This window comes from Nicotiana sylvestris, chromosome 10 (assembly GCF_000393655.2).
Source record: "Nicotiana sylvestris chromosome 10, ASM39365v2, whole genome shotgun sequence".
Lineage (NCBI taxonomy): Eukaryota > Viridiplantae > Streptophyta > Magnoliopsida > Solanales > Solanaceae > Nicotiana > Nicotiana sylvestris.
In genome coordinates this window covers 158,225,708-158,368,818 of record NC_091066.1, presented here as the reverse complement: position 1 = coordinate 158,368,818, position 143,111 = coordinate 158,225,708, and the positions used below count along the sequence as shown (strand labels likewise).

General features: G+C 37.3%; 10 protein-coding genes across 13 annotated transcripts; 7 read left to right on the top strand and 3 right to left on the bottom strand.

Moving 5' to 3' along the window:
• Window positions 1-31,810: 31,810 nt before the first annotated feature.
• On the top strand, window positions 31,811-32,586 carry LOC104224390 (basic leucine zipper 43-like). The gene has a single exon (XM_009776021.2). The coding sequence runs from the start codon at window positions 31,908-31,910 to the stop codon at window positions 32,499-32,501; it is 594 nt and encodes a 197-aa protein (XP_009774323.1). The 5' UTR covers window positions 31,811-31,907; the 3' UTR covers window positions 32,502-32,586.
• An 11,485-nt stretch (window positions 32,587-44,071) lies between these two features.
• LOC104224391 (chaperonin 60 subunit beta 4, chloroplastic) lies at window positions 44,072-49,388 on the top strand. Of its 2 annotated transcripts, none has more exons than XM_009776022.2 (14): window positions 44,072-44,324; window positions 44,403-44,528; window positions 45,429-45,566; window positions 45,652-45,747; window positions 45,901-46,143; window positions 46,224-46,458; window positions 46,783-46,952; window positions 47,162-47,239; window positions 47,333-47,404; window positions 47,781-47,885; window positions 48,096-48,188; window positions 48,302-48,394; window positions 48,850-48,976; window positions 49,101-49,388. In XM_009776022.2, the coding sequence occupies exons 1-14, from the start codon at window positions 44,169-44,171 to the stop codon at window positions 49,205-49,207; spliced, it is 1,839 nt and encodes a 612-aa protein (XP_009774324.1). In that variant the 5' UTR covers window positions 44,072-44,168; the 3' UTR covers window positions 49,208-49,388. The 2 variants fall into 2 exon arrangements, with proteins under 2 accessions (XP_009774324.1, XP_009774325.1); XM_009776023.2 differs by having other exon boundaries at window positions 44,251-44,324; window positions 44,407-44,528.
• A 1,240-nt stretch (window positions 49,389-50,628) lies between these two features.
• On the bottom strand, window positions 50,629-53,238 carry LOC104224392 (uncharacterized). The gene is made up of 2 exons (XM_009776024.2): window positions 52,722-53,238; window positions 50,629-51,573 (listed from the first exon to the last, which is right to left on the bottom strand). The coding sequence occupies exons 1-2, from the start codon at window positions 53,124-53,126 to the stop codon at window positions 51,100-51,102; spliced, it is 879 nt and encodes a 292-aa protein (XP_009774326.1). The 5' UTR covers window positions 53,127-53,238; the 3' UTR covers window positions 50,629-51,099.
• A 6,101-nt stretch (window positions 53,239-59,339) lies between these two features.
• LOC138880167 (uncharacterized) lies at window positions 59,340-59,885 on the top strand. Its single transcript, XM_070159839.1, has one exon. The coding sequence runs from the start codon at window positions 59,340-59,342 to the stop codon at window positions 59,883-59,885; it is 546 nt and encodes a 181-aa protein (XP_070015940.1).
• Window positions 59,886-65,904: 6,019 nt separating this feature from the next.
• On the bottom strand, window positions 65,905-66,658 carry LOC104224393 (GCN5-related N-acetyltransferase 1, chloroplastic). The gene has a single exon (XM_009776025.2). It carries the CDS (start codon window positions 66,600-66,602, stop codon window positions 66,012-66,014), a length of 591 nt encoding a protein of 196 aa, XP_009774327.1. The 5' UTR covers window positions 66,603-66,658; the 3' UTR covers window positions 65,905-66,011.
• Window positions 66,659-69,976: 3,318 nt separating this feature from the next.
• Window positions 69,977-73,025, top strand: LOC104224394 (6-phosphogluconate dehydrogenase, decarboxylating 2). 3 transcript variants are annotated; one of them, XM_009776026.2, is made up of 2 exons: window positions 69,977-70,103; window positions 71,302-73,025. In XM_009776026.2, exon 2 carries the CDS (start codon window positions 71,310-71,312, stop codon window positions 72,765-72,767), a length of 1,458 nt encoding a protein of 485 aa, XP_009774328.1. In that variant the 5' UTR covers window positions 69,977-70,103; window positions 71,302-71,309; the 3' UTR covers window positions 72,768-73,025. The 3 variants fall into 3 exon arrangements, with proteins under 3 accessions (XP_009774328.1, XP_009774331.1, XP_009774330.1); XM_009776029.2 differs by having other exon boundaries at window positions 70,004-70,099; XM_009776028.2 differs by having other exon boundaries at window positions 70,070-70,214.
• A 2,305-nt stretch (window positions 73,026-75,330) lies between these two features.
• LOC104224395 (protein SOB FIVE-LIKE 1) lies at window positions 75,331-76,534 on the bottom strand. Its single transcript, XM_009776030.2, has 2 exons — window positions 76,086-76,534; window positions 75,331-76,000 (listed from the first exon to the last, which is right to left on the bottom strand). The coding sequence occupies exons 1-2, from the start codon at window positions 76,096-76,098 to the stop codon at window positions 75,585-75,587; spliced, it is 429 nt and encodes a 142-aa protein (XP_009774332.2). The 5' UTR covers window positions 76,099-76,534; the 3' UTR covers window positions 75,331-75,584.
• A 13,464-nt stretch (window positions 76,535-89,998) lies between these two features.
• Window positions 89,999-98,188, top strand: LOC104233991 (ASC1-like protein). The gene is made up of 6 exons (XM_070160526.1): window positions 89,999-90,353; window positions 92,114-92,343; window positions 92,688-92,843; window positions 95,524-95,709; window positions 96,192-96,376; window positions 98,122-98,188. The coding sequence occupies exons 1-6, from the start codon at window positions 90,216-90,218 to the stop codon at window positions 98,145-98,147; spliced, it is 921 nt and encodes a 306-aa protein (XP_070016627.1). The 5' UTR covers window positions 89,999-90,215; the 3' UTR covers window positions 98,148-98,188.
• Window positions 98,189-105,124: 6,936 nt separating this feature from the next.
• LOC104233992 (uncharacterized) lies at window positions 105,125-109,621 on the top strand. The gene is made up of 2 exons (XM_009787475.2): window positions 105,125-105,260; window positions 108,628-109,621. The coding sequence occupies exon 2, from the start codon at window positions 108,650-108,652 to the stop codon at window positions 109,460-109,462; it is 813 nt and encodes a 270-aa protein (XP_009785777.1). The 5' UTR covers window positions 105,125-105,260; window positions 108,628-108,649; the 3' UTR covers window positions 109,463-109,621.
• A 2,016-nt stretch (window positions 109,622-111,637) lies between these two features.
• LOC104233993 (DNA-directed RNA polymerases II, IV and V subunit 3) lies at window positions 111,638-116,022 on the top strand. The gene is made up of 3 exons (XM_009787476.2): window positions 111,638-112,150; window positions 113,579-113,813; window positions 115,504-116,022. The coding sequence occupies exons 1-3, from the start codon at window positions 111,702-111,704 to the stop codon at window positions 115,774-115,776; spliced, it is 957 nt and encodes a 318-aa protein (XP_009785778.1). The 5' UTR covers window positions 111,638-111,701; the 3' UTR covers window positions 115,777-116,022.
• The last annotated feature ends 27,089 nt before the right edge of the window (window positions 116,023-143,111 follow it).

The following is a 143,111-nucleotide window of genomic DNA, read 5'->3' as shown; positions in this document are numbered from 1 at the left end:
ATTTATTAATTTTTAAATAAAGGCAAATTTTGTACATTCAGAGAAAACAAATAGTCTTAATTATTCATTATTCATATCTTATAACAATATCTTAATATTCCGATGCATATTTAGATTCAAACATCTTAATTTTAATATACATTTTAATATTCAAATATTATTTAAATTCAAAAATCTTAATCTTAATAAAAACAAATAAGTGTCCAAGAGTACAGGGGGAGCATTGAAGAAATGCTAAAACCTCCAGCCGACAATTGATGAATAACACTATCATTGCCACCATATACTTTTGCGTTAATGGTTGCCTTTGATATAATTGTTAGCAAAAATACATGGACTTCCTTTTCTTTTTTTGGTGTTTCATAGTGAAGCATTTATTATGCGGATGCAATTCTTGATTAATAGCAGTGTTTTGAAAGGCGTGGACATAAGATGAAGCGTTTTACATATGACACATTGAGGCGTAAGTCTCGAGGCATGGGGCATAAGTCTCATGGGTATTTAATTTTTAATATCTTTTAAAATAATATAATTACAGTAAATATTTATAGGCATGTAAAATTATATAAAAATTGAAGAAAATTATAAATATGTAATATATATATATATATATATCCCCACAAAAAACTAGTCAAAGCAATCTATTATATGCTACTTACAAGCACAAGTAACTTGAGTCGACAAGAATAAAACTCTATATATGGAGGAACAAAAAGGTTGATTAACCTGCAATTTGAACTTTAAACTTGCTGCTATGAAGGAGAATGGAGTTCTCTTTATATTTGCAAAAAGAAAAACTCAACTTAAGCTATATATTCGTTGCTTTTATGAGATATTAACATACTAATGGACAAAATAAAGAATTGGGAAAGACCATAAATTAGTACTTCAATCATTAAAAAGGTCTTGACTTTTAAATTTAATACATTTCAGTTTCTTTTTAAAACTTTTGAGTAATTACAAGTTGACTTTTGAGAATTTGGATATTATATGAAGGACTTATTCAACAAAAAAATTTATTTTAATTTGAAAAAGCCTCTGGCCTTATGCCTCACTACAAAAACGCGCCTCAAATACCTGGGCGTACTCCCTGAACGCCCGGTCGTACACCCCGAATTGTTGGGCGTACGCCTCTTGAGACTTTCGCCCCACACCATCGCCTCAAGGCATTTGGCACGCCTTGCCCTAGGACTCACCCCGAAAACACTTTTTAAAACACTGATTAATAGATTCATATGAACTCAATATTTTTGGTATGAGCTTAAATTTAGGTATATGGTAATTAGCCTTTAATCGGAGCAGGATAGACGAAGTGGAGGCTCTCTTCCGGTGTCTTGTGTGATAAGAATGTGCCGTTAAAACTTAAGGGTAAGTTCTACAAGGTAGTGGACAGACCGACTATGTTGTATGGGGCAGAGTGTTGGCCAGTCAAAAAGTCACATGTCCAGCATATGGAAGTATCGGAAATGAGGATGTTGAGATGGATGTGTGGACATACTAGATTGGATAGAATTAGGAATAAAGTTATTCGGGACAAGGTGGGAGTGGCCCCTGTGGAGGCAAAGATGCGTGAGGCAAGGTTGAGGTGGTTTGGGCATGTTAAGAGGAGAAGTACAGATGCTCCAGTCAGGAGATGTGAGAGGTTGGTGAGAGGAGGGGTAGAGGTAGACCAAAGAAGTCTTGGGGTGAAGTGATCAGGCAGGACATGGCGCAGCTTGAGCTGACCGAGGACATGACCCTAGATAGAAGAGTGTGGAGGTGGAAAATTAGTAGGTAGTCGGGCGTTTCCCTTTGTCTTCCCTAGTTCGATAGTATTAGTGCTAGTATGGTGCCCTTTTTTTTCCTTAGTTTGCTATAGCCGTGTGTCTTGTTCTGTTACTACTTACCTTCGGTAATTCCGTAGTTTGCTAGCAGGACTTTGTCATATTCTCGTGTGCTGCCTTGGACTTATCTGTCTAAATATACTATCTTGATATTACTTGTTATCAGTATTATCTTGCTATTCTTTGTTGTTATCTCCGATTTAGTTTTCTAACTATTTGTCTTTCTATCACTTGCTATCAGGGCTTCCTTCACCTTCTTTAGCCGAGGGTCATTTGGAAACAATCTCCCTACCTTTCCCGGGTAGGGGTAAGGCTGCGTACATCCTACCCTCCCCATGCCCCACTTGGTGGGATTATACTGGGTAATTGTTGTTGTTGTTGGTAATTAGCCTTTAATCCCTTTTTGCGATTCCTTGCCTTTATGCCTCATCTTGTTAAATTAAATCCAATCCATACTTCTAAAGTTCAGGTAAAAGCGACATTGTAGATTTAAATATACTATGATTGTAACTAAAGATTTACCACTAACTAATTATAATGAGGACTTGGTAGAAGCTGACACTAGCTAGTTTCTTGCTTCTATGATGTGTAAGGTTCAGTTTTCGACCAACCATTTCATTCGTCTTCCCCTAAGCTTTGTTCAAACCGACACCTTTAAAAGAAAAACTAAATGCATTCATTAAATTAAGAAGTGAACTATTATCGTGAACTTATCTTAAATCTAAAATATTGCAGTTTAAGCTCTACCACTTGCAAGCTAATCGAGGTGAGACAAAATGGTTACTCTTGTAACGGATATCATTGTTAATATTCCCCCTTACAAAAGTGTTTTTCAGTAGACTTTTAATAATTTTGTGTCAACACCTTTTTTATCGAATAGCAATTTTTTTTTTTTTTGGATGCTTTATAAAACGTGTCTTGTTGCCTTTCTACAACAATATATAAATTTCTCTTTTTGGTGGTTCAACATAATAAATCAATTATCCTAGGATGTCAGCTATCATCCTTTAAAATAAATGTATGACGCACACCCCAATTTCTCGATGAACAATACGAAGTGAGGACATAAACATACGAGATCAACATCGAAGCTGCTTTTTTGTATCGAGGCCGGTAAAAAGTAGACGAAGTGCTCGCCATCGGACCTGATGAAACGACGCACCGCCAACTCGGAATGAGTTCTAAGACTTCGGAAAACACCATGAACGGTTGTACACGGCAGATAGAGGGCCGTGATATCCGCAACTAACCGAATATCACAACGTGGATCTCGCTCGTTGACGGTTACGAATTGTTGATTAAAGAGAAAGGAAGATCTTTTAATTTTTTTAGATTTTTACTAGGAATAAAACTTTCCTACTATATAAAAGGAAAGCTTTTCTATGGTAAAGGACAATGTAATATGCATACCAAAACAATACAAATTCATTTTTATACTTTCTAGCTATTGCAAAGTTCTTACTTCACTGTTGTTCTTCATACCCAATTGGTTTTGAACCAAGGATTCAATCGATGGCAGAAATTATTCCCCAAACCAAGTTCAAGTTGGGCCATAATATTACAATTGGTTTGATTATTTATTTTGTCTTTCATTTGTTTATCTAATATCTTTAACTATTCGTGTTAAATCGATCACATATTTTTAAAATCGCGTACAAATTTAATTATTATTATTTTAAGGGTAAACAGTTTGGCGCCTAACGTGGGGCTAAGGATGACAGTGGCGGTTTGATACAAATTTACATAACACACTCTATTTTACGCTTGCTCTTCAAAGTCTCAGTTTCAGGTCAGCTTAAAAATGTCAAATTCTCAGTCTACCCACTTGAACGTTGAGGCTGAATCTGGCCATCATGGCGAAAATAACAATCTGGTGCCTAGTAATGAGGTGTCCCCTGCTGATCCCAATGGGGTCCTAGTTGCCGATCCGATCAATGCCAAATCACAGGTTGCGATCAACGCCAACCTGCCAACTGACCACGAAAATAGCGTTCGAGGAGGTCCTCGACCAACAGTTCGAGAAACGCCCGACCGCGAAGGTGATGGGGTAAGCCTACAGCTAATCTTCTAAATATTGCAGACTCAACAGGCGGCGATAGTACAACTACAGAATCAAAGGTCATGGCCCTGGCAAGGTCGATCCCGAACAGTCCCAAGAGAACACCCGAAGAAACGAACAAACAACCGGGAGGTCGGGTGAAGTTGAGCCCGGGGTCAACCCTGAGATAATGAAAATACTTGAAGCATTAACGAAGCGGGTGGAATTAGGTGAGCAGAAAATTAAGTTCAACAACAAGATGGTTGGAGAGATACAATTCTAGGGTCGATCGAATCTCGGGAGCACCCCCCATAATGAAAGGACCGAATTCCAAGAAATTTATCCAAAAGCACTTCCCGCCGAGAACCAAAGTTGATCCCGAAGAGGTTTCGTATGCTCGATATTCCAAAATATAATAGAACCACGGATACGAATGAGCATGTGACCTCTTATGCATGTGCCATCAAAGGGAACGACTTGGAAGATGATGAAATCAAGTCGGTGTTACTAAAGAAGTTCGGAGAAACCCTGTCAAAAGGAGCAATGATATGGTATCACAACTTACCCCCAAATTCCATTGATTTGTTTGCTATGCTTGAAGATGCTTTTGTGAAGGCGTGCGCCGGGGATATCAAGGTCGAAACTAGAAAATCGAACCGTTTTAAGGTTAAACAAAGAGATAACAAGATGATCAGAGAGTTTGTGTCAAGGTTCCAGATGGAACAGATAGACCTGCCTCTGGTTGCCGATGATTGGGCCGTTCAGGCATTCACTCAAGGACTTAACCCCCGAAGCTCCTTGGCTTCGCAGCAGCTAAAATAAAATTTGGTAGAGTATCCGACAGTAACTTGGGCCGACGTTCACAACCGCTATCAGTCAAAATACAGACTCGAGAATGACTAACTCATAGTCTCTTCTAGGTCTGTTTATCATGTCAGAGTCGATGAGAGGTCTAAGAGAGTCATCGATCATGAATTGAGGTTGGTCTAAGTACGATACCAACCATACAGTGCAGATTGAAAGGGAAATGGGTCCAGACATCACCTACAAGGAACGAAAAAAGAAGCGATCGAGGGCCCAATAGCCGAGTTCTGATGAGCAAAAATGGTTTCGACAAGACTCTCGGGGCCAGGGAAACGCCAAGATTATCAGAATATAACTTCAATGTTGATGCTGCCAGCATTTTATCAGCCCTTGGGCATATCAAGGAAACCAAGTGGCCTCGACCATTGCAGTTTGACCCTACCCAGAGAGATCCTAACTTAATGTGTAAGTATCATGGAACTCATATCCACAGGACCGAGTTTTCCAACAGTTGAGAGAAGAAGTTGCCCGGTTGTTTAATAACGGGCACCTTCGAGAATTTCTGAGTGATCGATTCAAAAACCACTTTAGGAACAGAGACGCCAACAAACAGACCGAAAAGAAGAACCTCGGCATGTCATCAGCATGATCATTGGAGGGATCGATGTCCCCAAGGGCCAATGATAAACCGCACTAAAGTATCCATCACGATGGAAAAGTGCACCGGAGATTATGTCCTAGAGGGAACCATTTCTTTCAGTGACGAAGATGCCGAGGGCATCGTACAAACTCACAATGATGCACTGGTAATATCTGTACTTATCAATAAATCTCAAGTTAAACATGTGTTGATTGATCCAGGTAGCTCGGCCAACATCATCAGATCGAGGGTCGTAGAGCAATTGGGGTTGCAGGATCAAATAGTACTGGCAGTCCAGGTATTGAATGGATTTAACATGGCATGCGAAACCACTAAAGGGGAGATAACCCTACCAGTGAACACCTTAGGGATGATCCAAGAGACAAAGATTTATGTGATCAAAGGGGAAATGATACATAACACTCTATTCGGAAGTCCATGGGTTCACAACATGAGGGAAATACCTTCGACATTGCACCAGGTGTTGAAATTACCGACACCGGGAGGAATCAGGACGGTCTATGGAAAACAATTGGCGGCAGAGTAGATATTTGCAGTCGACGAAGTACTCCCAGTGCCTGCAGTATTGACGTCAAGGAACGTGAAGCCAGCCAAAGAAGAAACTAAATAGCAATCAGTGATGCTGATCTCAACCGAATCGGAGGAACGAGGAATAGACGAGGAGGAAGATTACGGAGTCCCGAGATCATTCATAGCTCATGATGACACTGATGCCACTAAATTGACGGTTGAGAAGTTGGAACAAATCATACTAATCGAACGTCTACCGGACTGAGAGGTATATCTGGGCACGGGGTTAACCCCCGAGCTCAGGAAAAAACTCATTGATTTCCTTAAAGCTAACATTGATTGTTTCGTTTGGTCCCATCTTGACATGAAAGGAATCCCACCAAAGGTAACCATTCATAACCAGAGCTTAGACCTGAAGTTTCATCCGATTAAGCAGAAGAGGAGACTGTAGTCCGAGGTCAATCATGCGTTCATCAAAGATGAGGTATCCATACACCTTAAAATAGGGTACATCCTAGAGGTTAAATACTCTGATTGGTTAGCTAACGTATTGGTAGTGCCTAAAAAGGGAATAAGCTAAAAATGTATGTAGATTACAAAGATCTAAACAAGGCATGCCCTAAAGATTCTTTTCCACTGCCTAATATTGATCGAATGATCAATGCGACGGCCAGGCATGAGATACTCAGCTTTCTCGATGCCTACTCCGGGTACAACCAAATTCGAATGGACTCGGGCGATCAGAAAAGACTTCTTTTACCACTAAATTTAGCACATAGTGTTATAATGTAATGATGTTCAGATTAAAGAACGTCGGTGCCACTTAAAAATGCCTAGTAAACCAGATATTCAAAGAACAAATAGGAAAATCATTGGAAGTTTATATTGACGACATGTTAGTTAAGTCCATGTGAGCAGAGGACCAGTTGAAGCATTTGTAGGAGACCTTCGACATATTGTAGAAATACAATATGAAGCTGAACCCAGAGAAGTGCGCATTCAGGGTCGGATTAGGAAAAATTCCTCGGGTTCATGGTATCCAATAGAGGAATCAAGATCAACCCCGATAAATCAAGGCCATAGAGGACATCTCTGTGGTGGACAAAGTGAAGGCCGTCCGAAGACTGACCAGGAAAATAGCCGCCCTAGGCCATTTTATCACGAGGTCCTCAGACAAAAGGCATCGATTCTTATCACTGTTAAAGAATAAGAACAATTTCTCCTAGACCTCGGAATGCCAACAAGATTTGGAAGAACTCAAACAATACATGTTGAGTCTGCACCTACTGCACACTCCGAAAGTGTATGAGCAGTTATACCTTTACTTGGCGATTTCCGAGGAGCGATAATTGGAGCCTTAGTTTGGGAGGAAGAAGGTACGCAATTTTGTATTTACTTTGTCAGTGGAACTCTAGGCAAGGCTCCAACAAGGTATCCTCACCTGGAAACGTTAGCGCTCACTTTGCTAAACGCCTCTAGAAAGCTAAAGTCATACTTTCAATGCCACCCCATATGTGTTGTGACATCTTAACCACTGAGGAACATCATGCACACAACCGAACTCTTGGGCCAGTTAGCCAAATGGGCCATCGAAATCAGCAGGTACGATATCCAGTATCGACCTCGAACCGCCATAAAATTTCAAATTTTGGCAGACTTCGCGGCCAACTTTACGCTAGCCTTAATACTTGAAATCGAAAGAGAATTATTGTTAACCTAGAGAACAACCTCGGGAATCTTGACCCTTTTTACGGATGGTGCCTCGAATGAAAAGGGGTCCGAGCTTGGTATCGTATTAAAACCACCTGCAGAGAATGTAGTTAGGCATTCTATTAGAACTATGAAATTGACTAACAATGAGGCCGAGTAAGAGTCCATGATTGCAGGTCTTGAATTGGCTAAAAGCCTTGGGGCCGAGGTGATCGAAGCTATGTGTGACTCCCTCCTCATGGAAAATCAAGTTAATAGGACGTCCGAAGTAAAAGGCGAACAGATGTGAAGGTACTTAGATAAATTACAGGTCACGTGGCATCAATTCGGGGAATGGACCCTGCAATACATACCCCGAGATCAGAACAGCGAGGTCGATACTCTGGCTAACTTGGGGTCGTTGGTCGATGCTGATGAATTTCATTTAGGAACAGTTGTTCACCTCATAGGTCGGTGATAGCAAAGGGCCACGCCGAAGTAAATTCGACGAGTTTAACTTGGGGTTGGAGGAACAAGTACATAGACTACTTGAAGACCAGAAAATTGCCCTCAAATCCCAAAGAATCGAGAGCCATGCATAACAAGGCTGCCAGATTTAGCTTGGTCGAAGGGACATTATTTAGAAGAACATTCGATGGCCCGCTAGCCAGATGCTTGGGACCGAGAGATATCGAATATGCCTTGAGAGAAGTTCAAGAACGCACGTGTAGGAACCATTCGGAGGCAGAATCTTTGGTTTAGAAATTAATCAGGGTAGGCTATTACTAGACCGAAATAGAGAAAGATGCAAAGGACTTCGTATAAAAGTGCGACGACTGCTAGAGACACACCATATTGATCCATCAACCGGGGAAAATACTCCACTCGATTTTGTCTCCGTGGACATTTATGAAGTGGGGAATGGACATCGTCAGTCCCCTACCATGGGCACTCGATAAGGCTCAATTCATACTATTTATGACCGATGATTTTTCCAAATGGGTCGAAGCTCAAGCGTTCGAAAAAGTCCAAGAGAAAGAAGTCATTGACTTCATCTAGGACCACATAATATGTCGATTCGGGAACCGACTTAGGTCATTTGCAATAATGGGAAACAATTCATCGTCAACAAGGTAAATAAGTTTTTTGGAGATCAAAAAGATACTATCGACGCCTTATCACGCTAGTGGGAATGGGCAGGCAGAATCAACAAACAAGACTATACTTCAAAACCTGAAAAAGAGGATGACCGATACCAAAGGGAAATGGAAGGAAATCCTACCCGAAGTCTTGTGGGCATACCATACGACTTCAATGTTTTGAACTAGGACCACCCTGTTTTCGTTGGTTTATGGTGCCGAAGCTTAATACCAGTCAAAGTGGGAGAATCGAGCCTCAGGTTCCAACATGCAACGGAAGAGTCAAATGGTAAAGCTATGATCACGAGCCTAGAATTATTAGATAAAAGGCGGGAGGCCGCCCTAGTCCGGTTGGCCGCACAGAAACCGTGAATAAAAAGGTATTGCAACCGAAGAGCCAACCTCTGACACTTTCAAATCGGGGACTTGGTGTTAAGGAAGGTAACATTACATACCAGGAACCCGAACGAGGGGAATCTGAGACCAAACTGAGAAGGACCATATCGAGTTATCGAAATAACTGGCAAAGGTTCGTATAAACTCGAAGCGAGAAATGACGTATAACTACCGAATAACTAGAATGTGGTACACTTAATGTAGTATTACTGCTAAGGTACGAAATTGATTATGTTTTAATCATTTTATGGATCGAACTAAAATATGCAGGTAAACGGCCGAGGACGGATGTGGCTATTATGTCTGAAAGCACGTGTTACACTCTTTTTCCCTTGAACCGGTTTTGTCCCAAAATAGGTTTTATGGCAAGGTTTTTAATAAGACAACAGTAAAACATGCTAACTTAGATCCGAAGATTGATTTCAAATTGAAATCGATGATCGTTTGCATTCGGGTCAACATTATCCGAGCCCTTACGAGTTCGACCTCAAATATTGGGGGCCATCACCCTCGGATTAAGGTCTTTAGCAGGGGAAGAAGAAAACTTAATGTGCTAAAAGCTAAGGCTTGACGGTTAGGATTTATTGTAAGGGCCAAAATATTATTTGAGTTGTGCGCACATAGTCCATCATAGGCATGACACAAGTTTTTATCCGCTTTCAATCATGTACCTTGCATACTAAGAAATGAAAGAAATTTCCACTTCCTCTACACTTTATCATTACGCGTTTTTCAATCTCGGATCCTAAAAGCCTTCGGGCTGCCCCTACTCGGGGATTATCGAGCCCACAAGCTACCCCTACTCGGGGACTGTCGCCCAAAGAAAATTCGGATGGCCTGGGCTACCAAATTCCAGAGGCACCAAACCTATTAAGTAGTTCCCAAAGGTTACAACCGCCATGAAAAAGGCTTGAAGACGTCCGAAGTCTGAAACCAGAAAGTAAGGCCTCTACAAAAACTCAAAACCTACTAAAAGGTTACCCTCAGCAAAAACATTGTTTAAAAACATATAAACATCTTAGAAACCTCTGGTTGCACCGAGGTTTTGAAGCCACGAGCAAAAAAAGTTGCATCGAAGTTGGGCTTTGTTCGAACCTCCATAAAACGAATGCCCCATAACTACATCTAATTTTATGCTAAGGTATCAAAAACAATACATGAATGGACATTGCAGGAAGACGCTGGAAAATTAAAGAAGTGAAATTGCCATAAAGAGAAAACTTCATGTATCAATTCCAAAATATATTTACAAAGGCCCGATAGAACGGCCTCAAAACTAAAAAAATACATTAGGAAAAACTAAAACTGAAAAGATACTAAGGCATCTACGCCTGGTCTTCACTATGGCCCGACTCCTCACCGAAACCATCAGAGCCCTCAGATCCCTCAGAGCCTTTGTCACCCTCGAGCTCATAGAGCTCCTTTTCCTTGGCCTCGAGCCTCTTAGCTTCCTCAATCTCGGCCGATAAGTCGAAACCCCGGGAGTGAATCTCTTCTAGGGTCTCTCTTCGGGACAACCGCTTTATATATTCGGCCTTTGTCATTAAGCGAGTCTCGGTCGCCTCCACATCGACCTTATACTGGGCCACCATTTCCTCGGCATCTACAGAGGTTGTGTCCAATTTGGCCCCCAGTTCCGCATATTCTCTTCCAAGGGCATCCCGTTCCACGACGACCAAGCTCAGTTGTGCCCGAAGATTGTCGTTCAAACTTGACTACTTGTCAGCTTTGTCCTTCACCACCCAAAGTTGGTTCTCGACCTACGCAAACTCCACCTTAAAAAATTTCTTCTCCAAGGCCAACCGGTCGATCCTACCCTTCCATACTTCGGTCTGGGCCTTGACCTCATCCATCTCGGCCAGCAGCTGGTCGATCAAGTCTATCTTATGTTGGCCATGCGAAGTTGTGTTGTTAGTCACCACGACTAGCTGCTCATTTTTAGCTTCAAAGACCTTTACCTTTTCAACCAGGTCGGCATGTTCCCATTTTAGGGTCGACGCTTCCTTCTGAGTTTTTTCTAGCTCAGCCTAGAGAATCAGGAGGTCTTTAAGGGCCTCATCATGTTGCTCATTAAGAAGCTTGTACATGTCCTTTTTCTGGACATGTTCTTTGAGTTCGAACTCAAGCTAGCTGATTTCCAAGCGGTACCGGAGGAAGCTTTCATGGTGAAGCACTGAAGCCTGTAAAATAATGGAATTAGTAAGAGATATCAAAGGAAAATTTAAGTAGGATTCATAAAGGGAGTATGAAAGTGTTAGATCCTTACCCAGTTCAGCGCCTGATGTGCCTCGTTGAAGAAACTTGACGTGCCCACATCATTCATCTTTGCATGGTCCTCCTCGGTCATCAGGCATTGGAGGTAGCGGGCTACACCTATCGGAGAGGACAGGACCCAAACATCCTCCGGGACTGTGAGAACAACCATTCTCTTGCGCTCGGAGTCCACGCTCGGTAATGGGAAATTGCTTCATCAATCTTGGGCTCGAAATCGGCCTGCCAACTCCCGAGGGCGTGTCCATCTTCGGGATCTCCAGGTGACCCAGCCCGGAGAAATATTCCAATATGGACATGTCCATGCCATCAAAGAAGGAGTGTAGAGGATCATCTGTACCCTGTACTTCACTTGGTTTTTTTTTTACCCGCATGGGCCTCTTCAAGCATGGACTCAGTATAAGAGGGAGTCTTAATAATATCGATCACACCGGTCACCTCCTTCATAACAGGAACAATTTCTCAGGAGCTCGCAGCCTCCATCTCCGTTTCGGTCTCTCAAATCGGAAGGGGATTGGCCTCATGGCCCCTTTCCTCGGTTATCGCCTGCTCCGAGGTAGGGGTCGATCCATGGGCAACAAAGATGTCATTTTTTCGGGCTCATCCCTGAGCCGGTAGAGGAAGTCAGGATCCGATACCGTGGACTTAGTATTCTTCTTAGGCTTCCGAACCCGGGTGGTCGCCCTCTTTCTTCTCTTCGCCTCGGGATCCGGGGAACATGAGGACTTTCTTTTCCTATTCGTCTCCTCCTCTGTGGAAATCCCGGCTGCCCCAAAATGGAGGGTTCGGCCGATAAGGACGTATCCTCATCCTTGTCCATCGGTCTAAGTTCAGTGGTCTTAGAAAGACCTATAAAAGAAGAGAAAAAAGTTAGCATTATGCAAATTGGGAACGTAGTGATAGCTATGCAGAGAAGAACCTCACCATAAAATTGGCCTCCCATTTTCCCTTCAAAAGTTTTGCTTGCATATCCCTTTGGTCAACTCCTTGAACCGGGAGATCGTATCAGGAACTCGGACATCAGTTTCACGACCGTAAATACAGGAACTAAGAGAAAGAATGAAAATAAGTTGATACTTAAGGAACACGACACTTACGAGATGTGTTCCACTTCTCGGGGAATGACAGAAACTCGAAAGGGATCAGGTCTTTCGTTTTCACCCGAACAAACCTCCCTTGCCAGCCTTGGTCTAGATCCTTGTCGATGCTTGAGAAGGGAGCCTTGCTTTCTTGGTGAACGAGCTTTATCAATCCCCCTCGGAAAATTTAGGGATTATATAGACGGAGTAGGTGGTCGAGGGTGAATCGAGAAGGTTCGGTGTTGTTCACAAAATGGCATAGGAGGATCACGATCCTCCAAAAGGACTGGTAGATTTACTTGAGACACACCTCGTACCTCTTACAAAAGGCTAGGATTACTGGGTCTACCGGGCCCGGTGTGAAGGAGTAAGTGTAAATACTTAAATATCCCTCCACATGGGTAGTAATATCGTCATTTGGCCGGGGGACGACCACGTCTTTGCCTTCCTATTTATAGTCATTTTGGACTACGAGAAAGGTGTCTTCAGTACGGAGCATATATATCTCCATGCCCCCTCACCTCGGTCTTGTTGGAGGGAGGCCTTCTCGCCTTTGAAATCATCCCCGATAGAGCAACCCCTGGGTATAAAGCTCTTCATAAGTGGCTTAGGAGCCACCCCGGGGACGGTCACCTCGATGACCGTGGTCAGGTGGGAAGATGAGGGGGTCGCTTGTTGTAGTATAGACTTAGAAGTTTTAGCCATCGTGAATCTGGGAAATATATGAAGATTTGAAGAAGGCGTATGAAGATTTGAAGGTAAAAGCTAGGATCAGAAAGTGAAAGAAATGTAAAAGGCGAAGTTTTTATAGAGGAGAAACCGTTAATAAATGGCATGTTACATTCGAACGCATCCAACCGGGGGCTGACACGTGTTGAGAGTCAGAACAACGCGACTGACGGGATGTTTCGACTTATCCGTCACCTCGGTTGTAACATACAAGAGAAGGAACTGGAGTTCATCAATCATTTCCCATGGCTTCGGCAAAATTGCTTTTCGGAAATCGAGGGGACTATCTGTATACGGGTGAAATCGGGGATGACGCACACCCCAATTTTCCGATGAACGATACAAAGTGAGGACATAAACATACGGGATCGACATCGAAGCTGGAAATTTTGTATCGAGACCCGTAAAAAGTAGATGAAGTGCTCGCTATTAGACTTGATGAAACGACACACCCCGGACTCGGGATGGGTTCTGAGACTTCGGAAAACACCATGAGTGGTTGTACACGACAAATAGAGTGTCGTGATATCCGCAACTAACCGGATATCACGGCGCGGATCTCGCTCGATGATAGTTACGAATCGTTGATTAAAGAGAAAGGAAGATTTTTTTTACTTTTTTTAGATTTGTACTAGGAATAAAACTCTCCTACTATATAAAGAGGAAGCTTTTCTATGATAAAGGACACTGTAACACACACACCAAGATAATACAAATTCATTTTTATGCTTTCTAGCTATTGCAAAGTTCTTACTTTACTGTTGTCCTTCATACCCAATTGGTTTTGAACCAAGGATTCAACTGAGGGCAGAAATTATTGTCCAACCCAAGTTCAAGATGGGTCATAACATTACAACTTGTTTGATTATTCATTTTGTCTTTCACTTGTTTATCTAATATCTTTGATTATTTGTGTTGAACCAATTCACATATTTTTAAAACCGCGTACAAATTTAATTGTTATCCGTTTTAAGGGTAAACGCCAATATTCCAATTTTAATATATATTACTAATTCATAGGAAAAAGAAAGAAAAAATCCCAAGTTGACTCAAGTTTTCAACCAATTCACGTAAGTCTGGAATTATTCCAAAACCAATTTGATACTTCTATATGTTACTCTTACGACGTAAATTAAACGTTTCGCCAATGTAAAGCAGATTCTCCCTAACCTTTTTTCTGTACTTGGCCACTAATTTTAGCAAGTATATTCATTCGATGGATCAGTTCTCTTTTATTCTTTTCTTTTAATTTTTTCATTTTCTTTATCAAGAAAAAGAGAGAAGAATCCTTGAATATTTCTTCTTCTTTTCAATTTTCTATAAAAAGAAGCTTGATAAAGGATGTTAATTCTAGAAAAATTCGTGGGGTAATAAGAATTTGCGACACACGTTTATGCTCGTCTTTCATTGGAAAGAACAGAACAAACCTAACTCGAAACCACACAGCTGTCCACGTTTAACATTAATTTACTTAAAGAAAGAAGTGAGAATTTATATACCTGATTCTAATTTATTTGGGATTAAGACACAGTTACTATGGTTGTTAAAGTTATTAGGTATTAATATATTCTTATGACAAAAATTATATACATTGACTGTAAAGAATTTTTGCAATTATCATAGTAATTTAGCTGGTTATCCCAAGTTAGTTTTGGTTAGTATGTAAAGCTTGTTAATAAAAATGAAGTATTACTTTTTATTGTAGGTTAACTTCATCTGATGTGCCAAAATTTAATTTTCTCCATTCCAATTTATGTGATGCACTTTCCTTATTAGTATGTTCTAAAAATATGACACAATTTTTATATTTAGAAAATATTTAACTTTTAAATCTTTTAATTTACTCATTTACCCTTAAAACGAAATTTTTATAGTCACATAAATATTATAGCATATTTAAGACCATAAATTTTAAAAATCTGTATTTGTTTCTTAAATTCCATGCGGAGCTAAATTATGTTACATAAATTAAAACGGAGAAAACATATAATATTTGTGCAAAAAACGTAAACAGAAACTGCATGGAACCTTTATTCTTTAGTTAGTTTATTGTTTCTCCACTTAGTTCTTATCCGAACTGTGGAATTGCTATTGCACCAAAGAGACGTCGGATTTTGAGGAATTTCCAGAAAATGGAACACTAATGGAACTAAAATACTAATTAATTAATATTAATATTAAAATGTGGGGTATAGAGTAGGTTTTGGAGTCTAATAATTAATTAAAGAAAATGCAAATTTGCGGTTGCAAGTTGCTGCCTATGAGATTTGGAATCACTTTTTCGATTCAAAAATGTTGTCGATTTTCTATGTTTTTTTTTATAATATAATACTTAGTGAAAAAACCTTTTTCTCTATCAAAGTAGTGGATATAGATTGGCGACAAATGGATCAAAGTTAATAAATAATTAGCAAATAAAACTGAACCACAACCTTAATAAGACAAGTACCGACTACGTTTTCTTGTAAGTTTCAAATACATATCCGTGTGCCAGAATAGTTCTGCTGATTGGAAACACTTAGGGAGGAGCTTTTGTTTTGTGTGCATTGTATGTTATAAAAACACTAGAGGAGGGATGGGCATGGGCCCAACACTTAGTTACAAAAATAATTTTCTTAACAATTTATTATTGTTATTTGTTGTATTGTATCGTATTGTTATTTTAAATACGATGTTTGTTTTGGCTTTTACTTAAATTTTATTATATCGTATCGTTAAATCCATCGTTACGTAAGGACAAAATATACCACTTTATGTAACGACCGATCTGATGTGGTTGCGTTGTTATCTTATCATTTTCTCTCATCTCACCCTTCATTATTATTAAATAATTTTATTTTATCATTTACCCTACCTTTTTATATAATAAATTTACCCTGTATCATAATTTTTCTTTATAATATTACAAGTTTATTCTTCATATTGCTGGTACGTGAAATTATGAAACAATGTCAAACGATACAATTTATCTGAACATTGTATTCATCAAATGATACAATATAATAAATATAATACAATACGATACATTATAAAACGACGTGTAACAACCATCCAAACAAGCTGTAATTGTATTACTACAATTGTTTTGTAAAGATCACTCGTGTTAATTTAAATAATATATTTAAAGATGAAAATTGTATATGCATCTTTATTTTATTTCAATAAAAATATTGCATATCCGAGCAAACTATCTGATTTTAAACTACTTTTGTTGCAGTTAAACATCAACTTTTAAGACTCTTGATAATCTGATTTTGAAGGTACTGAAAAGGCTGCAGCTAATTAATAAAGTGCAAAATGAATATGAAAATGGGGCCAACTTTTCGGAAAGTTGTTCATATTTCCAGAGGATTCACACACAAAATTACACAAAGTGATGTGGTTTATTCGTCCAAAATAGTAAAATCACTTGTTTTTTTCACTTTTTATTTAAATTTTCAACCCTTTAATTTGTATTTGTTTCTATTTGTCTTTACTATAAATTGTTGGTCTAATTTAGACATTATAGATAAATTTGTGATTTTATTTTGTTTTTAAACTTTTTTTAAGACCTGAAAATGTGAATGACACATTCTTATATATTCTCATTTCTAAGGTATTTGGCTTTATTTCTCTCATTTATTATAAGCTATGTGGATTGTATCATTTCGTGTAGTTGGATGATCTTTCTTTTAGAGTGTCTTTTTTTATAATTTTGTGTAAATCTGATATAATTGTAGGTTATGTAAAAGTTACGTGATTTATAAAGAATGTAAAGGTTTATCAATACAACTATCCTCACATTTTTCATTTATCGAAAACTTATATTTTTATTTTTAAATTTGTTTCTCTGAATGTAAAGTTATGAAAAAAGTGCTTCAATATTTTTAATTGAAAAAAAATCTTTGTTTCATTCAATTAAATATATTCCTTTTCTTAAAACTTATTTCAAATATTAATAAATATTCTGATGTTCAAGAATCATGAAATATTCGACCTTTAAAGAGAGATTGTTAATTTTTTCAATTAAAAATAAAAATGAGCAGCAAATGTGACGGTTCCAACATATTAACCAAATGGATTTATTGATTTTTTATAAATACTAAAAAAGAGCGCCTAATTAAGCTATTTGTGTTCAAGTGCAATTCAATTAATTAAATCAACTACACAATACTTCTAAATTTGTATTCGATATTTACGATTATTGATAGTTGATATTATTTTTCACCAATATATTTTTATTACATATGGAAAGCAGTCCTCCCCACCAAAAATGTTGAATTTTTTTCATGACCTTGATTAGTGTGAAAATATAATTTTTAAAATTTTTTTCTTTCGTTGTATTTTCACGACTTTTGGAAATTAAAAAGTTTTCTTAAAATTTTTTAAATGAAACAGTTTGACAGCTTTTTTTCTTTTTAACTTTTGTCATGTGGGAATTATTTGTTTGCTCAACGGTACTCTATAATTTAAAAAATGTTTAAATATTAGCAATTTAATTTACTTTTGTCGGTTTCTCAATTCAAAAGTCATGAGTTACGTTAATAAGAAGTTAACCTACTTTTAATTGGCTAATAAGAAGTTAAAATACTTTTAACCAAGATAATGGACATAATCCTCTCCAAATATTCCAGTTAAATAACTTCTAATAATTATGTAATTGTTATGAAACAATAAAAGAAGAAGAAGAAGAATATTGCAGAGAAAGAGAAAGTGGAAATTCTTATTGATATTGGGATGAATTACAATGGAATAGAACCCTCTATTTATAGGGAGAGAGTGACTTAGCCACCAAGTAATAAACCCTAGAATCTCTCTAAATATGGACATTCACCATAAATAAAATTCTATTTATAACACTCCCCTTGAATGTCTATTCAACAGATAATGTGCCTCGTTAAAACCTTAACTAAATAAAACCCAATGGAAAAAACAATTCTAGAGATGGAAAAAGAGTACACATATCTAATAATACGCCTTTTGGTTGTCTCGTTAAAAACCTTGCAAGGAAAACTAAGTGGGACAAAACCTTGTAAGGAAAAAAAAGTACAACGCATATTAACTCCCCCTGATGAGAGCATTAATTCACATCTTTAAGCATTTGCATTCCAATCTTGTGTACCATCTTCAAAAGATCTTTGGTAGAGATTTAATAAACAAAACAGCCATATTAACTTGAACGAATTTGTTTCACTTTGAAATCATCATCCCTACTAGATGTATTGTCTTCATATGATCTTCTTGGAATCGTCAGTTCAATATCTTCACATAGAGGTGAAACTTCTTGCTATCATATTATCATGCTTATAGTTATAGCAAGATACATTTGTGTACCAAATTACACTTATCATACGGTACTTCGGGACAAAGAATTGTATATGCTTCAAGCGATTTAAATCCTTCAAGGATTGTCATATAAGTTAAGTCATATAAGCCATATAATAGACTTTAGATGCATATCAAGTTTTTCATGTCATGCTAGACATATAAGATTGATAAAAGTAATTGCATACATCATTGACTTTATAGTTTATACTTTCAAGTGTTTGAACTACATGTCCAAAACTATGTGTCTTTCATATGGAATTAATTCTACTTGAATTGTGTCTCTTCCATTTGGCCAATACTTTTGTGTCTATATTCGATAGACTTAAGATCCGCATCTATACTTAGCGCTATGATAGATGTCGTCGACAAACATTTTATATCGGTTCCAACATTTTTTCATAAAGACATAACATAGAGATCTCTTCATTCATATATTCAGGTATCTGAATCTCTCATGAGACTTTATGAAGTGTTATGTCATGTGATCTTCTAGATCACTTGTCTCCTTTATTATGATCATTTGCTCATCTTATTTATCAAGAAGTTCTATTTGAAACCGATTTGTCTATACGCTTTAAGCGTACCATAGACTTTGTCCTTCTAGGACTCAATAGGAGCATTTGCAATGAGAATATAGTTACTTTCTTTGGGTCAGCAAATGCGTCTAGCATACTTTGCAATATATTGCAAATGAATTATCGTTTTATGAACTTCAAGTTCATATTATCGTATTTGAGGATCTAGATATACAAATGATAATCAATTCCAAGTAACTTTTTCTCAACTGTTTATCATGTCTCCCCCTCATGTTAGAAAAACTAACTTGCTTCCTCAACTTTGAAAGTCCATCTTTGGGTGTCATGGTATTAATCAAAATATACACCGCACATCATTAATAATAAGATGAAATTATTTGGTTTCTGACCTTGAACCACTTGTGAGGGGAGACTGTAATATACTTTTGTATATAACCTATATCAAACTGATATAGATAACTTTGTCCTCATAAGCAATTGTTTAGCTATTAAGTGGAGGCACTCAATAAATCATTTTGCTAAACCAACTGTGATGTAACCCAACTTATCAAGATAAACTATCTTGGATAAAAAAAATCTGAAATATGCTCTAAATTAAATTATTGAGTAGTTACCTCGCAAACACCAGGTTGCAGGTTAATAATAATCGCACATGTAACCATCTCACATATACATCTTGCGTGGTATACATGGCAGGTGAATGGGCCCATAATCACCTTTGATATTTCCAGCATTCATGGGATTCAATCTCAATTTTAGTTGGTCAATTAATTAACGAGAACAAGCAATATAAGAGAATTCGTAAAGAACTTTCTAGTTCTTTAATATTTACCCATGTGAATTCTCTATTATTTTTGCACATCATACTTAAATTGATATGGCCAAACCAATTATGCCAACTGAATAAATTATCAATATTGATAGAATTCAGGTTTACAGCATGACGTGTGCAATTATCGATAAACACCAAGTTTATTATGATATGGGTTTTTATATCAATAAACATCCACTTTAGTGTGGTGTTCTTTTGTTTGTGTAGTACAAACTGAAGAATAAAGCGGGTAGCTTTTCACATACATATTATCCCGCTACAAGTTGCAGTAATAAAAGATATTAAATCTTTCCTTTATTTATAGTCTTAATATAATCAACCGTTTTCGTGTGTACTTTGGAAACTTAATAAGTTTCTTTGAGATTTACTACAACACAATACCTTATTGGTAATCAATTGTGTTTCTCCAAAATAGTAATAATTGGCTCTTCCAAAGCTCTCAATTAATTTGGTACTACCACATATTCATCAACATCCATATGGTGAATATCTCTTTTAAAGAGAAAGTTATACCATTATGGTTATGGTCAAAATTATATGCAAGATTTGTTTCTTGCATTACCATTGTCTTTTAATAATTACATTGCCAAAATATTTTGGCGTACAATAAGTACGTGATTAACGACCATTTATGCCATAATAATGACATTATTTTCTTATTTCCTCTCAAACCTCCCTCTAGAGGTGAGTGTGGTATATTCACTACCACTAGCACGTTCATATTCTTCCAAGAATGAATATGTATTCATAAATTAGATGTTGTCACATTCACATCATGAATGGATAATAATCATCTATACGTGCTTTATAAAATCTCATGTCAAATCGATGACAAATATTACTTTCACAGAGTGAATGATTATTTTGAGAATCCTTATTGTTCTCATGACCATAATGATGACAATTATGATTTCGTTTATTACCACGTCCATATCCATTGACACATTCATAGTAATAATTTTGTCTTCTTTCAGACTTATCACATATTGCTATTACATTCTCTAAAGGGAATGAGAATGGAGCAAATTCAATGGGACGGGTTTTCAATTCTTTGCCCACAATCATACATGAATTTGATTATGGCAAGGCATAAAAATTTTACCACTTTGGGTGGTTATAATTTCTTTCAAACTCCATTTGAGCTGCAATCAAAATTTATCGTCTTTGCTTGTATTTAAAATCAAATTATAGAATGTCAAGAATTTGAAAGAGAAAAGTAAAATACTTACCTTAAATCTTGAATTAATTAATCATGAAGGAAGTTCATGGAACAATTGACAATCATTATGCTCAATTTCAAAGCTTCTACTCAATTGATTAGAGTCTCGTGCTGATAACATGTTATGAAACAATAAAAGAAGAAGAAGAATATTGCAGAGCAAGAGAGAGAGGAAATTCTTATTGATATTGGGATGAATTATAATGGAATATAACTCTCTATTTATAGGGAGAGAGTGACTTAGTCACCAAGTAATAAACCCTAGAATCTATCTAAATATGGACATTCACCATAAATAAAATGTTATTTATAACAGTAATTATAAAGTCTCATATTTAGTTTTAGGGAATAGCGTTTGTGTTTAATTAAGAAAGCTTTAGATTATCCAAATTAATAATGGTGGACTGAAAAGTTAATAGTCCCCACATTTTCCAAGTTAGGCACGTGTGCTCATAGCCAGTACAAAATGCGGCTCAATGAAAAGACACTAATATCCCTATAAAAGCAGGCAACCATGAACGAAATTCTAGGGAATAAACTGAAGTACCAAGGTCTTTTGGTCAATTCACATTGACCAGAAGCTCCTCTATTCTCCTTTATTAATAGTAGTAGTAATACTACCTCCGATCCGTAATAACCGACCATTTCACCTTTGACACACCCATTAAGAAAATACGAACTCCTAAAGAAAAAAAGATGTATTCATTAAATTAATTTTAATTAATTGTTAACTTGACACATTGGAATATGTAAATAAAGGCAAATTTTGAAAAAATAAAATTAATTCTTTCTTGATTATGTAAATAGACACTTATTTTGAATCAAAATAAAAAGGTAAAATGGTCACTTATTGTGGACCAGAGGGAATATGTATATATGTATGTATATGCATCTATCTATGTGTATGTATATTATTTTAGTCTTTTTAGTCTTATATGTGCATATTATTTGTACTTTCACTTTATTTTTGTATGAGCACATTACTATTTTTTGATCTGTTCCTATTCATAAACTTGATGAAACCACTATAGAATCCTCGATTGAGTGAGTACATTATCTAAGTTTTATTGTTAAAATGCACTGAACTGACTAAGAAAATAGATTGTTGTTTCTTTATATGATTTAGACAATGTTTATATATGAGCAAGTTATCAGGTTAAGGTACGCATAATTTTTAATTTTATAATATGGTATCAGAGCTAGATACATTTCTATTTTCGGTTTACCTAATATTTGACTTGTTATATTTATTGTATCCTTATATTCCTAGGTAATCTTTACCTCATGCGCTAATTTTTAAGGTTGAATTAGTCTCAGTATCTGTTTTATTAATACACATGTCCTTTTCGTGTGGTGTTAAATACAGTTTGGACAAGTACAAGGGTACTACTGTTATTTAACAAAAATACACTTTTAATTCCTCGTATTACATGCCTGGAAGTCTTATCACGTCCACACTAACTCAGATAGTATGCAATGAAACGAAGACAACGTATGACTTGTGAAGTAAGACAACAAAGCACCAACGTATTAGAAAAATAGGTTATCACGAAAGTGTAATGAAAATGTACTTTAATGTTATAGTTGAATAGTTTTAAATCTTGTCGGGAGTGGGAGCAGGCTAGCTGGTAATGGCTAATTCAGAATTTAGACGTTGTGAGTTTTAATTTCAGTAAGTAAATTTTAAAATATATATATAACTCTATTAATACTCGTTTCTCGCACTTATTTGAACCTGAAATATTGGATTCTGGCGAACTCACGAATCTATGACATGTGGAGAGGGAGGAAGAAGTTTGGTGCAAATGTATGGTTTGACAGGACTCCAGAAGGAATTGTCATATATTATTAAGACCATATAAAAACGAATATGCAATCAATTAAGTGACTGCGTGACAACATCCTTATAGCGATTGAAAACAAACTTAACTATATTTAAATGACAATGATATATATATGAGTAGGTTTAAATAAAGAATTGATGAAATAGAATTGTTTCTTAAGTGGCCTTTATTTTGAAGTGCATATATTCATCTTATAGTGCCAACATTCTGAAAAGTGACCACACAAGAAGCTAGTACCATAATAATAATACAACATATGACCAAAATTATAAGAGAACAGTTCTCCCATTTCAGACAAGAACTAGTTGATTATGGGATATTCTCTAATAGGCTGACATTTACATCCATATGGAAAAAAAAATGGTCCTGAACTAGGAATAAACATATATAAAACAGATAAAGCCATTAATATTAATCATAAAGAATAGATGAAAAAAATCTGAGATGTTATTAAGTGGATTAATGCTGTGTATTCAGACTCAAGAACATACCCTGCCTAAGATATATGGCTACAATAAGAATATTCTCTTACAATCATTTTATTTTGTTATATGGGGTCACAGCAAAATAGTATATTATGGATTTCATCATCCCAATATTAGGCAAATGACTCCTGATTTGCTCAAAACTAATTCATGGGTGCATGGAACATCTCATCTTATTTAGTGGTTTTCATATGGAATAAGTTCCCTTTATCTCTTCAAAAATTGTTTAATATAATACAAGAAAAGTAAAGGGAAAAATGTCCACCAAGAGGTATGGTCAATAGCCCCTAGTTCAATGGTGAGAACGTAGCACATAATACGTGGATTAGGCGTATGTCATTCGAACTATACAGTGAACAAAAGGTAGCGAACAAAAGGCAGAGAGGGAAGCCCATTCTTGATCTTCCATTTTCACAGTTTTTTGCTAATAAACAATGAAGAGTGACACAGTCACAAAATCAATGCACTCATCTGGTCAATTGTTGCTCCCAAACACACATGCAAGTATATGTGGTCGACAAGTAATATAGGATTGTAAGTTCAGATATCATACTCACAAGGACTTGTGATTAATTATCAACTAAATTAAACTAAACAATTAATCTATTCAAGCGAATCCTAAAGTATGAATATTTAACTAAAATTAATCTAAAGTAACAAATTAAGAGATTAAAGAAAATAAGTTGGCGAATTATAGAAACGAATTTGATGTGAGTGAATATTCCAGAGCTATGGGTTAGCTAACAATCCCGTTGAATTTTTCACTTAAATCGTCTAATTAATTTATCTGGTTTATTGGTTGACAGGGTTAATATTGCTCGTAGCCTTCTCCCGAAGTACAACTCGCCTGTTCAAGCTAACCTAACGCCTATATTCCTATGGAATTAGAATTAACAAGAACGCATTAATAATTCCCGTATAGTAACCAAGCAAGGCGATTAGGTATATTCCTATCCTAACCGCGAATCCGCCCTCCTTAAGAGTTAAGATCTTGCTCTACTCAATCTTATATGCAATCTAGAATTTCCTCTCCCGAGTTCAATCCTAGATTCGTAGATAGTATTCAATTGGTGATCAAGCAATCAAATAATTAAGCGCAAGACTGAATAAATAAACCAATATGATAAAATAATAAGAACAATTCAAGCTTCAAACTACAACATTCATGTAGCACCCAAAACTCTAGAACTAATGGACTATGAAAATAAAGGAAGAGAAGAAAAGAAAAACTAGTTAGAAGCCTCCTCCAAGCGTGGTGTATGTTCCTCCACGTCTCCTTAGGTCTAAGATATGTTAAAAGTCTGTTAGATCTCCAAAATAACGTTTTTCCATACCAAGTAGGGTTGGGCCTAGACGAAAACACTTTCTCCTGCACGAAATCGGACTCCGACTCTGTGAAATTTGTACAGTCGCGCCGCACGTGCTAATGGAGTTTATCAACAGCCTCAACTTTTTGCATCAGGCAACATTTTACACTGCTGCGTTGCGCCATGCGGCGTCCCATGCGGCGCGGCAGTGTAATTTTCTCAGAGTGAACTTATTTCGTCCTCTTTTAACATCCGGACTTGGTACACGACCTCTGAACACGATCCCGGCTTAATGTCTTGGGCTTTTACTCAGACTTCAAAGCTCCAAATCACTTGAATTCATTCCATAATGCCTACATAGATCGGAATCACTCCTACAAGGCATAAAACACATATTTAGTGCAAAACACTAGCGATTAAAGCTCAAACTCAATTAAAGTGCAGTAAATTAGAGTGTAATAAGTTGACTAAAATACGCAATTATAGCCTATCATAAACACCCTACACTTAAATCATTGCTCGTCCTCGAGCAATCAAACTACACTTTATATAGACACAACCTTTTTAAGCAATTCCCCTAATTCATCACACCAAGAATATTTAAAATAGACTAAGCACAAGAGTGTAACATCTTAACCTCAAGATTTGACTCACAAGTACCACGCATTATTCGCAACTCACCCACTTCTCTAACATAGAGGTCACTGACATTACCTTTCCTTCATGAATCAAGTGCCCTCACACAACAAAAGAGAGTAGTTCCACACACTAAAATTTAAGAACAATTAGGAACTCAAGATAGAAAGAATTCGCTCACTCTCAGAAATAACATTCATATGCCACAAAAGATGCACCATAGGCTTGCTCCTAGTGTACTACTCTACTAATCGAGATCATTCAGTCTAAGATCAAGTAGTACTTTATTTGGGTGTAATGTAGGCTGCGGGACGGGTAGGTTACGTTTAGATATAAGAGTGACTACACCTCCCTAAGCACTTTAATACATATAGTTTAACATTCAAAACCTCACACTTCTGTTAAACCATGACTCCACCTTCACATCAATATACATTAACTCCATATTTCTTTAAGCACAATTACATCAAAAGTCACCACTATCAAAGAATATTTTTCACAGCAATACAACTATCTTTTTTTTTCTTTTTCAGTTCAAGTGGCTCTTACTTTTTTCAAAACAGTGCACCTTTCCTTATTTCATTAGTTTCACTCAAAAGTCAAACCAACCATCTCACACTTTAACTTTTACAAAGTTCATAATAATTCAAGTGCTCATGAAAGGTGAAAAGGTTCAAATAGATAGTTAATTCAAACAAATGGGTAAGGCTTGTAATGTGGTTGCCAAAGAAACAGGATTATAGGCTCAAAGAGGTTAACTACGATACATAATAATTAGGTGGGTAAAATATTTATATGGCTCAACAAAGAAACGCCTATATCACTTCCAAGATTGAACAAAACTACTATTTCGCTTTGCAAACACACGGGGCAAGTTCTAGACATCAAATGTAATGCACAGAATAACACAAAACCTTACACGCGCATGGCACATAACTCACTCAGGATTGGACTCATCAAGACACTCTAGTCAAATAAGTTAAGCAAAGTTAAGATCGTACAATTTAAGATACTTATATAAGAGTCAAAAACTGAGCCTAAGCATCGCAACTACAGTACTCTTTATTCTCAAGGCATGACAAGGTTAAAAGAGATTACTTCAATACTCTCTATTCTCAAGGCATGACAAGGTTAAAAGAGATTGCTTCAATTCAAAACATAGCACAAGACTTCTTATTTCTAAAAAATAAAAACTAACTTTAGCCGGTTCAAACAAAACCCTTGGAAAAGAACCGCGGCACAAAGAAAAACCAAGGGGGAATTACTATACTACCTACAAAGAAAATATTTTTGTCCTTTTTCATTAGACTTAAACCCCTCAAGAAAACTGTCTAGGAAATCCATCGTCGGGAAAAGTCCAACTTTTTTTTTGACAAAACTTCCTACTCAAATTAAGCTAAAATAGCACAGAAAATCACACAAACAAACTCTTCACCCCACACTTAAAATTGTGCAATGTCCTCAATGCACACTATAAATAACAAGAGGGTAAAAGAGACTCTCTGGTAGGCCAAAGGCCGAAGAATTAGCAGCTCACGGGATACTCAGACTTCTCCCAGGTATGATCCCTTGTGCGGGCACCTCACACTTAGTTTCAAACACCTACTCGCTTTTGCACATGCCTATTGGCTTTGCCTCCTGCTTCTACTCCTACAAAACACAAAACTAATACTACAAAAAAAATCAACACAATAAAATAAATAAAATAAAAAGAAAAAAATAGAATTGGGTTGCCTCCCAACAAGCGCTTGATTTAACGTCACGGCACGACGTCATCACTTTCACCACCTTTGCTTCCACTTTGAGGATATGAATTGTGCCCCCAATTTTGCATCAAATTTTCTATCATGTTCCTGGGGCGGTGGTATGAAAATAAAGGAACCAAGCAATAGATATCGCATCTTGCACTTCTTGGCTTTTAAGTGGGGGATGTCGTTTTGCCTCCTCGATATGGCAAATTTCAGAATATAAACACTTTGTTCCTCATCTATTGACTCCTTCATATGCTCGAATGGATCAATTTCCATGTCACCAACCAAACACAATGTTGAAAAGTATTTAGAATGAGGTCCAATACGCTCCAACTCCAAAATTGTATTATTTTTGGCATCCTCAATTTTGCACTCTTCGTCAACCTTAGTATCATGAATAATTTGGTTGAATAGTTGGGATTCCTTTTTTTACTCCATAAGTTGACCAGTATCCACAACAATTTGTTGTAGGGCATCAGACGCCTCAACATTTTTATTCAATTGAGCCTGCATGTCATGGATATCTGAGCCAAATTGGTCTATCTCTTGCCTGAGCTCAGTTCTTCCTTCTATCAGTTGTTCTGTCATATTTGAAAGACCATCACGGAGAAACTCATGAGATTTTATCAGTTGAGCTTGTTCCTCTAGCCAAGATCCGCTCATCATATCTGCTTCTTCAAAATTATTTTCTGGTGGGAACTCCCTCTCTTCATTTGTTTCCTCTGTCTCGGCCTTCATTCTCATGATTGATGCACAAATTCTTTGTATAGCCTTTCGATTTTCATCTTGTTGCTCGGCTACTTGCCTTATCATCATCTCATGTTGCTCGACTACTTGCTTTATTATGTCCATAATACGAGCCATGCTTTCCATATCCTCCACTTTCATGCTCCTATCAAACTCATAAACATTATTAGAAACATTATAATAAGAACTCTGAGAAAGATAACAAGAATTAGGACAACCATCCCAATGGCCATCTTGACCACCACATATATTACAAATATTCCATTCAAATAATTGAGATTGTGCGCACAACTCGCTCCCGGGAACATTCTGACAATTTTTCTACCAGTGAGGTCCTCCACAATATGGACAAGGATCATCATAATAATAATAACCAATATTCGACCAATTATCATTCCAAGATGTCATGTTAACAAAGATAGTAAATATTAACCTAAGATAAAATTTAAAAAAAACTTGAATAGACAAATAGTAAAAATCTAATCTAGTAGTCTAGTTAATTTCTAAGTCCCCGGCAATGGCGCCAAAAACTTGTTTCTCCCAAATACACACGAAAGTATACGTGGTCGACAAGTAATATAGGATTGTAAGTCCAGATATCGTACCCACAGGGACTTGTGATTAACTATCAACTAAATTAAACCAAACAATTAATCTATTCAAGCGAATCCTAAAGTATGAATATTTAACTAAAATTAATCTAAAGTAATAAATTTAGAGATTAAAGAAAATAAGTTGGCGAATTATAGAAACGAATTTGATGTGAGTGAATATTCTAGAGCTATGGGTTAGCTAACAATCCCGTTGAGTTTTCCACTTAAATCGTCTAATTAATTTATCTGGTTTATTGGTTGACAGGGTTAATATTGCTCGTAGCCTTCTCCCCAACTCGCCTATTCAAGCTAACCTAACGTCTATATTCCTATGGAATTAGAATTAACAAGAACGCATTAATAATTCCCGTATAGTAACCAAGCAAGGCGATTAGGTATATTCCTATCCTAACCGCAAATCTTCCCTCCCTAAGAGTTAAGATCTTGCTCTACTCAATCTTATATGCAATCTAGAATTTCCTCTCCCGAGTTCAATCCTAGATTCGTAGATAGTATTCAATTGGTGATCAAGCAATCAAATAATTAAGCGCAAGACTGAATAAATAAACCAATATGATAAAATAATAAGAACAATTCAAGCTTCAAACTACAACATTCATGTAGCACCCAAAACTCTAGAACTAATAGACTATGAAAATAAAGGAAGAGAAGAAAAGAAAAACTAGTTAGAAGCCTCCTCCAAGCGTGGTGTATGTTCCTCCACGTCTCCTTAGGTCTAAGATATGTTAAAAGTCTGTTAGATCTCCAAAATAACGTTTTTCCATGCAATCTAGAATTCCCTCTCCCGAGTTCAATCCTAGATTCGTAGATAGTATTCAATTGGTGATCAAGCAATCAAATAATTAAGCGCAAGATTGAATAAATAAACCAATATGATAAAATAATAAGAACAATTCAAGCTTCAAACTACAATGTTCATGTAGCACCCAAAACTCTAGAACTAATGGACTATGAAATTAAAGGAAGAGAAGAAAAGAAAAACTAGTTAGAAGCCTCCTCCAAGCGTGGTGTATGTTCCTCCGCGTCTCCTTAGGTATAAGATGTGTTAAAAATCTGTTAGATCTCCAAAATAACGTTTTCCATGTATATATACCAAGTAGGGTTGGGCCCAGACGAAAACACTTTCTCCTGCACGAAATAAGACTCCGGCTCTGTGAAATTTGTACAGTCGCGCCGCATGCGCTAATGGAGTTTATCAGCAGCCTCAACTTTTCGCATCAGGCAGCATTTTACACCGCTGCGTCGCGCCTTGCGGCGTCCCATGCGGCGCGGCAGTGTAATTTTCTCAGAGTGAACTTATTTCGTCCTCTTTTAACATCAGGACTTGGTACACGACCTCCGAACACGATCTCGGCTTAATGTCTTGGGCTTTTACTCAGACTTCAAAGCTCCAAATCACTTGAATTCATTCCATAACGCCTACATAGATCGGAATCACTCCTACAAGGCATAAAACACATATTTAGTGCAAAACACTAGCGACTAAAGCTCAAACTCAATTAAAGTGCAGTAAATTAGAGTGTAATAAGCGACTAAAATACGCAATTATAGCCTATCATCGTCAATTTTGAGGGGTGGGGTGGAGTGAATGTGAAAACAAGCCAAAGGTAAATGACAACTGATTTGCACTAAACTAATTCTTGTGTACATGTGAACGTCTAATCATATTTAATGGTTTTCATATGGAATAAAATTCCCCTTATCTCTTCAAAAATTGTTAAAATTAATAAAAGTAAAGGGGAAAACCCCACCAAGAAGTATGGTCGAAAGCCCCCAGTTCAAAATGGTGAAAGCATAGCACATGATGTGTGAGTTAGGCCCACGTCATTTGAGTTATGCCGTAAATAAAAGGACATTTCGGTGCACGAAGTATCCTACATTCATGCAAGGGTTCGAGTAAGGGCCGCATCCTAAGAGGTGTGATATAGACAGCTTATTGTAATGCAAGCATCAATAACTGATTCTACGGCTCGAACCCGAAACCTATAAGTCACGAGAAGACAACTTTATCGTTGCTCCAAGGTTCCTCCTTAAGTAATGAAAAGGTGTTTTGCAGAGAAAGGTAAGGGCAAGCCCATTCTTGATCTTCCATTTTCACAGATTTTTGCTAATAAACAATAAAGAATGACTTAGCCACAAAATCAATGCACTCATCTAGACAATATTGAGGGGTGGGGTGGAGTGAATGAGAAAACAAGCCAAAGGTAAAATACTAAAAAAGCTCATAATATATTAAACCAGTTGTTGTATTGTGGAAAACCCAGTTTTAAATTTTTAATGGCCAGTTGATAAAAGGTAAGACGCCAGCATTTAGGTAGCAAAATAAACAATATGGACAATTACAATTCCTCATATATATGGGTCCCTTCTACCTCAATTCAAGTGGATTTCGACTCATCATTATTTAAATAATGATCAATTACATGCTTTTAAATAATTTCTAACTTTATAATTGACCTAGATTTCGTCATCCATCATAGCATGTGATTGGCTATTAGAATATTGTTCTCAAATTGGATAATCTCTTCTAAAATTGACTTTCAATTACTGTTTCTCATCCCCTTCCTCCATATACATATGCATAATAAAGTTGTCTTTTTTTGTAAGCATTATATGTGCTAAACAATAACTATACCTCAATTCCACTCAAGTCGGACTCAACTAAAGTATTGTGACATTAATCATAAATTGACTAGTTTTGCCTTGGTTATCAACCTACAGCAATCCTCTTACAGCTTTATCCATGTTTAACACCAATAATGTGAGCAAGACAATGTTATCAAAGGCGAAAAGCGTAAAAAAATTCTAAGGTCTACTTGGGGTTTAAGCGTAAATAAAACATGATCTTTACTGAAGAAAGACGCAAATCGAGAAAAACTAGAAATATGTAAGTGTAGTCCAAGACTAATATCTATAGGCATGAATACCATACCATATATACAAAGAAATTGAAGAAAAATTGCGATAAAGTGAAACATAAATTGTTTAGTGTCGTCTCTTCTCATTGGCAAGAAAAAGTATGTCTTAGAGCCTTGATGACAACACTAAAGCGCCTGCTAAGTGAGGCGAAACACTAAATATATTTTGAGCCTCACTTCAAAGCTTAGGCGCGCTTGCTTAAAGCGCGCCTTTGATAACACTGAAGCAAGGTCATACATGCATGCGCATACATATAGACATTCATCATGGAACCTATCATATATATATATACACACACAACACATGCCACTCACCTAGCATGCATACATGATGCCTTTTCTTTGATGTTGCTTCCTAAATTGTTCTGATTTCTGCTTATGTAAGCTCCTCTGCTACAGTTTCAACTCTGTTGTTGCTGAATCTTGGCCCCACTTTTCAAGCCTTCTCCTCCTATAAAAACCCTTCATTACATAACCAATGCTCTCCTACATTTCCAGCTTTATCTTCAAACTTAAGCCTCTTCAAACTATATTACCATTACTTAATTATTACCTTTCATATACAGTTAACTATGATTCCATCAGAAGCAGCAGCAATTCACTACTTTGCTTCTGAAAATACTTCACCTCTTCCTCTTGATTTCAACTTCATGCACAACAATTTACCATCACTCCAGTTCAGCAGATACTTAACCAATCTACCAAATTATCCAACCTCTCTTCCTGTTCATGACTTCAATAATATGCCACCATCTTGTATCAGCGGTAACTCTACGTCTGATGAAGCGGACGAGCAGCAACTTAGGATCATCGACGAGAGAAAGAAGCGAAGGATGATATCTAATAGGGAATCAGCAAGAAGATCAAGGATGAGGAAACAAAGACACCTTGATGAACTATGGTCTCAAGTTCTTCGTCTTAGGACGGAGAATCATAATTTGATCGATAAGTTAAACCAAGTCTCGGATTGTCATGAAAGAGTTCTTCAAGAAAATGCAGAGTTAAAACAAGAGGCTTCCGACCTTCGTCAGATGCTTACACATCTCCAAATTAACAGTCCTTTCCCTGATTTATTCGACCTCGACGATGTTCCATGCAACACTGCTCATCTCAAAGCTGAATCATCAAACCTATCCATCACTCCTTGCACAAATTTGCTTCACTGAAAAGGGAAAGAGAGCTGTTTTCTCTGTATCATTTTCTTCATGTTGTTTGTTTTACATGAATGGAATGAGTCTTTATTTCAGCAAATGAGCATCATTTCATATATATCTAAATTTCCAATAACATCTTAGGATTATGTTACTCTTAGTTAAATCATTAATGTTTTCATGCATAATTCTATAAGCTGTGTTTGGATAAAAAAAGGACAGGCTAGTGCACTAAGCTGCCGCTATGTAGGGGTCCGGGAAAGGGCCGGACCATAAGGGTCTATTGTAGGCAGTCTTATCCTGTATTTCTGCAAGAGGCTATTTCCACGACTTGAACCAGTGATCTACTAGTCACATGGCAACTTTACCAGTCTCCCCTTCTATGTTTGGATAAGATTATTTAAAATATGAAATCACAGTAGCTTGCCCAGGATAAACAAAATCAAGATTTCCATGATTCCTTTACTTCAGTGACCAGTTTGAGAACCCCCACTAAGATCAGTCATAAAACAATCACCTGATATCAAAATCCTCCAGAACTCTTAACAAGAAATAATTGAGTGGGGGAAGGGAGGAAAGAAAATGAAAGCACCACTATAAACATTTTCTTTTTTCTTCATGGATAAAAGAGAACAGCATATGCAGCGAGTGGCCTCAGTAAGTTGAGCTCAGCAAAAGGGAGGCCCCATTATCAGTCCTGTTTTGCACACATTAGCACAAACAATGAGACAAACTGAAGTGGAGACTGCTGCTGATAGTGCTTCATTATTTAAGGAACTACTATAAGAAGCAAAAACAACTTGAAAAGGAAATCCACTATGAGAAACTACTGTTTTTAACTTGTCTGAGGAAAGAGGTTATCAGGTCTCAAGCTGGTCTATCCAAATGTGCAGTTCATACAGAAGAGACCACTCTTTCAATCATATGTTTCATAAACTCCCTTACACTCTCTTTCTTCCCCTCTTCATGTCTATATCATAAATTGGGCAGCCCGGTGCACAAGGCATCCCGCGTTCACGTAGGGTTCCGAGGAAGGGGCGCACCCCATGGGATGTGCTGTAGACAGCCTACCCTAATACAAGCATTCGTGTCTATGTTTCATAATCTCCCAAAAATGTTTATTTTTCCACCGACAACGTCCTCTCACATAACTTTCTAGAAATCAAAAACTGCCTATCAGATTTATTGATCCATTCTAGCATCAAAGTAACAGGTATATAGAAATTGGAGGTGCAGCCTAATGTTGCAGTTCCCTCCTGCAGTGCAGGGTTCAGTTAACAAGAAGATGGACTTTCTCTAGGATTTCCACTAGAACAAGAAGTCAAGACACAAATAGATACCAACTACTTTATCTTTTGTTGGTCAAACCGACTAATTATAGTAGAATAGCAGGGAGCAAAGCAAGCTACAGCTAGTACATTATATGGCTCAGTGAGGGTCAACGGATGCAGGGGCGAGACGAAGTGGCTTAAGGACAAAACTGTAGGTCTGAACATGACCTGCCAACAGCAATTTAGTTGAGCCTTCATCTCTTTAAAAGAAACAAATTTCCAGAACAGTAGCATTTGTAGACCTTGTTCTACCTTGAGAATTTAGACTAACAGGTTTCAGATGGCATGGTTATTAGTCTAAGTGGGAGATTGTTAGAATATACTATAAGTCATGCGTATTGTTATAGTATTCTTTATGAACAATTATTTATTTACTTGTTTAAATTCAATAAAGTTTCATTTTAAATAGATCATGTGTTGGTTTGTGCGTCCATTGCTTACATAGTAGATGATTTAGTGTATAGAGTTTAGCTTATACACGGAAGATTAAATCATCGGTTCTTGTAAGACATAAAAGTTAATGTTCACAATCTAATGATGGAATTGGACAAATCATCGGAATGATTGTAGCACAAGATTAAATATAATTTATCTTGATTATGGGAATGGTTTAATTCCAACTTCTTGTGCTAGTACATTTTGTATGTATTGAACGGATCAAGTAGAGATGAGTATTTTATACTGACTTTATAAAATAATTTCTCTAGTCCATTTAATGTACTTATACTCTTAATCCTGATATAATTATTATTAGCTGTGTATGTCACTTGTTGTTTTGATTTATTAAAAGGCGGGATTCTTTCGCGAGTCAATAAGCCTGGTAAATTGGATAACAATGATATACATTGGCGAAGTAATAATTAGTTGATGGAATCCATGTCTCGATTTTGAGATTGATGATACTCCTTTATGAAAGCTTATAAGTTTTCATGTGTAAACCCGGCCGGTGGATTTTGTATCCGACACATGAAATAAGTTAAGTGTAAGTCTAAAGGAAGTAATCAATAAATTAAATAGTCAGTAATTTAATTTGATTGATTAGTATCTGAATCTTAACATGGGGAGTTAAATAAGGTTTTATGGAAGAATTTCGAAATTGAACTAAGGAGTGCAATTACGAATTTTTAGTGGAATAATTCGTAATTTATTATGATGGAAATTAGTTTCAGAATTTCGAAATTAATATCATAATAGGAAGCCTTGTTAATTAAATTCTGTGGTCCCTACTGTGCCTAAATAATAGAAAATAGTGGAAACTGTTACTTAGTGGGAAAGAAAACGTGGAAACCGTCCCTTAGTGGGAGAAGAAAACCTAACAGGTTTTGAAAACGGTTTTGACCTAAAAAACGCAGCTATATATATGGATATAAGGGCTTGACGTTTTTTTACATGATTCTAACTGCGGTTTCTACTAGAATTTTGCCCACCCAAAATTCTCTATTTTCGGTTATTGTTTGGGTAACACAGTAGAAGACTGTGGAAATCTGCTAGTGTGTTTTTAACTGAGGAACTGGAGAACGACATAGATTTGTAGTGTTTACGCTTCAAGAGATAATCCTAAAATCTCCATACATGCTAGTTGTTTAGATTACACGTGAATAAGATTCTGTTATTGCTTCCGCTGTGGTATATATTCCAACAATTGGTATCAGAGCTTACTCACGTCTAATTAAATAATTAGGATAAACCATAAGGATTAATATCATGTTCTATATGCAAGTTTTGAATTACATGCAAAGTTTGTTTTTCTGAAAACCTGCACTGTTTTTTGGTGTGATTATCTGTTATGGGTTGTGTTGATTATTGTGAAAACTTGATGTATCCTTTTAATATTGGTGATGTTGAGTTAGAATAATCTGAAAATTGAATTTTATCATGTAAAACGGAAAAACACGTTTTGCTGAATTAGGGCAGAAAATCGAAGGTCAAAAAGTTGACGGGCTCCGATTGACCTGAAACTTGGCAGGTCCATGTGAAACGGCCCAGTGAGCAATACACATGGATTTCATGCATGACTGAAGTCGTTTTTTGGGCGTTCGGGGTCGTTTAGATGGTGTTTTTGCTGTTTTTCTAAAATTCTGAAAAAAAGATTTAGTTGTTTTTAATTCCAGTAATTGTAGGGATCAATTCCCTTGGTCCCCGGGCTTAAAAAATCAGTGATATAATGTTTTTACACGTTGACGTAGGTCTTCTTCCCTATCGGATAAAAATATTATGAATAATCACTATGTTATACTAGTCATTGATTATTTGTATTTACTCTCCATCTGAGTATGCATGTTGGTTCAATGGGACTAATATATGTTGAATGTTGATATTCACTTGGCTTAAATTAACAGTTTACTCTCCATCTGAGTATGACATGTTTAAGTTTATGGAGTGAAAATCTGTCATTATATATGTATATTGCAAGAATAGCTTCTTTCCCATCGAAATTTGTTGTTCAAGGTGCATAGATTGTATATATATAATGTGTTTTGAATTTTAATGTTCATAATACAAACTGATTTGATCTATTTAAATATTTAATGTCTCCCAGATTAACAATGACTGCTTTTAATCCCCTTACTGCCATTCTTACCCAAAACAAACTTGAGGGTCCAAATTATGTTGATTGGAAACGAAATTTGGATATTGTTCTAATTGCTGAAGAGTACAAATTTGTGCTCGATGAGGTGTGTCCAGAAAAACCTGGAGATGATGCCACAGATGATGAACAGAAGGCTTACCAGAAATGGATTAAGGCTAATGAGATGGCGCGGTGTTACATTTTGGCATCCATGTCGAATGTTCTGCAACATCAGCATCAGTCGATGGAGTCTGCTTATGACATTCTGGAAAATCTCAAAGAAATTTTCGGAGATCAGAATCGTGCGGCTAAGCAGGCTGCCATGAAAGCTCTTCTGAATACCAAAATGGTTGAAGGTTCATCGGTCAGGGACCATGTTCTGAAGATGATGAGTCTTCTGAATGAACTGGAGGTCCTTGGAGCTAACATTGATAAGGACACGCAGGTTGAAATGATCCTGCAGACTTTGCTTGACAGTTTTCAGCAATTTCGCCTGAATTATAACAAGAACAAAATAGATTTGTCCCTTGCGAAATTGTTGAATGAGCTGCAGTCGGCAGAGACTATTATCAAGTCCCAAGCTCCTCCCGTGGCATTGAATTTTGAGGCAGATTCTTCTTCTAAGCCGAGAGGGGGACAGAAAAAGAAAAAGGCTCAAAAACCCTCTGTTGGTGGCACGACTGCTGGTGTGAAAAAGGCTAAGGGCAAGTGTTATCACTGCAAGCAGCCCGGGCATCATAAGAAGCAGCGTCCAACTTATCTGGCCAAGCTGAAAAATAAACCAGGTGATTTACATCTACTTGTCGTTGAAACATTTTTAGCGGTTGTTTCTACCATGTCATGGTGTGTAGATTAGGGAGCCACTAATCATATCTGCACTTATTTGCAGGGGTTTCAGGTAACGCGGCGGCTAAGTAAAGGAGAAATCAATGTTTATCAAGCAGACGGTTCAGCAGCCCCAGCTTTAGCATTAGGAAATATTAGTATTTCGTTTGGTAGTGGTAGAGTTTTAGCTTTAAAAGACACATTATATGTACCTTCCGTTAGAAGGAATTTAATTTCGGTTTCTAGCGCTATGAGAGATGGTTATGATTTTAATTGTCATGACGTTGATAAATGTGTTATTACTCATAATAAGCGTTATCTCTCTTCGGCTACATTGATTAATGGTCTTTTTGTTGTTGACTCTATTCCTAAACCGTTACCACCTAAAGAACTGAATAATGTTGATTTACCAAGCAAGAGAAAACGTTCTTCTGAATTGAGTGAAACATATTTATGGCACTTGCGTTTGGGTCATATAAATCTGAACAGAATTTCCAGGTTGGTCAAGGATGGACCTTTAAGTTCATTGAAAGTGGAGGCACTACCAACTTGTGAATCTTGTTTAGAAGGGAAAATGACAAAACGAAATTTCCCCTCAAAAGGAAATCGGGCAAGTGATAAATTAGAATTAATTCATTCTGATTTGTGTGGTCCAATGAATGTCCAAGCAAGAGGTGGTTTTGAGTATTTTGTGACTTTCACAGATGATTACTCAAAATATGGATATATTTATTTGTTGCGTCGAAAGTCTGAATGTTTTGAAAAGTTCAAAGAATTCAAGACTGAGACTGAAAAGCGACATAATAAACATATCAAGACACTACGATCTGATTGTGGTGGGGAGTATCTCTCTACGGACTTTATTGGTTATTTATCAGAATGTGGAATTACATCTCAATTATCTGCACCTGGAATTCCACAACAAAATGGTGTAGCTGAGAGAAGAAATAGGACTCTTATGGAAATGGTTAGATCAATGATGAGTTATTCCGATTTGCCTTCGTCTTTTTGGGGACATGCCTTAGAAACGGCGAATTATGTTCTGAACTTAGTTCCTTCAAAGTCAGTACCCTTGACCCCTACAGAATTGTGGACTGGGCGCAAGCCTAGTCTGCGGCATATTCGAGTTTGGGGTTGTCCGGCACATGTGCTAAAGGGGAAAACGGATAAATTGGAGGCAAGAACGGATGTATGCGTGTTTATAGGTTATCCAAAAGGGACGAAAGGTGGTTTATTCTATTGTCCTAAAGAGAAAAAGGTAATTGTTAGCACAAATGCCAAGTTTCTAGAAGAGGACTATTTGATGAACCATGTTCCTAGAAGTAAACTCGTTTTACAGGAACTTAGCAAAGGAATGGAAACTCAGTCATCTAAAAATCAAAACGACCATATCCAAACCCCGAAAGTCGATTTTGACATACCATTGCACTTTAGTAGTGGGAGAAATGTCAATAGATTTAATGTACCACAAGAACAAGTGCCCGCAGTCATACTACCACAAAGTAGTGGGAGTCATATTGAGCAGACTGCACAACAGGAAGAAGTCGTTGATATCCCTGTGGATAGCATGGAGACTCAGGTTCCTGATGATGTTGTGGTTCAGCCACAAAATCAACGTGATGTAATTGCAACTGATGTAGTGCGTAGTCGTAGTGGGAGAGAAATAAGATAGCCAGTTCGTTACACGCTCTTGGGAGAATCATATGATAGGATCCCTGAGGAGCCTACCTCCGAACCTGTCAATTACGACCAAGCACTACATGATAAGGATGCCGATAAGTGGGTTGCTGCTATGAAATCAGAGATGGAGTCTATGTACTCTAATCAGGTTTGGGATCTTGTAGAACCAACTGATGGGGTTAAACCCATTGGATGCAAATGGATCTATAAGAAAAAGAGAGGTGTAGACGGAAAAGTACAAACTTTTAAAGCAAGGCTTGTAGCGAAAGGGTTTACTCAGAAAGAAGGGATTGACTATGAGGAAACCTTCTCGCCGGTAGCCATGCTTAAGTCTATAAGGATTCTCTTATCCATTGCTACTCATTATGATTATGAGATTTGGCAAATGGATGTCAAGACAGCTTTCCTTAATGGAAGTCTTGATGAGTGCATCTATATGATGCAACCAGACGATTTTATGGAAAGTGGCAAAGAGCACATGTTGTGTAAGCTTAAAAGATCCATTTATGGACTAAAACAGGCATCTAGGGCATGGAACACTTATTTTGATAAGGCGATTAAAACTTTTGGTTTTGATCAGTGTCTTAACGAATCTTGTGTATACAAAAAGTGGGATGGGGACAAAGTGGCATTTTTGATCTTATATGTAGATGACATACTGCTCATAGGAAATAATGTGGGCATGTTGAATTCAGTTAAGCAGTGGTTGTCCACACATTTTGATATGAAAGATTTGGGAGAAGCGGCTCATATCCTTGGGATCAAACTCTTGCGAGATCGCAAGAAAAGGATATTAGGCTTGTCCCAAGGTCTTTATATTGATACAATACTCTCCAGGTTTAGCATGCATGATTCCAAGAAAGGATTCCTTCCTTTCAGACATGGAATTTCTCTATCTAAAGATCAGTCTCCTAAGACTGATGAAGAGATAGAAAAGATGAAGGCGGTCCCTTATGCATCAGCTGTGGGGAGCCTCATGTATGCTATGTTATGCACTAGGCCTGATATCTGCTTTGCCGTTGGCGTTGTTAGCAGATTTCAGTCTAATCCTGGGAAAGAGCATTGGACGGCGGTTAAACATATAATCAAGTACCTGAAAAGGACTAGGGATTACATGTTGATCTACCAATCGGATGACCTGGTACCTATTGGGTATACTGATTCGGATTTCCAATCAGACAGAGATTCTAGAAAGTCTACCTCAGGTAATGTGTTTACTCTTGGAGGTGGAGCCATAAGTTGGAGGAGTATCAAGCAAACTTGTGTTGCTGATTCCACCATGGAAGCCGAATATGTGGCAGCCTCTGAGGCAGCCAAAGAGGCAGTTTGGCTCGGTAACTTCCTGAGAGAGTTGGGTGTGGTTCCTTCGATTCAAGCGTCAATTACGCTTTACTGTGATAATAGTGGTGCGGTTGCAAATTCAAAGGAGCCACGAAGCCATAAGAGGGCAAAGCACATTAAGCGTAAATATCATTTAATTCGTGATATAGTGCAGAGAGGGGATGTAGTGGTCACCAAGATTGCGTCAGAGAACAACTTGGCAGATCCGTTTACTAAGAGCTTACCACAGAAGACTTTTGATAAGCATGTAGAAGGAATGGGTGTCAAAATTGTAGACGCATGGTTATTAGTCTAAGTGGGAGATTGTTAGAATATACTATAAGCCATGCGTATTGTTATAGTATTCTTTATGAACAATTATTTATTTACTTGTTTAAATTCAATAAAGTTTCATTTTAAATAGATCATGTGTTGGTTTGTGCGTCCATTGCTTACATAGTAGATGATTTAGTGTATAGAGTTTAGCTTATACACGGAAGATTAAATCATCGGTTCTTGTAAGACATAAAAGTTAATGTTCACAATCTAATGATGGAATTGGACAAATCATCGGAATGATTGTAGCACAAGATTAAATATAATTTATCTTGATTATGGGAATGGTTTAATTCCAACTTCTTGTGCTAGTACATTTTGTATGTATTGAACGGATCAAGTAGAGATGAGTATTTTATACTGACTTTATAAAATAATTTCTCTAGTCCATTTAATGTACTTATACTCTTAATCCTGATATAATTATTATTAGTTGTGTATGTCACTTGTTGTTTTGATTTATTAAAAGGCGAGATTCTTTCGCGAGTCAATAAGCCTGGTAAATTGGATAACAATGATATACATTGGCGAAGTAATAATTAGTTGATGGAATCCATGTCTCGATTTTGAGATTGATGATACTCCTTTATGAAAGCTTATAAGTTTTCATGTGTAAACCCGGCCGGTGGATTTTGTATCCGACACATGAAATAAGTTAAGTGTAAGTCTAAAGGAAGTAATCAATAAATTAAATAGTCAGTAATTTAATTTGATTGATTAGTATCTGAATCTTAACATGGGGAGTTAAATAAGGTTTTATGGAAGAATTTCGAAATTGAACTAAGGAGTGCAATTACGAATTTTTAGTGGAATAATTCGTAATTTATTATGATGGAAATTAGTTTCAGAATTTCGAAATTAATATCATAATAGGAAGCCTTGTTAATTAAATTCTGTGGTCCCTACTGTGCCTAAATAATAGAAAATAGTGGAAACTGTTACTTAGTGGGAAAGAAAACGTGGAAACCGTCCCTTAGTGGGAGAAGGAAACCTAACAGGTTTTGAAAACGGTTTTGACCTAAAAAAGCAGCTATATATATGGATATAAGGGCTGGACGTTTTTTACATGATTCTGACTGCGGTTTCTACTAGAATTTTGCCCACCCAAAATTCTCTATTTTCGGTTATTGTTTGGGTAACACAGTAGAAGACTGTGGAAATCTGCTAGTGTGTTTTCAACTGAGGAACTGGAGAACGACATAGATTTGTTGTGTTTACGCTTCAAGAGGTAATCCTAAAATCTCCATACGTGCTAATTATTTAGATTACACGTGAATAAGATTCTGTTATTGCTTCCGCTGTGGTATATATTCCAACATCATGTTCATTAAGGTTCAAGACGCCATTACTTTGACGACAAATGTAAAATGACATATACAAGACTCTCTGTTGCACCCTAACTGCAAAAGATCAGTATAACATGATCACATGATCAAGAATGACACATCTGATATCTTTAACAAGCCAAAGTTACATACTATTTCCTCTATTTGGGGCACGTGACCTTGTTTCATGACGTTTATGCCTGTCATGATATGAACAGACTAGCAAATATTTTACCTAGTAAATGGTTATCTACAACTCATTTTTGCTGTGTCTAATACTTCTACCAATCACAGTACCATATTACTATCAAATAGTACCTCCTCTTTTAATCACATCTAAGGCCTAGAGAAGGATTACTTCCAAGGAGAAGCTAAAAACAACAACAACATATCAGTATTATCCCATACTGTGAGATCTGCGGAAGGTAGTGTGTACGCAGACCTTACCCCTATCTTGTGAGGATAAAGAGGTTGTTTCCAATAGACCCTCGGCTCAAGAAGAGAAGCTAAAAACTCAACCTTTTAAAAGAAATCAAAAAGGACTATCAAACTCGTCTCGAAGTGGCTAAGGAAGCACAAAATTTAGTGACACTTGATGTTGAAGTGCTGAGTGATTGTATATCATCTTGACCTGGATAATCCAGCGATCAGCTATTACATTATCCCAATATTGGACTCAAAACTGCATTCCGATTCTTATAGTTGTATGCATTAGGGATGTGCATCAATCGGATAGGATCGGATTTAGCATATTTCAGATTGTAAATTCGGATTTCGGATTTAATAAAATGCAATCTGAATCCAATCCGAATTAAATTGGATCGGATCGGATTTTAAAGTTTGGATTAGGTAAATATTTCGGATTTTCGGATGGATTGTACGCCTTATTAAGGCTACTAACAATCTAATTGGTTACTTCGCTTTTTAAGGTTATTACTATTCACCATGCTATTAAATTGAAAGGCAACAAATATCTTTCGTAGCAATAGACAAAACAAAAGTTTCATAGCAAAATAAAATAAACTGATATTCCACACAAATGTGTAATAAGGGAGAGGCATCGTTGTCCGTCGATGGGAAGGAGAGACTGAGAATGAGAGATACAAAGGTAAAATTTGATAGGAAGGAGAGACCGAGAATGAGAGATACAAAGGTAAGACTTAGAAGAGGCGAATAAAATGAGAAGACTTAATCCTAAAATGTAAGTCTAATATTTAAATGTCCATATAATTCAGATTTTGGGATCGGACTGGATTAAAATTATACCAATCCGATCCGAATATCCGAAATCGGAAAATCCAAATAGAATGGATCGGTTCGGATTCTCATATATCCGATCCAAATGCTCATGCCTAGTAATAGTATGCATGTCCAAATATTTTCTTGATAAAGCTTTCCTTTTTAGCCATAAAACCTCAAAGATTTCCCCCTTGTCGGTATCCCTTTGATCTAATTTTTGTTATATTTGGCACTGATTCATCAAATCTTGTACTTTACCGCATTGCAGTTACTTACATATTCATTGCTCTAATAATTCAATCAATCAATAAACAACGTCTCAATTTCAAACTAATTGGCTTAGTCCAATTCCAAGGTTTCATCATATGAAGACTATTTTTAAACTGACCAACAAAGCAATGCAATCCTCTTCCTTATCCAAAATCAAAAGAGAAAAAAAAATTAACCAACCAGGAAAACTCCAAATAAAAGTATTCACTTTTTAATACAGATTAAGCACTAGATATCCGTTCATTCCTTGACATAAAATTGAAAAATCAACTAAAAAATGCACAACTTAAGATCCAGTAAAATCAAATGAACCCCTAAAAAATAAAAACAGGACAACTAAGCCTCCACAAGTTGGGTCAGCTGTATGAAACTTCGTCTTGATTTAACTTCGTCTAGTATAAAATAAAAAGTTATATTTTCTATTTCTAAAAGGCTAAATGACGTAAAGGTTGCCAATTTCATGATGATACCTCACCGTACAAAAATAAAAAATAAATGCTGGAGAAAAAAAATGAAAAAGGAGAGTTATCATACACAAAATGGTAACTAAGGAGAAGAGAATTACAAAACCATATGGGCCTTTAACTTTCTTTATTTTGGGCCACAAAATTACAGGCCCAGAATTCCATTTTTAGCTCAGAATTTGAAGCATCTGAAGTGGAATAGCGCCAAAAAGAACAGATTTTTTTTTGTGACAGATATTTTCAGTTAATCTCTTTTCTTATCCCCTAGTCAGTAACCCTTTAGTAGCATAATTGAAACTTCAGCAAAAAGTTAAAAAAAAAATATGAGTTGTTCTTTGAATCATTTACCTGCAATTACTTTGAAAAATGGTTCAGTACACAGAATTTCTAAAAGGGTGTCTGGTTCTATGTTGAACACAAGAGCTATGGCTAAAGAATTGTACTTTAACCATGATGGTTCTACAACAAAGAAACTTCTGGTCATTATGTGTTCTTTTTTTTTTGGCTATATTTTTGTTGATTTTCAAGATTTTGACTTGGGTGAAATTATTGTGCAGGCAGGTGTGGATTTGGTAGCAGAGTTGGTTGGAGTGACAATGGGTCCAAAAGGAAGGAATGTAGTGCTTGGAAATAAGTATGGTCCTCCCAAGATTGTTAATGATGGTGAAACTGTTCTTAAAGAGGTACATTATAAGCATTAACAACATTATTATTAGTAGCGAAGCCAGAAATTTTGCTAAGAGTATTCAAGATTTAATATATATGTATGAGAAGTAATGTTTGAATTAAATATAGTATTATTTTCTGGCGAAGGATATTCGGAACAGACCACCCTTCAACATGTGTAGCTATGCCCCTGATCAGGGGTGGAGCCATAGTGTTGGTTGCGGGTTCGGCCGAATCCAGTAACTTTATATTTGTATTAACAAATCAAGATTATAATCCTGAACCTATAAGGTTCAAATCCTAGCTCCGCCTCTGCCCCTGATAGATATATGCTTACATTTGATGGGCCTATGGTATTCAGGGTTTTAATTGTCTTCTACCGATGGAGATATAGAAGGTGTGCCATCTTAAAAGATCACTTCATTCTGCATAGTGGAAGTTACTATTGTTGTTTGTTTGAATTTCAATGTGTCATGTCTTCTCTTGACATTTTCTGGGGCCTAGCCTACAGTTGTTGCTTCTTCCATTCTCCTACTGCTTTCTCCACCAATTTTAGTTTTGTCATTTCTGGAACTTAATAGGGAAACTCTTAGTTAATTGTCCTCTCCTTTTATTTTTTATTTTTTTAATGGTGTGATGCACATAGGCCTATTTATATTACAATATAAACCAGGTATATAAGCAAAAAAGTTGTAAACAAATTGTACCAAGTATATCCATGTAGTAACTGTACATAGGTATTTTTGAATGCTGATTGAAGATAGCTAAAAGTGTTTTCAATAGTAAATTTAGCTGTAAAGTTCGGTTTTGAGCTTCTCTAATTCAACTTACTTTCGAATTCGACGGACTAGTGGTGCACATTTTTACTTCTCCACCTGACTATTATGTACTGAATATACCCATTGTTTTCAGCACAGATTCAGCTGGAGGATCCTTTGGAAAATGTTGGAGTAAAATTGGTTAGGGAAGCCGGTGCCAAGACCAATAACCTTGCTGGCGATGGTTGCACAACATCTATAGTGCTTGCTCGGGGTCTGATTGCTGAAGGTGTCAAGGTTGAATAGAATGGAATAACCTAGACTGCTTTCATGTTTCAGTTATTTCTGGTATAAATGGTGATTACTTATTATCTTTCTCTAGGTTACTGCAATGGGAGCAAATGTTGTCCAAGTGTCTCGTGGAATTGAGAAAACTGCTAAAGCCCTCGTTTCTGAGCTCAAGTTGATGTCTAGAGAGGTATGAGGAAGGACAAATTACTTTCCCTTTTTGATCTCGACGGAGAAACAGATTTGTCTAGGCAAGAATATGCTTAAAATCAGCTTTCTTATTCAAGATGTATGAGGATGTACTATCTTCTACATGTCTGTTAACAATGATCAAACCGTGCAGGTTGAGGATCACGAGCTGAAAGATGTTGCTGCTGTTAGTGCTGGCAATGATTATGCCATTGGAAACATGATTTCGGAAGCTCTTAAGCAGGTTGGAAAAAAAGGTGTTGTCACAATTGAGAAAGGGAACAATACTGAAACCAGTCTAGAAGTCGTAGAAGGAATGCAGTTTGATCGTGGTTATTTGTCACCTTATTTTGTAACTGATCGACGAAAGAGGATTGTGGAGCTTCACAATTGTAAGGTAGCGACTGCTTCTGTTAAGTGCTAGTGCCTGTTGTATATCAGGTATTTATAAGGGAATTTTTTCTTTTTTTGTTGCAGTTGCTTTTGGTTGATAAAAAAATTACAAACCCGAAGGAGTTGGTAAAAATTTTGGAAAATGCAGTAAAGGAGAAATACCCGGTTTTGATAGTTGCAGAGGGCATTGAGCAGGATGCTTTGGCTCCAGTAATTAGGAACAAACTCAGGGGTGTCCTAAAGGTAGCTGCTATAAAAGCTCCATCTTTTGGGGAGCGCAAAAGCCATTGCTTAGATGACATCGCTATCTTGACTGGAGGTAGTGAAATATGCATAGTAAAACAGAAATTATAGTTGGTTATGTCTATCGGAGCCTCTCTACCTTCAAGGTAGGGTAAGGTCTGCGTACATACTACCTCCCCAGACCTTACTTGTGAGATTACACTGGATTTGTTGTTGTTATTGTTGTTGTCGTTGTTATGTCTGCTACCTCATTTCTCTTCATGGTTTATGAAGAGATATTATGGCTGAAAGCTTCATTCTTCTTCATGGATGAACCAACCGAACTATATGAATCTTTGCAATATTACACTTCTTAAACTTTTTTTAATATCGACATACTTAATTCATCATGTCTCTGCAGGAACTGTGATCAGAGACGACATGGGATTGACTCTTGAAAATGCCCATAAGGACTTGCTAGGAACTGCTTCAAAGGTGGTGATTACTAAGGACTCCACATTGATCGTTACTGATGGAAATACTCAAGCGGCTGTTATGAGGAGGGTTACTCAGATACAAAAGCTTGTTGAGGTGTGTCATCTACGGTTACATCTGATAAATTCACAAATTTTAAGGATGGACTTAATAGTAGTATCAGAGCTAATTGACACACATGAATACCTCATCAATTTGCAAATATACAGCTTGAGTGATGTTCCAGAAATTGGTCAGCATACAAAACTTGCAGAATGTAGTAGAGTTAAATGGCTGTTTAGTTGATAAGTCATTTGATTTTGCAGAACACAGAAGAAAATTTCCAAAAGAAAATCTTGAATGAAAGAATTGCAAGATTATCTGGTGGTATTGCCATCATTCAGGTAACAAAAGATCTATCTCCCCCAGCATCTTTTCAATCTATTAAAACATTTTGGATACCCACAGTATATTTGATTCTATAAGTTGAGATGTAGGTGGGAGCACAAACACAGGTTGAGTTGAAAGACAAACAACTAAGGATTGAGGATGCTCTCAATGCAGCAAGGGTAATTACCTGTTTTCCCAGTACTTAAAAGTCATGGTTGATTATACATGATCTGATAAAGAAAAAAAATCTGTGTACGATTTGTAGTATCATGCACAACCATAGCCACTTTTCATTCCGATTACTTTAAATAATAACGTTTTTAATCTCAAAACAGCAATCAGCTCTAAAATAAGTAAAGGAGAAATTCTGTTCAAAACCTGTAGCTTCTCACCTCATTCAGGGTGAGAAGTCTCACTCCTGGGATTTTTTCCACTCTAGTAGGATAAATTCGATTAATTTGTCTTATATCTAATCCTATTCTTAGGGCTGCTATCAAATATTTCTTAGGGAGATAATTCTTCAAAGCAGTAAGTTTCTCTACTTTGCCTGCTCAGGCAGCTACTGAGGAAGGAGTAGTAGTGGGTGGTGGCTGTTGTCTTCTGAGACTATCGATAAAGGTGGATGCTATCAAAGAAATGCTAGACAATGACGATCAGAAGGTTAGTTACTACGTTATAGTAAAGGAACATAGTCCAGAGGTTATTATTCAGTTTGATTTTCAGAAAGCAATGTTCTTTTTGTTAAACTAACTCACTTCTCAGTTTCTGTTTGCTTTTCGTCAGGAGGATTTTGTGTTTTTGTTTTCTCCAACTGATGCTGCTTTTGCTTATCTGATCCCAAGACTGACAGTTTCCTCGAACTACTCGCAGATAGGGGCTGATATTGTTAAAAGAGCACTATCATATCCTGCAAAACAGATAGCAAAGAATGCTGGTGTAAATGGGAACATAGCTGTAGAGAAGGTAGATTTGAATGTTGTGTCATTTTTGTAAAGTTTGTTTCATCCAATAAAGTTACTAAACTCAAAATGAGAATACATCATCTGGTGGTTAACCTAAATCTTTAACACGTGCAGATTTTGTCAGTCGATAACATGAAATATGGATATAATGTTGCAAGAGATAGATATGAAGATTTGATGGCTGCCAAAATTTTGGATCCTGCAAAGGTAAGATAATCGATTTTTGTCCAATGTGAAGGGGAAACGTCCTCGACTTCCACATTCTCCAGCAAATTATATCTTGTAGTATGGTAGGTGAAGAAATCTTGAAAAACTTCTTGAACTTTATCTGTAAGCTTGCCTGCAATGTCTGAGTCTTCTCCACGACAATCAAAAAAAAGGCAGCCCGGTGCAATAAACTCCCCCTTATGCGTAGGGTCGGGGAAGGGCCGGACCATAATGGTCTAGCATACGCAGCCTTACCCTGTATTTCTGAAAGAGGCTATTTACACGGCTTGAACCCATAGTCCAGTTATATAACTGATATTAAAACACAACTCTGTTACCAAAACATAGTCCGGAACTCCTCTATTGATCAGTTTTTACTAGATGGTAAACAAGCTTTGTACTGTTAGTGCACTGTAGATTTCTTCAACATCTTAACTAACTAATGTATGAAACAGGTTGTTAGATGTTGCCTAGAGCATGCAGCAGCAGTTGCGAAGACTTTCCTAATATCTGATGCTGTTGTTATTGACATCCCCGAACCAGTATCCCGACACATGAGAAGACCACCAATGCCAACTTCAGGTACCTTTATCAACAAAAATAAATAAGTGAATCGTCTAAAAGCCTCTTTCCATCTCTGTGTGCGGTCTGATTTGAAAAATATAACTCCCAAATCTGATGTTTTTATCACATAAATGATTTGCAGGTTCAAGGCTCACTGATCTCACTGGTGGTGGAGCCAGAATATTCACTAAGGGAAGTCAAAATATAAAGAATAGCACACAAAGAATACAAGGGAATTCAACAATATAGTACATACACACAAAAAAAATAATCTAGCTACACAGTGCAATTTTCCAGTGTAGGAGACGACACCCCATGGACCAAGGTGGTTCCGCCACTGGCAAGTGGTCGTTAGTGCAGACTAAATGAGATGGCTAATTATTTTGCTCGTCATAAGATGCCAACTTCTGAAAAGAGTTCTGCAATGATTGCTAAAAAAACTCAGATTTAAAGAAATAGATTGATGGCTTTTCCATCAAATGACACATTCCTTCTGGATTCTCAAAAAGTCAAATCGCGCTTACAGGATTATGCTTGAGTAGCAGTTATACATGTTAGATGCTTTGCTTAAGCTCATTGCATGAAAGGGAAATGCATTTTGAGGAAATATTTGTAAGTATCTAATATGTATGCCAACCAAATTTCTGAAAGAATTGATGAAAGAGCGATCCATGACAACGAATGTGGATTGTGTACGAGCAATCAGTTTAATAGCTGGATATAGTATTTTTTTTTTTTTTTCACATATGTTGTTCTGCTCAGATCACTAGAAACACATGTTTGTATTACTAAACTAATTCAATGTAACATTACCAAGACCTGTTCTCCTGTTGACCTTTGATATGCAAACATGTAGTATATGTTTCTAGTTGAATTTTCATATACAAAGGTAAATATTCTTCGATTGATCACTTATTAGTTATTGCCTGGATCATTTCTTTATAAAGTGGGGGATTCTTGTTAAATCATAGATCACATATGTGTTATCTGAAAATCGCCCATGTATTATTTCTGATTGCCTAAATGATCTCCGGTTGATTGATTATGAGTTATTTTCAGGATCGTTTTATAAAATGTAAGATCCTCGTGATCTCATATATCTGAGTATGTTTTATCTAAAGATCATCATGTATGTTTTTATGATAACCTAAGTGATCTCCAGTTGATCGCTTATTAGTTACTATAAGGATCATTTTTTATAAAGTAAGTGATCCTAATGAATCATTTATCGCCTATGTCTTATCTAAAGATCTCCCTGTATTATTTATGGTCGCATAAGTGATCTCCAATTGATAACTTATTAGTTATTATCAGGATCGTTATTTTGTAAAATGGGAGATTCAGGTAAAATCATAGATTGCATATATGTTATTCAAAAATCGCCAACATATTATTCATGATCGCCTAAGTGATCTTCAATTGATCATTTTTATTAGTTATTACCATGATCATTTCTTTATAAAGTGGAAGATCTTAGTGAATTCATAAATCGCTTATGAATTATCTAAAATTTGTCCATATATTATTTATGATTACTTAACTGATCTCCGGTTGATCGCTTATTAGCTATTGCCAGAATCATTTCTATAAAGTGGGAAATCACGATGAAATCATAGATCGCCTAATTTTTTAAAAATTAAAGTCCAAAAGTCTCTGATTGATGAAAAAAATAAGAAACACAACGAATTTCTCCAATTCAGCTTAACACGAAGGAAAACTATTTCAAACTTGAAACAGGAGGATCTTCTCCTTTTATTTTATACAACTCTTGACCAAGAAGAACTCCAAACATTCAATAAGCTGGTCTTCTGTTCTAGACCATTGGACCTCACTTTTCCTTCTCTTAAAAATGATATGCAGTGGTGCTATGTTACGCGGACTTTTCAAAATGTTCTCACACCTGTGTCGGATCCTCCAAAAATACATTACTTTTGAAGGATCCGACACGCACCCAGCAACATCTTTGGAGAGTCCGAGCTACATAGGTAGCTTGTTTAGGTTGTTGACTAATCCTCATGGCCTAATAGAGCACTCTCTATCGCATCAATACAATAGCCAATGGATCTTCTCGAGGGCATTTTGGAGAGTCCGAGCAAAATAGGTGGTTGGCTTGTTTAGGTTGCTGACTAATCCTCATGGCCTCACAGAGCACTCTCTATCGCATCAATACAATAGCCAATGGATCTTCTCGAGTTCATGGCCTCTGCTAGTCTTGATCGAGCCTCGTGATGCTGACTTAATAATGACAAAGTGGTAATTACAGCCCATCTAACCACAGAGTCAGCTTCATTTTCATTGAAGCACAACCATCTTAGCACTCTGTCCAGCTGTTGAACATCTGAGTGAAGTAATTCTGAGTATCCAAATACCAGGTGCTCCGCTACTAACCCTCCCAGTATCACACACAAAAACTTGTTCAAAGTCCGGGATGAGATTTGGGTAAACTTGTTGCTAGATATAGTATCAATGTCAACTTGTTTGAGAAATTCAAAGCCAAGAAAATGCACATTTCCTTGAGCAAACTTGTCCTGTATAATATCTTCTACACTAGGTACTTGATAACTTCTTGGTAAGACACCGACCAAGTAACCAACAAGAAAATGCCCAGCCTCATGCTGCAAAAAGTACACCTCCTAAGCTAAAGCTATATTGTAAGAGCTCCATCATTTATAATCTGTATAACAAACAATACCAAACATTGAATGCAGAAAGAGCAAGATTCGAGATAACTTACTGTCTAACACTGTGACTTGGCATGTATTTGAGATTCAAGCGTGCAAAAAAACTAGCTACTAACAACAACAACAAACTCAATGAAATCCTACAGAGTGAGGACGGGGGAGGATAGAGTGTACGCAGACCTTACCCCTACCTTACGAAGGTAGAGAGGTTGTTTCCTATATATCCCTGGCTTAGGAGGAAAAAAACTAAAAAGGAAGCAGAAACAACAAGTAGTAACCATAGCAAGCAAAGGTGATATAATAACCGAAGCGAAAGAAACAACACATAGTAAAAGAAATACGCGGATACGAAGAAATAAAAATACGAAACCGTGTCACGACCCAATTTAGGGCCATGACCGGCGCTAAGGGGTAGGATCCAAAAGCAAGCCTTAACGGGAATTTATAGAAAATCGGACAGAATTTCCCTTGTTTTTACAGAATCGTAGGTGACGTTGGTGAGTATTTTGGTAACTAGAGCGCACAAGCTAGTTTCTATCGTACTTATCTTTTAAAAACTCTTAAAGTCAGCACAGCCCACTATTGATATTGTCCCCTCTGGGCCTAGGCCCTCATAGGTTTAAAACACGTCACTAGGGTTTAAGACTTGTTAACTTATATACCCAGCATACCTCTTGTGTTTTGTCGATGTGTTATTCTGTCTAAAGTTTGGGTGTTACATACCGGCATATAAATAAGACACGCCCGCTTAACCACTACCCTTCCATACCTTTCTATCGAGGGTCATGCCCTCAGTAAAATGAAGTAGCGACATGTCATGCTTAATCAACTCTCACCCAATACTAGCTACTAACAGAAGAATTAAAACTTTTATGCCAGTGGGCAATGCCTAAATATGTCAAATATATTTATTTATATTAAGCAAGTTGCACCACTTATGCCCTTATCTCAGCATGCCAGTGAATTGGATCATCTGAATATTGCTTTATGAATCACTATTTGGAATTCTGATAATGAAAACTGATAGCAACTTGTCATTGTTCCTTCAGTCAAAAAATCATCATATTATTAAAAAGTCTTACTTGCAAGCACATTTGATGATCTTCGTAAGGGGAATCATAACTTTCACTCCTCATATCATCTTCTATTCCCGTCAATAAAACCTCCTCATCTAACAGAGCAAACTCGATGCTATGTTTGATTGAACGCAAAATCGAGTCAGGTAAAGATTCAAAAGACGCTGAATCATCCATATGTAGTTCTTGTGTTGGTATTCTTTTAGGTACCACCAGTTTAACAGAGCCGAAGCCAAGTAGGCCTCCGGGCTTCATATGAGAGAGAGCAGCCTTGTAATTTCCCTTTTCTAACTCATTATCAAACCTTCTCAGTGCTCTACGACGTCGTATTGCTTCGGACTCCTTCTCCCTCGCCGTCCAAGCTAAGGCTCGAACCACTGGAACGGTAAGCTCTCTCACCGCCAAATTCATTCGTTTTAATCAATTTTAAAAGAAGGGAGAGCTCAATTTTAATCAATTTCAAGAATTATCCTCAACTTCTATTGTGTGGCTGGAAATGGCGATCTATTTGTTTTGTGTCCTCTCGGATTGTTACACAAATAAGCTGTTAGATTCCATATTTACTTTTTTTAGTTGGTATATATAAATTATATATTAATTATATACTATTATATGCATATTATACATGAATTTTATATATATTCTATATTTGTCGGTTTTTTTTAGTTTAAGAAATTAGGTGGACGGCTATTTGGGTTAATTCTTCAAATAGGTTTTCATAGGTCACGTATGTGTTATCTAAAAACCGTTCATGTATTTTTTTTCTTATCGTCTAAGTGTTCTCTGGTTGATTGCTTATTCATTATTATCAGAATAATTTTTTAATAGAAAAAAAAATCTTGATGAAATCATAGATCACATAGTATGTGTTATCTAAAACCCGTCCATGTATTATTTATGATCGTCTAAGTAATCTCAGGTTAATCGCTTATTAGTAGGATAATTATTAAAAAGTGGAAGATCCCGGTGAAACTATAGATCGTATGTATATTATCTAAAACTTGCTCATATATTGTTTATATGATCGCATATGTGATATTTGGTTGATCGCTTATTAGTTATTATCAAGATTTTTTTGGTACTGCCACGTCTACCACTTTTATTAAAAGAAGAAATTTTAATAAAATCATAAATCGCCTATATGTAAAAATCGTTTATGTATTATTTATGATCGACTAAATGATCTTTGGTTGATCGTTTATTAGTTATTACCAACAACAACAACAACAGCATACCCAGTATAATCCTACAGGTGGGGTCTGGGGAGGGTAATGTGTACGCAGACCTTACCCCTACCTGGAGAGGTAGAGAGGCTGTTTCTGATAGACCTCGGCTCAAGAGAAGAAGGAGGAGAAGAAGAAGAAGAAGAAGAAGAAGAAGAAGAAGAAGAAGAAGAAGAAGAAGAAGAAGAAGAAGAAGAAGAAGAAGAAGAAGGGGAGAAAGACAAATGGGAGTGACAAAAGACCATAAGGAAAAGAAGGAGAAAAAGTAGCATTAGATATTAACAATCAGGGAGCAACAATTTCCAATAAAAGGGAGATTATTAGTTATTACCAAAATTATTCTTTAAAAAGTGGAAGATCCTAATCAAATTATAAATCGCTTCTATATAAACTAGCAATACGTTTGGATTACAACGAAATACTTAACCAAAACCTTTGCCCACTTGAGTAAATTTATTCATTGTAGTGGAAAGAAATGTACAATTAATCATGTATACGGTCAAAAATCATATGCCTCCGATTTATAGGCTCAAGGGTCCGTCCTAGGTCCAAGTCGGGGCGAGGTCGAGGTCGAGACCAGACTCGAGCTCGAAGACAGAGTGCAATGCTCGAAGGTAGGAGTACGAGGAAGACCAAAGCTGAGTATGCTCGAGCCCAAAATAGTGCCATTATATATTTGTAATAGAATGAGCTAGATTTCTGCCACGTCTCCAAGATCATGGCGCAAATTCCGGAATAGGATTGTACGATTCCGTACTAGGCGGTTAGACAGCTGTATCAAAAATATTCCTTATTTAGGGTTCTCCTATTATATAAAAGGGACCCCAATCATTTATAAGACCATCTAATCATTAAACAAAGAATATATTCTCTACTTTTTCGCCTATTGTTCATCAAAATTATCCTTAGCTCTACTGCTCTTACTTACTTACTTTTATTGCCTTATTGCTCTTATCATAAGCCCACCTCGAGGCCAATAAGCTCGAGGTCACCACTGCTGAGTAACGTTGGTTTGATTCTTTTATTTCTCTCGTTTCTACTTCATATTTCTTGATTATTAATTGGTATTGAACTAAATCACGTATCTTTAAAACCACAAATCAAATTTAATTATTACTCGTATTTTTGAGGTAAACAGTTTGGCGCCCACCGTGGGGCTAAAGATAATAGTGATTATTTCTTTACTGATTCCCATTACACATGTTGTTTTTACACTTTTTTTGCCAAGATTTTTTTATTCTCAGGATGAAACATGTCTAGCACACAAAACTCACATATTCATGATAATGAAGGTCTTGGAGAAAACAACAGTATAGGGGTCGGAGTACACCAATAAACCCTGAGGAAGTACCAAATATAGAGCCAGTTGATGCTCTAAACGCGGATTCAGGCACAGACCCCGTGGGGAATAAACGCAGGGAAGACCGATCTGGTGGCCAATGAGCACGAGGAATGGGAGATGGGGGAATTAGCCTCCAAGTGATATTCGAGATGTTGCAGGCTCAGCAGATAGCCATCGCTCAACTTCAAAGTCAAAATAAGACTCCGAGCGTAGCTGAACATGAAAACACTCGACGTGCAGAACCAGCGCAAGAGAGGTCCAACGGAAATGATTCGGGGGTTGACCCCACCATTATGAGAATTCTCGAAGAGCTCACCAAGAGGATCGAGTCTGGGGAAAAGACGATTTAAGACAATGACAAAAAGGTAGAGACTTATAACTCCCGTGTTGATCAAATACTGGGGGCACCTCCGGTCCTGAAAGGTTTAGATATCAAAAAGTTCATACAAAAACCATTCCCCCTAAGTGGGCCTCTGATGCCCATTCCCAAGAAATTTTGCATGCCTGATATACCCAAATACAACGGAACAACCGACTCCAACAAGCATATTACTTCATACACTTGCGGGATTAAAGGAAATGATTTGAATAAAGATGAGATCGAATCAGTCTTGTTGAAAAAGTTTGGAGAAACATTGTCGAAAGGAGCTATGATTTGGTATCATAACTTAGCTCCCAACTCTATTGACTCGTTTGCTATGTTAGCATATGCCTTCGTAAAAGCACACGCCGGGGCTATAAAGGTGGCCACGAGAAAATCGGACGTCTTCAATATAAAACAGAGGAGCGACGAGATGTTAAGGGAGTTCGTGTCCAGGTTTCAGATGGAAAGAATGGAATTACCGTCAGTCTCTGATGACTGGGCAATACATGCCTTTATGTAGGGTTTGAACTAACAGAGTTTGATTGCATCTCGACAGTTAAAGCAGAAGTTTATCGAATATCTAGCTGTGACATGGTCAGATGTACACAATCGTTACCAGTCAAAAATCAGGGTCAAGGACGACCAATTGGGAGCCCCCTCGGGTTCAGTTCATCCAAACAGATTCGCAGTCAAGCCCTCGAAGGACACAGACTAGGAATCGAGATTCAACAAAGAACGGTATCAGCCATATGTCGATCGGAGAAACAACGGTTCAGGTTGTAATGCTCCTCGGAATGATCGGAGGAGCGATCGAGGCCAAGGTTCTCGGGGACTCATGATTAAGAATGGGTTCGATAAGCATACCGAGCCCCCAAGGCTCCTCGATTATCAGAGTAAAACTTCAGCATAGATGCGTCGGGGATTGTCTCGACTATTGGGAGAATCAAAGACACCAAGTGGCCCAGGCCTATACAGACCGATCCTTCTCAAAGAAACCCGAACTTGATGTGCAAATATCATGGCACACATGGTCATAGGACAGAAGATTGCAGGCAACTAAGGGGAGAAGTGGCGCGTTTATTCAACGAGGTCCACCTTTGAGAATTCCTCAATGATCGAGCCAAAAACTACTTCAAGGAGAGAGATGTAAGGAAAAACAAGCAAGAAGAACCATAACATGTAATCCACATGATCATTGGCGGAGTCGATGTCCCTCAACGACCTGTATTCAAACGCACCAAAGTATCAATCACCAGAGAAAAATGGACTCGGAGCTATGTGCCCGAGGACGTCCTATCATTCTATGACGAAGAAGCAGAAGGCATATCTCAGCCTCACAATGACGCCCTGGTAATCTCTATCCTTTTAAATAAAATTCAAGTTAAATGTGTTTTAATGGATCCAGGTAGCTCAACAAACATAATCAGATCGAGGGTCGTGGAATAACTCGGCCTACAAGATTAGATTGTACCTGCATCCCGGGTCCTGAATGGCTTCAACATGGCAAGCGAAATAACAAAGGGAGAGATTATCTTGCCAGTAAATATAGTCGGGACCATACAAGACACCAGATTCCATGTCATCGAAGGTGACATGGGGTATAACGCACTCCTTGGGAGACCATGGATACACAGCATGAGGATAGTGCCTTCAACTCTTCACAAGATAATAAAATTCCCAACAGAGGAAGGGGTGAAAATAGTCTATGGAGAGCAACATGCTATAAAGGAGATGTTTGCAATCGAGGAAGTGGTACCAACTCCAAAGCCTTCGACCTCGGAGAAATAGAGCATCGAAGGTAATCAGGCGGTCAACTAGCAATCACCGCCTCCAGCCTCGACGGAATCGGAGCAACAGGTAATCGAAGATGAAGATGAGTATTTCCATACTCCTCGAACCTTCATCGTTCCCAAAGAATCGGATGCAACTAAGTCAACTATCGAGGAGCTGGAGTAGGTCATTTTGATCGAACACATGCCCGAGAAAAAGGTATATCTGGGAATGGGGTTAACCCCCAAACTCAGGAAAAAACTCATTCAATTTCTTATTAATAATATGGATTGCTTTGCTTGGTCCCATTTAGATATGACAGGTATTCCACCGGAAATCACCATGCATCGACTAAGCACCGATCCCAGGTTTAAATTGGTGAAGCAAAAAAGGAGGCCTCAGCCCGAGGTAAAACATGCTTTCATAAAAGACGAGATAACCAAACTTCTTAAAATAGGATCTATTTGGGAGGTATAATACCCCGAGTTGTTAGCCAACGTAGTTATAGTTCCTAAAAAGGAAACAAACTTAGAATGTGCGTAGATTATAAGGGCTTGAACAAAGCATGCCCAAAAGATTCTTTTCCCTTGCCAAACATCGATCGTATGATCGATGCCACAACTGGCCACGAGACCCTAACTTTTCTCGATGCCTTCTCCTTGTACAATCAGATTCAATGAATCCGGAGGACCAAGAAAAGATTTGTTTATTACTAAATTTGGAACTTATTGTTACAACGCAATGCCCTTCGGGCTAAAAAATCCAGGAGCTACATACCAACGCCTCGTTAACAAGATGTTCGAAGAACAAATAGGAAAAAAAATAGAAGTTTACATTGATGATATGTTGGTTAAGTCCCTGCGCGCAGAGGACCATTTAGTTCATTTATAGGAAACCTTTGCAATTTTGAGGAAATACAACATGAAGTTTAACCCGGAGAAATGTGCCTTTAGAGTTGGCTCGGGTAAGTTCCTCGGCTTCATGGTGTCGAATCGAGACATCGAAATCAACCCCGATAAGATCAAGGCCATTGAGGATATCAGGATCGTGGATAGTGCAAAGGCCATGCAAAGGTTAACAGGTCGAATAGCTATTTTGGGTCGATTCATTTTGAGGTCATCAAATCGGAGTCATCGGTTCTTTTCCTTGCTAAAAAAGAAAAGGACTTCACATGGACCCCAGAATGTCAGCATGCCTTAGAAGAATTAAAGCGATATCTATCGAGTCCACCTTTGCTGCACACCCCAAAGACAGATGAAAAACTTTACCTATATCGGCAATATCCGAGATAGCGGTAAGTGGAGTACTAGTTCGAGAAGAGAATTTATTATGTAAGTCGAACCCTGGGAGATGCTAAAACGAGGTACCCTCACTTACTTAGAAAAATTAGCACTTTCATTGATAAGCGCATCTCGAAAGATAATACTATATTTTCAATGTCATCCTATATGTGTATTAACCACTTACCCCCTTCGAAATATTTTGCATAAGCCCGAGCTACCGGGCCGATTGGCCAAATGGGTCGTCAAACATAGCAGGTATGATATCGAATATCAACCCCGAACGGCCATCAAGTCTCAAATCCTAGCTGACTTTGTGGTCAACTTTACACCGACCCTCGTACCTGAAGTAGAGAAAGAACTCCTGCTAAGTTCGGGTACATCATCGGGGGTATGAACCCTTTTTACGAACGGTGCCTCGAATGTAAAAGGGTTCGGGCTTGGCATTGTCTTGAATCCACCCTCGGTTGATACCATTAGGCAATCTATCAAAATTTCTAGATTGACTAACAATGACACTGAGTATGAGGCCATGATTGCAGGTCTCGAGCTAGCTAAGAAGGAGTGGAGGTCATCGAGGCCAAATGCGACTCCCTATTGGTGGTGAACCAAGTAAACAAGAGCTTCGAGGTTCGAGAAGATAGAATGCAAAGATACTTAGATAAACTACAGGTAACATTGCATCGCTTCAAGGAATGGACCTTCGATCATATGCCTCGAGAGCAAAATAGTGAAGTCGATGCACTTGCTAATTTGGGATCCCTGGTCAATGAAGATGACATCGTCCCGGGGACTATCGTACAGCTTTCGAGGTTTGTGGTTGAAGAGGGTCATGCTGAGATAAATTCAACAAGTTTGACCTGGGACTGGAGGAATAAGTACATTGACTATCTAAAAAATGGAAAACTCCCATCGGATCACAAAGAATTGAGGGCTCTACGAACCAAGGCTGCTAGGTTCGCCCTAGATGGGGATGGAACATTATACAGAAGAATATTCGATGGGCCATTGGCGGTATGGTTGGGGCCGGGGGATACTGATTATGTTCTTCGAGAAATCCACGAAGGCACTTGTAGGAATCACTCCAACGTAGAGTCTTTGGTTCGTAAAATCATCAGAGCAGGTTACTACTGGGATAGCATGGAAAAAGATACCAAGGAATTTGTCAAAAAATATGATAAGTGTCAATGATTTGCACCAATGATCCATCAGCCCGGAGAATAACTCCATTCGGTCCTATCCTTGTGGCCTTTCATGAAATGGGGAATGGATATAGTCGGCCCTCTACCAATGGCCCCAGGTAAAGCTAAGTTTATTTTGTTTATGACTGATTATTTTTCTAAGTGGGTGGAATCACAGACATTCGATAAGGTCAGAGAAAAGGAAGTTATCGACTTCATCTAGGACCATATCATATTTCGGTTCGGGATACCTATCGATATTGTATGTGACAATAGAAAGCAGTTCATCGGAAACAAGGTGACGGAGTTCCTCGAGGCACATAAAATAAAGAGGATCTTGTCAACACCATACCACCTAACTAGAAACGGACAGGCCGAGTCATCAAACAAAACTATCATTCAAAACTTGAAGAAAAGGTTGGACGATGCAAAGGGGAAATGGAGAGAAGTTCTACCCGAGGTCCTTTGGGCATATCGAACAACATCAAAGTCGAGCACGGGAGCTAACCCGTTTTCTTTAGTATACGGATCTGAGGCCCTTATTCCTGTCGAGGTCAGAGAACCCAGTGCCAGGTTTCGATATGCATCGAAGGAGTCAAATCGCGAGGCTATGAATGTTAGCCTCGAGCTACTGGACTAAAAACGAGAAGCATCACTTGTTCGGATGGCTGCGCAAAAGCAAAAGATCAAAAAATACTACAATAGAATGACCAACCTTCGACACTTTTGAATCAGGGACTTAGTCCAACGGAAAGTCACCCTCAATACTCGAGACTCGAATGAAGGGAAACTAGGCCCGAATTGGGAAGGACTGTACCAAGTCCTCGGAGTTGTCGGTAAAGGATCTTACAAACTTAGCACATTGGAAGGTGAACAACTGCCAAACAATTGGAACATATCATTACTCAAATGATACTACTGCTAAGGTATGACTTTATCCTTTTGTCCATTTGAGTTTAAAACTAACTCATTGCAGATTTTTTGATCGAAGCTATCAAAGGTACACGATCTCGAAGGCACCCCTTTTTTACATGAAGGCCATAGGTTTTAAAGCATACGTTGCAATCTTTTTCCCTTAGATAAGATTTTATCCCAAATGGATTTTACCGGCAAGGTTTTTAACGAGGCAATAACTATGTACTACCTAAGGAGAACTCAACAGTATCCAGGGTTTCTTTTCAATCAACCTCGAATACTGGGGTGCATCACCCTCGGAGGTTATATTTTCAAGGAAAATACTTTACACCTAAGAGGGCCTCGATAAGAGAACTTTATAATGGGCCAAACGGTCAAAAGAACCGTGTCCATATAGATTAGTCGAGTCCCGATGGCAAAATATGTACTCATTACTCAAAAAAGTATATACCAAAAACACTTTGTATTTCAAAGAAGTTTACTATTATACGAGCTCTACACTTATAATCATACGGGAAACGGCTCAAGAGCCGAAATGCAAAAGCACCCCCGAATACTCGGGGACTGTCATCAACAGTCAGCACATCCGAGTCATCGAAAACTCAGAATCATAAAACCTCAAAGAGGCATCCCCTCGAAACAAAGGCCAAGGCCAATATACTCGGGGACTAACTTTTCGGACAAGTTCGTAAAGTTATCGGGAAACAAGTCCAAGTGACATACCCGAAGGTTACAGCCATATTAAAGACTATGGTCATATAAAAAGGCTACGGCCAAAACAATGCGGCTCGGAGACGTCCGACTTCCGCCATAAATTAAAGGCATTCAAACACTTTGAAAAAAATCGGTTAAATCAGGCTACCCTCGGCAAAGGCAAAATATAAAGGGCTTCAATAAATTCAGCCCCCAATAATTTAAAGGCTTTGATAATATCAGCCTTCGAAAAAAACCTCAAGAGGTATTCGGTTATCATTATACAAACAAGTAACTAATAAGGTTCTGATACGTCGAACCCTCGAAAAACCCAACGGGTACAAAAAACACATGCTAAGGCATACAAAAATTGTCACTAAGTCTTTTAGCCGAAAAGAGGGAAAAATTATAGCCACTTTAGAGGTCGAAGCGGCCCAACTTAAAAAACCTAAGGGCAAATGTATAAGAGCCTAAGGGCCAACTTAAAGAACCTAAGGGCCGATATATAAGAGCCTAAGGGCCAACTTAAAAAGTCTTAAGGGCCAAAACATATAGAGGTCGAGACCCCGTTCTCACTCAACTCAGACTCGAGAACTCTGACATCCCGAGCTCACATCAAATCAATTTAAACTTAGCTCGAGGATTAGCAAAACCCTAAGGGATATTATATTGATCAAGTAAAAACCTAAGGGCTTATTATGTTCTGAGTCCAAACCGATACTCGAGCTGATTATTTGAATTATCGAATCTTCCACAAATGAGGACAAAATAAAACTCAACACAAGTTGAGGATAGAACAAAAAGATACTTTATATTCATAAGGTAAGTTTTACAAAACATATTTACAATGCCCACAAGAGGCTCTTGCACAAAAAAGAAAAAGAGAACCTAATATATTTTCGGGGTCACATCCCCGGAAGTGACGTCCTCAAAAACTGCACCTTCGGTAGCTTTATCTTCAGGAACCCCCCTTTTCCTCAAAGGCGTCTTCTTCGCCTTCCCCGTTCCCGGAACCACTCATAGCATCCTCGTCATCGGAAGAGACGAGAAACCTGGAATTAGTTTCCCGCGCCTTTGCTTCGGCTATCTCTTCAGCAAGGTTGAACCCTCGGGCATGGATTTCTTTGAGAGTCTCCCTCCGGGTCTGGCACTTGACCAAATAATTTCTCCATTTTTCCTGGTCGAAGGCCTCCCTCAGCTCAGCTTGAACGACCGCAACATCCCTTAAGATACGGCGATGGATTTATCAGCTGCAGCCTTTGTCTTCTCAGCTTCAACCTTGGCCTGTACAGCTTCGGCCCGGGCTCTAGCAAGCTTTGCCTCTAACTCCTTGATCTTCTTGGCCTAGGCGAGACCTTTCACTTTAAGGCCCCGGAGTTGAGTTTCAGCTGAGGTCAATTGGGCTGTAACAGCTTCCTTATCGACAGTAAGCTGATCCATGTTCTTTTTCCACTTATGGCAGCCAGCCCTAACTTGATCGACCTCACCCCGAAGCTGCCCGATCATCTCCAACTTCTGCTGCAGCTGAGACATCGAAGTATTAGCCTCCGAAGTAAGGCCAAGAAGGCCATAATCTATTAAAATCACAGTTACCTGCTCATCTAGCTCGGTCTCGTTTTTCCGAGCTTTGGCCAATTCAGCCCGAAGATCTTTAAGCTCTTCCCCCTTTTGGTCACAGAGGAGCCTCAGGGCCTTCTCTTTACCTGAAACCTTCCTAAGCTCGGCCTCACATTGGCTCGGCTCAGCTCTAAACTTGACGATGGCCTAAGCATGAAATTAAGATATGTCAGACAAAGGAAAGGAAAGAAAGAAAATTTGCAATAATGAAAGTTAGAATTTACCCGAGAGAGGAGATGTTGATCCTCTTCGAAGAGGCCAGATGCATCGTTAAGGTCGGAGATATCATCGACCCCAGCAAAGCAACTCTAAAAGGGATCTTCTTTGAGAAACTTGCTCGGATCGGGCATACGTAGAGCATTAGTTTCTTCGATTGCCTCCTCGGAATAAGTTGGCAAAGAAAGGAAGTGACCTGTTGTCATGGCCCCGAGCTCTTCACTCGAGGTGTTCTTGTTAGCCTCGGGGGTTTCCACACTTGCCTCTTTTGGTATATTTGTTGAAGGCGGAGGAACGATCTCAACCTTCGGGAATACGGGGGCCTTGCCCTAGTCTTTCTTTGGGTTTTCCTCACCACGGGATGAGGTCTCTGGTTCCGAGGGCTCAACGGTCTCGATTGGTTTCCTAGTTCGAGGTACCAGCGCTGATTCTTCACCATCATTTTCTTAGACATCCGGGGAATCGCAGGGCCGAATCTGCATCTACAAGAGCAAATATCTTTCGTAGCCTTTGAGCAGGAGCTTTCTTGTCTTGAGGGCCTTCAGGCTTTGAAACCCTCTTTCTTTTGTTGTCTTTCCCCGATTTTGAAATCGGGAACTCGGTCTCTTCCCTGGGCGGGTCTAGCCTCATTTCGGAGGCATCTCCGAGGCCTGCACAAGTAAATATGAATGAGTTGATGCCATCATATGAAAAATATCCGGAACATGGAGAAAGCACTTACCATGATGCTTGGTCTCCCATTTGCCCTTCGATAAATCACGTCATCTGCGCTTATCATAAGAGGAGGTCGCGACTAACTTTTCGACCAAGTCCTCGAGGCCGGGGACAGCGTGAGGTGTCCAAGCTACAGCTGCAGAAAAGATAATAATGTTATGAGATATGGAAGCAGAGTATATATGGATATTGGGAAGAGGGACTCCACTTACGATTAAAATTCCATCTCTCCGGGAATGACATTTTGTCTCGAGGGATGACATCCAAAGTCCTTACTCTGATAAAGTGGCTCATCCAGCCTCGATCTTTGTCTTCATCGTTTCTAGCAAAGAAGGCTTTCTTTGTCCGACGTTACAGTTTGATGAGCCCTCGGAATAACTGAGGTCGATATAGCCGAATAAGATGGATGAGGGTGAACTCCAACCCCTCGGCCTTTCCAGAAAAGTAGCACAAAATGATCACGATGCACCAGAAGGAGGGATGGATCTGACCGAGGGTGACCTCGTATGTTTACAGAAGTCAATCACTACCGGATCGAGGGGACCCAGTGTGAAGGGATAAGTGTAAACACTTAAAAAACCCTTCATGTGGGTAGTGATACTCTCCTCGGGGCCCGGGATCTGGACCACGACCTCATCTCCCCAGCCACAGTCCTTCTTCATATCTTTGAGGTACTTCCCCGATATCAAACTGATATATCGAGATGCATAATCGCATCATCCTGGGACATCAGGGGAATTTTCAATATTGAAATCCTTCTTAATCACGCAAGGGCCAGGGGTGATTTCTTCAAGAGTCGGCGACACCACCGGTTTGGTCGGCCGGGATATAGAAGAAGGTGACGCTTTATTTTTTTTGGGAACTGATTTGGAAGTTTTAGCCATGACTCTAAGCTAAAGGGTACGGACGATGGCAGAACGTGGTGTTTTGCAAGAACTTGGCGCTTTTCGGTGCTTAAAGGGGCAGAGGAAACTGTTGATTGTAAGAAGAGATGAAGAAGTGAAAGATGAGATGAAGGAGTAAAGTTCCTTATTCAAAGGAATAGCCTCATATTTATAGAAGGGCGACGGCGGTTCGGCGGCGCTAGTGGCTGACCAGTACTGGCGTGCATTTAATGTTTTAGGGAAGCGAACTGATAGGACGTTTCAATCACTTCAAGCGCCTACATCACGGGAATGACATCATCATTGTAGACTCCGAAGGATTGAGGTTCAAATCGTTTCTTATCATCTTATTCTAAGAAACGCGGGGACTATCTATATACGGTCAAAATCACATGCCTCCGATTTATAGGCTCGAGGGTCCGTCTTAGGTCCAAGTCCGGGCGAGGTCGAGTTCGAGACCAGACTAGAGCTCGAAGACAGAATGCAATGCCCGAATGTAAGAGTACGAGGAAGACCGAAGCCGAGTATGCTCGACCCTGAAATAGTACTGTTATGGATTTGTAACAGAATGAGCTAGATTTCTGCCACGTCTCCAAGATCATGGCGCAAATCCCGGAATAGGATTGTACGATTCTGTACTAGGCGGTTAGACAATTGTATCAAGAATATTCCTTACTGTAAATAGAAATATTCCTTAGTTAGGGTTCCTCTATTATATAAAGGGTACTCCAATCATTTGTAAGATCATCTAATCATTGAGCAAAGAATATACTCTCTACTTTTTCGCCTACTGTTCATCAGAATTGTCCTTAGCTCTACTGCTCTTACTTACTTACTTTTATTGCCTTATTGTTCTTATCCTAAGCCCACCTCGAGGCCACTAAATTTGAGGTCACCACTGCTGAGTAACGTTGGTTTGATTCTGTTATTTCTTTCATTTCTGCTTCATATTTCTTGATTATAAATTGGTATTGAACTAAATCACATATCTTTAAAACCACAAATCAAATTTAATTGTTACTCGTATTTTCGAGGTAAACAAATCATTTGACAAAATAAATTACAATAAACAAAAAAAAAAGTATCTCTCTTTTTCATCACCTATTCTTTTTCTTTTTCCTAGAATACACCATACCTCGGATCCCATCCGGATCCGCAACAAAACCCAAAGGCCTATAAAACCCAAGAACCCGGGGCTCCGAATAAAGAGCAATATTGTTAATCCCTTTTCCTAACAGCTCGGTGACTAATCTTTCCATCACAGCTTTACCTAAACCAATCCCTTGGAAATTGGGGTCCACAACAACATCCCAAATTATCGCATTAAAAACGCCGTCGCCTGTAGCTCTAGCAAACGCCACAGGCCGTTTAGTTTTCTCGTACTCGATCCACATAAGTGAATCTGTGTTCTCTAAAGCTAACTGAATCTTTGTCGTGTCGCGTCTTGGGAATCCGACGGCGACGAAGACGGAGTTGAGGTGGTCGAGGTTGAGGTTTGTGATCGAACGGTGGAGATTGAATCCTTTTGATTTGAGAGATTCATCGGAGATTGAGATGTTTACGGTGGTGGGGATGGGTTGGTATTGAGAGGAAACGATGACGTTTCGATGGTGGATGGTGGTGGGTTTGAGAGAGAGGGCGGTGGGGGTTGGAGGTAGGTGGGTGGAGATGGGGTTATAGAGAAGCATTGTACATGATGAATTTTGGAAAGAAGAAGTATATGGCTAAGTTATGGGTGAGTTAGTAATTGAGTATACGTAGATAGGCTTTTCTGGTTTTGAAGTATGTGGTTCTCATGCAACGTTGTCTTTGTCTTTTTTTTTTTTTTCTTTTTAAACTTTAAAGCTTGTGTAGGATTTAGGATATGGACATTATGAGTTCAAGCTCAGTTTTTACACAACCTTTTCAACGACAATAACATATTCAGTGTATTTTCGTAAATAAGTTTCGGAAAGTAACGAACGCAGACCTTACCCCTACTTTGTACCGATAAATATATTTGTTAATAGGCTAACGGCTCAGGCAAGCAGAACCATAGCAGTTAAAAAAAGGAAATATAACAATAAAGAAGGAAAGGAAATAGTAGGAGCAACAAAATAATAGTAAAATCGAATCAAAAGCAACATCGGGTAGTAATAAAAAATTAGGAAAAAAGAAACACGAGAATGGTAAAGTCATTTTATTTATTAGGATTGAAATATATCATTTGTATGTAGTAAATTTTTCATATATATATATATATATATACACATAGAATTCGAGCCATAAGTTATACATTCAGGGGCGGAGGCACGTTGAGCCAAGCGGTGTCATCCGATACCGCTTGGCCGGAAAGTTTTATTTATTAATATATATGTAAATAATCTGCAAAAGGAAATATAGTCTAAATATAATAAAAGACACTACTTGACGTTAACAACTATGTTGGTCCGTTGGTGAAGTAATCCAGTTTTTGCTTGTGGTCAGGTGTTCGACTCCTCACGGTGAAAACAACTTTTTTCTTAATATTTTAGTATTCTTCTGAAAATTTATTGAAAGAAGCAGCGTCCTATGGATTCGAATGGATAATGAGCTATTGAGTAAACGTTTGCTGTCTTGTATAGGTTTTTTTTTTTGGGTAATATTTGTACTGAGTCTATTATGAGTATATTTTATAAAAATAAAAATTCGTGGGGAAGAATTGTACTATTATATTTGAATTGTGTTTTTCTAAAGTATGATTTTATTAAAGTAACCTCTTCATTTGTACGCCTCTCTAAATTTTAATACCACTTACAAAAATTCTGTGTACGCTCCTGTATACATTAGAGCCAAAACCTGTCAGTGGTGGATCTATGTATCACATTTGGGGGCTTAAGCATCCATTGATCTTTACATGGTGTAAGTAGAAAAGTTGTTTTCGATAGACACTCAGGTCAGGCAAGCATCGTTATAGTAATTTAGAAAAAGAAATATAGCAGTAAAGAAAGAAAGAAGGAAATGAAATAGTAGCTAGCGGTAACGAGATAATGATAAAACCGAAGCAAAAGTAACATCAGATAATAATAAAAATCTAGGAAAAATGAAACACGAGAGTAGTAAAGCCATTTTATTTATTATGTTTGAAATCTATCATTTGTATTTAGTAAATTTTTCATACATATAGAGAGAGAGAATTCGAGCCATGATTATTTGGATGAACCCATAAATTATACATTAGAGCCAAACCTATTCATCATAAGTTCATAACTAAAATGATAAGTTTTTTGGCATTATAGCACAGTCCAAGAAGCCATCTAAAAATCTCGAGCACTTTATAAAAGATGAACTCTTCAATCGACAAGCAGCAAAGCGGGAGATAGCTGGGGAAGATAGAGAAGGAGCGTAGAATATTCTGATTTTACATAAGAAATTACTGTGATTTAACTTTTTTGTCCACAATATACAATTAGTTGTTTTTAGACAAAAAATTGAGACTTAAATATTGTTTTAAAAGAGAAAATAATAATATTTGTAGCCTGTTTGGCCAAGCGTTTTTTTTTTAGCCAAAAGTGTTTTTTATATTTTTGGCCAAAATTTGAGGTGTTTGGCCAAGCTTTTGTAAGAAAAAAAGTGCTTTTGAGGAGAAGCAGAAGCAGTTTTGGAAAAGCATAAAAAAATAGCTTCTCTCCAAAAGCACTTTTCTGAGAATCACTTTTGAGAAAAATACACTTAGAAGCAGTTTTCAAAAGCTTGGTCAAACACTAATTACTGCTCAAAAATACTTTTTAATTAATTAACCAAACACAAATTACTTCTCACCAAAAATATTTCTTTTAAAAGTACTTCTCAAAATAAGTTAATTTTAGAAGCTTGGCTAAACAGGTTACTGTTCACCTAACCTCGTGGGGGGATCATGACCGTTTGAGTGTATTTTTCTTACCAACCAACCCAGCCACAAATAATAAAGGTCCGTTTCTGAAGTCCCACTCTGCCACTCAGACAAACACTTTTTCTAAATCAAAAATTAAAAATTAGATTAAAAAAAACAATTTTATTTAACAGTATTTATATGTTGGTATAAATTATAATGTGAAAGAATATTCTAGATCAAGAGACATATGCTTGGTTGATATTCGAGGTACTGTATATATTTGGGATCCCAAATGAGGAAAACTTGACTGGAATACTATTGTATTTAATCCTTTATGATCACCATTGACTTTTTTTTAAAATGATCCGATTAGGGGTGTTCTTTATTTCATTCTCTTACATTTGCCAAAATGAGGAAAATCTGCTTACTTTCTTTCATTCTCTTACATTTTCCATTGGCCAAGCTTGCTTAAATTGAAATTCCAAACTTTGAGCTAGGTGTTCAAACTGAATCGGAAAGTTGCACCAAATCGAAAAGTTAAATTAAAATGATTAAAATGATCCGATTAGGTTTGGTTTGATTTAGTTTAGCACTAAGTAGTTAAAAAATCCGAACCAAACCGACATATAAATATATAATTTTTATATATATTTCTAAGACTTTATATAGAATTTCTTTTAAAAAAATAGAAATATTTGGGATTCTCTTATGGTATGTAATAATTAATGGAATATAAAGTACTCCATTTTTATTTACTTTAAATAATGAGTCATATCGTCACTTTCTTATTAATATTACTGAAATGCGTCAATCGCTTTATTCTTCCATATTTATATGTCAAGTCTATTAAATTTTTATATTTTTTTCGAATTTGAAAAGGTATTTATAATTTAAAATTAAATAAAATATATTATTATTTATGTATCATATTAATTTTTATGTTAATTACTAAATTCGGTTAATCTTGAATGCGTACATCAACGAAAAAGTATTGTTAGATGATTAAAAAAACTATCATGTGTTACTAAAAAAATTCTAGAGATAAATTTTTTTAATAGATCATATATTTTTAATTTTTAATAAATATATATTTACTTATCAAAACTTTAACAAAGTAAGATTGAAATAGTATTCAGGTAACAAAAATATCCTAACGAAAAGGGAAATATCAGAAATATTTGAAAATTATGATGTGAATAGCCATAGCCCATAAGACAACATTCTTGGAAACTCAGAAATATATAAAGAGCAGTCGTGCTTTGACTGCAATACGTAAACCACAGTGTTTATAAAAGAGAATCAGACCCCGTCACCTAAAGTTTGTTTCTTTCCATCCATAAAAGTTCACATTGGGTAGGTGAGTTCACTCATTAAACTTATATTTTTATATGCAATCACTATTTATTTGAAGATCTTAACAACCCCAGATCGCAAATTCTCCTTTTTCTTCATTTTTGGACTTATTGAGGTACTTATTACTTTTTTTAATTTGGTTTATCTATTAAAGTTTTGATCTTTATTTTGTGGCAGTTTAGTACCTGATTAAAGTGGGTAGCTTTAATTCAGGTTTAATCTGTTAAAGTTTTGAACTTTGTTTTCTGATTGTTTAGTATTTGATTAAAGTAGGTAGTTTAATTCAGGTTTAGCCTGTTAAAGTTTTGATCTTTGTTTTGTGGGAGTTTAGTATTCATTAAAGATGTTAGCTTTAATTCTTGATTTCTGAGATGGGGTTTTCTCATTGCTTCATTTGGTTGTCTTATGGTTGAGTAGTTTTTTTTACTGCAGGATTTTATAGTACTTGCAGTTCTGAATTCTTGGATCACTTAGTTAGAATACTGAAACCTTTTATTTTTTAGTTTTTCTCTTTTCTGGTTACTTTTCTTTGATTCTTTTTGTGCTTTTGGCCAAAAAGTTTGGAACTTCTCTTTTTATGTTTCATCCAGATCTGATCTAGGATGTTTTTGTTACTTTAGTTTAAAATAATTCCTTTTCTTGGCACCTTTTGATAACTTTTTTGGGATTGCTCTGTCAGCTGATTGTTCTTCCGTCCTGCATCCGGATCTGTTTCACATTTGCTTCCATGAATTGGTTTTGTAATTTGTTCCTATACCCTTGTAGTTTAAGGTATCTGTATTGCCATTTCCTTGATTCTGTTACTGGTTTGATAAGCAACAGAATTGTGAATGACAGATAATATAATTAAATCTACGCCTAACCATTGACCTTTCTCACTCATGGTGTGTCGTTGCAAGACTTCATATAGTCAAGTTGTTGCCTTTCTTGAGCAAATTTTACCTAATTGAAGTCAACGTGTGGTTTAAACTCGTGAGTGACGGAAATACAGCAGGAATCATGATTTTTGGATCTTTTATTAGCTTAATCCCAGAAGAAATAACCCATATGAAAAGTGATAATGAGAGTCGATGCTAGTAGAAATGTCCCCTCAAAATGTGTTCTAATTATCTGTTCTCGTTGTTGCTATAGGCTATTCCTACTTGTACCTTTTATGCTTTCAGTTTCATCCTAAGGATTTATTTCCCATCCTCTGATGACAGGTGATAACATGGCTTCTCCGACAAGAATTGGTCTTGCTGGCCTTGCTGTTATGGGCCAAAATCTTGCTCTCAATATTGCTGAGAAAGGATTCCCTATATCTGTTTACAATCGAACCACTTCAAAAGTTGACGAGACTGTTGAACGAGCTAAAAAAGAAGGAGATCTTCCTCTTTATGGCTTTCATGACCCAGAGTCCTTTGTGAATTCTATCCAAAAGCCTCGCGTGATAATCATTCTTGTCAAGGCTGGAGCACCAGTTGATCAGACCATCAAAACCCTTTCGGCTTACATGGAGAAAGGAGACTGTATCATTGATGGTGGAAACGAATGGTATGAGAACACAGAGAGGAGAGAGAAAGAAATGGCTGAGTTAGGTCTTCTTTATCTTGGGATGGGAGTTTCAGGTGGTGAAGAGGGGGCTCGAAATGGACCTTCACTGATGCCTGGAGGCTCTTTTGAAGCCTACAAGTACATAGAAGATATCTTACTAAAGGTCGCTGCTCAAGTTCCTGATAGCGGACCTTGTGTTACATACATTGGTAAAGGTGGTTCTGGCAATTTTGTTAAGATGGTTCACAATGGTATTGAATATGGTGATATGCAATTGATTGCGGAGGCTTATGATGTTCTGAAATCTGTTGGGAAGCTCTCTAACGATGAGTTGCAACAAGTTTTCTCAGAATGGAACAAAGGGGAGCTTCTGAGCTTCTTGATTGAAATCACAGCTGATATATTTGGAATCAAGGATGACAAAGCAGATGGATATTTAGTAGACAAGGTTCTGGACAAGACTGGAATGAAAGGTACTGGTAAATGGACTGTTCAGCAAGCTGCTGAACTGTCAGTTGCTGCTCCTACTATAGCGTCATCACTGGATTCAAGATTCCTTAGTGGATTGAAGGATGAAAGGGTGCAGGCAGCCAAAGTTTTCAAATCTAGCGGGGTTAGCGATATCCTTGTTGAACAGTCTGTGGATAAGAAGCAATTGATTGACGATGTGAGAAAAGCACTCTATGCATCAAAAATATGTAGTTATGCCCAGGGAATGAATTTGATAAGGGCAAAGAGTGTTGAAAAGGGATGGGACTTGAAACTAGGGGAGCTTGCTAGAATTTGGAAAGGTGGTTGCATTATCCGTGCTATATTTTTGGATCGTATTAAGCAGGCTTATGACAGAAATCCAGATCTCGCTAACCTGCTTGTGGATGAAGAATTTGCAAAGGAGGTAGTTGAACGACAGTCTGCCTGGCGAAGAGTGGTCTGCCTTGCTATAAGCTCGGGTATCAGCACACCTGGTATGTCTTCAAGTCTTGCTTATTTCGACTCATACCGGAGGGAAAGGCTTCCAGCAAATTTGGTCCAAGCTCAAAGGGATTACTTTGGTGCTCATACTTATGAGAGGACTGATATGCCGGGGGCATTTCATACTGAGTGGTTCAAGATTGCCAAACAGTCGAAGATCTGAGTTTCTTCTGGTTACATTCTTGTCATTGACCTAATTGAATAAAGCTCTTGTTGTCACTGAATCTGGGAAGAGAGATCCTGTGGTATCACATCTTGTCATCTGGTCTCTCAGGTGTTGAAATTTTCCTATGTTTGTTGTGGAACCTATTTGTATTTCTAGTCCTTGGCGGCTTTTTTCTCGTGTTATGTTTTCCAAGTTACTGAAAACTCTCATACAAGCAAAGAAAGTATTATCCTTGTTTTGGATAAAGTTCTTAAATCTTTTTCTGTCCTTACTTTTGCTCTATCTTGACTTGCATTCTCATTTTCCTTAACCATTTAATGCATTTATCTTCTTCCTTCACTCGACATTGTTCGGGTGTGTTACACGATATTATCTGATTCATTTGAAATATCTGTGCTAGTTTACTTGAGGATCTTGATTAACCTCTGATGTTAAATCAGAATCACAGAAGATCTGGTCCAGTATATTTTTACAGCATTTGTACATGGTAATTGACCTTTTGATAAGTTGCTTTACATACGGGGATATCCATCTTTTGCAGCTATGCTGCTAGCGATCCTTTCCTTTTTGGGAAGTTACATTCAAGTTCCCATGTCGTCTTTAATTAGCTAATAGTTGGAAATGTCAGAAGATTTTCATCACCGGATTTCACTTGGAACTAGGGACCTCGTAATTCAACTAATGATCAGTAGTAAATGGACACACTTGGTCCGGTGTTTTCCAGGAGTCTTCTTATATTGGTTGAAGACTTGTATATCAGTGTTGGGATAAGTGTGAGATCTAGAGAACCTCTGATGTATCTTTAAAAAACAAGTTGTTTGGTATTGGAATGAAATGGGCCCAAATAGAGCAAAATGATAGAGGATTCACATCCAACGCCAACTAATCTTTGACTAAGGCGTAGTTGATTGATCAATTGGTAGTGAAGTGGACATTTACTGTAAATATCAGACATCCGATCTGCTAATACTTACATGGTGCTATTATAAGAACACTGAGTACTAATATTTCACATTTGCTGGATGCAAGAACGTTGCGCATATAATTATCTGATTACATCACCTGGAAAAAAAAATTGATCAGTACAATAGTTCATAGCATATATCTAATCATCCTTTAAATTGGACTGATCAACTTTTAACCTCTTTACTCCCCCCCCCCCCCCACACACACACACAAAAAAAAAAATCACCTTTTGTCTGTTCAGCCCAAGTTGGAGGCGCTTGGCAAGGAGCAGATGCAGAAAATTCTGCCTTTAATTTCTCATGAGCAAATTTTCAGTAAGCAGCTGGCCTTACCGAGACTTATTGTCCATGCCTCTGCATCTTTATCTCTGTCCTTATCCAAGTATCCATGGAGCCTGTACATTTCTCCTTTTAATTCCATTACTCTCTACACATATTGTACTTTTAGAAAATCATCTGTTTGTTGGTTTCTTATATCTAATTGGGTCACTTTAAAATGGTTGTGCTTGAGTTAATTTAAAATGGTTGTGCTTGAGTTAATTCGCTAACTGTTGTTATAGACAACTCATGCTTACACCTTCAACTTGTTGCAACATGAGACATGGCTTTTGTAAACATCACCTGAGGACGCATTTAGCCTGAACTCAAGATGTTTGCTAGCTTATTTGACAGATGTTTGAATTGTCAATTCTGCATGTCTTCTCTACATGGTCGGTTGTTCCATCAAAAGCTTTAGCTATATCATCTTGCTACTTCTACTTATAGCCTCATTAAAGTAACGAAACGTGATGTCATTTTCACTCTGTTGTGAGAATCCTGAATGTGAGGTTTTGCTTCCGTGCATAACTGCATGTCATTGTTTTAATGGGTATCACACTGCAGAGGATCCTGCTTTAATTAAATACAGCACGTTGAGAACTTTTCAGTTGTTTAAGTACTGCTGTAACTATCTTGAATAGGTTTTGGATTTGCAGCATGATTTGTTCTACAGTTCATGTGTAATTAGCAAGTCTGATCTCTAAAACCACCACCAAAAATAGCAGATAAAATTTGAGATATCAGACTAATTAGGTCTTGAACTCATTCCTTCCCTTTCGTTTGATTCTTTTACACATAACTTACTTTTCTTACTACATTTATGTAGCAATTCTTCCTATAAGGTAAGTTCTCCTATCAATAGGTTGAAGAAGCTGCACAACCAGCTTAAAGGGCAACCTGGTGTACAAAGCATCCCGTATTCACGCAGGGTTCGGGGAAGGGCCGCACCCCAAGGGATGTGATGTAGACAGTCTACCCTAATGCAATCATTAGTGGTTGCTTCCGCGGCTCGAACCCGTGACCTATAGGTCACACGGCGACAACTTTACTGTTGCTCCAAGGCTCCCCTTCCTGCACAACCAGCTTAGTGTATCTGAAAACAAGAACTCATAATACAAAGACACTTATTTTTAAAAAAAAAATGAAAACATAAGAACCTTCCACAATTTCCGGCTTCTTTTATTGGAATTCCAGTAGCCATCATAGGCTGACTGGATTGAGGAAATTTATCTGTTGAGAAGAAAGAGATGAAAATTTGATATTAGAGGATATGCAAATATACCTCATGGACGACACTCTTAAATCTTGACATTATAGGATATGTGATGCATTACATTTGTTGTTCATGAGCTAAGTAGGTTTGCTCAATCTTTTACATGATTTCTTCTTTCACCATCGGAACCAAAATAAAAAGTGAAATACTCCTTTCAAGATATCAACCCAAAATCTGATATCAGAAATGGACTAATGGCCGACGGTGAAGAATCAAACAAGAAGGATTTACATTGATTATGGTGTCTCAGTTTAGCCCTTAATTCACATGCTTTCCCCTTGTTGTTGATCTGCAATAACCATAATTTTTGCCACTCTTTGCTTTATGGCCTGGATCTTCTTTTGCTGCTTTTACATTCTTATCAATCAGTTTCTTCTTCGCCTGTCTTTGTTGTTCCTTGCTTGTGAACTTCTTGTTGTCTTTTTCTGCATGCTTGAATTCATGATTCCCGTAACGTTGCTCTACACTTGTGCTTACTCCTTGTTGACTTGGACCAGATGAAGCGTCAGAAGTCATGGAGTCGTCACTGCCACCACCTTCTTCAATATAATCAAGATTTTTGTATCCCTTCCTCGGAGTTACTTCATCATCGTCGTCATCTTCACCATGATTATAGTCACGATAAGGTGAACCGATATACATTGTCCAACCGGACTCATTACTGCTGCATATTTCTGTTATACCTCAAAGTTGTTTAGGATACTCCATTACCTTAACTGGAAAATGAAAGGCATTCAAAGAAAAAATAAAACAACTAACCTTCTTTACTCATTCCTCAATGCATGTTTAGCTGGTGCAGCACAATAGCAAGACAGACTGGAATTGTAGGATTCTGTTCTTTCTTTCACTTATTAATACTTATCTGTCACACCTGAAATACCATCCTCTTTACTCTCAGTGTCTACCTCATAAATAGAGAAACAGCTTCTGAAATGGAAATACAAGGAGGGTGTCCCACTCCAGAAATAGGTAAGAATGTGTAACCCCAATGTTCTTGATTAGATAGAAGAGGTCCTGTTACAGTACTCTTTGGTTGTAAGAACCTTTAAATTCCTTGTCTGTTTCATACACCAAAGATCAGCCTTTCATGTGAGATATATGCATTGAAGCCAATTGTGTTTTGGCATCTTATATGAGGTTAAAAAATATAAAAAAAAGGACAGCCCGCTAGCTCCCGCTATGCGCGGGCTCCGAGGAAGGGCCGGACCACAAAGGTCTATTGTACACAGCCTTACGCTACATTTCTGCAAGAGGTTGTTTCCACGGCTCTAACCTGGTCACATGACAGCAACTTTACCAGTTACACCGAGGCTCCTCTTCGAGGTTAAAAAATATAGCTTAATGTAAAATCCCAACTTCCCCCTATAAACAGTCAAGTTTTTTTCTTTCACCTCATAAAGCAGGCATTTGTCTTTTGTTTTCTTTGGGGGGTAAAACTGAAACTCACAGTAAACTTCCTGAATTTTTTTTGACTTTTGACAGTAGCTAATGAGTCAGCTATGTGATTATAGTTTGTTCAGTACCCCTTTGTGACTGGGGCCTTTGATGGGCAAAAAAGTTATTGGAGTAATCTGTTTTTTTACACTTTACTCATTTCATTTGTTTTTCTCTTGCTACTATATCATGATTAGAAATTTGGGTTGTTTGTTGAATAAGTCTGACCTTCCAAGAAAAGGGAGAACTTTGCTCTGATTGTTTACTTCTTGTCAATTGTAATCCTTTTGGTAGTATTCTAAAGAGTCTTCCCCACTTATATTCTTGTTTTTGGCTTTATTATCTCTTGAGGTTAGACAGCAAAGGTCCCTTTGCATATTTTTCAATATATACATATATAGTGGCTATGAAAGGGAGCCTTGGCGTAACTGGTAAAATTGCTGCTATGTGATCGAAGGTCACAAGTTCGAGCTGTGGAAACAGCCTCTTGCAGAAATGCAGGGTAAGGCTGCATACAATAGACCCTTGTAGTCCGGTCCTTTCCCGGACCCCCGCATAGTGGAAGCTTAGTGCACCGAGCTGCCCTTTTATATATAGTGGCTATCTTCTTTGATTGAATCTTGAATTTTTTTCTTTCTCACTTCTAGGCTCCATAGGGGAGCAATGGTAAAGTTGTTTCCGTGAGACCTATAGGTTACCGGTTCGAGCCGTGGAAGTAGCCAATAATGCTTGCATTAGGGTAGGCTGTCTACATCATACCCTTGGGTGCGACCCTTCCCCAGACCCTGCGTGAACGTGAAATGCCTTGTGCACCGGGCTGCCTTTTGTTGACTCTATGAGCTCCATATGGGGGTCAAGTGTTTGGAAGTTTTCAAAAATAATGGGACAACATTTCCTTAGCTGGGGATTTGATTCAACAGCTTGTTTGCTTTCATCATGTGTTTCAAGATTTAAAATTTGGAAATCCAGGCCTCATGTGCAAGAACATTGATGCCTTTTGGATTGCAATTATGTGCATGTGTTATCATCAATATTTTTTTGTGGAAGTCATTCTTACACATCACCAAAATTCTATTCAGATATCATTATCTTAAATCTTGGTAATTAGGTACTTTCTAAACAGCTCAAAGACAGATAATGGAATAATTATAAAGCACTTAATTATCTGGCAGTATTGAGTCATGTCTTATAATTAATATTAGAATTAAGTATAGTCATCTTTATGGCTTTGACAAATTGTTCTTTTTTAGTTGGAAATGAAGCTTTTAAAATTCTATTCCTCAATGTGACAGGTGAGGTTCATGCATTTTAACCTGGCATTATTAGGTTTAATCATTCATTCATAAGTTCCATTACTATTTTAGCTTTCATTTCACTAATAGAAATATTCTTATCAGAAATGACCAACCAATGGCATGAGTCATGACAACACAAAGAGCAAAGAGCCATGGCCAGTCTGTTCTTTAAGTATATTCTCATTTAGTCTATTTCTTGATGGAAATTGAACATGTTAAGATGAATTAGAACATGGGTTAGTTAATTCTTCTTTTATTTTAAATTCCCTTTATTCCGTTGGGTGGTGGAGGAAGTAAAGAAAGGCAACCCGGTACACAAAACATCTCATGTTCATGCAGGGTCGAAGGAAGGGCCGCACCCCAAGGGGTATGATATAGACAACTTACCCTAATGCATATGATTTATGTAGCATTTGGTTGGTCATAATAAAAAATTCCTACATAGTTTTATGCATTTGGTTTACAGTATTACGTAATAGACGTATTAAGTCACGCGAGAATTTATGTATTATTTATATGAGAGAGAATGTGAATAAGAACATATGTACAGCTATTTTACAAAAAATGCCTTAAAATAGGTAATCTCTTCATAATACTATAATTAGAGGCGTATCTAGTGTAGAAGTTACAGATTCAATTAAACACATTGCACATAGCTTTCGTTCATATTTTGTATTTTTGCCCAAAAAATTATTAAATATGTACAAATAATAAATTTTGAATCCATTAAATTAGATGAGATATGGTAGAATTACAAATTTGAACACATTAATTTAAATTCTGGATCCGTCTCTGATTATAATTATCCACCGGATATCAATTTCTACAGTATTAATCATCAGATTACTATCCTTTCAGTATTATTTTAAACGACCGCTAACTGTTTATTTGGTTTGAGGGATATATAATTTAATCTTTGTATAAAACTTCGTTTTGATTATACCAATATTTGGTTTCAAGTATATAAAACCTTGCATTACTAATATAATCTTAACGCAGTTAATACAACTTTATGTGGATTTAATACCGGCAACTAATTTCTAATTCAGCCAATTGAACAGCTCGTGATCATGTGATTAATTACGGATTAATTATACAACAATATAATATGAAGACTGTAATGCAGTCAATAATAATAGAAAAACTATCATGTAAGGAATAAGAAAAGAAGTCATGTGAAATAAACAATTTATTGTGTTAATTACACTCGGTTTCATACTTACTAGCAGTTGATTTATAGCCTGAATATAATCTATCATAACAACCTTGCAAAAATGATTTTAACTTGCAAAATTCATTTTTATAGAGGCGAAATAAGGAGAATTATTCCTTTTAGGAGTTTTTTTTTCTTTCCATTAAGTCCTAATAGATTAAAAATTCAGGATAAATTCCTAAGTATATATATATATGTGCAAGGACCTAATAGCTCCAATTATTAAATCTAATTTCTCGATTTGACAAGTCTAATTTGCTTGTTCCGTCAAAAGCTGTCACTCAAGGAAGGATATATAAAGAGCAAAATCCAGTCCATGTTTGCTTTCTTGGGGAAAAACAATTCTACTTCTAAATATATAAATCAATTATATAGCCAAATTAATTGATATTATTGATCATATATAGTTATCCTTGTCCATGTTAATCTTAACATGTAATGTTGCTATTTAATTTGCAAGCCTAAAACCTAATTATCTTAACTAAAGCATGATTATTTTTGTTCCACGTCTTATAATCATCAACAACTCCTCTGATGATAACGCATATCTACTAATAATATCCAAGCATCAATTATGCATTATTAATTTCTCCAAAATTTATTATTTGTAATCTCAACATGTAGTGTTGATATTTCATAATTAGCATAATACCTAATTATCTGTACAGCTAATAATTCTTGAATCGTTTTTATTTTACACGTCTTTATGATCAGGCAACTGCTCCTCTAATGGCAACGCATATCCAACTATATTATCAAAGAATCATATATCCATAAGATTTTCTTCAAGTTAATAATATGTTAAATATTGTTTTGCTAGCCATCTGTTGATCGGTCCATACAAAAATTGTTGCACTACTTTTGCTCCAAATATTTCCTTAAACTTCCCCCTCCTTTATTACTTCTCCAAATTTTACAAATGCATAAAATTATTTATTGCCATAATGTACAAAGTTATGGTTTCGTATGGGTTGTCTTTAGTGTGACGATTATAAAAGTTTCTCCAACTAGTCAAAAGTACGAGGTTTGGATTAGTAATTTCTTTTACTTTGAATTAGGACTAAGGTTTTGAATTCATCTTGATGAATAACAGATTTTTTTTATTTTTTAAATGGACTTAAATGGGCTGGTAAACTAATTAATTATTGTAGAAATAGCATGGGGTAGCCACTATTTAAGCTGGTATTTACTTTTTATCCAGCATTTTTAATGCTTAGCAATAGTAGCCACTAGTCTATTAAAATTAATATGAAAAGACTGTGTTATCCTTTCTTCTATCTCTTTTCTCTCTAATCCCACGTATACAAATATCTACTTGCAACTTATTAAGACAACTTTTACACCATACAAGATCTGAATTAATCGTATCCTGATAGTAAGAAAGTGAGATATGGAGCAGAGTTAGTAGACCTTGAGCCACACTGGAGGAAATGAGTTACTAAGAGAAACAACTCTTAGAGGGACAGTCAAAGCATATGTCTTAGACTTCCATTTCTCTAATGCTGCTTGAAGCTCTTCATCATCGTTATCTTTCACATTTTTCGATTTTCCAACTCCAGTGCCTATGTAATTCAAAGTCCATGGCACCAAGTAAAATAAGCAGTAAAAAATAAAGAGGGAAAGAGAGAGGAGAAGAAACTTTAGACGAGATCTTCAGGCAACATTTATTAGTATCAATGATATCAAAAGCAATTAGGCAAATAATGACACTAGTTCAAGTTCAAAAGTTAAGTTCAATAGTTAAGGACACTAGTTCAAAAGCTAAGGACATGCAGTCCTTAACTTACTGTTACAAGTTCTAAAGTTAAGGACATGCAGTCCTTAACTTATAGTTAATAGTTACAAGTTAAGGACAAGCAGTCCTTAACTTATAGTTACAAGTTCAAAAGTTAAGGACAAGCAATCCTTAACTTACAGTTACAAGTTCAAAAGTTAAGGACGATAGGTCCTTAACTTTCATTTCCAAGTTCAAAAGTTAAGGACAGACAGTCCTTAACTTACAGTTACACGTTCAAAAGTTAAGGATAATAGGTCCTTAACTTTGACTTACAAGTTCAAAAGTTAAGGATGTTTGGTCCTGAAGTTTGAGTTCCAAGTTCAAAAGTTAAAGACATGTAGCCCTGAAGTCCTGAACTTAGAGTTACAAGTTCAAAAGTTAAGGGCATGTGGTCCTAAAGTTCTGAACTTAGAGTTCCAAGTTCAAAAGTTAAGGACATGTAATTCTGAAGTCATGAAGTCCTGAAGTTAAATACAAAAGTTAAGGATATGAGCAGAAGGGTATTTTCGGCCGGGCAGTTAAAGTTTATTAAAGCAGTGGCTAAAGACTAAAGACATTTTAAACGATGGCTTAAAAGTAAATACATATGTTATTAGTGGCTAACCGTGCACTTCCTCCTTAATTATTCGTTTTCTTTGTACAAATTTAACAGATTAGCCAGTATCTCAAACATGGGAGAAGGAGTGTTGGAAATGAGCATGGGCCAAGTCGGGGAGGCCTAAATAGTAAAGATTGCTTTACCTGAAAGCTTTGGGCCTGAATAAATAGCCCAGTTATGTTTTGTTTAGAGGTCTTTACACAAATAGCGGTCGGATAAACAGTAGAATGAAGTACACAAATAGCCCCTTTTAGTGGATGATCTTAATTTTTTGTCCCCACCTTCTCCATGGGCAGAACTTCAAGTTTAACAAGTGTTTCTCTCGCTTACCTCAAGGGCAATACTTATAACTTTAGACCTTGAAGTTCTACCCATAGAATAAATGTGGCTCAAAAGTTAAAGATCACCTCAAAAGTTGTTATATTTCTATAATTTTTTTGTTTATTCTCTAAACCGGTATCATAGACTACACATTGATTATACATGATTATATATAGACACACACAAATATATATATATATATAAGTTATTCTTTTTCTCTTGAGATGTTTATGTGAAGAGATAGAAAAAGTTAATATGGTCAATTTTATTGCTAATTAATGCTCAAAGGTGAATTTCTTAATATGTGTGAAAACAATCAAAAAAAATCACTTATTTTGGATCGGAGGGAGTACTAAAGATGACTCTTAATTAATGTGTGCAAAATTCTGCGTACGATATTACTAAAGACGACTGTTAATTAATGTGAAGTACTTTAGGACAACAAAAGTACACAATTGCTAAAACATAGAAATGCCACTGTTAGATGTTCATGTAATACCAAATGAACCTTACCGTTACAATTGAGATATTATTAAAAAGGGCCTCATTCTTCTATTCTCTCCGCTATTAGAAATGTTTTGCTAAATTAATATTTAAACTAAGTCAATAAAATATATTTAAACTAAGTCAATAAAATATACTATAAATTACTACAGTTATTATGCCTAAACTTCTGTCACAGACAAACAAGTAGACTGACTTTTCATTAATTATTCTTCTTCATTTATTGGTGGAACATGTTTGCTTAATACTTTGAAATTTAATAATTATAATATCAGTTTGGGTTCCTTTAAGTATGATTTGCATGTGATGATGTGAACCGATATCTGACATGCATTCCTGCATATTCTTTCCTTTTCTATTTTTTCTTTTCTCTTATTGATCAAGGGAGAAGCAAATTATATACAAATATTTAAAAATTTAGAATATGTTTTTACGTAATAAATACTTATTGTTACACAACACTTCCTCCAAATATTAGATATTTTAGAAAATTAATTTGCTTCAAAATATTTGGCACTACAGACTTAACTAGAGATAATACACAATGAAATGAAAAGATCCATAAAAGTAATATTTGCTAGACGTGTTAGAGAACTTATACATACATACATATAATAGCATATAATAGCATTTCACCCTTATTACTCCATATCAATTCATCATTATTCCTCCGGTTGCGGGGTGCAACCCGATCCCACCGTATAATAGCATTTCACCCTTATTCCTCCTCAATATATCACTCTTATTCCTTTTCCAACCAAGAGGTTGTGAGTTCGAGTCTCCCCAAGAGCAAGTTGGGAAGTTCTTGGAGGGAAGGATGCCGAGGGTCTATTTGGAAACAACCTCTCTACCCCAGGGTAGGGGTAAGGTTTGCGTACACACTACCCTCCACATACCCACTAAGTGGGATTATACTAGGTTGTTGTTGTTGTTGTATTCCTCTTGTTGTGGCCCGCAATCCGATCCCACCATATCAGCATCAGTTACTCAATAAGTACAAAAATTTCACAATTTAACTCAAAACTCTTCACAATATTTAAACCTCAAACCAAAGCAAACGGAAAGATTGTACATTATGAAATTTCACATAATTAATACTACTCAGCAAAGCCAATCCAAAATTTACCATAAAACATCGATAAACCAGCCTAAGCCAATAATATGAGAGAATGAAGCTATGGGGTAGCTAATACCTTCAACAATGAAAAGCAATGTCTGACAAATAACAATTAAGCATGGAAATACCAGTAAAGCATGTAGCAGTTAAGGCAGGGAAAGGGCAATATAAGAAGAACAGAAAGGAAACATGCAAAATAGATAAATTGGTGGCGCATAGGTACTCATCACCTCACCTATACACTACTCACATGGCCTCGAGTCAAAGTTAGACACGACACTTATCTTGCTCCAACGACCAAACTTAAAGCTCAATCACAGCTTTTCCCTTCACACAAGCCTCCAGACCAATAGAATCTAGCAAATTACCAACCAAATAATCCAATTTAAGCCTTAGGAACTACCCATGATAGCAGAGAATTCAATTTAGGCCATTTTTTCAAAAGTCAACAAAAGTCAACATCCGAGCCCACTTAGTCCAAACCCGAAATTCGAACCAAAACCCGATTACCCATTCACCCCCGAACGCGGATATACAATTGATTTTGGAATCCAACCCCAATTTGAGGTCTAAATCCCAAATTTCGAAATCTCTAGTTTTTAACCAAAAATTCCCAATTCCACCATGAAAGCCTTAGATTCTAGGTTGAAATCTTGTAAAATAAAGTGAAAGATTGAAAGAGACTAGTTAAGAATCACTTACCAATGATTTGGGAAAGAAATGGCCTTTGAAAAATCGCCTAGAGGGTTTCTTGTTTTGAAAATTTGGAGAAATGAGCAAAAATCCTTGTAAGCACGTGATTTTTGACCCTCCCCGAGAATTTTCACATTTTTAGCGTGAATATGTGAAATTGGGTCCAATATAGTCATTTTAACTATTTTTACTTTATTTCGGCGCAAAAAGAAAATTTCAAAAAAATATACATAAGTTTTAGTTTATGTATCTCTCATAAACTTGAAAAATACAAAAATTGTATTTTATTTTGGTACTTTATATAAATTCGAAAATAACAAAAAAAAATATATAATTCTATTAATGTTTTGAAGTCATTTTAATACAAAAAATATTATTTCATATTTTTTGTCTTTATTAAAAACGAAAATTACAAAAAATAGTTTTATTAATATTTTATAGTTATTTTAACTTTGAAAAAAATACAAAAATAGTACTTCATATTTTTATCTTAATATTTACGAAAATTACAAAAATAGTTTTATTAATATTTTGTAGCTATTTTAAAACCTTAAAAATGTTTTTAAAAAAAATATAGTTTGTTAAATACTAGTCTTATTTTCGGTAGTTATTTTGCTTACATAGTACTAGTTAAGCAACGTGTTCTTATTTCTCGGGTCCGGGCAAAAGAATAATATTCGGGTTTAAACTATCCGGTTTTAGGCCTAATTTTCGGACCTAGCCCTTAATAAACAGTGTCCAGGACACATGGGGAACCCCACCACGCGTGGGGAACATATGCCTCGAACCCCACCACGCGTGAGGCTCATTTTCATGGGCATGTTACAAAACACGGGGGACCAAGGAAAGGGGACTTGGAATTTTTAAAAGGAGGAGTACTGTACATCTTCTTCTTCATAAAGAAGAAGAAGAAAAAACCTACAAAAAGAGAGAAGAGGATCCCTACTTCCCCGGCGTCAAAAACCCATCGGCAACCACCCTCCTCCTCCCGTCCAAACAGCCCCCTCCATCACCCGAACAACGCCCAGCTCCTCTAAACGACCACCATCGTCGTTACCATCTCCGCCATCGTCAACAAACACCCAAAACCCTACTGCGTCGTCAACTGAACCAGTCACACCCCCACGTCCGCTGCTATCACGCAGCAGCTGTTGCTTCCTCGCCGGAACAGCTGCAGCATCAACGACCCTACTGACCACGACCAACAGCTCCCCCCTCATCGTCCAAACACCACCACCCTATTGTCCAAACCGCCATAACCCAGCCGGACGAGCAGCAGCTGTTGCTGCTGCGTCGTCACTGTCCGTCGCGCCACCAACTCCCTCCATCCTGTTCAGCTTCCCCTACTCACCCGTCGTCAAACTCCACCAGTCGAAAACGCAACCATCAAACCTCCATCCATACCCCAGCCCGGCGAGCAGCGCTATTGCGGCTGCTGCATTGCGTCGTCCAACCCCTCATGTCCAAACGATCACCTGGAAACGTCAACAGCAGCCATGACCCATCCTCCGTCCCTTCGCGTTCGAGTTTATGGTGCGAGCTATTCCGTTTGAGCTTTGATGACTGTTTCTATGGCTTCCCGTTTGAAGTCCGTTCGAGTGCCGATGTGAGGTTCTAGTTCGTTGGTTTCGTTTGCTGTCATCTCGCTGACTATGGTTCCATTTCGGTTCGATAAATGAATTGTAAACCTCCAGCAGTGTTTGTCATTAGAGGTTAGTTTCTAATCTTTATTTGAGTAGATATCGGCTACTATCATGTCCGAGCTCGAACACATGTTATGTTGAAATTTTTGTTTAAATCTATCGAGTTTTAGTTTTTTGTGTTTATGCTACTGCTATCTCAAATTGGCGTGCTAGACGAAAAGTTGTGCAAAAAGTTTTTTTCATGATCGTGACTAATTTGCCGAATTTGTAGCCGGATTGATTTAATAAGTCCTATCATGAATTTGCTAGTCATTATTCTGTTGGTTGCCACATGGGTTAGTTCTAACGTATGCTCATAATTAATTATAGTTTGTCAAGCTTAAAACACTCTCTATTAGCCATACATCCTACTAGCCATCCATTGTTAAATTAATGAATTAGTGTTTCCTTTTAGAGACAAACAAATTAGCGAATTGTAGTTGGTTTAGGTTTACCCTTTTATATATAAAAAAAAACAATAATAAAAATGAGACGAGCCTCGCCAAATGAAAACGCACAAATTGCGGGGCCCTCTAAATGTATGTATTAAACACTTAGATTCCGGGACGGGCCGTTTAGAAAATTTCACGGCCCCACCTAAAATAATAATGCGCTAGTTGCTTTAGGCGCGCCTTTAATAATGTTATCTCCCTAAACTCGGGTGCACATTTATGTGACCCAAATCCAAATCTCAACGGAGTCGAAATATGTCTCTAGTCACGGGCGCATTGATTGTGGCGTGGCCCGAGATGCATTTCCATGACGTTGCAAATTCTTTAAAAAATAAGAATGAGATGAGCCTCGCCGAATAAAAATACAAATTGCGGGGCCCTCAGTAAATACTTGTTTAAAATTACTTAGAATTCAGGAGGGTCGTTTAGCGAATTTCACGGCCTCCGCAAAATAATAACGCGATAGTCTCTTTAGGCGCGCGTTTAATAATTTATTTTTCTTAAACTCGGGTGTGCATTTCATGCGACCCAAATCCAAATCTCAAAACATCAAATAAAATGCGTTCCGGATTGTGGGTGCATTTCATGTGACGCAGTCCAAAGACGTGTTTTAAGCGATGTTCACATTCTTGTAAAAAACAATAATAATAAAGCGGTTAAAAGTTAAAATTTGCACATAAGTTCATACTTGTATAAAATCAGATAATCAAGCCGAATATAACAATTAAGCGACCGTGCTAGAACCACGGAACTCGGGAATGCCTAACACCTTCTCTCGGGTTAACAGAATTCCTTATCCGGATTTCTGGTACGCAGACTATAATATAGAGTCATTATTTTCCTCGATTCGGGATTAAAATTGGTGACTTGGGACACCCTAAATCTCCCAAGTGGCGACTCTGAAATTAATAAATAAATCCCGTTTCGATTGTCCTTTAATTGGAAAAAACTCCCCTGCGCCCCTGCGGGCGCGGAAAAAGGAGGTGTGACAATCCTGTCTAAGTTAGGTTTTACACAGCTGCAGATGTCGCATTTGCGACCTGAGCTTCGCAAATGCGAGGTCATTCACATCTCTATTGCCTTCGTAATTGCGAAGATAAGTTCGCAATTGCAAATTGGTACCTTCGCAAATGCGACTAAATAATCGCATTTGCGATCAATGCCCTCCCAGCTTTACTTCGCAAATGCGAAGACTGTTTGGCCCAACTAATCTTTGCACTTTCGACTTAGCTTTCGCAAATGCGAACTTTGGTCTCGCAATTGCGATATCAGAGGCTAACACCAGAACTGGAACACCAGCAACATTTTTCAAGTTCAAATCACTGTGAAGCCTATTCAAAACTCACGCAAGCCTTTGGGGCTCCAGACCAAACATGCACACAAGTCTAAAAACATCATACGAACTTGCTCGTGCGATCAAATCACCAAAATAACATTTAAAACTACGAATTTAGCACCAAATCAAATGAAATTCTCAAAAACACTTTGAATTTCTATTTTCTCAAACGGACTCCCGAATCACATCAAACCAACTCCGTTTCTCACCAAATTTCACAGACATGTCATAAATATTATATTGAACTTGTACCAGACTCTGAAACTAAAATACGAACTCGATACCAACAAGATCAAACATTAACAATTACATAAAAGTCATTAAATATTCAGACTTACAATTTTTAACAAAAAACCATAACTCAGGCTAGGGACCTCCGAATCTGATTTCAGGCATACACTCAGGTCCCATATTTTGATACGGATTCACCGGAACTGTCAAAATACGAGTCCGGGTCCGTTTACTCAAAACGTTGAACGAAGTCAACTAAAATCATAAAGGCAAAAATTATTATTTTCATCAATTTTCAACATAGAAGCTTTCCGGAATTGCGTCCGGACTGCGTACACAAATCGAGAAGCGCTAAAATGAGATTTTTAAGACCTCGAAATACATCATTTATGCACTACATATTTATTTTTCTTTTCAAAATTTGACATGACAATATTTCACTTCAATAAAACTTAATTATAAAATTTAGATCAAAAACCACACGATTGTACTACTTTTGATTTAATTTTTAGCATTATTGTTCACTTATTACGGTTAATCTTTTTTTTTATCTTCTTATTCTGTAGAAACCCTGATGAATATATATGCTATTCAAGCATGTGTTTATCCCCAAAATTCAATTTTCATCAAAGAAGATGAAAGATATCCTCTTAAATATGTCTACAATTAATTGCACGTATGCTTGTGTAATGAAAATAATTAAAATATATAGCCAAATAATTTTAAATGTTTTGATGCAACATATTTTATTGCATTAACCATTAGATGTTATATTTTCAAGAGGGATATCACTGTCGAGAACGAGAGTTCTCATCATAACAAAGCAACCAAAGTATCATGAGGAAACAAACATAAAAAATATCATATATAAAGAAGTATTAGGTAAGATACGATTATATCTCTTATTTTATAAGTACATATATTATTCGTAGGTTCAGACGATAACGTCGAATCATTTAAATTCAAGTGTCATGTAAGTGTAATAACATTTGAAAAGTATGAGTGTTTTTTTACGATCGGAACATCAACGTGCAATTGTTATCGTACAATGCACACTCATAGAAACTAGTTAGACACACACACACACACACACACACACACACACACACACATATATATATATATATATATATATATATATATATATATATATATATATATATGTCTCATCTGTCATTTTTTCTCTTATTTGATATATATGATGATAACATGGTGAATTAAATGAAGCAGTGATTATTCATATAGTCAACTCCAACTTATTTAAGACTAAAACGTTGTTGTTGCTGTTTTTGCGGAAAAACAATAAGCATTTATCATTTTTTGCGAACTTACCATTGCTAGAATATTAATTACTTGAGACATTTGAAAATGATAATGATAATTGAATAAATTATGATTAAGGGTGTGTTTGGTACGATGGAAAGTATTTTTCTTGAAAAATAAGTGGGATTTTTACTATATTTTCGGTGTTTATTTAGGTAGCACAAAATATTATTGGAAAATATATAATTTAGGCAACACTGTATGAGACGAAATGGGTAAAGGCTGGGAGGGTCATAAATCGGGGTCTAAGGGCTGAAGTGGTGGCAATATTAGGGGAAAAGGGCGGCGTTGGTAGGCCCGGGTTAGGGGTGAGGGTGTGGGTAGGAGGGGGGAGGATGGGGTGGGGGTGAAGAATAGGACAAGGAAGATTGAAAATGAGTTTTAGTAAATGTTTTCCATAGAAATGACACCACGTAGCCACTATAAAGGGTTGCTATTTAAGAATTAACCAATATGTTCTGAATTTTAGTTTTTCAGTGCAATTTTGGGATCTGAATTGTCCTAAAGTTCAGATTTTTAGTTTAAAATTTTAGAACAAAATAAAAGCTGACTAATCTCTAAATAACATCCATGAGAATATATGTGCACTTGGCTAAAAATATTTTTCTTTATACCAAACATACCCTAAGAATATAATAGTCTTTTAAAATGTCTTTCGTGCCATATAATAGACGGGACATAAGTCAATAGTTTAATGACCATTATTTATTAAAATTAAATGTGCTTTGGCATGGGCCCCACCATCCTCCACTTGATCCAATCTTTCGAGCTAAACGAAGCTCCCAAAGTCACACTCCAACTCAGACTCAGAAAAGGGTCTAAAAAAACCGGAATTTTCTCAATTCACATGCAAACCCATCAAAAATTTCACATATAACATATGCGAGATTGAATCTTTTGGGAAATTGAGATAATGGGTATGCTTCAAATTGGGAGTTTTCTTAATTGGGAATATGAATCTTACCCTGGATATGAAGATTTCGCTGTTCTTCCACTGTTTGCCCTCTTCTTTCCCACAATCAGATTCTTGCTTGATAGATTTGTTTTTGAGGTAACTTTCCTTTTTTAAAAGTTTGTTCTTTTTTGGTAGATTTTGTTCAATGATTCAGTATTGAAACTTGTGGATGCTTGGCATTTTTGTGAATTTTTTGGTTGTTTTTTTAGATGGGGTTTTGTTAGTTTTGATGATTTTGGTTTGGATGAATCTAAATGTAAATTGTAGGATCTCTATGTTAGTAACTTGGTCTTCTGAGTGACACCACCACTATTTTAGTGGAGAAGGGTAGTGGGACCGGGCAGGGGCGAAGCCAAGATTTGAAATTTATGGGTTCATGATTCTAGCAAGTTACTGGTTTTTAAATTAATAATATATATATATTAAATGAAAATTTTAAGATAAATACAGAGCATGGACCAAGTTTACTAGGCTCGGCCGAACCAGTACCTTGGTCTCTAGCTCCGCCCACGGGGACGGGTCCATTATCCACTGAGTTTCGAATTGTGTGCGACTGGCGTTGGGGGATTTCTGGGTTATCAAAAAAAGAAGAAGAGAAAATTGGTCTTTTGAGTGAGTTGAAGTTTTTAGCTATTCAGTTAAAACTGCTAGTTCTAGAAGCAAAAGTCATATCCTTGGCAAGTGCATGTAACAAAATAGGATGCTGAGATTCATGAGAATGAGTGTTTTGATTGGTTCAAGGTTCTAAGCACCCATTGAAATCTTTTAAGAAAAATCTCTACGTGATTTCTTTCCATCTCCTAAGTCATATGGTGGCATAGTCGAGGTGTGTGCAAGTTGGCGCGAATACCGCTGTCATAAAGAAAATTTACATATTAAATTGGTTAACCAATCTTGAAGTAGGAGAAGAACTCACATTCCTGGGGTATCGTTTGCTTATGTGTAGAGTAGGGGAGTATACTTTGGTTACCATTGATGCGAAGTTGTTGCGATGCTTATTGTGATATTATCAGATAGAGCTTTACTTACTTAATTTTTAGTTCAAGTATTTGCAATAGAAGTAAAAACTATAATTGTGCTCAAAATGATGCAGATTCCCTTTTCCTTTCTATATTTCCTTTTCTTGCCTAGCAAATAAAGCAGCTGGCACAAATATTTTGCAATTAAATGTTGCCATCTTACTTGGACAAGTTTAGCTAAAGGGATGTTAAGATATTAATGCGGTTAGGAAGAAAGAAGTAAGCAAATTATAGATATTGAATATACAATTCCTGTAAACCACCACCAACAACAATTACAACTACACCTCGATCACAAGCACGTTGGGGTCGGCTATATGAATTTTCACTAACTTTGTTGCTTCATTTAAGCTCATCTCACTCCGATATTATACAGAATTAAAATAAAAAATAAAAATAAAAATAAAATAGAAAGATACAGTTGCTATAGGGAACAGAAAAGGATTAAAATGGTCTGCACTTAATAAAAAGCTTTTCTGATTCACCAATTGAAAGAAGCTATGCTTTAAAAGAAGAGGCAGACTGACTAGAAACGATAGAGGCACGAAGCAGTTGATGAAAATGAGGCGTATTTTCTCTAAAGAGACGTGAATAGTTGTGTTTAGAGTCATCAAGTTTGAGGCGAACTGGCAAACTTAATCATGTAAAGTCTAACTCTTGCTATATCCTTTTCTAATTTTCCTCCTTTCAATTTTCTCTAGTCTTCACTTGGAATTTCTTTTCTATAGAATCATGTGATGCTGCTTCTAGAATAGGTAGTACCTCTCCACTTCTTTCTACATGAATTGTTCTTCTTGATGATCTCCTTTCGACATGGAATTTATGTACATATTGCAGAAAGTGGCCAGAAGGTTAATATTTGGGAAAGGACAAGAAAGGATAGAAAATGAGACTGATGATCGGAGGAAAAAGATACGGAAATTCAAGGAATCAGCATGGAAATGTATATATTTTCTCTCTGCGGAAGTTTTTGCACTTGTGGTGGCATACAATGAGCCTTGGTTGACAGAAACCAAATACTTTTGGGTAGGGCCCGGTGATCAGGTCTGGCCTGACCAGATGTACAAGTAAGACCTCTTCTATTTGCTTCTTAACTTCTGTCCTTTGTGTTTTCTTGTGTTGCATTTGAAAGGGGGGGGTGAGGATGAGGTGGTGACTGCTAATATTTTGAGAAATAAGTGGTAAAGTTTGCAGGCAAGAGTAACTGGTTTGTTTCAGATTGAACATCCTATATGTTTTCTGGGAAATAATTGTGATTCTTGCAGACAGAAGCTCCTGGTTTATGGCCTCTTTTTCCATAAATCATAGTAACATTTTCAAAAGCTAGAGCTGATGAATTTTAGTTTAGCTTACATGGTTTTGATACTTAGTAGTCTCTGCCTATCTGAGTGACTGTCTTGTGTAAATTTAGGTCCAAACTGAAGGCACTTTACATGTATACTGGCGGGTTCTATGCATACTCCATATTTGCGCTAATATTTTGGGAGACAAGACGCTCTGACTTTGGAGTTTCGATGAGTCATCATCTTGCCACTGCGATTCTTATCGCCTTTTCCTATATATCCAGGTGTGTTTCTGTTGAGGTGAGCTTATAGCGCTAAATAAAAGGTCATTTTATTTGCTGAGATTGTGCTGGTATAAGTCTATCTTTTGTAAAGGGACAGAAATTTTCAGGGCATTCAACTTCTTGGAGCCAAACACGATTGAAGCAGGGGGCTTATGTGTTATTAGTTTAAAATTCTTACTGGAAGCAGATGCATGCCAAAAACATTATAGCAACTAGTTTCCCATATCAGATACAGAGAAGTAAAATCCAAATTCAACGACGATAATGAACGTGTAAAAAAATGTCAGGCACATGGATTTTGTAAATTATGTTCAAATTTTCGTGCTTCTCATGGAGTTATTTGATTTAGGGGATCTTCTAGAATGCAGATTATGGGTTAGTTCTTGTCTTTGTCGATATTTTGATTATTTTGAGATAAAAAGTAGATATAAACTAGTTCCCGGGTATTTTGTCTAGTAAGAGTGCAACATATATTGTGTGATTAGGCACGTCATGAGTTTGAACCGTGCCACAGACAAGAGCCTAATATTTAAGTGGACACCGGTAGATGGACGAGCTCATTATCCGTTGATTTTCGGACTGTGCGCCACTAGCCCTCCGGGATTTCGCGGTTATAAAGAAAGTAGATAGAAACCAAGATCCTTGTTGTATAAAGCAATAGGTTAATGTTGGGACATATTTATAATAGATTGGCAGATGATAGGAAAGTGGTTTCAATGCAACCTAGCATCTCTGCCTACTTTTTTTTGACGTCGTTTCCTCCATCTTTTTTGACCCTTCTGCTCTTATTAATATAATTTGTTGTCTTGCACGGAGAAAAAATGAACAAGAAAGAAAAAATACATGAACAAGAGTCTAAGGATTAAGGCAAACAGCCAGCAAGCACATAAGTTTTGCACCTGTCTCTATGTTGGGATGGATTATTAAATCGGAATACTTACTGGGTCAAGGAGTAGCTCAGTGGTAATAATTGAAGTGTCTAACCATCTCATTTAAAATCTTAAGCTCTTAGAGAGAGCACACGTTTATTTACTTAATTATGTCTTCAATACGCCCCCTCACATACGGGCTTTAATTCTGTTTGAGGATAACATTTCAAAGTTTTAAGGGGGGAATAATTGGCATCCTAATCGACAAAGTGCAACAAAGAGGGAAGTGAGTAGTGGGGAGAAGAAGAGGGGTTAGTGAGACCAAATGCAATAAAGAGGGACTTGGGGTGATGAAATTAACAGGTGAGTTTGGGAGAGGATTGTGAATAACGTATACGGAGCTCAAAATAGTTTTGTTCATGGAATGTAAAGGGATAAATCACCCAAGCAAAAGGTTCATTATCAAGGTGGGGCTGAGAGAGCTAGGGGTAGATTTGGTATGCATCGAACATACAAGGATGATAGAGTTGGTATTCATCAATGAGACAAAGATGGATGTACTTTTCAACCAGTTTTTAGAAGCGTGCAAGTGTGTGAAAGGAAGTCGGTCAAAATGAGATGATATCAGCTAGAGCAGTGTCGGAGATACTACTATTATATGATGAACAAGTACTAAAAATCTATGTTTACACTACTTGAGAATGTTGGCATTAAGGTTGGGTTGTGGGTTAGTAAGATCGATGTTGAAAGGAAATTCTAGGATGAAATTGTTTTCATTACGTAAGGTGGGCCATAATAAGAGAGTGCAGTAATATTTGGTACAAATTTTTATCGACTTTTTGTAAGATAGCACCAAGTCATGTGAGTTTTTTTTTTCTCCCTTTTGTCCATTTCCAGGACGGCTTCCCTCATTGCTAGCCAGAAAGAAAATCATAATTTTCTAATGGCTCGAGGAACACGCACTAATGAATAATGAAAGTATATATATACATACTCATCAATAGTCTGTGATCATTATGTCCTTACTATTTTCATATGTCCTGATCCGTTAACGATCAAGTATTTATTTACACTGGACTCTTCCACCCTATACCAAATGAGTTTTACACCTTTCAGATCAACTATGTGATGGTTATTGAAGAACTCTTAAAGACCTCTCCATTATGCTAGTAAAGGAGACACATCCAAATCTTTCCTTCAAAAATATAATTGTATTAAAGCCTTCTCTGAATACCCAAGAAAGAGCATAGGTGTGACTCCTCCGACACTGATGCTAACAATTTTGGAAGGAGTCATATAGCTTTTGTATATATATCGTTCATCTTTTTTCTTATGTTGAAAAGCTTTTCGAGCACTTGAGGTTCCGATTAGTGTAGATGACTGGCTGCAATATGTAGAGTGTCATATTTTGGTTTGATTCCCTATTTTGATGAAGCATATATGTTTTACTTCCATTTATCAAGACATATTTACTTATAAGAGGAATTGTCAAAAGTTATAGTACAAATTATTCTTCATTTTTTATAGCAAATGTGTTCTTCTACTGTCAAGGTTGATGCTCTTTGAACAACTGTCTCAATAATGTGAAGTTGAATTTTAATTGCCTTGATGATTCATGTTCAAAATATTTTGTGGTGGAGAAGAATCACAAAAGCAATAAAGATTTTTGAGGTTTCTCAGGGACGAATTACAAACTGTGAACTACTGAATTTCATGATGCCATCAATACGTAAAGCTATGAATACTGTGCTATCATAAAGATAAGTTATCAGCATGTAACATTATTGGCTTTCTGTTTTTATTATATGCAGGTTTGCACGTGTCGGTTCAGTAGTTTTAGCCCTTCATGATGCCAGTGATATATTCCTCGAAATCGGAAAGATGTCCAAATACAGTGGTGCTGAAGCTCTTGCTAGCTTTTCATTTATTCTTTTTGTTTTATCCTGGATTGTACTTCGCCTCACATACTTCCCGTTCTGGGTTCTTTGGAGTACCAGGTGAATCATAGGTGCTTTTTTTCCTACTTACAAAGAAGCTGCTTTCTGTTTTCTTGTCGAACCCTTCATTTCTTGATTTAACCTTCTTAAAAAAGAAGCACTATCTTATGTGTTATTCACTTCCTTAAGTTCCAATTTGCATTATCATTTGTTGATGATGGAGTTCAAAATAATATGCTTCTTTATGCTTTATATCAGCTTTCCCTGCATTGCTTTATGCCATATCCTTAACACATTGGTTGCCAGCAGCTAAGTAAGCTGTGTATTAGTGCTCAGTTCTTAATTCAGAGGATTTAATATGGTCAACTAGTGTAGCATTATGGAGTTGTTGATAGATTGATATTCACACTTAGTTCTCTTTTGAAAACTTCATTTGTGTTTTCTGCAGAAATATGAACTTACCAGTTAATGTTACCCTTTTCGTGAGAAATAGTTGTGTACGAGATATATGTGAAAGTTCTTTTATTTTTCTGTTAATGCAGTTATGAAGTTCTCCAGACTTTGGATAAGGAGAAACACAAAGTGGATGGACCAATCTATTATTATATCTTTAATTCTCTTCTATTTTGCTTGATGGTTCTTCATATATATTGGTGGGTGTTGATATACCGGATGCTTGTTAAACAAATCCAAGCAAGGGGCCAACTGAGTGAGGACGTTCGTTCTGGTAAGTTTAAGAGCCACATGCTTATCTTGAACATCTTGATCTTACATTGTTCACTGCAAATCATGGCTAAAGTAAAGCCATAGCTTAAATTTTATTTCAAGTATTTGCTCCTTGCATGGTGAAAGAGGTAAGAAAGTGCAAATGTAACGTTTTCATGCATTTCACTTACTGGTCGAGGGATAGAAATGTAGTTTTGTCCTATTCAGCAATTAGCTTGTGGTTATTTTTTTCCCACCTCAAAACATTTACAGTTTCTCTCTGTCCAAACTTTGGAGTCCAAATATGGCATTTTATGATGTTTTTATGTTTTCTTTTATGTGAGATAATAAGGTGATGTTTTCATGTTTTTACGGATCAAAGATGATGAAGCGGTTGTAAAGTTGTTTGCGCCTTGCTTTTCTGATCGAAAATTGACATAATAAAGATAATAAGAGAAGAGGAATATGGGATCTAGAACATGCGAGGAAATCAAGTTCTCTTTTTCATCTCTTCCTCTTGAATTTCTGACCTAGTAGCACATTTCTAACAGTTCCCGGCATCACCTATGAACACCAAACATTTTCCACGCGCACCATAGTCTGTATGCATTAGACAAAGAACTGCAGAGGATTGACGTCCTCTCCTACCTTTTTGCACATAAAACACCATATGATCTGAACTCTCGTTCCTTTCTTCACGTTCTCTGCGTAAAATGGCTTCCCATGTTGCTACCCACACAAAAAATAATATCTGCCCCGGGGCCCTGGGAACCAATTCATGTATGAGGAAACTCTATGTTCTCTCACCTTAGAACTCGCTATAGGAGGATTTCACTGTGAAAATGCTGTCCTTTGGTCCTTCCCATTTACACTGTTTGTGTCTGTGACTGAGAGATAAGGAATCTTGTTTGTTTTGTGCTTGGAACTTGACTCCTGATGATTTCCAGAACTCCATATAGACCCCTTCCTACTGACCCATAGACTTCCATAAAACCCCAGGCGCTTGTGCTACCCATGCTTTTAATAACTATGACAATGGTGAAATTTCCTTTGGTTATGTCGCAGAATTTATTTCCAATATGTACCTTCACGAAGTTAATCAAATTCTACGCAATGTTACCAAGTGATCTCTACTATGTTGAGTTGCTTCATCCTAGGAGAATTTTTTTTAATCTACTTTTCAGAACACAATTCAAATAGGATCACTTGTTTTTTGTGCATAGCCTCAAATAGCTTCTAGTCCATACCTCTATGTGCATCTGTATAGTACTTCTATTTTAATTAATGTTTATAAGAGTGTCAACACTTTTTAGGATTAAAAACAAGGAGTTAAACGGATTGGACTGTTTTTACTGCTTTCACAAGCTGGGTTCGATGTGGGGTTGTAGAAAACATGTTTGCGCACGTCCATGTCTGCAAAGTATAGAAATAGGAACTTCAAAAACTTATACTGTCATTAATAAGCAGTGACGCATTTCAAAGCTGTGTGAATAACATCCAATACGAAGAAAAGAGGTATCCGTTTTTCAACATATGTTTATTCTAAGCCCTATATTTACCTGTAGACACTGACTAATTTTGCTTCTGTTGTTCACTTTCTAGAGCTCATAGCGAGTTTTCCTTGCTCTAGTGGTCAATGGTGTAAGGTCTTCCCATTAAAATGTTATTGGTCATAGCAGTTAAGAAACTAAATGACTCCTTCAGTGGAGCAAACTGTTTTTTCCCTATATTCAATTACGGTCCTTGATTGTGTTCTACCTCATGCAGATTCTGAAGATGAACATGAAGATTGACCGTGCCCTAAGACTTCTACTGGTGTGATGTTCACGTGAAGGTAGTTGATCAATCTTAATTCATTTGGATGCTAAATGGGGAAAAAGATAAACAAGGGTCACAATGATCAGTTTTTATGAATTATATGGTATATATATAATACATGTACAATTTTAATCTATTAAAAAAAAAGCGTATGTAATTGTTTATGTTCCTTCAACGCCATGAGAGGTTTTTGAGGACATTCCTGCTTTAACTAAAATCAGAATCGCTGTCCCTTTCGTTTTAATCGCAAATATGTTTTCAATAATTGCTGTGAAATTCTACATGTATGCTAAGTTCTTTGTGAAATAACTTTCACGTTGTGTTATTTTCTTGGCTATTTGAGATGATCTTGTAACGAAGTACCTGACCCCATCTTAAATGTGTGAAGACGCCGTTGTAACAACATCCTTGTTGTCACTGATCGGTCTTGGTATAGCCCTTCTAGCTTTTCCCATAACTGTTTGGCCGTCTCTTCGGTACCCGTACTCACTTCACAAAGCACGTTAGGTGCAAGGGATAGTTGGATTGCACTCAATGCATCCCCTTCAATCTTCTCCTTGTCGGGAGCTGATATATCCGTAGGATACTTTCTGTCAATAGCATGGATTGAACCTTCCCTCCGCAGTAACGCCATCATCTGGATCTTCCAGATATTGAAGTTGTTGCGTCCATTGAATCTATCAATTTCAAACTTCATGGAACTCATATTTGCTTGTTCTTTCTCCTTGGATCGTTAAAGAATCCTGTCGCTCTGATACCAATTGTTAGCGGAAACGTAAAAGAAAGAACACAAGATTTAACGTGGTTCGGATCAAAATAATCCTACGTCCACCAGAGAACAATTGCCCTTTTAATATTAACAAAGGAAGGGGAGATTTCCCAATTACACTTAAGAGAATTTCTCTCTTAACTCTCTACTCACTACAATGTATTGTATTATTTTGGGATGATTTCTACAAGTGAAGGAGTGCATCTATTTATAGAGGTAAAGACCTCCTCTTGATGTCATTGGTGACATCAAACTACCTCCTCTTGATGTCATGGGTGACATCAAAGGAGGAAGCTTCCTCCTAGCATCCACACCAACTCTTTCCACCAACTCTTCCAATTGGCATGCCATTGTTGACTAAACATAAACCAACATTTTCAGCATGCCATTGTTGACTAAACATAAACCAACATTTTCAATCTCCACCTTGGTTTGCGTTTCGAGCGTGTGAACAACTCTGGCCAAAACTTCTAAGCTTACTGGGCAACCCCGTTGTAAGAAACAAGAAGAATCAAACCATTGTTGAACATACCACCTCCACCTAGCAACTGTTCTCTTCGGAGTTGCATCAGTTGATGCACACCCCCGCCAAGTCCTTGCAGTGTGCAAACTTAGCGAGCGGGACTATCTTGGTCAACATGTCTGCAGCATTATCGTCTGTGATAACCTTCACGACCTTGATAGTTCCCTCATCAATAACATCTCGAATAAAATGAAATCTGACATCAATGTGTTTAGTGCGCTCATGAAATCTCTGATTTTTCATTAGATGAATAGCACTCTGACTATCACATCTAAGAGTTGATTCCAGCTGAACCAAACTCAATTCCGCTACTAAACTTTTCAACCAGATAGCTTCCTTTACCGCCTCCGCTGCTGCCATGTATTCTGCTTCTGTCGTAGACAAAGCGACAATCGACTGCAAAGTCGACTTCCAACTGACGGCACTGCCAACGAGGGTAAAGATGTATCCAGTTGTGGACCTTCTTCTGTCAAGATCTCCTGCATAGTCAGAATCCACATAACCGAGAATTGAAATACCTGTACCACTTTTTCGAAAGGTAAGACCAACACCAGAAGCTCCTTTGAGATATCTCAATATCCACTTGACAGCTTCCCAATGCCTCTTTCCTGGGTTGGACATGTATCTACTTACCACACTTACAGATTGAGCAATATCTGGACGTGTGCATACCATAGCATACATAATACTACCAACTGCACTGGCATAAGGAATCTTTGACATATGCTCCACCTCATCCTCGGACTGAGGCATTTGTGACTCTGAAAGTTTAAAATGAGGAGCTAATGGTGTACTTACAGGCTTGCACGTTTGCATATTGAATCTCTCGAGAACCCTTTCAATATACCTCTTCTGAGAAAGATGTACAACATCGTCTTCTCTTGAAATCTCCATACCAAGGATTTTCTTTGCAGCTCCTAAATCCTTCATGTCAAATTCCTTACTCAATAGTTTCTTCAAAGCATTTATCTCTGTAATGTTGTTAGCAGCAATAAGCATATCATCAACATACAACAGTAAATAAATCATTGAGTTACCAGACATCTTCTTGTGATACACACAACTATCAAATGCACTCCTTGAGAATTCATGTGTAGTCATGAATGCATCAAACCTCTTGTACCACTGTCTAGGGGATTGCTTCAAACCATACAAAGACTTCTTTAGTTGGCATACGTGATCTTCTTTTCCCTCAGCTAGGAAACCTTCAGGTTGATCCATATAGATTGTCTCTTCTAGATCACCGTGTAAGAAAGCAGTTTTGACATCAAGCTGTTGAAGCTCCAAGTCAAATTGTGCAACCAATGCTAGTAGCACGCGAATTGAGCTATGCTTCACGACCGGAGAGAAAATCTCATTGTAGTCAATTCCCTCCTTTTGGCTGAAACCTTTTGCAACCAATCTCGCCTTGAACCTAGCATCTTCCACTTCAGGAATTCCCTCTTTCTTTCGGTAGACCCACTTGCATCCAACTGTCCTCTTCCCCTTTTGTCTTTTCACTAAGACCCATGTCTGATTCTTGTGAAGAGACTCCATCTCTTCAGTCATGGCTAACCGCCATTGTGCGGCATCCTTGCAAGAAGTTGCTTCAATATACGAGGAGGGCTCCAGATCTTTAATCTCTTCTTGTGCAGCTACGAACGCATATGCAATCAAGTTTGCTTGATTTATAAGGCGTTCCGGTTCTCGTGTCTGCCTCTTCTCCCTCCCCTTCGCAATTGTGTATGGTTCATTGACAGCAAGTTCTTCAACGCCTACATCTTCTGACTCATCTTTAACCTGAGTCTCTTGATCCTTTTCCTTGGCAAGCTCCACCGGAAGCTCCACCTGCTCGTTGTTCTTGTTTCCTGAAAACTCCACGGAAACTTTACGGGGATCAAGTATAGAGGATTCATCGAAGGTGACATCTCTACTAACTATAAATTTGAGTAAAGACAAACACCAAAGTTTGTACCCTTTTACTCCATCCACATACCCTACGAATATGGCCTTCTTAGCCCTTGGTTCAAGCTTTCCTTCATTAACGTGATAATAAGCTGGACACCCAAATACTCGTAAGTATGAATAGTTAGAGGGTTCACCTGACCATACCTCATTCGGAGTCTTAAAGTCAATTGCCGATGCTGGAGATCGATTGACAATATGAGCAGCAGTGTGAACTGCTTCAGCCCAAAATACTTTGGACATTTTGGCTTGTAGGAGCATACAACGAGCCTTTTCAAGAAGAGTTCTGTTCATTCTCTCGGCAACTCCATTCTGCTGTGGGGTATGCCTGACAGTCCTATGTCTTGAGATCCCATGAACCTTGCAGAATTCATTAAACTCTTCATTGCAAAACTCCAAGCCATTGTCTGTGCGAAGATACTTGATTTTCCGCTCCATTTGATTTTCAATCAAAATCTTCCACTCTTTAAATGCTTCAAAAGCATCACTTTTTGCCTTCAAAAAATACACCCAAACCTTTCGTGAGAAATCATCAATAAAAATGAGAAGATACCTCTTTCCGCCCTTCGATGGAAGTTTAGAAGGACCCCATAAATCTGAATGGATGTAGTCTAGCACTCCTCTTGTCTTGTGTTTGCCAGTGCTGAAGCTGACCTTCTTCTGCTTCCCTAGAACGCAGTGCTCACAGAAGTCAAGCGTGCTGATCTTCTCACCTTCCAAAAGTTTACGATTGCTCAACATCTCCAGTCCACGTGCGCTCATATGACCCAGTCTCATGTGCCATAGTCTTGCCTTGTCATCATTAGATAACTGCACTGTAGATGCATTTGCAGAGCCAACAATGGTGCTTCCGGCCAATGTGTAAAGGCCGTTCTCCAGCTTGCCTTTCAGCATGACTAAAGAACCTTTAGTCACCTTCATAGTTCCTGCTTCGCTCATGTACCTGTAGCCTTGTTCATCCAGAGTACCCAAGGAGATCAAATTCTTCTTCAGATCAGGAACATGACGGACTTGTGTAATAGTCCTCACGATTCCATCATGGCAGCGAACCCGAACTGAGCCAATGCCAACTATTGCACAAGTTGCATTATTGCCCATTACTACGGTTCCTCCACTTTTCTCGTAGCTGCTAAACCAGTCTTTTCGGAACGTCATATGCAGAGTACAAGCAGAGTCTAACACCCATTTGTTTTCATAACTACTATTATTATTACACGATGTTGTTAGTACATAATCATTATCAAAATTATGTACCTGTTCAACTGTAGATGCACTCGCCTTTTCCTTGGACTTTGACATTGGGCAATCTCGTTCAAAGTGCCCCTTCTTGCCACAACCCCAACACTCTGTATTCTTCTTGTTCACACGAGACTTTGATCTGTGCTTTGATTTGGTCTTTCCCTGTTGGCTAGTCCGGCCTCTTACAAAGAGGCCACTTGCCTGGTCATCTCTATCTCCTTCAATGTGCCTCCGCACATCACTAGAGTTAAGTGTCTGCCGCACTTGCTCAAGCTTGATAGGCTCCTTGCTATACATCATTGAATTCTCAATATCACGATATCCTGAAGTCAATGAAAATAGCAAAGCACATGCAAAGCGTCTCCTCCTCCCTTTTAATTCCTGCAATCTGTAAGTCCATGACAAGTTTATTAAACGCATCTAAATGATCTTGTAACGAAGTACCTGACCCCATCTTAAATGTGTGAAGACGCCGTTGTAACAACATTCTTGTTGTCACTGATCGGTCTTGGTATAGCCCTTCTAGCTTTTCCCACAACTGTTTGGCCGTCTCTTCGGTACCCGTACTCACTTCACAAAGCACGTTAGGTGCAAGGGATAGTTGGATTGCACTCAATGCATCCCCTTCAATCTTCTCCTTGTCGGGAGCTGATATATCCGTAGGATACTTTCCGTCAATAGCATGGATTGAACCTTCCCTCCGCAGTAACGCCATCATCTGGATCTTCCAGATATTGAAGTTGTTGCGTCCATTGAATCTATCAATTTCAAACTTCATGGAACTCATATTTGCTTGTTCTTTCTCCTTGGATCGTTAAAGAATCCTGTCGCTCTGATACCAATTGTTAGCGGAAACGTAAAAGAAAGAACACAAGATTTAACGTGGTTCGGATCAAAATAATCCTACGTCCACCAGAGAACAATTGCCCTTTTTAATATTAACAAAGGAAGGGGAGATTTCCCAATTACACTTAAGAGAATTTCTCTCTTAACTCTCTACTCACTACAATGTATTGTATTATTTTGGGATGATTTCTACAAGTGAAGGAGTGCATCTATTTATAGAGGTAAAGACCTCCTCTTGATGTCATTGGTGACATCAAACTACCTCCTCTTGATGTCATGGGTGACATCAAAGGAGGAAGCTTCCTCCTAGCATCCACACCAACTCTTTCCACCAACTCTTCCAATTGGCATGCCATTGTTGACTAAACATAAACCAACATTTTCAGCATGCCATTGTTAACTAAACATAAACCAACATTTTCAATCTCCACCTTGGTTTGCGTTTCGAGCGTGTGAACAACTCTGGCCAAAACTTCTAAGCTTACTGGGCAACCCCGTTGTAAGAAACAAGAAGAATCAAACCATTGTTGAACATACCACCTCCACCTAGCAACTGTTCTCTTCGGAGTTGCATCAGTTGATGCACACCCCCGCCAAGTCCTTGCAGTGTGCAAACTTAGCGAGCGGGACTATCTTGGTCAACATGTCTGCAGCATTATCGTCTGTGATAACCTTCACGACCTTGATAGTTCCCTCATCAATAACATCTCGAATAAAATGAAATCTGACATCAATGTGTTTAGTGCGCTCATGAAATCTCTGATTTTTCATTAGATGAATAGCACTCTGACTATCACATCTAAGAGTTGATTCCAGCTGAACCAAACTCAATTCCGCTACTAAACTTTTCAACCAGATAGCTTCCTTTACCGCCTCCGCTGCTGCCATGTATTCTGCTTCTGTCGTAGACAAAGCGACAATCGACTGCAAAGTCGACTTCCAACTGACGGCACTGCCAACGAGGGTAAAGATGTATCCAGTTGTGGACCTTCTTCTGTCAAGATCTCCTGCATAGTCAGAATCCACATAACCGAGAATTGAAATACCTGTACCACTTTTTCGAAAGGTAAGACCAACACCAGAAGCTCCTTTGAAATATCTCCTTACGGTGAGAATAAGAGCTTGTTTGGACATAAGAAATTTTTCCTTTTTTTTTTTTCCAAAAAAATTTCACTTTTTTCGAAATCAACATTTGTTCATAAAATTTTCAATTTTCACTTGAAGATGCATTTTGGTAATTTTCGAAAATTTGAAAAACTCCAAAAAGCTATTTTCCAAAATTTTCACTCAAATCACTCACAAAATTTCACAAACAACCCAAAATTATATTCATGTTCAAATACAACTCTAAATTTCAAATACCTTTTTCACTTTAAAAAATTGTTCACCCTATTTTAAAATTTTACAATTCTTATATCCAAACGCGCACTAAATATTACGCCAAAAGTGACAAAAAGACAAATTTGCTCAATTTGAACTAGTACAAGAACAAATTTGCCCCTTTTTCCTGAAATCTAATCACACTCTTCTCCATTTTTGCTCAAGTTACACAATTGTTCTCAACTTTCAGAAAAAGCATGAAAAAAAGAAAAAAGAAAAGAAAATGTCAAAACTAAAATTCCTAATTAAAAATAAAACAAAAGTTAAAAGAGGAAAAATGGTAAAAAAAAATAAATAAGACCGGCATTCTGACTCAACCTTGAATGTTCTGCAAGAAACATATTCTTCTTCTTCCTCTCCAACTTTTTTCCGGCGGAATCGACTTGTGTAAGTTCCTTATTCTCTCTTGTGCTCTCTCACTATACAAATACCCTAATCCCTTTTTTTCCAATTAAATTGTGTTCCAAACTTGCAAATTACAATTATTTTATATAAAGAAAGCCTCAATTTCAAATTTGCATAGTCAATTTTGTCCCTTTTTTACAAGATTAAACGTACTTATTTGATTTCACCGTGATTTCCTGAAAAAAGGGTTAATAGATTTAGTATCTGTCTTTACATTTTGAGTTTCATTTAGTACTTTGGAAGAGACGGATCCAACACACACACCCTTTTTTTTTGCGTATATATACAAAGTTCGAGCTGAAAGCAGTGGGTTCAGTTGAATGACTTAGCTCCACCTCTTTACTTGAGGCGAAAGCGAAAAAAAATAAAGTTATTTGCTGAACTAGAAAGGAGATTTTTTCATACAGTTTTTTTTTTTTTTTTTTTTTGTGAATGGTGCTTGTAAATATGCTAAATGTAGCTGCTCTTCATCTTTTTTAAACACACAATCGCTTTGAGACAACGGCAGAGCTAACTTATGCCAATGGGGTTCAATTGAATCCCCTTCTGGGAAAATTGTAGGGATTTTTACACAAATAAGCGTCCAGATTCAATATTAACTTTTTCTAGCCGGTATACATAGATTATACATGAATTATACATATTCTGGCTATTTTTAGTGTAAGAGATTAGGTGGGCGGCTATTTGGATTAATTCTTCAAAATTTGTATTGTGTAACTAGGGGAATAAATTTTTAGGAATATATATAAACAGTTGAATCTCCTTGACATAAGGAAAGACTCTATTTTTTATGCAAAGGGGATTCAAAAATTGCTTCAGGTAATAGGTTTAAATCCTAAGCGTGATATTTTAGTATATTTTTGAATCCCTTTGTTGGAATTTCTGGCTCCGCCGCTGCTTTGAGACTTTTGTCAACTAGGTGTTTGGGATGGATGATGGCTAACAATTTATATGTGTTCTTGTTGTTGTTGCTGTGAATGAAATTATCTTTGTTTCTTTCGAGAAAATGCAACCATTTTATTATCCAGACCACTAATTTCAAGGTCTGGTGTTTGAATCCAGACCAGTTAACTATGGTTTTACCTAAATTCTATTCACTCCCTCGACATTGGCCCTTGACTCTTGAGTTAAAGTTACTATGTTAGATAATTTCTATTTAATATCTGTAACAACAAATAATCCTTTTGTCTACCAAGAACACTAGTTATACGAGAACCCTCATGAGGATTACAAAGTAGAGGAGTAATGCACAAATAACAGAAGCAGTTTTACCCTTTCATTTTCGGTGAAGGTTCACCCTTCTGTTTTCTCCTATCCTAAATAACAAGGAGTTTCACATTTTATGAGTATGACCCTGTTGATTTATGGGGTACTCTCTGTTATCTGATTAAAAAAATACATTCTTCTCAAAAAGGACAAAAATCTTAGCAAGTTTATTTTGGTTGTATGAGCTAGTCACTGCTTATGGCAATTTAAAGCAAGTGTGGATGACATGTCATTTATAGGAATGCAAAAAACTGAGTCTGGAACTTTCTTTAGTAAGGAATCCAAGTCTGGAATTAGAATCGATGATTTTATGTCTTCAGTCAACTATTCCAGTCAGTGACCATTTCTACAGAAGATTAGCTGTCTTTTGTAGAGAACTGGAGTATCTTTTCCTGTAGGTTCTCTCTTTCTGGTGTAGTGCTTGAATACTGTTTTGTTCCCACATCTTTTAGATATCCAATAACTTTTCTATTCAAGCCAGTGACCAATTTGCATAAAATCTGGAAGTCTGCTGCTTTCCTTTTTCCGGTTCTCTTTTCTTCTTTTTCTATATCTTCTGCTGGATGTTGACGAACGAAAATAATTTTGTGGTTGTAGCTCATCTAAGTTGAGGTTAGTGCTTGAGGAATCTGGAATTAGCTCACGTCAAACTTCTTGAACATATTCTTGGGTTAAGTTGAGTTTGAAAATAAGCTTTAATGCAGCTGTTTCACCCTAAAATAGGGGAAACTGAGCCAAAACATTGTCATTTTTTTGCTCACGTTGGTTGCATTCTTCATGCTAGTTTTATTTAGCTTCCTGTCAAGTTTACACTTGCCATGGAGCTGTTTATCTTTTCCTTTTCTTATGTCATGCTGATTCAGGAGAAGAGCCTTGGCGTAACAGGTAAAGTTGCCTCTATGTGACTGGGAGGTCACAGGTTCGAGCTGTGGAAATAGCCTCTTGCAGAAATGCAGGGTAAGGCTGTGTACAATAGACCCTTGTGGTCTGCCCCTTACCTGGACCCCACGCATAGAGGGAGCTTAGTGCACCGGTTGCCCTTTATGTCATGCTGATTCAGTTTTTGGTCTCATAAAACTGTTTCTTTTTACTTCTCATTTTCATATTATTGTTTTGTTATTTTTTCTTCTCTGTCTTCACTTATTCGTTTTTTTCCTTCCGGAAAGGTATTTTTTTTCTTATGGAAGTACTTTAGAATCATATGCTAGTAAGAAGTACTTGATTATTCAAACACATTCTTTAAAATTGTCGACCTCATGTTGCCAATCAATCAGTTGGGACTCCTCTTGACATTAGGAAAGTTGATTGCCACTGATCATGTGTTATTTAAGATGGACAAATATTTGTAGAGTTTTCTTTCTTGGGTTATTTTCTCCACTAGTTATCGTAGTCATTAAGCTACTCCCCAGTCTAGTCCATGTGGGCCAGCTAGCCTCCTCTTTTTAAATACAATTATTGCGGAGTAGTAATTTGGATGAGGGCATCTACAAACCATAGTATTGAAGTGAATCTCCGCAGCTTGTTAAGTAACCAGGTCTTGTTCTTTCTTCCAGAATGTGGTCTTGTTCGATTCTTTCTTTTTTATCTTTTCTTCAAGTTCATATTTTCAATGGTGTTGGCGAACGAGATAATAAAGATGGCTGGATACTATAAGCAACTCATTTGGAGAGATGTCATTGATCACCTCAAAATTTGGAAATCAATCCGAGTTAGAATACATGATAGCATTGCTAACATACCTCCTAAAACTGAGATTTGGATTGTCTTGCCAATTTGGCGATCTCCAATTGTAGTTGTGTTATGATCTCGATTGTTTGTGCTTGGTCTTTCAATTTTTTACACTGACCTTATGTCGTAGAGCTTTGTGGCAATTACTCTCTAGCTTTTGCCCTTCTTGCTATAAGAACCTACGCTTGATAGATGGCCTCGCTTCATTTGTTGATCTCCAAATTTTGTCGAAAGGCTATGTTCTTAAGCTCTTTGACTTGGTGATGTGCTTTGGCAATTGAATTTATTTATAGCCTATCAATCATGGGATATGTGTCCATAAGTGACAAATACATATTTTGTTGAATATTTGCAGGTGAGAGCTTGACCAAAGAGAGATGGAAGACGTACTAACAGAAATCCCTCCACCTTCAAGGTTCTTTTTGGAAGATCTGAACAACTTTTGTCCTCCGTCTCCTCCTCTTCCCTCTCCATTCCTGTTGTTTGCAACTCCTAAACCGGAGAAATTTTCTCGCCCTTCTCTCCTCATCATTGCCCTGTCTTCACCATCACTTCAAGTTTTACATCATGTGTCCTCCAAAACCCTTGTCGGAACTCTTATCCTTCCTGAAATCCCATTCTCTGGCAATTCAGTCGAGCCCTCTCTTAAAGATAAATCGTGCAATATATATGCCCTGAATGAAGCTGATAACTTGATTATGATTGTGTCCGTACAATATCCAGTTACTGCAGAGAGATCTCATACAGTGGCAAAGCTACTGATTGGAGAACAGATTATTCCAGAAAAGGTCTTAATCCTGGACTCCATTCGTAGTAATAACTTTCGAGGAAAACTTTCACCTGATGAAGCGTTTGCATTTAAGCTGGAATCATCTGCAGAGAGAAAAGCAAAGGCTGATGGACATCAAGATTCACCACTGGTAAAATGCGCAGACTATCTTCCATCAGGAAGTGTTGTCGATGGCTTGGCGGCTGCTTTATTGAGCCGATGTCAGTTGAAGAAGATCAGAGGAACCCTGTGTGTTTCATGGCCTGAAGCTGGTATTTCAGTTATATCACTTGTTATATCTCTACTGCTCAAGGATGTCCTGTCCGGCGTGAATCATATTAACGTTGGGGATCTTGAGGAGGAATTCCTAAAATTAGGTAGGAACAAGGATTTCCTTCTTGATTCTGAACTCTATACATGATATGATGTCTTTGATTTAAAACAGATGGAACCTTGTTCCTTCTTTTTGTTAGATTTCGATGTAGTTTGAACAAAGCAATATTTTCATCAGTTCCTGGATTACCAACTTGAACATGGTTCACCATGTCAAATTAATTTTATGTTTTACAGCTTTTAGAGAGTGATTTTCTAGGTGTTACAGTCAGACTTATCTATAACAGCATCTCTATATAACAACACTTCACTATAAAAGTCAAGTTTTTTCCTGAACCAATTTTCATGGTATGTTATAATATATGTTTTGTATAACAACACTTTTTTATAACATCCAAAAATATTCGGAACAAACGAGGTTATAGGGAGGTTTGATGTAGGATTGTTTCCATTTAGTTCATAGACTTGGATGCTCAGATTATGGAACTTTATAAACTTAGATATTTTAATATATATTTTCAACATATCTTTTACTTTGGCTTGATTAAACTTTCAATATATGTTTTTTGTTTTTAACCATTGGTATCCGGAATTCACTAGTTCGACTAAGCTGGAATCATGGTGCTCAAGAATGTTTTTATTCTTAGGGTTTGAACCAAATAACGAGGAACATGGAAGATGTGAGAGAAGATAGAAAAAGATCCAAGAAAAATCAAATCTTGTATAAAACGATTAACCGAGAGAAAATGCTGGTGAAACACTTATGCTGGTAATGTTTATGTAACCTTTTCTTTTATTACGACAATGTTCAGTTCAGATTGTGCATACTTAAGCTATTTCATCAGTACCAGATAACTCTATTTATCAAGACTAAAGAAATTTTTTTTCCTTCAAAATATGCAATTTTGGCTTAACAATTTTAGTGGCATGGCTTTTTAATAAAAATGAAAAGAAAATTATAGAAGAGATAAAAGCATAACGGAAGAACAAATGGAATCCGTTGTTGGACATGCTATAAGTCACGCATACCAAATGCGATTTATAAGTCTGATGTGTCATGACTCATAAGTCGCATTTGCATAATGCAATTTATTAGTCGCATTTCCCAAAAATGATTTATGAATTGCATTTATGGAATGCGATTTATATTTGCAAATAAACACCCCTAATTTTTTTTTATTTTCGATCTTCGTTGTGACCATTATTTGTTACATGTAATTTTTTTTCTTCAAAATTGTAGCTCTTCATTTACATTCTGTAATATAGAATGACAAGAAGTTTCTCCCATACATGTAATGAGTTATTTTTCAATTTAGTAAAGCACATATTTACGGGAGAAATTCAAAAATAGCCAGATTTATAACTGGTCGTTCAAAAATAGCCCAGTTTTAAAAGTAATCGAAATTTATCACTTTTCATGTAAAGATAAATCTGAGCGAAAACACTATTCAAAACCCGGATAATACGCCAGTATATTATGCTGGAGTTCTAGCATAAGTATACTTGAACTCTAGCATATTATACTGGAGTTCCAGGATAAGTATGCTGGAACTCCAGCATAATATGATGGAGTTCCAGCATAAGTACACTAGAACTCCAGCATAATATACTGGAGTTCCTAAGTATATCGGTCCAACATAATATACTGGAGTTTGGAGCACCAGTGCTCCAGTCTCCAGTATATTATACTGGATCCAGCAAAGTATACCGGTCCAGCATAATATGCTGGAGTTCATACACAGGTGCACCGAGCTCCAGTATATTATGCTGGACCGGTCTCTGTTGCAGCAAAATAATGACTATTTTTCATTGACTTGGTAAACGTTGACTATTTTTGAATGACCAGTCCGAAAATTGGCTATACCGTGCTATTTTTACCATATTTACTAATGACTTAAACAAATTCAACTAATAAAACACTGTTGACTAGATACATGTATTTGTAAATTCCTACATTTATCAAAGAATATTAGTGAATTTCTATATTTCTAAAAATTCATTGATTATAAGGGTTTACCATCAAGAAAAATTTATATTTTTAATTAGGGATTCTCTACCGGAGAATATAAATGAAGAGTAAAATTTGACAAAGAAAAATTTATATAATCGCTGTCACGCTTTGCGACTTATTAATAGCGTTTGAGGATGCGACTTATGAATCGCTTGTGTTGTCCGTATAAGGAGGTCCAATCTGTAAATATCCCAAACCAGAGGATCAACAAGCAAATTCCATACTCTTTAAAAATTTGCAAAACCCAGCAAAAGTATACCTCAGTACTATTTCACTTCCAAAACCCTCCCACCAAAAACACAAAGCAGAAGCAACAATGGAGGGCGTCTCGTACCAGAGATTCCCAAGGATCAAAATCCGTGAAGTTAAAGACGACTACATGAAATTCGAGCTGCGCGACACCGACGCCAGCATAGCCAACGCGCTTCGGCGCGTGATGATAGCAGAAGTCCCAACTATCGCCATTGACCTCGTTGAAATCGAGGTCAATTCCTCGGTCCTCAACGACGAGTTCATATCTCATCGTCTGGGTCTCATCCCGCTCACTAGCGAGCGCGCAATGAGCATGCGTTTCTCCCGTGACTGTGACGCGTGTGACGGTGACGGACAGTGCGAGTATTGTTCCGTTGAGTTTTACCTCCGTGTCAAGTGCCTTAGTGACCAGACGCTCGATGTTACTAGCAAAGATTTGTTGAGTTCGGATCATACTGTTGTTCCTGTCGATTATTCCGATGCTTCCTCCGGTTTTGATAATTCTACCAATAAGTGAGTTTTTTCCTTTCTTTGCTGGTTTATGGACTCTAACTAGTTTGGAACTGAAGCATTATTGCTGTTCTTCTTGTAAATAAGCCTACTTAAAATATGGGATATGTAATGTTGAAAAGAAGACAGCTTATCTGCTACAACAGGTAACTATGACCAGATGGTGTAGAAATTCCTTATACTGACATTGTATATAACTTAAACTCTGATACAATTTAGGTGCTTTATATAGCGTTTAAGTTTTTATGGACTGACGGTGTACAAAAAGTTGACACAACTAGGTCGCTTGATAGGTAATTACAGGTCAATTTCTTGATAAACATTAATTGGTAATTTATAAAAAAATGGTTAATCTGTTATCACAGGTTAAAGTTCGGTGTAAGTGTAAAAAAATCTTTAATAGTGTCAAAGTACATAACTTGTATCTTTTCTTTGTACGTATAGGCATTAAGCTTCTCGAGCTATGATAAATCTTCGAATAAGTTAGTATTTTCTTGCACACTTAGCCTACTCTAAGTAGTTTAGGTTGACACATTTTTGTTGTTGCTATTGTTGGTGTTATTGTGTCGAAATTTTTTATTCGTTTGTATTTAACCTTAAACCAGGTAGAGAGGTTTTTAAGTTTATTTTTCCAGAAATTGGGAAATCATATACGGTACTTGTCAAAGTAGGGTCGAGATGCTTTCGAATGCATAAATCTTTGGTTGCATAAGATGTAGCGCTTTCTTTGAGTAATTCGATGGTGAAAAATTATAGGAGTATTTAAGTTGGGACAGAGGGGGTAGTAAAGTTGCCATTTTTGGATTTGGGATGAGTGATTTGTTGATTTTTTTGGTGTCTTTGAATATATGGGTATTTTTTATCTCCATAGCTTCCAACAAGGAATTACATCATTCTGCTGTGGGATAGTTCTTTTCAGAGGTCATCTTTTTTGATAGAGATTGCAGACTGATGTTAGTGTTTTTGAGAAATTAAGTGCAGTCCAGTTTGGCTGAAGGATTACAAAAAAGGGCGACTTGATTCTTGTTTCCAGTTGGTGAATCTGTTTTTTGGGCAGATGCACATTAGGTGCCTTTGATATGTCTTATGTCTATGGACTGCAGAAGATTATCCTATAATTTAGTTGAATTATCATCTTGTGCATTTTCATAATAAAGTGATCAGATATCAATCAAGCTCCTGATGAACTTAGTAAATAGTGTCTCTTTTCTCGAAAGGATAATAGTTTTGAAGGTAGTGTTAATTAGAGCGTGCCACATGAAGAAGGATAGTAGTTTATCTTACTCAAACGTTTTTCTGTTCATTGATATTATGAGGAAATAATGTTCTTTCTAATATGCTTATTTTGGAGATTTATGGTGCTGAAGGTCTTGGTTTGTACGTGCTTACTATCCAGATAGGCTATTTACCGTCTTGCTTTCTTTTATGCAGGGGAATCATAATTGTGAAACTACGACGTGGGCAGGAGTTAAGGTTAAGAGCAATAGCACGGAAAGGAATTGCTAAAGATCATGCGAAATGGTCTCCTGCAGCAACTGTGACTTTCATGTATGAACCAGATATCTACATCAATGAGGACATGATGGAGACCTTGACTCTCGAGGAGAAAAGAGAATTAGTAGACAGTAGTCCCACAAAAGTCTTTGGCATTGATCCTGAAAACAAGGTTGGTTGAACTTCGTACTTTATATGTTTTATTGCTGTAAAATGCCATACTGTTATGTCTAAACTTTTTCCTCTGATTTGGTGAACACTATCTGTGGTTCCTATTACCTTTTTTTCAATGGACAACATGTCATGCTTTATTTGGTGAGGAACATGAATGAACACTCCCTCTGCCCCCGTTAACCTGAGGCCTAAGCTTATATCAAGATCTTTTATCATGCTCGGCTTCTGTTGTTGTTGCGCTCTTACCAAGAAAAGGCACTGTAAGTGCAGGAAAAGAATTCCCCTTTTCAGGAAATATTGAACACTTTCAGACGAAAAGAGAAAACACAAGTAGAAAGTTAATTTGGAATAGAGGGAGTACTTGAGTTTACTCGGCTGATACAGCTGTCCTTGATTGCTTGTGTGTATAAAATATGAGTAAGCTCCTCATATATGGTATAAATAACTGTGGAGCATGAACTGTTTTTGCATATTACCATTTTGTTTACTATTTCTTCTGATTGGTAACAGTGGCTGTAATTAATGTATAGAGTGATCCTTTTAGTTCCTTTTTTGTGCTTTCTGGAATCTGTCATGAATTGTAGGTTTAGTAATATTTGTCACAAACAACAATTTTCTTTCAGGGGAATGTTTTAGTAAGGACTATATGAGGAGAAATTTACTATTTATGCACAACTGAACTGACTTAGGATGATGACTTTCACTGGGATGCTTGGAGCTTGTTATGGTAGAGAAAATCATAGCAAGAAACTAGGGTGGAAGTCAGCCTAAGTAGTCATATCCCATCCACCTTTCCTGAAAACTTGATTTGGTGTCGTTAGTTGTTTGGGGCTGGGGGTAATATTGGCTTTTTATTTCTAAAGTTTTGTCTGCCAATGAGGTGAACTCTGTTGTGGCTCCTATTTAGGGGTAATGATAGAGAACAGTTTAACGTGCTGGAGGATTAAAACCAATATTTCCGTATATCTGTTAGCTGTGAGTAAGCAAAACTTTTCACGTGAAGCATCATCTTTTTGCCAAATCTGAAATGGGTCTAATAGCATATTGGTTTTTTTTCACTACACTGGCTTTCTAAGAGCTTATAAGGAAAATGCACATTGACTGTAAAGAAAGTAAAAAGAGAAGGCGCATTGAATTCTATCATTTGATTGCAAAGGAGATGGAATTTTAGCATTAGGGTCCAGTGATGTTTGTATTTATTGGTCAGCAATAACTTCATCGAATTTATAAAATCTGAAGATTTAAAATGTAATCCAAGGATGTTTTGGCTAAGAAAAACTAGATTTGGAGCCTTTTCAATCCTAGACAATGCCTTCTGGAAATGGGGGATGCTATAGCTTTTCGGCACAGATATGAAGATTTTAATTCTAAGAGAAGGCACCAAATTCGAATCCGCGTTACAAGTCAAAATCATGGTTAAACATTTTGCTTCTCAACAAGAATGGTAAAAATACAGAATTAATTCGTTCTACACTTACTCAGTGGTCAGTCTACTGCACCTGGAAAATGAGGGAGATCTCAGCTTTTAACCTAGCCAGATGATAAGGAAACATGGATTAATAGGTCAAAGAAGGAGGCGACTTGAGACATCTCAAATGAGTAGCTTTTGAAGTTTATTCAGATTGTGTTGTCGTATTTCTCGTTGCTTTTGAAAGTTAGGCCTTTATTTTTTATTTTTATCTTTGCAGGTTATTGTAGTTGATGCTGAGGCATACACTTATGATGATGAGGTGCTTAAGAAATGTGAAGCCATGGGAAAACCTGGACTTATAGAGATACATGCCAAGGAAGATAGTTTTATTTTCACTGTTGAAACGACTGGCGCAGTGAAAGCTTCACAATTGGTACTCAATGCAATAGAAGTGCTGAAGCAGAAATTGGATGCAGTACGCCTTTCAGATGACACCGTGGAAGCAGATGATCAGTTTGGAGAGTTGGGTGCACATATGCGCGGAGGGTAAAACCTCATTGGTCAATTTGAACTTCCTCGCTTGTTAAAACTGTTGAAAGTGTTGATGTTTAATATATGTCTTGTAAGGACAAGAAATCCATGAACTACTTAACCCATTTTCCCTTTAGGACTTAACTGGTGATGGAAATGTAGGAGACTGGTTTTGTTTGTTGAAAGTAAATGGTTTTTCCCATCATCTTGTACTGATAAAATGTTGTTGGATATCATATCTCAATGGATCATCAATTCCCAGCTATGTATTGACCGGCTATTGACTACACATGTGCTTGCTAAGGCACGCTATGTCCGCTGAGGGGTCGTTTGGTAGGGTGTACAAGAATAGTACTAAATATAGTGTATTAGTAATGTTGAGATTATTTATTATGATAGTTTGATTTGGTGTATTAAAGGTTTTGAAAGGGCTCTTTATACATGCTTATCTATGTATTAAAAATTATGGTATTGCTAATGCTATGATTTGCTATATTTAAGAGTAATACTGAATAGGGTATATAATTGTTATTTGTATTAGTTATACACTAGAGAATTTGCCCGGTTTAATAAATTATGTTGGATTTAACAATTTTTTTTTATAAATTCAATCCAAATAGAAATAAATTTTTTTTATTGATAAACATATATGGAATATTTCTACATATTGATCAAGGCACAAATAATTCTTATTAGAATTTGAGCTTAATTAATTGCATTTTTCATTGTCGGAATTTTGTTTGTAAAAGGGAATTTTTTTTTAAAAAAAATGTACTTTTGTGTGGTGATGTGCTTTTAATACTTGATTCTTAGTTTAATTATATATTAGATACACGAATGTATCACACATTTGTCTTCGTCCTTCCTCTAATAGTAGTATTTGATTTCTAAAATTTTTAAATTAAAAGAATATGAACTGAAAAATAAGAACTATAACAACAGTCATTACCATTGAATTGCATTCCAGTCATGTACTTTTTTGCCTATTATTTTTCCTCTAATTTTTCTTTACTGTTTTCTCTTTTTTATCTTTTCAATTCCCTGATCTTTCTACTTATTTTCGTCTCTTTTTCTACTTATTTCTACCTTATACTTTCTTTATAAATTTCTTCTTGCGTTTAAGTAACATGAATCGTCAATCTAAATTTCTTACACTATCAAATGACCTTTACTTGCTGTAACATGTAATTGCTATATAAAACCATTAAAGAGGGGAAACATTTTCTTACATCATTTGATCTATATTTCGTAGTCACAATGTACACAACTCTAAATATAAAATGTTGACCGACAAAAGATGCCACAAACCTTTTAATTAAGTAAAACGAGAAAAAATAAAATAATATAGTAACATTTATTTGGTTTTAGAGTACTGTAAGGTGATCTCATTATAAATCCGGTACACGTCGTATTCTTTACATGATGAACAAGGAATCTTTTAGTAAAACTCAGCGAAGTAAAAATAATTTTTAGTTTATATTTTTTACTTTGCAAATAATAACAAAATAAATACAGATCAGAAAAATGCTTGTGACACCACTATCACCATTGCAATATCCATATAGACACTCCCCTCCCGCCCCAAAAAAATAATAATAAGAAAAATAATTTTGAAGTAAAAGTTGTATACAAGCACAAACTAATAGTGGATGAACTCCATTAAACAAAAGCTCGTCAAACTTGCCCACCAACTCTTCAAATTTGATAGTGATATTTATAATATCATCATCATCTTCTTAGTAGCGTGTGGTTACATGAATATTTGTTAAAAATACTTGGTATTTCAACAACAGATAATAAAAAATAATTTAGACCACAATATAGTTGGGATGAAACCAATGACCAATGTAAAAAGAGAGATTGTTTGGAAATTGGCTGCACGTCAAAAATATATATATATATATATATATATTAAAGCAAGAAAGTTACCATATATAATTGACATTATGGTTAAGCCAAGTGGCAAGCTAATAAATGTCAATAATATATGGTAACTTATTTTATATTTGACTATTTTATATATATATATATATATATATATATATATATATATATATATATATATATATATATATATATATATATATATATATATATATATATATGTGTGTGTGTGTGTGTGTGTGTGTGTGTGAGCATGTGATTTTTGCCCTATACGAGATACTCCTATAAAATCCCAAAAAATAGATTTTTGTTAATTATTTGCCATTTTAGGAATTTTTGTAGAATTTTCCTAATTATTTGCATTTTCTGTGCATATTTAATTTTTATTTAAATCATGAAAAAATACCAAAAATAACATGCATTGCATTTGGGCTTTATTTTTATATTTTTTAGGATTAATCAGCAATTATTTGTTTTATAGAAATTTTGAAAATCACAAAAAATAGCTCATCTTTACATTCTGCCTTTTAATCTTTAATTTATTGATTTTTCTCCTTTAATTCAGAATTAAGGGATGTTTGTAATTTTTATAATTAGTTAATTAATTTAATTTCACATTTTAGATAATTTAGATTTTCTTATTTTAGGATTTTTAATTAAAAAAAGAGAGATAAAAAGAAAAGAAAAAGAATAAAAGAGGTTAATTGAAGACAAAGATTTTAATTTGGGTTTGGGCCATTTTTAACACCCCAATTCCGTAAAAATTGCACGGGGCGCCCTATTTGGGCGTCCCTTTTTAACCTGTAGCCGCTTTGTCTTTCTGTTTGCACCCGTACCCGTTTTTTTTGTTAAAAGCCTTTTAAAAAGACTATATTGCCTTCTTCATTAAAAGACTACTTTCTCTCCAAGTATACGCTAGTCCTTTACTGATTAGCCGAAGTTTTTACAGATTAACTAAAGAACTTCAGCACCTGTGCTGAGGTTTTTTGTGCAATATTAAATTTTAATTTATGTTTTATTTTTTACCCTGTGTAGGAGGAAAACTTCAGCTCCATTAGCCGAAGTTTTTACAGATTAACTAAAGAACTTCAGCACCTGTGCTGGAATTTTTTGTGCAATATGAAATTTTAATTTATGTTTTATTTTTTACCCAGTGTAGGAGGAAAACTTCAGCTCCTCCTGCTGAAATTTTTAAATATTAACTAAAAAACTTCAGCACCTATGCCGAAGTTTTTTTGTGCAATATGAAATTTTAATTGATCTTTTATTTTTTTATCCAGTGTAATAGGAAAACTTCAGCTCCTCCTGCTGAAATTTTTAAATATTAACTAAAAAACTTCAGCACCTATGCCGAAGTTTTTTTGTGCAATATGAAATTTTAATTTATGTTTTATTTTTTACCCAGTGTAGGAGTAAAACTTCAGCTCCTCCTGCTGAAGTTTTTAAATATTAACTAAAAAACTTCAGCACCTATGCCGAAGGTTTTTTGTGCAATATGAAATTTTAATTGATCTTTTATTTTTTTTATCCAGTGTAATAGGAAAACTTCAGCTCCTCCTGCAGAAGTTTTTAAATATTAACTAAAAAACTTCAGCACCTATGCCGAAGTTTTTTTGTGCAATATGAAATTTTAATTGATGTTTTATTTTTTTATACCTAGTGTAATAGGAAAACTTCAGCTCCTCCTGCTGAAGTTTTTAAATATTAACTAAAAAATTTCAGCACCTATGCCGAAGTTTTTTCGTGCAATATGAAATTTTAATTGATGTTTTATTTTTTTTTACCGAGTGTAATAGGAAAACTTCAGCTCCTCATGCTGAAGTTTTTAAATATTAACTAAAAAACTTCAGCACCTATGCCGAAGTTTTTTGTTCAATATGAAATTTTAATTTATGTTTTATTTTTTTACCCAGTATAATAGGAAAACTTCAGCTCCTCCTGTTGAAGTTTTTAAATATTAACTAAAAAACTTCAGCACCTATGCCGAAGTTTTTTGTGCAATATGAAATTTTAATTTATGTTTTATTTTTTCACACTGTGTAATAGGAAAACTTCAGCTCCTCATGCTGAAGTTTTTAAATATTAACTAAAAAACTTCAGCACCTATGCCGAAGTTTTTTGTGCAATTTGAAATTTTAATTTATGTTTTATTTTTTTACCCAGTATAATAGGAAAACTTCAGCTCCTCCTGTTGAAGTTTTTAAATATTAACTAAAAAACTTCAGCACCTATGCCGAAGTTTTTTGTGCAATATGAAATTTTAATTTATGTTTTATTTTTTCACCCAGTGTAATAGGAATATTAACAAAAAAACTTCGGCACCTATGCCGAAGTTTTTTGCGCATAGGTGTTTTAAATATTAAAACACTCATTTAATGTTTTAATATAATTTTTTCTTCGTTGTGTTATTTGCCAGCTCGTTTTGCTGAATTTTTTAGATATGAACTAAATAACTTCAGCTTGTTTCACCATATTTGTCAGATTTTGTAATTTTGAATTTGGAATTTGAATCTGGTTCAAATCTGATTTGTGAGAGACGATCTCAGGAGAGACGGACTGATGGAGGAGATACAGAGAAGATCTGGAATTTGAATCTGGGTATGCTTAATGCATCTTTTATATGTTTTGGAAGGGGTATAATGGTCATATTATTACGGATTTTTTGTTAGTTGGTTACGAAATCAATAGTTTTTAAAAATAGAGTATAGGTTAAAAGGTAGCATAAAAATAGGGTACGACTGCAAATCCCCCCAATTCCGCCCAAAAATTCCCCCCATATACAAGATTAACTCCCTAGCCCAAATGTCCCCCTACCCGCCGGTCCAACCCAACAAAAGAAACCGACCCACCCGTTTTCACTTCAAGTATAATACCCCTCTTATAACATTTTCCTAATTCAAAGCCTAGACCCAAATAACACAAAAACGGCGCTGCTCACTACTGTTCATCGTCTTCCTCTCCGATTCAACCTTCAACTCGCCTGAAACTTGTGAGCACGTGATTTTTGCCCTATATGAGAATTACTCCCAAAAATTAAATAAAACAATTTTTCTTTGTGTGAATGTTTGAATTTTCGTGGCACTTTTGGATAATTATTTATATTTTGTTTGTGCATGTTTATTTGTTAAATTAATAAAAAATATAAAAATATGTCACATTTGCATTTAATATGTAATTTTACAATTAGGAGTAATTAAGTTTGTTTTACAAAATGAAAAAAATCATAAAATAATGCACGTTGCATTTTTAGCATTTAACGTTCAAATTATGCAATTTTATCGTTAATTGCTATTTAAATGTGCGATAATTGTTGCTAGGAATTAATTAGTATTTTTGATAAGTCAATTTAGTTTATAACTTAATTTAGAATTTTAGTTTTATTAATTAGGAAGTAAAAGAAAAGAGAGCAAAAAATACAAAGAAAATCGGAATTGGGCCTCTTCTTCAATTTTGAACCACAGGCGCAAATATACCCAACCTTCCCCTATGACCTGGTCCATTTTAAACCGGGTCGACCCAGTCCGTAACCCCAAAGACCCAACCCCTTTCTTCATTTTTCATTTTTCTTGCATTTTCCTAACCCTAAACCTAACAAACACTACCCGCCTCCCCCCTCTCTTCTTCTCCAAACTCCAAACCTTAGCTCCCATGGCTGCCCCCCACAGCAACACACACACACACAACAAAATATACACAACACATACACACACACATCCCTCGTCATCAACACCCCTCGAACCCCAATCCTCCATGGCTGCTGCCTTTTCTTCTTCATCAAGCTCCTTCTTCGTCGTCGTCACGTTGCCGGAAAACCTTCGTCGAGACCCAGCTCCACCAAGCCAGCCTGTCATCTTGCTGCTTCTTCATCGTCTTCGACCAAACGACCCTACTGTGTCATCACTGCTGCTTCACCGCCTCCCTAAACCACCATGAACGACCCCAAGCAAACCGGGCTGCTGCTGCCTTCTGCTTCGTCCAGCTTCGACGGGCTGCCACTGCTTCGTTTTCAAACGACACCAAACGACCATCTTCTTCGATCGTCCGTTCGTGGTCGTCTTCGGCGTCGAGTTATTTTGGTGCGATAATTGTTTCCGGGCAGATTTGTTTTCGTTCAAGTTCATCGTCGTTCCGATCCGGTTAGTTGGTTTAAGTTTCGTTTCTGTCCGTAATTTGTTTGATATTTTCAGATCTGAAATCATTATATGTTTGATATTAATTTCGTGTTTATCGGTTTTTTTTTTATTTTCTTCAGTTTGTTTCATTTTTTTTCTTGTGTAGAAATTGTTAGTTTAATTATAATGTTGTTAGATTTAAGTTGAAGTTCAATTAATTATTTCTTCAGTTTGTTTTTATTAATTTAAAAGGATTTAGTTTTAAGATAGAAATATGTTAGTTTGATAACTTGAATCCTTCGTCTTGACTGTAATATTGTTAGATTTAAGTTTGAGGTTCAATTGGTTATTTAATTTAGTAATTTGAATCTGTTTATTTGTTCTGTTTAAGTTTAATTTGAATTTGATGCTCAATGATTTGAATATACTTGTTTGTCATTGTTGTTGAATCTGAAAGTAGATTTGTTGTTTAGAAATATTGTTCAGTCAAAATAATTTCAGTTGTTTCTTTGATGTTCTTCATTTAGTTTGAATTTGTTGATTGAATTTGATTAGGAATTGGTTATAGCTGCTGTATTTTGGTTAAAGTTGATTAGTTGAATTGGTTATACCTGATGGGGTAGAATGGTAAATTGCAGTATTTTCAGGGGTAGAATGGTAATTTTAGTAATTTCAGAGGGGTATTTTTGGAATTGAAAATCTGAACAATTATTTATTTTGAGTGCTCTGTCCAATAAATTAATAATATTAAAATAATGTATCAAATTAATCAATAATGGGGGACAAGACATAATGGTGAAGAATAATGCATTTGTTTAATCAATAATGGGGGAACAAGACATAGTGGGATTGCGGGGCTCAAGAAAAGTTGATTAAATAAATAATAATTGTATTTTTTATGTAGTAGTGGATTTGGTAAGAGAAAGTGGATGGTTTTATAATTTGATTAGTTGATTAAGGGGTCTGTGATGAGACATAAATAGAGCAGACTTGGACAAAAAGGGGAATGAGCTAAAAATAGAGAGAAAAAAATTCGATTTTTTTTTAGGGATTCGAATTTGAAGAGAGTTTAAAAGAAAGAATTTTCTGAACATTATGAGAGAATGAAGGGTTAAACATTAACTGGTCTTTCAATAAAAAAAAAGTTCACTTTGTTATTGCCCGTTGATTATTATTGGTGTTTCTGGATTTTCATGAGGTTTGTTTCTCGAGTTTAATTGGTTATTTGCTACTACTTCACTGCTTATTGCTGGATTTTGTTCGATTTTCAAATCTGTCACTGAGTGTTCCGTTTGTTGGATATTGCTGGTTATTTGTTGCTGTTGCTGTGTTACATACTACTTTGCTGATCCTATTCTTCCTTTCCTTGTATTCAAATACCAGGTACACTACTCTGAATCATTTTGACATATGCATTGAAGCTGAAATGAAATGGCCAGAAGATTTATGTTTCTAATTATAGAATATTCATATTTTAGTTAGATATTCATTATGTGTTTCATGTTATATGAATGGTAGAATTATGTATAATGTGAAGCGTTAAATTGCGGAACTATTGGATGGGTGTCGGTATGAACACCATAAGTATTAGTTTCGACTTTTGTTAATTTTTTAGTTTGAGATCACATTCAAATCAAATTGGTAAATAGTCAATATGGGAAATCGATTTAATTTTGGGGGGAAGGGTTAGTAAAAATCTAGATTTGAATTTGCAAATATTGGAATAGAAGCAATTTGAGTTTTTTTTTTAATCTTTGAATCTTGTTAGGAACTAAGATCCGTAATTATTAGGCCAATAATTTTATAGAATCAGCAAGCTTGATGCTTTTAATGTGTGACTCAATATAGCAAGGCTAAGAACATTAATCCATTAGATGCGAGCTTGAGCAAGATGAGTCAACGTTTAAGTTTAATAAACTTTCTAATAAGCTTTAGTAATTATGGTTAAATCTAGTTTCAAATGGTTGTGAATAATTAATTCCAATAGTTTTTTTAACAATGCGAGATTTTAATCTAGTTATAATTGATTTCTTTTGAATATTAGTTGGCGAATTTCGTATTTTATTTACAATTTCGAATTTTTTTTAAAAATCCTTTCCATTAATATTTGTCTTAATCTGGCAAGTAGTATGTTACGTTTTCTTATTTTTTTTAAGCTCGTAATTAATTAGAATTTTCCTTTTATTTTAGAGACTAATTAAATAGAAATGTAGTCACTTTAGGATATCCTTAAAATAAAGGAGGCGTGCCTTGCCACAGTAAATCACAAATTGCGGGGCCCTCAATAAAAGGACTCAATAATCGGATAGACTTTGGAGTTGGCCGTCTAATGAATTTTCACGGCCTCCTCCCAAAACAACAATACGCTAGTCGCTTTAGGCGCATCTTTAATAAATTATTTTCTTAAATACAGGTGCGCATTCATGTGGCCCAAATCCCAATCTCAACGGAGTCGAAATGTGTCGATAACCACAGGTGCATTGACTGTGACGTGGTTCGAGATACGTTTTCACAACGTTGCAATTCTCCGTAAAATAATAACAATAATAATAAAATTGATAAATGCGGTTCAAAGTTGAAATTTGCATATAAGTTCTTAATTGTTAAAAATCAGATAAATAAGCCGAATATAACAGTTGAGCGACCGTGCTAGAACCACGGAACTCGGGAATGCCTAACACCTTCTCCCGGGTTAACAGAATTCCTTATCCGGATTTCTGGTTCGCGGACTGTTAAACAGAGTCAATCTTTTCCTCATTCGGGATTCGACCGATGACTTGGGACACCATAAATCTCCCAAGTGGCGATTCTGAATTAAATAAACAAATCCCGTTTCGATTGTCCTTTAATTGGAAAAACTCCCTTATACGCTTACGGGGTAGGAAAAAGGAGGTGTGACAACTCTGGCGACTCTGCTGGGGAACGAACCCAGAATCTCTGGTTCAGGGTTAGAAATTCGAGCTTAGATGAATTGTTATATTTGGCTTTATTTATTATCTGATCTTATTACATGTTTTGGCCTAAATGTGCAAAATGATGCTTTTTACTGCTTTGATATTATTTGAACTGTACATATAAACTGTGCCGAAACCTTCTCTTCTTACCTCCGGGGATGTGCTTACTGGTTGAGACTCCCTATTCTGTTAGTGTCATACCCTAAATAAAAGAGGCTCGGAAAGTTTCTAAGCCGGCTGGCCTTTTGGTTCCCGGAAAGGAGCTCCTTCCTCAACTCGAGTTGTCCGCTCGGGTACACTGTCTAGAACATATACCCAGGCTGAACCTAGAATAACTTGACTTCATGTCGGATCCCTAGTAGGAACGTTTATTTGCATCATGTTACATTTGGCTTAGGGGACTCAACACAGGGGTTGGGTCCATCTAGGACAAGCAACCTGAAATGAAAAAGACCATCCTGCTGCATCTTATTTGTTTTGCACATTTATTTGCTTCAGATCTGCATGCTAACCGGCTTCTGAAATCGGGAATTTTTGAAAAAAAATTGTGAAAAAAAAAGAAAAAAAAGGAAAAAAAGAGAAAAAAGAGAGTATATAACAATGTAGGGAGATAACTACTTATTTTTTTTTAAAGAAAAAAAAAAGAAAAGAAAAAAAAACCAATGGCCAAGTAGTGTCAAAACCCTGCCAAAATTTTGATTTTTTTTAGTTTGATTTATTGGGAAAGAAAGGAATATTGTTTACAAAGTTCAGTTTATAGGCGAACTATGCCGGTTTGATTCTCACAGGGCGTGAGATACGTAGGCAACCCTCGTCGGGTCCAACCGCCCATTTTTGCAAAAATAGCCAAAAAACAATGTGTCAAAATTTTAATTTTTCGTCATAGAATCGAGTGATGCCATTTTTATCAAAAATAGCCAAATGTTCCCAAAAGGAACGCCGGAAGGTTGACTTTGTATAAATGGCCACTTCTGTCATTTTTTATTTTTATTATTGATTGGTTAACTCGCACAACCTTAAAATCTTCGTACCTGAAGTGCTGAAAGGTCGTGTTCGGAAGATCTGTTTGTTTTTAGGAAAAATGATCAAATCGTTTTGAGTCAAATAAATTTTCTTTTGTTTAATAATATTAATAAATGTGCAGAATGAGCATGACTCAAATTGAACCTTTTTCAATCATGAATAAAATCCCCCTCTAGTTGCGGCTATGGTGGAATGATTTAGGCAAAGAAGGGCATGACGAAATCAAGAAACATCTGAAAGGTCTCACGAGTTTGTTGGATATCAGGCCTCGAGGGGATATTATAAGGGCACTGGTCCCTTACTGGGACCCTGGGCACAATGTTTTCCACTTCTCGGACTTTGAAATCACCCCAACTTTAGAGGAAATAGCAGGATACATTGGCAGTGCTGAAGTTCCGTTGAGGCATAAATACCTGGTTGCTCCAAGAGCCGTAGCGGTGCACCGGTTTTTGGACTCATTAAAGATAGTGAGAACAATCCATAACCCCGACTTGGCAAAAGGTTTTTGCACTCTGAGCTTCATATATCAAAGATACGGCCACATAGGAGGATTCGACAAGCCAGAAAACAAGTTGTGTAGCAAAAGTAACCGTCGAAAGTGGGATGAACATAGACGGGTTGCTTTCATGATAACCTTATTGGGGCTTTTAGTGTTCCCAAGAAAAGATGGGAATATTGACATAAAGATAGCTGGGGTTGTCAGTACATTGCTCACTCAAAAGGATAGCACGCTGGCGCCCATGATTGTATCTGATATGTTCCGAGCTCTCACGGCCTGCAAAGCCGGAGAAAACTTTTTCGAAGGGTGTAACTTGTTATTGCAAATGTGGATGACCGAACACCTATGTCACCGAGCCCAGTTCCTGAGCCATGGATCTTCTGAAAAGACCAGCATAGAGGAGTTCTACACCAGAATTAATGAGGTCCGCCTACCTGAAGGAGTCTCGGCATGGACCTCATATTTTAGGACCCTCAACGCCAGTCAAATACAGTGGACACTGGGATGGTTACCAATCGACGAAGTCATATACATGCCAGCAGCTAGGCCCCATTTTCTCTTGATAGGACTTAAGAGCATTCAACCTTATGCGCCATATCGGGTTTTGAGGCAACTGGGGAGGTGTCAGATAGTGCCGAAAGATGAGGATCTAAGCACCCAGGTGATTGAGATCAGTTCCGATGGCCAGTTTCCTGAAGCAAGGGTCCGCCAGATTTGGAGCCAATGTCAATACTTAGAGGCAAATACTTGTGTACTGAATCAGGCAAGAGGGGAAGTTTCACTCGGATATCAGGCTTGGTACAAAGGGGAAATGTCGTCTGGGAGGCCGGCTAAAAGACCTCACCTTCAAGAATTTGCCAAGTCCTCACAAGAGCATTGGAACTGGTTGGCCAAAGAGCGGGAATATCTTGCCGAAATAGGCAAGTTGAAACAACAGATTAAGGATCTAAAATTTGAGAACAAAGTGCAGGTTGCTGCCGACGAAGGAGAAAAGAACAAACTAGCCAGAGAAAGCGAGATCCTCAAAGCTCAGATCCAGAAGATGAAAATGTATGCCGACAACCAACGGAGAAGCTGAGCCGATAAAAGGTTGATAGCAGGGTTAAGGAATCAGGTCGCTGAAAGTCGAAAAGGCTTGGAAAGATCCAAGGCTAGCATAGCGAGAATACGGGCCAGATGGGCAAAAGGTACAACAGCGCGAAAAAGGCACCTATGGCAAGTGAGAAGGGATTATGAAGGGAGCGTTACAATATTAAGAGAAATAAATTCCACTCTTAGTGATCGGGTCCGTAAACAAGCCCGAGATGCTAGAACAAACAAGGAATGCTGCTATGATTCAATATCCCGAATGGAAGAACAAATGGAGAGGTTCCAAGATCAGCTCATTGACAACACTCGAGTATTGGGACTAAAGAATCAATGAATAGAACAGCTGTGCATAGAAAGAGATAGAATCAGGGGTAGGATCAATGAGATTGGGCGCTACATCACCACGAAGTGCCTAGCATGTGAAGAAATTCCCCGTGATATCCTTTTTGCCTCAGTCATGGGTTATGTCCACCAGATCATGGAGGAATTAAAAAGCTTGCAAAGAGGCCTGGCACCAAAACCCGCGGAAAGGCCGAACGATGCCTCCCGGGCACCAAAATTCAAGGCTTTGATGTATCCCTAGTTCAAGTTTGCACTTGGTTGTTTTAAGAGTCTGTTGTCTACCCCTTTGTTCTCTTTTCATATCAAACAATGTTAATAGTGTGGAGTCTGTATTTCGTTTGTTCTTTTTCAAATAATAGCTTGTAATAGCATATTTTGGTAATAGAATGCAAAATTGTGTCTTTATTTTACTTATGGCAGAACTACGCCCGGTCTGATTCATGCGGGGACATGATACGTAGACAATCTGCATAAGATTCGACCACCACTAAAAGATAAAAAGAAAGGGCAAAGTGAATAAATAAAGGACATAAGCCGGAATGACGCATACAATCGAAGCAAAAACATGTTAGAAATGGTTAAACTGCCTAGGAACATTGCATTCCCCAATTTCACTATGTGTTAAGCTCAAACGCTAAGAAGTTTGTTGTTTATACCAGAGAAAGAGATTTCAAAACAGTTAGCTCGTTAGAACGTTCTGGCAGATTACCATTACCACACAAGATCAAAAGGGCCCATTCCGGAAAGTATGTCTGGTTCGGACAAAAGTGTTGAGGAGGAAATGACGGAGATGCAAATGATGAAGGAGGAAATGGACAGGTTGAGACAAGAGATTGCTGGGATGTACCTAGCCTGGGCTAAGGGACAAACACCACCAATACTTCCCCCTACTCCTACCCTTTCACCAGCTCGGCACCCTTCCACTGGTCCATCAGCGAGCTTCCCCATTACCCAATACTATCAAGGGGAAACTTCCTATAATCCCCAAGCTTCACCACCTAAACAAAACCCTCCTCCACCAACTGTTCCTATTTTCGTGACACCTCCACCTGCCACATTGCAAAAATCTCCCGATGAACCAGTGTTTCAGGTTCAGGACAATCAATACTATCCTCCTGAACTCACCTTCAAACCACACGAGCCATACATTTACACCCCTCACCTTCAGTTCCCAACAGAAGCTGAGAGGCCAGCTAAGAATCCGGAGCAGGATGAAGTGCTCCATAAAGTGAAAAGCCTGGAGCAATCCTTCAGGAATATGCATGGATTGGGCAACCAAGTTAGTGTGGCCTACAAAGATCTGTGTCCCTTCCCCGATGTTCAATTGCCGGCAGGTTTTAAGATGCCAAAGTTTGACTTATATGAGGGACATGGTGATCCTATGGCACATCTACGAGGTTTCTGTAGTAAGATGAGAGGGGCAGGTGGAAAGGATGATTTGCTGATTGCTTATTTCGGTCAAAGTTTAAGCGGGTCCGCATTAGAATGGTACACGAGGCAGGATCCCAGTAGGTGGTATACTTGGGATGATCTAGCACAAGCATTTGCAGGTCATTTCCAGTATAACCTTGAGATCGTCCCCGACCGTCTCACACTGTTAAAACTTGAGAAAAAGCCCGGAGAAAGCTTCAGGGAATTTGGATTTCGTTGGAGAGAACAAGCAGCAAGAGTCGATCCGCCAATGAGGGAAGGTGAAATGGTGGACTACTTCTTACAAACATTGGATCCAACCTACTTTGGTCACCTGGTGACGTCGGTTGGTAAATCTTTCAATGACTTAGTAAAAATGGGCGGCATGGTTGAAGAGGGACTCAGGTCCAACAAGATAATGAGTTATTCGGCGATCAAAGCCACAACTCAGGCTATCCAAAGCGGCACAGGAGGTGCGCTCGGGAAAAAGAAGAGAGAGGAGGTCGCAACAGTCGAAACAGGTACTTGGTCCATGTCAAGAGGTCCAGCCCCTCGCTATCAAACCAGACCCCATTACCCAAACTATCCACACAATCCATACAACCCTCCGCAACCCTATTATCCACCACAAGAGCCCTACTTCTCTGTCCATCATGGCCAAACTTACACCCAGCCTCCGGCTCATCCGCAATGGCGTGCGCCGGCTCCCCAACATACATATCCACCTCCACAAAACACATATCCCCCTCCAAAAAACACATATCCACCATCAAGGGCCTACAGAATTCCTTCAGGGCCAAGCTTCCATGGAAATCAGGCTTTCAGAAATGAAAGGATGCAGAAGCCGAGAACATTCACTCCGTTGGGAGAAACCTATACTACTCTGTTCCACAAGTTGAGACAGATAGGCTTATTAAATCCTGTTGAACCCAAATTGCCAAATCCCCTTCCCAGAAATCTGGACCATTCAGTAAGCTGTGAATATTGTCCAGGAGCTCCCGGGCATGATACTGAGAAGTGTTGGAAGTTGAAGACTACCATACAAGATCTTATTGACACAAATAGGATCGAGGTTCAGGCACCAGAGGCACCCAACATCAATGAAAACCCGTTGCCAGTGCACCATGAGGCCCACATGATCGAACTAGTGCATGAATGAGGGAAACTTAAAACACCCTCACAAATGGTAATGATGATTCGTGCCAGTCCGAACGAAAAATCGACCAGTGAAAAGGCAGTGGTACAGTTGGGAAAGGCAGATGACAAGCCATTTGTGGTAATGGGGAAAGGTTCGTCTGTTGCTGCAAAGAAGCCAGAGCCAGCCAAGGTAGTGCTGCAGGGAGTATCAAGCACACTAGTGTTGGTGGTGAAGGGGGTCCACGTGGAACCAGTTGTTATCAGGACAGTCATGCAGTTGCCGATAACAAGTGAGAAAGCTGTGCCGTGGAGCTACAATCAAGTGACAGTGATGCATAAGGGAACGGAGGTGGTGGAAGAAGTATGCGAAACTCAGGGTTTAACTCGTTCGGGAAGGTGTTTTGTTCCCGCAGAATTGAGAAGGACCAATCTTGTAACAATAAAGAAGCCAGTAACGGAGGAAGAAGTCGAGGAGTTTTTAAAGAAGAAGAAGGCACAGGACTACTCAATTATAGAACAGTTGAGGAAGACCCCGACCCAGATTTGGTTGCTATCTTTGTTAATCCATTCAAGCGATCATTGTCAGGCTTTAATGAAGATTCTGAATGAAGCCTATGTCCCGTACAAGCTCTCAGTGAACCATTTGGATAAAATAGCGCACAAGATCTTCGAAGTAAACCAAGTGACATTCTCTGACGATGCGTTACCGGTAGAGGGTACTGAACACAATAGAGCACTCTACCTGACGGTAAAATGCGAAGAATCGGTGGTCACTCGAGCACTAATTGATAATGGGTCAAATGCCAATATCTGTCCTTTGGCCACTCTGAGCAAACTAAATATTGCTAATGATAGGATCCACAAGAACAATGTCTGCGTCCGAGGTTTTGATGGGGGCGGTACTGACACAGTGGGTGATATCGGTCTAGAATTAACCATTGGTCCAGTCGAGTTCACCATGGAATTTCAAGTGATAGACGTGGCGGTATCTTACAATCTTTTGTTGGGATGACCCTGGATCCACGCAGCTAAAGCAGTGCCTTCTACACTGCATCAAATGGTCAAATTTGAATGGGATAGACAAGAGATTGTGGTACACGGGGATGACAGCACACATGCCGTCAGTGATGCTATTGTGCCCTTCATAGAAACCGACGATGACAAGGGCCCATGGGTTTATCAGGTTTTTGACGCAGTCTCGGTAGACAAAATTCCTGAGGGTGGGGGCCTTCCACTTCCCAGAATCACAGCTGCAACCTTCATGATAGCCTCAGAGATGTTGAATAGTGGGTTTGTACCAGGGAAAGGTCTGGGGATTGATCTGCAGGGAATGATCCAGCCAGTTTCCTTGCCTAAGAACTTGGATACTTTTGGGTTGGGATTCAAACCTACCGTAGCGGATGTAAAACGGGCCCGCAAATTGAAGAAAAGAGTCTGGGTCCTTCCTAAGCCAATCCCACGCTTGTCTAGATCATTTGTCAAAGCAGGGTGCAGAAAGCTGCCAGTCCTGGAAGTCCTTGGACCCTTTATAGGGCCAGATGGAGATTTGACTGAGGGATTTGAAAGAATGTTCGCAGATGTCAACATGATAGAAGCTGGAGAGGGTTCCACTAAGGCAGACATACAGTTTGTGGGTCCTAAGGCCAAGGTCAACAATTGGATAGCTACTCCTCTTCCTACTCAGAGGGAGTCCTGGTAGTTGGCTCTGATTTTCCTTTTTGTTTTCTGGATTATTCCAGGGTTGTAATCCAAATTCTTTTTTATTGTGTTCAATAAAGTGTGAAACCTTGTTATCCCATAATTCAATAAAACGAAAAGTTTCTTCTTTAGTGCTTATTTTATATTTTTAATTTTGTTTCCTTCGTTTCTTTTTCTGAACAGTTCTTTTCATACTGGTTCTAATGACATGGCATGCACAACAGATCTTCAACCTAGTCTAAAAGATCAATCTGATTCCGAACGAACTATACAAGAGGTCGATTATGATAATGAATCGGAATACGATGAGGATGAAGCCTTCGAGGATATAAACAGGGAGTTAAGCCAGTTTGAAGAAAAATCCAAGCCCAACTTAAATGACACAGAAGCCATCAATTTAGGGGATGCCGGCGATATCAGAGAAACTAAATAAGCATCCACATTGCACCAAATATCAGGGAGGAATTGATCAAAACACTTATTGAGTTCAAAGATGCTTTTGCATGGTCATATGATGACATGCCGGGGTTAAGCACAAATTTAGTGGTTCATAAATTGCCCACTGACCCGACATGCCCTCCCGTTAAGCAGAAATTGAGGAAGTTCAAAACGGATATGAGTGTGAAGATTAAAGAGGAAGTAACCAAGCAGCTGCAAGCAATGGTTATTCGTGTCACTCGATATCCTGATTGGTTGGCTAATGTGGTGCCGGTGCCAAAGAAAGATGGGAAGATCAGGGTGTGTGTCGATTACCGTAATCTGAACAGGGCAAGCCCAAAGGACAACTTTCCTTTACCCAACATTCATATCTTGATCGACAATTGCACCGGACGTGAGATTGGATCTTTTGTAGATTGCTATGCTGGGTATCATCAGATTCTGATGGATGAAGAAGATGCAGAAAAGATGACATTTATCACGCCATGGGGGACTTATTGCTACCGGGTAATGCCATTTGGTTGGAAGAATGCTGGGGCAACGTACATGAGAGCAATGACCACTGTGTTTCATGACATGATCCACAAGGAAATTGAGGTGTACGTGGATGATGTGATCATAAAGTCCAAGCATCAGGAAGACCACGTAGCAGACTTAAGGAAGTTTTTCCAAAGACTTCGAAGGTATGATATTAAGCTCAACCCGACCAAATGTGCCTTTGGTGTTCCATCTGGAAAGCTGTTGGGATTCATCGTCAGTCGGCGAGGTATTGAACTGGACCCATCAAAGATCAAATCTATCCAAGATTTGCCACCGCCGAAGAACAAGACAGAAGTAATGAGTCTGTTGGGAAGGTTAAATTACATCAGCAGGTTTATTGCACAACTCACAGCAACCTGTGAACCCATCTTTTGGCTATTGAAGAAAGATGCTGCGATAGAATGGACGGCGGAATGCTAGGAGGCATTTGACCAGATCAAAGGATATTTATCAAATCCACCTGTATTGGTTCCACCTGAGCCAGTGAGATCGTTAATTCTTTATCTAACGGTCTTGGAGAATTCGTTTGGCTGCGTGTTGGGGAAACACGACATTACAAGAAGAAAGGAGCAAGCCATCTATTATCTCAGCAAGAAGTTTACAGTTTATGAGATTAAGTACACTCAACTAGAAAAGACATGTTGCGCCCTAACTTGGGTGGCCCAGAAATTAAAGCATTATTTGTCCTCATATACTACTTATCTCATTTCCCGTTTAGATCCATTAAAGTATATTTTTCAGAAGCCTATGCCCACAGGGAGGTTAGCGAAATGGCAAATATTACTAACGGAGTTTGACATCGTCTATGTGACGAGGACGGCTATGAAGGCCCAAGCGCTAGCCGATCACTTGGCTGAGAATCCTGTTGATGAAGAATACGAGCCGTTGAGGACGTATTTTCTTGACGAGGAAGTAACGCATATAGATGAGTTGGAATTACCTAAGGAACCAGGTTGGAAGCTTTTCTTTGATGGAGCCGCAAATGCGAAGGGTGTTGGAATAGGAGCGATACTTATTTCTGAAACAGGACATCATTATCCTGTTATAGCTCAGCTGCATTTCTATTGTACCAACAACATGACTGAGTATGAGGCATGCATTTTGGGTCTGCGACTGGCTGCAGACATGGATGTCCAGGACGTTTTGGTCTTGGGAGACTCGGACCTCCTGGTGCACAGATTCAGGGTGAATAGGAAACACGGGATTTGAAACTCATACCATATCGACAATGTTTGCATGATCTAAGCAAGCGATTTCGATTAGTAGAGTTCAGACACATCCCAAGAGTTCACAATGAGGTTGCCGATGCATTGGCCACTTTAGCATCGATGTTGCACCACCTAGACAAAATTCATGTTGACCCGTTGCACATCCAGGTTCGTGATCAGCATGCCTATTGCAACATGATAGAAGAAGAAGTGGATGGCGAGCCATGGTTTTATGACGTCAAGGAGTACCTCAGGCTGGGGATATACCCGGAGTAGGCCACCGGAGATAAAAAAAGAGCCATTCGGCGATTGTCAAATGGATTCTTCCTCAGTGGAGGAGTGCTGTACAAAAGAACCCCAGATTTGGGATTGCTGAGATGTATAGATGCCAGTCAAGCCACGACAGTTATGACAGATGTACATGCTGGAGTTTGTGGGCCACATATGAGCGGATATGTATTGGCGAAAAAGATTCTTCGAGCAGGGTATTATTGGCTCACTATGGAGCGGGATTGTATCAGTTTCGTGCGGAAATTCCATCAATGTCAGATACACGGAGATTTGATTCATTCTCCGCTGACAGAATTGCATAAAATGTCAGCGCCATGGACATTTGTTGCGTGGGGCATGGATGTCATTGGACCTATTGAGCCGGCAGCTACCAACGGTCATAGGTTCATTCTGGTGACCATCGACTATTTCACTAAGTGGGTTGAAGCTAAAACTTTCAAGTCGGTAACCAAGAAGGCAGTGGTGGATTTTGTTCACTCCCATATCATCTGTAGATTTGGGGTCCCAAAAGTGATCATCACGGATAATGGTGCTAATCTTAACAGCAATTTGATGAAAGAAGTATGTCAACAGTTTAAGATTACACACCGTAATTCCACACCATATCGTCCCAAGGCGAATGGAGCAGTTGAAGCAGCCAACAAGAACATCAAGAAGATACTAAGGAAGATGGTAGAAAGATCCAGACAATGGCATGAAAAATTACCATTTGCATTGTTGGGTTATCGCACTACCGTCCGGACTTCAGTAGGTGCAACCCCTTATTTGTTGGTATATGGAACTGAAGCAGTAATACCGGCGGAAGTTGAAATTCCGTCCCTTCGGATTGTGGCTGAAGCTGAGATTGATGATGACGAGTGGGTCAAAGCCCGGTTGGAGCAAATGAACCTAATTGATGAAAAGTGATTGGCAGCTGTGTGTCATGGCCAGTTATATCAAAAGAAATTGCGAGAGCCTACAACAAGAAAGTGCGCCCCAGAAAATTGGAGGTAGGGCAGTAGGTGTTGAAACGAATCCTGCCACATCAGGCCGAAGCAAAAGGCAAGTTCGCCCCGAATTGGCAAGGACCTTTCATTATAACCAGAGTATTGTCCAATGGCGCTTTATGTTTAATAGATATCGACGGGAAATACGTCGACATGGCCATCAATTCCGACGCAGTTAAGAGATATTATGTATGATTTCTTTTGATTGTAATTGTTGTTTGTTTGTGGTTGACATTTATCGGAGAATGAAATGACGGAGGCAATTATTTCATATATCCAAACACTTTATCCTTTGCTTCCCTTTTTGAGCCTTATTCATTCTTTCATATCCCTCTTTTGGAATCAGTAGTTAAAATAAAAGAAAAAGAAAAAAGAGAAAAACAATGATAATGAAGACAAAAGAAAAGTCACAATAAAACAAAGGAATTGGGAACTATGTTTGACCTGATTCCTCAAAGAAGGATACGTAGGCGCCTCACGGCTCGGTCATAGTGTAACAAAAAATAAAAATCCCCAAGCAAGAAAACTGGGGCAGAAGTTATGTTTTAAAGTTTCAAAAGAGGTTTGATTCCAAGAGTTGTAATGTTTCACCCATCAAAGTTATTTTTGAATTTTTGATAGCCTTTTCTTTTGGCCAGACACGAAAACCCATATTGATGTCCAAAAAAAAGACCTCCCGATCAATATCCGAGAAGTACCAAGTCATGCAAACAGAAGTTGGGAACAACACTCTGATCCCCAGCAAAGAAGAGGATCATAAATCGGAAATGAATTGATAGCCGAAAGAATCCCCAACAGAGAGAGTCATATCGGCAGCACTCCAATCCCCAGCTGAAAAATAAAATAAAATGAGAGAGTCTTATCGGTGAAAACCTTCCCAGGCACCATAAGGCGACGGGAGTTGAGAGAAACGAGAGAGTCTTATTAGTGAAAACCCCTCGAAGGGCACTATGAGGTGACAAGACAAGATTGGCGGAAATGATCCGTATTTGGCAAAAAGTTGAATGCCCGTTTAGCCCCAGCAAATTGAGGCCATCCGAAAGATTGATTAATACAAATAGACTGGGTTGATCAATCCGAAATGCACGACATGATCATTGGGATCGGTTATATCATTCAGATAAGTTCTCTTCTTTCTTTTCCCCAGCATTTGTTCAAAAAGACTTCTTTTTTATTTTTATTTTTTTTGTTTTGAAATCATCACTTTTTCATTTCTTGGTTTAAAGACTTTACCTCCCCAGCAGTTTGTTTTTGAAAAGGATTTCCAGAGCTTACTACCAGTTGCCAAAATGGCGCAAAGCAAAATACGAATAGGACAGGCCAAAGATAAGGCGACAAAGCAAAAGAAGTTGGTCGCAAGACCAAATGATGAATGAGTCTAGATCCCAAGAGGACCAAATTTCCAGGGGACGTTGGAGATAAAACGGAAAAGCAACAGTTAAAAGGTTATGAGGATCCCCAGCAAATTTGCGAAATACAGGAACAACTCTGACAAGATTCTCGACCAAGTTCCGCCAGGGTCGGACAACACAGAGCGGGGAAGGAAGAGAAAGGAAAAACCATCCCTAGCAGGAGTATCATCCCCAGCAAATAATATCATTCCCATCAAGTTTTGTAGCAAAGCAAGGAAAAGGAAAAAGGGAAAAACCATTCCCAGCAGAAGTGGCACGACCACTCGCCCCGTTTTAAATTAACAAATTTTTCTTTGATTTAAAACAGGGAAAGGAAATATTATTGACAACAGGAAGCAGGGTCACAAAGAAGATTATCAAACTGGGACAAAAGTTTTTTCTCATTACAAAAATTTTCTTGAAATCAGATAGCCATTTGGGAAAGAGAGAAGATAACACAAGTTTAGAAGAAAATAAAATCCCCAGCAGAATACAAGAAGGGAGATACAAGTTTTAAAAAAAGAGCAATCTTGGAAGAAGCAAGATAACCCAAAATTGTAAAAGCAATGACCTTTGAATCAATATCATCCCACCATTGTTAAAAGGAGGAAAATAATTCCCCAGCAGTGTCATTCCCGGCAGGTTTCAGGGAAGTAAAAGCACTAAGCTTTAAAGGAAATAGTCTTTGAAGATGGAAAATGACATATTTGTGAAATAAAATATCGGTGTTATTCCCATCAGTTTTCAGAGGAATAAAACACCAGTTTGGAAGGAATCGGTTGAAGAAGTCAGGATCCCGCCTGGAGAATGGAGGTTGAATTATTTTTAAGCAATTGTTGAAGTCAGGAGCCCACCTGGAGAATGGAGGTGTTACATTTTTAAGTTGTTGAAGTCAGGAGCCCGCCTGGAGAATGAATGTATTAAAATTTAAGCAATTATTGAAGTCAGGAGCCCGCCTGGAGAATGGAGGCTGAATTATTTTGAGGAAGTTGAAGAAGTTAGGAGCCCGCCTGAAGAATGGAGGTGTTATATTTTAAAGTTGAAGAAGTTAGGAGCCCGCCTGGAGAATGGAGGCTGAATTATTTTTAAGATTGAAGAAATCAGGAGCCCGCCTGGAGAATGGAGGTGTTACATTTAAAAAGTTGGAGAAATCAGGGGCCCGCCTGGAGAATGGAGGCTGAATTATTTTGAAAAGGTTGTCAAAGTCAGGGGCCCGCCTGGAGAATGGAGGCTGAATTATTTTAAGTTGTGGTTAAAGTCAGGAGCCCGCCTGGAGAATGGAGGCTGAATTTATTTTAAGATGAAGAAGTCAGGAGCCCGCATGTAGAACAGAGGTTGTTATATTTTTTAAGTTGTTGAAGTCAGGAGCCCGCCTGTAGAACAGAAGTTATTATATTTTAAAGTTGAAGAAGTCAGGAGCCCGCCTGAAGGATGGAGGCTGAATTATTTTTAAGTTGAAGAAATCAGGAGCCCGCTTGGAGATGGAGGCTGAATTATTTTTAAGTTGAAGAAATCAGGAGCCCGTCTGGAGAATGGAGGCTGAATTATTTTCAAGAAGCTGTTAAGGTCAGGAGCCCGCCTGTAGAATGGAGGTGGTGTCATCTTTCAAAAGTTAAGATTGGAGTCAGGAGCCCGCCTGCAGAACAGAAGAATATATTTCAAGATCAAACAGAAGTCAGTAATGAGGAGGGGTACAACAAAAATCTCCAGCATAACAAGCTTTAATGTAGGAAGCAGTATCACTAGCAGACAGAGCGGAATAATACAACTTGTGTTCAGAAAAGCAAAAGGCCAGTGTCATCCCCAGCAGTTTTGAAAGAAAAGCACCAGAGGAAACACAAGCCGACAAGAAAGCAAGGCAACCAAAGCAAGTGGAAGATAGATAAGATTTTGTAACTCCTAGCTTAGTCTAGCATCTTATTTTCTTTTAACACGGTGTAATAAGGAGATCGGTAAGTAGTAGTAACAGCATGCAGCAGCAGTAACAGCAAAATTGCAGTCCCATGGTAGTCCCAGCTACCAAAACTTCCCGAATTACATTGACCTGATTCCTGTTTAGCCCAGGATATGTAGGAAACCTCTGAAGCAAAGGTTCGGTCAAATCTTTCAAAAAAATGCTTCACACGGAGTATTCCAACGGGCAAAATATTGCTCGTATCCGCTCACTTTATCTTTGCGCGAAAACCCTTCGTGCTTCCGGACAAAGAGGGGTAGCTGTGAGCACGTGATTTTTGCCCTATATGAGAATTACTCTCAAAAATTCAAAATAAAACAATTTTCCTTTGTGTGCAATGTTTGAATTTTCGTGGCACTTTTGGATAATTATTTATATTTTGTCTGTGCATGTTTATTTGTTAAATTAATAAAAAATATAAAAATATGTCACATTTGCATTTAATATGTAATTCTACAATTAGGAGTAATTAAGTTTGTTTTACAAAATGAAAAAAAATCATAAAATAATGCACGTTGCATTTTTAGCATTTAATGTCCAAATTGTGCAATTTTATCGTTAATTGCTATTTAAATGTGCGATAATTGTTGCTAGGAATTAATTAATATTTTTGATAAGTCAATTTAGTTTATAACTTAATTTAGAATTTTAGTTTTATTAATTAGGAAGTAAAAGAAAAGAGAGCAAAAAATACAAAGAAAATCGGAATTGGGTCTCTTCTTCAATTTTGAACCACAGGCCCAAATATACCCAACCTTCCCCTACGACTCGGTTCATTTTAAACCGGGTCGACCCAGTCCATAACCCCAAAGACCCAACCCCTTTCTTCATTTTTCATTTTTCTTGCATTTTCCTAACCCTAAACCTAACAAACACTACCCTCCTCCCCCCTCTCTTCTTCTCCAAACTCCAAACCTTAGCTCCCATGGCTGCCCCCCACAGCAACACACACACACACACAACAACACACACACACACAACAACACATACACAACACATACACACTCACAACCCTCGTAATCAACACCCCTCGAACCCCAATCCGCCATGGCTGCTGCCTTTTCTTCTTCGTCAAGCTCCAACAGCCATCGCGCGAGCTGCCAGGCTTCACCTTCTTCGTCGTCGTCACGTCGCCGGAAAACCTTCGTCGAGACCCAGCTCCCCAAGCCAGCCCGTCACCTTGCTGCTTCTTCATCGTCTTCGACCAAACGACCATACTGTGTCATCACTGCTGCTTCACCGCCTCCATAAACCACCATGAACGACCCAAAGCAAACCGGGCTGCTGCTGCCTTCTGCTTCGTCCAGCTTCGACGGGCTACCACTGCTTCGTTTTCAAACGACACCAAACGACCATCTTCTTCGATCGTCCGTTCGTGGTTGTCTTCGGCGTCGAGTTATTTTGGTACGATAATTGTTTCCGGGCAGATTTATTTTCGTTCAAGTTCATCGTCGTTCCGATCCGGTTAGTTGGTTTAAGTTTCGTTTCTGTCCGTAATTTGTTTGATATTTTTGGATCTGAAATCATTATATGTTTGATATTAATTTTGTGTTTATCGTTTTTTTTATTTTCTTCAGTTTGTTTCATTTTTTTTCTTGTGTAGAAATTGTTAGTTTAATTATAATGTTGTTAGATTTAAGTTGAAGTTCAATTAATTATTTCTTCAGTTTGTTTTTATTAATTTAAAAGGATTTAGTTTTAAGATAGAAATATGTTAGTTTGATAACTTGAATCCTTCGTCTTGACTGTAATATTGTTAGATTTAAGTTTGAGGTTCAATTGGTTATTTAATTTAGTGATTTGAATCTGTTTATTTGTTCTGTTTAAGTTTAATTTGAATTTGATGCTCAATGATTTGAATATACTTGTTTGTTATTGTTGTTGAATCTGAAAGTAGATTTGTTGTTTAGAAATATTGTTCAGTCAAAATAATTCCAGTTGTTTCTTTGATGTTCTTCATTTAGTTTGAATTTGATTAGGAATTGGTTATAGCTGCTGTGCAGTAATTTCAGTGGGATATTTTTAGAATTGAAAATCTGAACAATTATTTATTTTGAGTGCTCTGTCCAATAAATTAATAATATTAAAATAATGTATAAAATTAATCAATAATGGGGGACAAGACATAATGGTGGGGAATAATACATTTGTTTAATCAATAATGAGAGAACAAGACATAGTGGGATTGCGGGGCTCAAGAAAAGTTGATTAAATAAATAATAATTGTATTTTTTATGTAGTAGTAGGTTTGGTAAGAGAAAGTTGATGGTTTTATTATTTGATTAATTGATTAAGGGGTCTGTGATGAGACATAAATAGAGCAGACTTGGTCAAAAAAGGGAATAAGCTAAAAATAGAGAGAAAAAAATTCGAAAAATATTAAAAGATTTTTAGGGATTCGAATTTGATGAGAGTTTAAAAGAAAGAATTTTCTGAACATTAAGAGAGAATGAAGGGTTAAACATTAACTGGTCTTTCAATAAAAAAAAAGGTTCACTTTGTTATTGCCCGTTGATTATTATTGGTGTTTCTGGATTTTCATGTGGTTTGTTTCTCGAGTTTAATTGGTTATTTACTACTACTTCACTGGTTATTGCTGGATTTTGTTCGGTTTTTAAATCTGTCACTGGGTGTTCCGTTTGTTGGATATTGCTGGTTATTTGTTGCTGTTGCTGTGTTACATACTACTTTGCTGATCCTATTCTTCCTTTCCTTGTATTCAAATACCAGGTACACTACTCTGAATCATTTTGACATATGCATTGAAGCTGAAATGAAATGGCCAGAAGATTTATGCTTCTAATTATAGAATATTCGTATTTTAGTTAGATATTCATTATGTGTTTCATGTTATATGAATGGTAGAATTATGTATAATGTGAAGCGTTAAATTGCGGAACTATTGGATGGGTGTCGGTATGAACACCATAAGTATTAGTTTCGGCTTTTGTTAATTTTTTAGTTTGAGATCACATTCAAATCAAATTGGTAAATAGTCAATATGGAAAATCGATTTAATTTTGGGGGGAAGGGTTAGTAAAAATCTAGATTTGAATTTGCAAATATTGGAATAGAAGCAATTTGAGTTTTTTTTTTATCTTTGAATCTTGTTAGGAACTAAGATCCGTAATTATTAGGCCAATAATTTCGTAGAATCAGTAGGCTTGATGCTTTTAATGTGTGACTCAACATAGCAAGGCTAAGAACATTAATCCATTAGATGCGAGTTTGAGCAAGATGAGTCAACGTTTAAGTTTAATAAACTTTCTAATAAGCTTTAGTAATTATGGTTAAATCTAGTTTCAAATGGTTGTGAATCATTAATTCCAATAGTTTTTTTTAGAAAATAATTTGAGGTGTGCCATACGCAAACAAAATCCATAACCTATGGCCCTCACATAAATAAAAATATTAGTCTAGAAAATGCCTTGAACTTTCGTAGTTTGCTTTAGGCGCGTTAATTAAATAATTGCCATGGTTACAGGTACGGTTCCCGTGACGTAGTTGTGGCGCTTAATTACTGAAATCTGGGGGTACATTTATGTGACTCGACCACAATTTAATCTTTAAAAAATTAAACATGTTGTAAATCGTGGGTACGGTTCCCGTGACATGATTCACAATATGTAAAAGTATTTATTAAAAGTGGTTATAAAGATTAAAAATGTACAATAGGTTTAAAATATGTAGTAAATTAGATAATATGCCAATTTTAATAGTTTAAGCGACCGTGCTAGAACCACGGAACCCGGGAATGCTTAACACCTTCTCCCGGGTTAACAGAATTCCTTATCTAGAATTTCTGGTTCGCAGACTTTTAAATAAAGTCAAAAATTTCCTTGATATAGGATTTTAAAATAAACCGGTGACTTGGGACACCAAATAAACTATTCCAAGTGGTGACTCTGAAAAAAATAAATAAAATAATCCCATTTCGAATTATGTCACTTTAATTAGAAAAACTCCCTTATATCTCCCTCGGTGGGTAAAAAGGAGATGTGACAATATATATATATATATATATATATATATATATATATATATATATATATATATATATATGGAATTTAAATTAAAATATAATTTTGAATTTATAGATAAAGTTCTAAAATTCGAATTTAAATTAAAAATAAAATTTATCTTTTTTTATCATGTTATTATACTTAATTTGGTTAATGATCATATGCAATCATGTTTGGAACTTTTGTTATTTTTTTTAATTATTTAAATACTACTTTGCCTCTAGCAAAAAAAAAAAAACTACTCCATATAATTATAAAACTCTTTCACATTTAAAATCCTATAAGTATAGTTCTTTGAACTACTGTAGCTAGATTTGAATAAAACGAAATTCTTTTAAAATAAATGTAATATATAGGCTACACGTCTATGTTTATC

Coding starts and splice junctions, on each gene's coding strand:
- LOC104224390 (XM_009776021.2), top strand. CDS start 31,908: ATGATTCCATCAGAAGCAGCAGCAATTCACTACTTTGCTTCTGAAAAT.
- LOC138880167 (XM_070159839.1), top strand. CDS start 59,340: ATGCAAAGATACTTAGATAAACTACAGGTAACATTGCATCGCTTCAAG.
- LOC104233991 (XM_070160526.1), top strand. CDS start 90,216: ATGGGTATGCTTCAAATTGGGAGTTTTCTTAATTGGGAATATGAATCT. Junction 90,354..92,113: donor TTGATAGATTTGTTTTTGAG/GTAACTTTCCTT, acceptor TACATATTGCAG/AAAGTGGCCAGAAGGTTAAT. Junction 96,377..98,121: donor GAGTGAGGACGTTCGTTCTG/GTAAGTTTAAGA, acceptor TACCTCATGCAG/ATTCTGAAGATGAACATGAA.
- LOC104224391 (XM_009776022.2), top strand. CDS start 44,169: ATGAGTTGTTCTTTGAATCATTTACCTGCAATTACTTTGAAAAATGGT. Junction 44,529..45,428: donor GTGAAACTGTTCTTAAAGAG/GTACATTATAAG, acceptor TTTTCAGCACAG/ATTCAGCTGGAGGATCCTTT. Junction 48,395..48,849: donor AAATTTTGGATCCTGCAAAG/GTAAGATAATCG, acceptor TGTATGAAACAG/GTTGTTAGATGTTGCCTAGA.
- LOC104233993 (XM_009787476.2), top strand. CDS start 111,702: ATGGAGGGCGTCTCGTACCAGAGATTCCCAAGGATCAAAATCCGTGAA. Junction 112,151..113,578: donor TTTGATAATTCTACCAATAA/GTGAGTTTTTTC, acceptor TCTTTTATGCAG/GGGAATCATAATTGTGAAAC. Junction 113,814..115,503: donor GCATTGATCCTGAAAACAAG/GTTGGTTGAACT, acceptor TTATCTTTGCAG/GTTATTGTAGTTGATGCTGA.
- LOC104233992 (XM_009787475.2), top strand. CDS start 108,650: ATGGAAGACGTACTAACAGAAATCCCTCCACCTTCAAGGTTCTTTTTG.
- LOC104224393 (XM_009776025.2), bottom strand. CDS start 66,602: ATGCTTCTCTATAACCCCATCTCCACCCACCTACCTCCAACCCCCACC.
- LOC104224394 (XM_009776026.2), top strand. CDS start 71,310: ATGGCTTCTCCGACAAGAATTGGTCTTGCTGGCCTTGCTGTTATGGGC.
- LOC104224392 (XM_009776024.2), bottom strand. CDS start 53,126: ATGAATTTGGCGGTGAGAGAGCTTACCGTTCCAGTGGTTCGAGCCTTA. Junction 51,574..52,721: donor ATCATCAAATGTGCTTGCAA/GTAAGACTTTTT, acceptor TACTTTTTGCAG/CATGAGGCTGGGCATTTTCT.